The 121,896-nt window shown below is 40.2% G+C and overlaps 15 protein-coding genes and 1 long non-coding RNA gene across 16 annotated transcripts; 7 read left to right on the forward strand and 9 right to left on the reverse strand.

Annotated features, from left to right (window-relative positions):
* The first annotated feature begins 8,190 nt into the window (after window positions 1-8,190).
* Window positions 8,191-13,046, forward strand: LOC102711294 (probable serine/threonine-protein kinase PBL3). Its single transcript, XM_040528168.1, has 6 exons — window positions 8,191-8,742; window positions 9,558-9,907; window positions 9,986-10,121; window positions 10,219-10,355; window positions 10,446-10,569; window positions 12,265-13,046. Exons 1-6 carry the CDS (start codon window positions 8,697-8,699, stop codon window positions 12,744-12,746), a joined length of 1,275 nt encoding a protein of 424 aa, XP_040384102.1. The 5' UTR covers window positions 8,191-8,696; the 3' UTR covers window positions 12,747-13,046.
* Window positions 13,047-15,910: 2,864 nt separating this feature from the next.
* LOC102711566 lies at window positions 15,911-19,015 on the forward strand. The gene is made up of 3 exons (XM_040528467.1): window positions 15,911-16,114; window positions 16,467-16,760; window positions 18,809-19,015. The coding sequence occupies exons 1-3, from the start codon at window positions 16,097-16,099 to the stop codon at window positions 18,854-18,856; spliced, it is 360 nt and encodes a 119-aa protein (XP_040384401.1). The 5' UTR covers window positions 15,911-16,096; the 3' UTR covers window positions 18,857-19,015.
* A 3,504-nt stretch (window positions 19,016-22,519) lies between these two features.
* On the forward strand, window positions 22,520-29,044 carry LOC102711835 (meiosis-specific protein PAIR3). Its single transcript, XM_006661697.3, has 11 exons — window positions 22,520-22,585; window positions 23,367-23,447; window positions 23,566-25,215; window positions 25,325-25,472; window positions 26,426-26,566; window positions 26,640-26,703; window positions 26,787-26,936; window positions 27,043-27,101; window positions 27,540-27,674; window positions 28,358-28,449; window positions 28,529-29,044. The coding sequence occupies exons 2-11, from the start codon at window positions 23,418-23,420 to the stop codon at window positions 28,586-28,588; spliced, it is 2,529 nt and encodes an 842-aa protein (XP_006661760.1). The 5' UTR covers window positions 22,520-22,585; window positions 23,367-23,417; the 3' UTR covers window positions 28,589-29,044.
* Window positions 29,035-33,696, reverse strand: LOC102712113 (ATP-dependent 6-phosphofructokinase 5, chloroplastic-like). The gene is made up of 14 exons (XM_006661698.3): window positions 33,301-33,696; window positions 32,558-32,885; window positions 32,377-32,458; window positions 31,884-31,957; window positions 31,693-31,804; window positions 31,440-31,535; window positions 31,254-31,355; window positions 31,085-31,159; window positions 30,797-30,937; window positions 30,404-30,520; window positions 30,214-30,318; window positions 29,888-29,968; window positions 29,677-29,805; window positions 29,035-29,572 (listed from the first exon to the last, which is right to left on the reverse strand). Exons 2-14 carry the CDS (start codon window positions 32,851-32,853, stop codon window positions 29,405-29,407), a joined length of 1,578 nt encoding a protein of 525 aa, XP_006661761.1. The 5' UTR covers window positions 32,854-32,885; window positions 33,301-33,696; the 3' UTR covers window positions 29,035-29,404.
* Window positions 33,697-52,025: 18,329 nt separating this feature from the next.
* LOC102712391 (soluble inorganic pyrophosphatase 1) lies at window positions 52,026-54,015 on the reverse strand. Its single transcript, XM_006661699.3, has 9 exons — window positions 53,975-54,015; window positions 53,720-53,832; window positions 53,589-53,617; window positions 53,429-53,494; window positions 53,201-53,308; window positions 53,049-53,114; window positions 52,831-52,951; window positions 52,621-52,702; window positions 52,026-52,470 (listed from the first exon to the last, which is right to left on the reverse strand). The coding sequence occupies exons 2-9, from the start codon at window positions 53,817-53,819 to the stop codon at window positions 52,428-52,430; spliced, it is 615 nt and encodes a 204-aa protein (XP_006661762.1). The 5' UTR covers window positions 53,820-53,832; window positions 53,975-54,015; the 3' UTR covers window positions 52,026-52,427.
* Window positions 54,016-54,638: 623 nt separating this feature from the next.
* LOC102712663 lies at window positions 54,639-59,587 on the reverse strand. Its single transcript, XM_006661700.3, has 4 exons — window positions 59,297-59,587; window positions 58,518-59,109; window positions 55,901-55,941; window positions 54,639-55,806 (listed from the first exon to the last, which is right to left on the reverse strand). The coding sequence occupies exons 2-4, from the start codon at window positions 58,912-58,914 to the stop codon at window positions 54,958-54,960; spliced, it is 1,287 nt and encodes a 428-aa protein (XP_006661763.1). The 5' UTR covers window positions 58,915-59,109; window positions 59,297-59,587; the 3' UTR covers window positions 54,639-54,957.
* Window positions 59,588-64,765: 5,178 nt separating this feature from the next.
* Window positions 64,766-67,347, reverse strand: LOC102708093 (cyclic dof factor 1-like). Its single transcript, XM_040528506.1, has 2 exons — window positions 67,162-67,347; window positions 64,766-66,340 (listed from the first exon to the last, which is right to left on the reverse strand). The coding sequence occupies exons 1-2, from the start codon at window positions 67,249-67,251 to the stop codon at window positions 65,087-65,089; spliced, it is 1,344 nt and encodes a 447-aa protein (XP_040384440.1). The 5' UTR covers window positions 67,252-67,347; the 3' UTR covers window positions 64,766-65,086.
* A 7,835-nt stretch (window positions 67,348-75,182) lies between these two features.
* LOC102708372 (probable glucomannan 4-beta-mannosyltransferase 2) lies at window positions 75,183-79,627 on the reverse strand. The gene is made up of 9 exons (XM_006662280.3): window positions 79,196-79,627; window positions 79,003-79,101; window positions 78,000-78,252; window positions 76,819-76,929; window positions 76,557-76,693; window positions 76,313-76,426; window positions 76,041-76,240; window positions 75,764-75,961; window positions 75,183-75,646 (listed from the first exon to the last, which is right to left on the reverse strand). The coding sequence occupies exons 1-9, from the start codon at window positions 79,499-79,501 to the stop codon at window positions 75,484-75,486; spliced, it is 1,581 nt and encodes a 526-aa protein (XP_006662343.2). The 5' UTR covers window positions 79,502-79,627; the 3' UTR covers window positions 75,183-75,483.
* A 1,726-nt stretch (window positions 79,628-81,353) lies between these two features.
* On the forward strand, window positions 81,354-86,718 carry LOC102712935 (protein HGH1 homolog). The gene is made up of 8 exons (XM_040527931.1): window positions 81,354-81,482; window positions 81,591-81,926; window positions 83,018-83,096; window positions 83,213-83,361; window positions 84,100-84,213; window positions 84,742-84,873; window positions 85,377-85,490; window positions 86,280-86,718. Exons 1-8 carry the CDS (start codon window positions 81,429-81,431, stop codon window positions 86,334-86,336), a joined length of 1,035 nt encoding a protein of 344 aa, XP_040383865.1. The 5' UTR covers window positions 81,354-81,428; the 3' UTR covers window positions 86,337-86,718.
* Window positions 86,719-88,736: 2,018 nt separating this feature from the next.
* On the reverse strand, window positions 88,737-93,806 carry LOC121055470. Its single transcript, XR_005812563.1, has 4 exons — window positions 93,676-93,806; window positions 92,435-92,755; window positions 89,313-89,458; window positions 88,737-89,228 (listed from the first exon to the last, which is right to left on the reverse strand). It is a non-coding gene; the product is annotated as an uncharacterized LOC121055470 (long non-coding RNA).
* LOC107305063 (protein PHYTOCHROME KINASE SUBSTRATE 3) lies at window positions 89,736-91,384 on the forward strand. Its single transcript, XM_040527938.1, is given in 2 exon segments — window positions 89,736-89,854; window positions 89,857-91,384. Coding segments are annotated over 2 exon segments (1,350 nt in total). The 5' UTR covers window positions 89,736-89,814; the 3' UTR covers window positions 91,167-91,384.
* A 270-nt stretch (window positions 93,807-94,076) lies between the features above and the next one.
* Window positions 94,077-96,777, reverse strand: LOC102713212 (pectinesterase 31). Its single transcript, XM_006661702.3, has 6 exons — window positions 96,436-96,777; window positions 95,457-95,561; window positions 95,274-95,351; window positions 94,975-95,162; window positions 94,625-94,798; window positions 94,077-94,434 (listed from the first exon to the last, which is right to left on the reverse strand). The coding sequence occupies exons 1-6, from the start codon at window positions 96,718-96,720 to the stop codon at window positions 94,272-94,274; spliced, it is 993 nt and encodes a 330-aa protein (XP_006661765.2). The 5' UTR covers window positions 96,721-96,777; the 3' UTR covers window positions 94,077-94,271.
* A 2,585-nt stretch (window positions 96,778-99,362) lies between these two features.
* On the reverse strand, window positions 99,363-101,860 carry LOC102713493. Its single transcript, XM_040527993.1, has 4 exons — window positions 101,846-101,860; window positions 101,451-101,729; window positions 100,786-100,859; window positions 99,363-99,774 (listed from the first exon to the last, which is right to left on the reverse strand). The coding sequence occupies exons 1-4, from the start codon at window positions 101,858-101,860 to the stop codon at window positions 99,672-99,674; spliced, it is 471 nt and encodes a 156-aa protein (XP_040383927.1). The 3' UTR covers window positions 99,363-99,671.
* Window positions 101,861-102,281: 421 nt separating this feature from the next.
* On the reverse strand, window positions 102,282-103,357 carry LOC102708652 (2-hydroxy-palmitic acid dioxygenase mpo1-like). The gene is made up of 3 exons (XM_015841816.2): window positions 102,881-103,357; window positions 102,701-102,772; window positions 102,282-102,617 (listed from the first exon to the last, which is right to left on the reverse strand). The coding sequence occupies exons 1-3, from the start codon at window positions 103,301-103,303 to the stop codon at window positions 102,474-102,476; spliced, it is 639 nt and encodes a 212-aa protein (XP_015697302.1). The 5' UTR covers window positions 103,304-103,357; the 3' UTR covers window positions 102,282-102,473.
* A 5,055-nt stretch (window positions 103,358-108,412) lies between these two features.
* LOC102708930 (protein NEN1-like) lies at window positions 108,413-116,694 on the forward strand. Its single transcript, XM_015841886.2, has 6 exons — window positions 108,413-108,894; window positions 109,810-109,967; window positions 113,373-113,419; window positions 114,487-114,550; window positions 115,342-115,712; window positions 116,132-116,694. The coding sequence occupies exons 1-6, from the start codon at window positions 108,519-108,521 to the stop codon at window positions 116,364-116,366; spliced, it is 1,251 nt and encodes a 416-aa protein (XP_015697372.2). The 5' UTR covers window positions 108,413-108,518; the 3' UTR covers window positions 116,367-116,694.
* Window positions 116,695-117,922: 1,228 nt separating this feature from the next.
* On the forward strand, window positions 117,923-121,657 carry LOC102709208 (protein NEN1-like). The gene is made up of 6 exons (XM_015841505.2): window positions 117,923-118,436; window positions 118,949-119,106; window positions 119,277-119,323; window positions 119,982-120,045; window positions 120,490-121,127; window positions 121,222-121,657. The coding sequence occupies exons 1-6, from the start codon at window positions 118,049-118,051 to the stop codon at window positions 121,454-121,456; spliced, it is 1,530 nt and encodes a 509-aa protein (XP_015696991.2). The 5' UTR covers window positions 117,923-118,048; the 3' UTR covers window positions 121,457-121,657.
* Window positions 121,658-121,896: the final 239 nt, after the last annotated feature.

A 121,896-nucleotide genomic window follows, 5' to 3' on the forward strand; every position in this document is an offset into this window, starting at 1 on the left:
TTTTCCAGGAAGTTGCACATGGTCTCACATTATGACCATTACAGAAAATGCTACTTTTTTTCAGCTTAAGATAAATAAGATGTGTGCTCCTGTTAAAATAATTAATGCATGGTTAGTTGGCGGCTTACCAGCTTGTTTGTCCTTTTTTTTTATGAAAAGGGATATTGATATGCTTGTGTAGGAAGTCATTTTCATCGGCCTTAACTATTAGTTAATAATTCCCCATGGCAATGATGTTAATATAAGCATTTTATAAAAAAACTGGACATTGACAGCATCCCTAGTCTCATTTTCCCCCAACTTTAATTTACACAAAACTTTATTGAAAATGATCATTTTTTAATGAAAAGTGTATGATTCTGTGTTTTCCAGAAGTAGGGTTGATATAATGCATAGTTTTACATGTAAACATGATTGAAAGGAATGGCATTTCTTGGCTAACACAGACATGCTCATGCATCTTAGGCTCCCATGTTTTGCAGTTTTAATTGCTTATAAGCCAAAATTTAAATTTTAAAACTTAATTTTAGACTTGATTTGTGGTTTTTCATCGTGGTTTGTTTTACAACTTTTGCTTTTGAGTCGCTATGGACACGTATATAAAAGTTCTACCTATAAATTATTTTTCGTTTGCAAAAACGTGTTTTCAAAAAGATGGGGAGCCTCCTTTGATTAATTGGTTTGAAATTTTCAGGGTTTGTGGATCACATTTGTCATCACTGGGCCAGCATGTAGCAGTACTAGCTAGTGGTGTGTGATCTTAATATGATTGGACATATACATTTAGTTGAAACAGAAGGCTGCACTATTTGTCGTCATGAAGACAGCCGCTGAAAACTGGAAAAGAACCATAGTGGTGATTGCCTAACACAATTTGTCCTTTGTCTCCAGTCTTTCAGAACAAAAACAAAATGATCCCTGCAAAGCTGCTAGCTAATCCACCACTAGGTTGAGCCACTCTTGCTTTGATCACCTTCTGATTTCTTCTCTGCATTATGCCTCTTTTTCTTTTTCTTTAAGGAAAGGCCCTACTTCTGTGATTTCGTTGACAAAAATGGCGCATAATACAGCTTTTCTTCAGATAAACTACTTGATAAAAGGGGGGGAAATTATGTGTTAGCCTTTCAGAGCAACAAATGGAAGATGGAGGACACAACGACGACATGAATCATGGGCCCATCAGTAGCCTGGGCCTGGTCTATATTACAGTGGTGACCCCACTATATATACAGACACAATATATACATGTATAAACATATATATTTGAACTATGAGTATAGTATGCCTCGGAATTTTTTTATTTTTTAAACCTTTCAAATAAATAATTTTAGTACTAGACCAAAAGGTTCATATGTGAAAATATTTTTCTTCGAGATCTAGTAATAAAATTATTTATTAAAAATGTTTAAATAATAAAATAATCCTCTGGCTCGAGTATCAGTGAAATCCTAACTCTTTTGCCATGTCACCTCTCAACTGTATTGGGGCAAAAGAAACATCAATCCGGTGAAAACAGGGCGTAGCTATCTATAACCCAGAAACCTGGTCCAAAATTTTTTTTAGCCATAGTTCGTCTATTTTCACCACCGCATGTGCACCACCTCAATGTAAATTCAAGCATCACTTGGTTCAAAGTATATTATAGCAACCAAGTGACACTTCTTTCTACTTTGCTTTAGCTCCGCACCTGGGTGAAAAGAGGGAAAACCCAACTAATATTACAAGTCTCAAAATCTATAGGGCTATAGTAATATTACAGTATAATGGTCATGCCAGGTCAGCCTCCCAAAATAAAAACACAAAAAAAGGCAGAAAATGGCGCTTGTTTACAGCAGCATTCATGTGAGTGTGTGTGTGTGTGTTTTCATTCTGCAAGTTGCATCACACTTTGCAGGACAGGATCACCAACCTCATGCCTTGCCATCAGGCAGCTCGTGACTGAAACACACAGGAGGCGAAAAAACGCAAGAAAGTTCAGTCATGACAACGCATCAAAATCAAACCTCCAAAAGTTCAGAGAACGACGGCCAGCCAGGGCAATTCATCAATCGTCACAGATCCATCTGTATATGCACCGATGCATGCAAGAAAATATCAGGGAAAAAAAAGCATGTGCCATCTTGTTATCTTTGTAGAACCTGCGGTGATTGTTAACTGTATATTTACAAACAAAAATTTAATATATAAATAAAACTTTCATATACGTATTCTCGACGATCTAAAGTCGAGGCTAGAAAATAAACTTATATAAAAAATATCAAAATAATCTCTAAATTTAAGATTAAGAATTTAAATTTGGGCTTATAATCATAAACAGAAGCGAAAAGAGTGATGCAACTGTGCAAAGCATGGAGATGCTAAAGAGGCAGGATCAAAGAACATCCTTTTATGTTCTTCCTTGACAGAGAATTGCATTTTCTTTATGTTAGAAATTAGATTGAGAATATGGCACTGATGTGGTAATGGAGTCGCAGGTGGATATATACCTACATTTATTCAAATCCGAGTGTCCACAATAAATCATTATGTGCATCTCTACTTGGTCAAAACTTTACAAGTTAATTAAAGTTATGGTTTCATTATCCTTAAAAAATTTAGAGGCCGCACTTTGGTTCAACAAGGATATGTATACCCAAAATAATTCACCCAATGTTGGTAACTTTTTTTTTCTAGTTTTACAGTCTTATGGGTTTCTATAAAAAAATGCACTGTTCTTTTACAAATCATCATGAACTGAAATTTATTAAAGAAAACATGACGCGTAGGAACTAACGAAGGATATAACAATCAAAGTGGTTCATATTATCGATAATTATTGGTCCATAAGGCGATCAGAACATACTTAGGGGCTATTTGTTTGGAGGGACTAATCCATAAGTCTCTCTACTTTAGTCCCTTTTAGCCCCTAAAATACCAAACAAATAGTGAAGATGCTACTTAACTAAAACTATCTATAAGTTCCTAGTGGAGGTGCTAAAAGGGACTACAGACCTATAATACACATACTCTACTACTTTATACCTATAGTTATATGTGTATAATGTGTACTATTGAGTAGGTTATTTAATGAGATTTTAGTCCCTCCGAACAAACAGGGTAGGACTAAAAGGGACTTATATTTTAGTCCTAGAACTAAATTAATTTTAGTCCAAGGACTTATGGAAATAAACAGTGGTATAGTCTTTTTGGTTGAATAAAATGTTAACATGATCGACATACAGTAATGCTGATCTAGAATTGATGGCATTGGTGGTCGATCGACTTGTGGATCAATTATAGGCAATTATGGTTGCGCCATGAGGAGTTAATGCAGGCGATATTAATGTATAACACGGAAATCAACTGAGCCGGCCTTAAAAGTTTAATCCAATGGCAAACCAAACCAAATATACTATTTTTTTTCTTCGTTTAAAAATATAAGACACGGTTAGAACCATCTCCTCTTTTTTAGATTATCTTTCTGTATCCATGTACGTAATATGGCTGAGTATTTTGATGGCGAAGAATTTAAAATAAATTAAATTTAGAAGAGATATATATGCTAGTTAATACATGTTTACATACATGTCTTTATATTATATATATGAGACAGAAAAAATAGTTATGTCTTGTATTTTAAAACAGGGAAAAGTAGGTACCGGGAGTAATCTGGAGTGCTAAACTTTGACCAACTGGAAAAAAAAATTATTGAGGTGGCGCTGCGCGATGTAAGGAGAGAAAAATATATTTAATTATAGTCAGTATGGATGAAATTTACAGATATTAAGTATAATTACACGGTAGCCCAAGGCATGATGCCTCAGGGTTTTTTTACGACATTGACTTTCTTTTTTATGTTTTAACCCTTCGTTTTATTTAATAATTTTGTCTAAATATACAAAATTATAAATCATATTTAAATTTACTTTAGTAATAAATCAAATCATAATAAAAAAATGTCAATAATTATATAAATTTTTTGAATAAGATGAAGAATCGAACGTAGATAAAAAGTCAACTGCGTTAAAAAATATCTAAGGGATAGTGTTAAAGCTAGAAAAAACACGAATGCATGATCCTCGAGTTCTCCACTGACCTTGAATTGTTCTTCACTAATTCATGGTCACATATATTATCAATTATGCTGATACTCCTACATTTATGTGGAGATGCACCTGCAAAATAAATTTTGGCAGGTGATCAGGTGCCAATTCAAGAACAGGCCAGGAAATTAATGATGCACTGAGGTCATGCACATGTCATGCTAAGAGATCAATGTTATGTCATGGCACCAACGTATTATTTTCAAAAAACACATTTTGTGCATAATATGAGTTGACTTTGTTAGAAAAAAAAAGGATGAGATCTAAACATAAAATATTATGCTTGTTGACATTAGAAGCTTCAACATATGCCTTTTTTAAGGGCATAAATGGCACCTTTGCATTAAGAGTGGCACATGTAGCTAAACACACGTTGACCAGTGGACACAGCATACTACCTTGCTAGCTGTTGAGATTCTGACTGAAACACTACGGAGGTGATTGTTTGGCATCGAAATAGTCATATTTGTAAACCAAAAATCATTTATGAATAAAATTTTTATATACATATTCTTGGTGATTCAAAAGTTAACGCTGGAAAATAAACTTCGGTTAAAAAATCGTAAAACCAGCTTCAAATTTAAATTTTGTCTTATAAGTATAAGAAGAAATGAAAAGATGTGGTGCATCTCGACAAAACAGTGACAGTTCATCGGGTAAATGATGGGTGATTATTTTGGAGATGGTAATCATGCATAACCTGCCCTATCAATAAAACATAGATTGACTGATACAAATTCCCATTTTGACTAACACAAAATCCCATTTTGTTTCAACGATAGAAATGATGTGTGTTTGTTTCTACGTGGTAAGAAAATTACAGAAGGCTACAGGAGAAGTCATTTTCCAATCCTGACTAAAGAACAGTTCAAATTTTTCAAGCAGGAAAGAATGAAACAGATGGTGTAAACAGCAGCCGGGATTAAACTACTTGCTTAGACCAGGCAAGCACGCATGTGTGGCTGGCAAATTGCTGATTAACCTCTGTGTTTCAAATGATGTGTAGCTTTCGTATCTAAATCTGCTGGCAACGATCCTGACTTTGAAATTTCATATGTACTATGGTCTTTGGATCTTTCTCAAAACTTGTATGACTCTGCAGTTGAATGACAGTGATATTTCACAAAGAAAATATAGCATGCTGCAAATTTTTTCCTGGAATTTACTGACCAGTAGTACATGATCACCGGCCTGATCGAGTGATCACAGGAAGAAGAATAAGAAGAAGAAGAAGAACAGATAGTGTTCAAAAAATATGTTTGCAGTTGCAATAAAGACATCGGCTGCGTTCGCCCCTCCATAAGTTAACTTAACCTTTCGCGTGCATGTTTTCCGAATAGCTAAACGGTGTTTTTTTTAAAAAAAATCTACAGAAAAGTTGTTTTAAAAATCTATTAATCTATTTTATTTTTTAATAATAATAATTAATTAATTATGTACTAATAATTAGTATATTTTCTGTGCTGATAAGTTACCCACCTCTTGTCGAACGCGGCCATCATGGATAAACTCCCAGGCCCGATTTCATGTAAGGAGCGCACGCATTAATTAACAATTTTAATCTCATAATTTCACCATATGTGTGTATTTAGTTGAGATAGATTAATATATACAATTCTATGTGTATTCTTATCGGTATCAAAGCAGTACAATACTCCATTTGTATGTATTTACTCGAGATAGATTAATAGTTATATTTGAATTTTGAGAATTGTGCCATCTATAGAGGGATTAATCCATCACCTTTTCCTTTATGAGAAAATACACCATTTTTTTCATAAGCACAAACTAAACCAAAAGTATTCCTTTATGGAAGACAAATATATCTCCCCTTTGTGTAATACAGAGAGTGGATCAAAAGCGAAGAATCCGATTTATTCCTGGATCAAAGATACAATGCATCACCTTTTTTTTCTGAGAACGGAAGAAAGTGGATCAAAGTTCACCAAGAAAACATGTTTAATGTGAAAGGACATGTAGCTTATTGGTTGCAGTAATCTCCATAGGAGCATGAATTTTAGATTGGGTATTTGAGGGGCTACCCTTCTCTAAAAAAACATGTTTAATTCCTTTATGGAAAATCCATATCATTACCCTTGTTTAATTCCTTTGTGGAAGATCCATATCATTACCCTTGATAAGGGCTGCGTTCGTTTCAGCCTGATAGGCTACACTTTATATCGTTTTCCGTTAGCACGTTTTTCAAACTACTAAATGATATATTTCATGCAAAAAATTTTTATATAGAAATTGTTCTAAAAGATTAAATAACACCATTTTTTAAATATTTAATAAGTAATACTTAATTAATCATGTGCTAATTATGTTTATTGTTTTCCTGCGGCTAATTAGCTTTTGTGGCCCTGTGTTTCCAACGCAGCCAAGATAAGTGCAAAAAATTTTCCAGCTCATTTTGCTATCTAATAGGCCCAAATCCTGCTGGGACCCAGCACCTAGGTAGAGATTCTTTGCCACCATTGTGGTTTTCTTCTTGGATTGGTGCCATTTTGCATAAGAAAACACCCATAAGACAACAAATTGCATATGCATTGTGCACATGATCAAGATCCAAAGGCCCCATGGCTTGGGTGCCGCATTGACCACGTTTCATGAAATTCCATTGCTACTTTTTCACCATTTGATATTTCTTTTATCTTCTCATTATTAAAAATAACTTTATAAAACTTAAATGAGACACTTAATGAATCCTTATTTGATACAAAAATTTCTGAGTTTTTTTTGTAATTAATATGTGGATTTCTTCTGGAGAATTTTCTTCTGTGTGGTCCATAGAACACATGGTTTTCATTTGATCTTGACTTTGAAATACAATTTTCCATTCAAGCTTGACTTCAAGTTCAAGCAGGCGCCAACACGAGCCAGAGGAGGTGGCGAAAAACAAACCATGCAAAATAAAGTCTACCAAGATTTGACAGTGCTTAAAATCTTATTTTATCTTCTAAACTAATTAAAAAAACAAGACCAAAACAGAGAAATAATCTTTTATTTCTTGTGACTAATGGCATATTTTGCTCAAACACCTAAATCTGTAGTAAAGCTACCCACCCCTCGCTTCGTCTCTATAGATTATTTCACTTGATCCACTCTGTTATTTACGAAGCTAAATGGTTACTGTTCCATATTGTATTAGAAGATATATGGATCAAGGCATATGTTTCGTATATACGTATCTATTCGTTATCATTTATACGAATTTAATAATGATTAAAATATAGTATAATATGAAACGACCATAATACAGCCTTTTATCATCCGACAACTTTACATATCTTTTACTATTTTGCGAATTATAACTACAGGACATTTTGGCTGATAATATAGATTTATTAGAAAAAAGATTAGTCTGGTAAGAGCATCCTCAACAGGTCTTCTATCCCATCATCTATCTTAAAAAATAGAGAATGTAGGATAAAAATAGTGTTCAAACAGAACATATATTCCATCCTCTACTTTTAGATGTCCTCTATATTAGAAGAGAGAACTCTCCATCGTCTAAAACTCAAATGTCCCCATTTTGATCACTATAAAACATAAAACAAATGCATGATAGTTACATGTATCAATAAAATATAATAGACTAGAATATAGATGCTCTAATATGGATGATCTGCTAGAGCATACAAATATATAGAAGATGAAACTGTTTTAAATGAACATCCAAATTAAGATACAGAGAACCAAATTTAGATGAGCATCCCAACAGGTCAGCTCATCTAAATTTGGTCATCCATATCTTCATTTGGATGATCATCTAAAACATTTTCATACTTCATATCCCTTTATACTTTAGCAGATCATCTATACATGACATCCTCTATATCTATTTGGAGGATTGGAAAGAGAACATTTAAATATTGAGATTCTCTCCTAATATGAATGACATCACAAATAGATAATGAGATAGATGTTCTGTTAAAGCTCAACTTTATTTTTCATCTTTTATTTCTAAAATGGATGAGCTGTTAGGATGGTCTAAGTAACCGAGCATCCGAACCTCTCCCAAACAAGGCCACAGGTGATGGGTGGTCCCCACACCCACCACTCTCCCTCCCAGTATATCCACAATCGCATCACGAACTGCAAAGCCTGCGGGCCCCACCTGACAGCGACCCATCGGCCACCCCCCTCCTCTCTCCTCGCTGTCTCCGCTGCGGCGAAGACGACGACGACTAGAAGAAGAGGAGGAGCAGTCGCTCGGTCGCTCGCTGCCACCTCCTCCGCCGCCGCCGCCACCAGCCGACGCGAGCGCGAGGCTCTCCCCTCGCCCGTGTATCTTCTCTCTCTCCTGACCGGACCTGGCCTGGCTGGCGACGACTCGCGACGCCGTAGGTGCGCGTCGCAGAGGGAGGGAGTGACGCGCTGCGGCCTGCGGGTGGTTCTTGGATTGGGCGTGGTCACCGTCGGGGGTTACCTTTTTCGCTGGCTCTTGAGTGGCCCTGTTCAGGCTCCAAGCTCAGATCTTTCGAAGAAGATAGGAATTTTTTTGGGGGAGGAGGAGGAGCGGTTGCCGTTCTTTGGCCCTCCGGGCATCCTGACGCCATTCTTTTTTCTTGGTGCGATGGGTGCTCGGTAGACTGGTGCAAGCAGGAGGGGATGGGGAACTGCTTGGACACGGCGGCGGCGGATACCAACCCTGCCGGTGAGTGCGCCTTCCTTTCCATCCATCCCTCTCGCAGCGACGCGCCGCTTGCCTGATTTGCTTGCTCCGAATTTGGTATTCTCGTTGCCGGTTTCCAATATCGAGTGGTGTTCTTGGCTTCTTGTTGATGCCGTGTTTGCTAGTCTTGGTTCGTGTTTGCCTACTTTTGGGTTGGGTGTCATGGCTTTGTTCTCTTCTTTATATCGAGATGATGATGATATGTAGTACAGTAGTTGTCTTTAGCATTTGGATGGGCTCTTGTTAGTTATTACATGGAAAAGGGGATTGCTGAATTTTCTCTCCCGCGTTTCTTTTACTGTGGAATGACTGTTCTATGATTAGACTTTACTGCTGGTTTACTTTAGTTAGTAATCACAGCCCTAAATGGTCTGGTTATGGCAAGTGATAGATGATCCGTGATAATGATGACATTTTGGGGGAAGTCTAGGGCCATTAGGCTCTCATGCGATTGCCTGTTCATGTAATGGGATGTCTGGTTGGAGTAAAAATTATAAGCTTTCTAACTTGTATATGAATTTTGCAATTAGCATTTGTTTTGCCAAAGGAAGTGCAATTTGTTCCTAGAGTGAGGATACTTGCGAAATCGACGAACAGATTCGGTGTTTACAATTAGAAGTTACACCCTTTTGCAGCCATTGCATCTTGCTACCTGAGACAATGTTTTGTCACCTTGCACTTAAGTGTTTGCAAGAACGAAATAGGACAGAATTGAACATGCAATCGCATTGTGTTGCAATTGAATTTAACAATGTAATGTTTATCCTTCCGCATATTTCTCTGTTTCTGGAAACCAGATCCATCAAAAGCAGCGAGCAAGACAAGTTATTCATCTTACCCGTCAACTACAAAAAGCGGTTCATCTTGGACTGTACCTTCTTACAAAGATCGCAGCGACCTTCCTACTCCTAGGACAGAAGGAGAAATCTTATCATCATCAAATCTGAAGGCATTCACACTAAGTGAACTAAAAAATGCAACAAAGAACTTCAGGCCAGACAGTCTCCTTGGGGAAGGAGGATTTGGTTATGTCTATAAAGGCTGGATCGATGAGCAAACTCTTGCTCCTTCAAGACCAGGAACTGGTATGGTTGTAGCCGTCAAAAAGTTAAAACCAGAAGGTTTTCAGGGTCACAAGGAGTGGCTGGTAGGTTTGCTATAAAACAACTTTCCAGGTTTCTCTGGGATGTTACAATGTTTCTGAATTGTGATTACTGTTTTGCAGACAGAGGTTGACTACCTTGGCCAACTTCACCATGAGAATCTTGTTAAACTCGTTGGTTATTGCTCAGATGGTGATAACCGGCTTCTGGTGTATGAGTACATGCCTAAAGGAAGCTTGGAAAATCATCTATTCAGGCGTATGAATTTAACTCTACCACAATTCTTTCTAAAAATATATGGGCTTAATATCATAAAATCAGCAGCATGTTAAATGAAATTTTTCTATCACATCAGGTGGTGCAGATCCTTTATCCTGGGGAATAAGGCTCAAAGTTGCTATTGGGGCTGCCAGAGGGTTATCATTTTTGCACGATGCGGAGAACCAAGTTATATATCGTGATTTCAAGGCATCAAACATTCTCCTTGACTCGGTAAACATGGAAATAGCTGCTCATTCTTGTCCATTGACTTCTGCAATTGTTTTTACTTCAATTTTTTGTTTCCTTCTTTCACCATTGTAGGAGTTCAATGCAAAACTTTCAGACTTTGGCCTGGCAAAAGCAGGCCCAACAGGGGATAGAACCCACGTTTCCACACAAGTCATGGGTACCCGAGGTTATGCAGCTCCAGAATATATTGCAACAGGTTAGGAAATGGTCTTACTTTTGAGTTCGTATAAATCATGAATTGATACATATCTACTACATGGCAGCCTGCTTACTAACCTTCATGTTTGTCAGTTCTTCAAAATTATGTACAATCAACTAGAATTAGAATGTAGTTATGCCACCTTGTTGAAGCTAAGCTTTGACTTTATATTTATGACATCTAAAATGCACAGTAACTCTGAATTAACTAAATCTTGTTTTGCCATATATATGTTTCAATGAATGGCATGCTGACTTTTATTGTATTATCACTGATAACAACCATCAAATATCTAATTTTTTCAGCAACAGGTGGTATTAATTGATATTTTGTGAAGTTTCTTGCTTTGATCTAGCATCATATCATCATCATGTCTACTGATGTCATTTTCATATATCAATTCTTAATATTTTAATATTTATCACAATTAAGATCTTGAGGTTTAACTACATGCATTCTAAAAGATCATCTTTTCTAGAATGGGGGGATTATGTGGTAAAGTAGTAAGTTTCCATTTTTTTTATAGTTTAAGTGAACATCAGGGAAGACTTATGTTTATAAAGGAACACTTATGGTACATGAAGTCATTGCGAACTGTTCATTTTCCATTGATTTGTAGGCATTTCGCTTACCTCACGGTGGGTATGGGTCATTTATTACATGTACTCTCTTCATCCCAAAATACTACTACCTCCCTAGTTCAATTTGATAATAGGGGGTAGTTGTATTTGGGACGGAAGGAGTAATAAGGAAGGAATCGTGCTTGTTTAATATTACAAAATTCACATTAGTGTGAAAGAAATTATAAAACCCTGAATTTCAAATATCAATTTCTTAATCTACACTGCAAAGAAAATTTTAATTTTTTTTGCATTTAGTTTGGAAATTTAAAATAATTTAAAACTTTCGAATTATAATAGATTCCTACTTCATAGCAATAACAAGTGAGTTGGAGATATAGTTCTTTCCTTCAAGTACAAAACATACTTTGTACTCATCTTATACTGCAAATTATTCAAGTTTCATTTTTCTTTTGAAAATTGGTAATGAAGTTCTGGATATTTAATTTTTTACCATGCATAAATTTAGTAGGAAACATATATGATTTTTTAGAAAGAATAATGATATCGCCAGGACTTGCCTTTTGCTGCGTAGGACACAGCATGCATTTTTGTTGGCAAAATAGAACACCAAATATTCAGTGATACAACTAAGATTTTACCATATCTCTTACCTCTAGATTGGTGAGATGGAGCACTAATAAAATGTGAATTTAATTAGCTGCTGAGACGTTTATATGGTAAGTATATGATGGAAACCATATCTAGTCGCAAACCATGGAAACCACTATATGAATATTCTCATTTTTTTAAAAGAAATTTACATATAGCTAAAGTGGTATTATACAACCATGCGTGATCTGTGAGATATAAAATTGAGAAATAGTGTTGAAAAGGACAAAAAAACAGGAATCATTTTTATATTTGCAATTTGTTAATTTTATATCTCGCAAACGAAGTTCAGTTTGTTATTATGACTTTGCATGGCTGTCTATTTACATCTCCCCTACATGTGTAAATTTTTTGAATACTTATATAAAAAAGTTTGCAAGTTTCCACCATGTATTTTCCCATGTTTAATGTGTATTTATTCTGCTGCAATTGTTTATCACAATGCTCAAATATGATCCAGGTCGCCTGTCAGTAAAGGCAGATGTCTACAGCTTTGGTGTTGTGCTGCTTGAGCTACTGACTGGGAGGCGGGCCTTGGACAAATCGAAACCAGTATCAGAACAGAACCTGGTCGATTGGACAAGACCCTACTTGGGTGACAAGCGCAGGCTGTACCGCATCATGGACATGAAGCTGGGTGGGCAGTACCCAAAGAAAGGCGCTCACGCTATCGCTACCATTGCCCTGCAGTGCATCTGCCCCGAGGCCAAGATGCGGCCCCAGATGTCCGAGGTCCTGGAGAAGCTGGTGCAGCTGCAGGACCCCAAATACAACGTGACCTCACCTCAGGTTGACACCCGGAGAAGATCATCGTCGTCAGGTTCAGTTCCTAGGTCGCCGATGCGGATGCAGCCTTCGCCACGGCGCCTTTCCTCTTCAGCTTCGCCATTGCCGGCTGCAGGCTCACCACTGCCGGCTTGTAGGACTGCACAAGTGCATTAGGATGGTTTGGAATTTGGAAACTCTTGGGTTGTAGCTGTTTGTTACCTCTAGCTGTATATTTTGTTTGGCGCTGTGCTCAATCTGTAGTTGTTCTTGTTTTGTGAGGTTGGAGTTGGATACATCTTACTGTTAGACTCTGATGTATGTAACAGGGAATGTGGTTACACCATTCTGATGCTTCTTTTTCTTGTTTCCATAGATAAACTGGATGCTTAGATTTGTGCTGTTGTGCATGTATGATCAGTATGAAGGTTTCTGGTGGCATCCATGAAATCCAAGAACCCAGTTTGCAGGACTGAAGTTAGTTTTGTCCATGTGCATCCTAGATACTGAGGGCAAGAATGTAATCAATCATTCATATCTAAAAAATTCTGAAAAGAATTATTTCAATTACTTTCCCATGGAAGCAAATGGGCAAGTACATTATTGTGCAAAAGCTTCTTTTGTCTCATTCTTCAGTTTAGCGTTACCTGCATTCCAGACTTCTTATTTACGCATTAGCAAAATGTTTCTCCTGCTTTCTGCTAATTAATATATTTTTATATTGCCCTTTACAAAAAGGAAAAAAGGATTACTGTGGTAGATTTTACTTGAGGACTTGAAGGTGCCAACTGCCAAATATGAACCGCATACCATCACATAGAATTTCAATAGACCCAAACTGCAGAATGATGCTTACTCACTCTATCTTATAACCATCTATGATAAGGACAAATCTCCATTCCAGATAGCTTGCTGTCCAGATTCATAGTATCAAGACGAGTTAAATATCATTTTAGATAGTTATTTTTTTGTGATACAGGAAGTATGGTTAGGGATTTTCACAGGAATTGCAATTTCTGCAACAGCTGCTTGATTCAGACAGCATCATTGCTGCATCTGCACAGGTTTTCATTGTAACCTAGCTGCCGTTATCCGATTGATTTCGTGTCGAGAAAATGATGCTTACACCTGGATTGGGCCAAGTACTAGGTTTCGACCAGGCCTTCATTCTCATTCCAATTAATCAATCAGATAGAAAATTATATGCCTGTCCAGTTGCACCCTCTCCTTTCTACTGCCAAGGAGAAGGTAAAACACCCATAAATCTATGGATTTCTTAACAATTATACTCATTAATCACCCTTGACAAAGCCACAAACCAGACTCCTTTAGACCAAAGTAATCTAATTATCTAAAAACAAAGGAATACAAAAAACATAAGAATTCGACAATGATACATGCAAGCTTATTGGAACGGAGAACACATGAATTTGTTAGATGGGTCCTTAAGACACTCCATATGAAATACGCAGAAAGTCCTATTGGACAAATAGAATTTCAGTCCTAGAAATTTCATATGGAAACCGAAAACCCCTCCCTTTTTTTCGAATGAATTGGTTTCAGTTTCACCAAAAGACTCAAAAAAATTTTTTGGAACATATGTAACGTCAGACGTTTGACCAGACGTCGAAAGGGGTTTTCGGACATAAATAAAAAAATAAATTACAGATTCTGTCAAGAAACTGCGAGATAAATCTTTTAAGCATAATTAATTCATCATTAGCATATGTTGGTGACTGTAGCATCTATGGCTAATCGTGACCTAATTAAGCCTAAAAGATCCGTCTCACGATTTCTCCCATAACTATATAATTAGTTTTTTGTTTTATCTATATTTAATGCTTTATTTATGTTTCTAAAGATTCGATACGATGTTTTTGAAAAAAAACTTTTTTAAACTAAACAAGGCCTAAATTAAAATCTGAAAAAGGAAGAAGTTTCCTCTTGGACCGGTAGCGGTTGACCGTTGACGCATCCTCACGGGGGACGACGTTTTACCGTGGAAAGAAGCTTGGACGGCTGCCGGGCCCACCCAGCCGACCACTCCTCGCTTTCGGCCCTTTCAGACTGCCTTTTTCTTTTCTTTTTTACTTTTATACGCACAGTTTCGAATGGCTAAACAATATATTTTATATTAAAAAACTTACATACCTTTACTATGTTATGTTTATAAAGCAATCTATCTTTCTCCTAATTTGATATGGTTAACTTACATAGACCGCTCGTCTTATTAATCTTATCAAATATGTAATCAATGAAAATTAAATTGTAACAAATAATTATATAACATATTTAAATAAGACAAATAATAAAGCAAACATAGACTGTGCGAAAATAAAACAAAATATTCAATTCTGTAGCGGTTAGTTTATCATCTATAACATTACATTCAACAGTTATACCAAAACAGAAAATATTCCATCCATGTGCACAAAAGAACACCTATCTGCAGGGGTGGATTCAACGTGGGACGGAATTTTTTTTATTTTTTAAATATCTTTAATAAATAATTTTATTACTAAACTCTTGGAAAAAATATTTTCACATGAACCTTTTGGCCACGCCACCAACATTAACGTGGCGAAACAGCTTGCCATGTTATTGTCGGTGGCATGGCAGCATTGTCTTGTCACGTCACTGGCATTGGCATGGCAAGACTGTCACGCCGTGACAGCGTTGTCTTATTTTACCCTGTGGCTTAGTACTAAAATTACTTGCTAAAAACTTTTATTTAATAAAAAAATTTCTATGGGGACGACGAGGCTCGAGCCTCCGCTATTGCCATTAAAGCCATTGGAGTTCTCACAAATACTTTTCCAACTTTATGATAAAGATCAATAGGAATAAGACTAAAACTCTATCTAACTTGTTCAGATATCTCTAAAAGCAGGTACAATAGCATGCTATAAGCCAGCTATAAGTATATTTTAATGAGATAAGAGGAGAAGAGAAAGAGGGTGGACTACTAATTTGTAGCCGGCTGCACACGGACTGCAAGACAGTATGATATGTAGGATCATATATTGATGTTTGGTTGATAACTATTATATAAATTAACGATTAAATTGACTATAAATAAATTATAACTATTAGTTGGCTCTGCTGTTGAACTTGATCTAATATCGTTGGCCGGCACTGCCTATCGATCCCCATGCGGGCCCACCCTTCCACGAGCCACAGAAAATCCCACCGCGGACCCACGGCCGCAGCCCCGTTCTGCTTCCCACGCTCCCAGCCTCACCCGCGCCGCCGCTAATCACGAGGGGGGAAGCGCGATTAGATTACGAGACTTGCCTAATTAATCGCGGGGCGGCTTCTCTTCGCTTCGCTTTTTTTCTCCCCTCTGTTTATAAGCGCGGCGCAGCACGACACGCCTCTCTCTCTCTCTCTCTCTCTCTCCCACCGGAGAAGAGGAAGAAGAAGAAGCCAAGAAGGAGAGATTTTTTCTCGCGCCGCGGCGGCGAAGAGGAGGCGGAGCAGCTGCAGCGCCAGCTCTGTTTTGTCTGCGTGCCGGCGCGCCGCCGCCCATGGAGAGCCGCAAGGAGGTAACTGCCGCGCGGCGCCGGGAGGCCTCGCTCTCGCTTTGCTTGCTTCCGTTTCCTCCTCCCCTCGAGCAGGGATTTTTTTCCCCCTTTTTGTGTGTGTGTGTGTACTGTTTTGTTGGGTTTCTCGGGAGAGATCCTGTGCTCGTTCCGGGGCGGCGGCGGCGGTGGAGGTCTCGATTCTCGCCTCGAATTCCGCCAGCTGCGGCGCAAACAAAAAAAAAGAAGGCAGCAGATTGTTCAGGCGGGGAGCGAGCTGGAGGGGGGGGGGGTGGATCTTTGGAGGGAGGGATTTGGAGGTGCTTAGTAATGGCGGGGCTTGATTTGGTGCTTCCTTGCTTGTTGTTGGTTGCAGGAGCAGCAAGGAGGGGGAGGGGGAGGGGGAGGGGCGGTGGGGTGGATGACGGTGCCGGCGTTCGGGGAGTGGGACATGAAGAACGGCGCCGTGCCGGACTACTCCATGGACTTCTCCAAGATCCGGGAGATGCGCAAGCAGAACAAGCGGGAGCTCTCCCGGGCCAGCCTCGGCGGCGACGAGGAACTCCTCGCTCAACAACAGAAGGCTGCGCCGCAGCCCGCCCCCAACGCCACCGCCGCCGTTGACGACCACCGCCGGCCGCTCCACGCCGCCCACGATGACTCACCCACGGTAAATTCTACTTGTTGTGATGTTTTTTTGTTTTATTTTTTTACCTTGTTTCAATTGTGTTGTCATCGGAATTCTGGTGAGAAGAAGTTCATGACCAGCGAGGAAATGATTGGAGGCGGCTATAATTTTTGCTATGGAATCTTGATGAACTGAATTACATGCGTGTGTGTTACTATGTAATTAGCCTTAAGAAATTTTGATCAGGCAATTGAGGCAAAATGAGAGGTACACCATTTGAGCCCCACTCGGTAGAAAGCTCAAAGCTGATTTTGAGCTAGAGTGTCGGTAGACGAGAGTAAAAACCCTTTACTAGTTTACTAGAAGCAACATGTCAGTTTTACTAGCTGTGCAATTTTATGAAAAATGGAAAAATGAAATGAAATACGTCTTCTGGAAGATTAGAATGGTAGTGCAAGGGTGTGGACCCGTCCAAGTAGCATCACATCCATGGAATTAGCATGATCACCAATTTAGGAGGAGTCCAACGAGCTGTGGTGTGATGAGGGACATGGAAAGGGTGGCCGAATCAGGGGAGGCCATTGCGGGTGGTGCAGGCCAATGCATCCCCGTTATGCGCATGCGGTGGACAGTAGTAGTAGTGGTGCTTGTCACTACTAGATGACAAGGACAGGCCCAATAAGTTTCTTGTGGTTTCCAGATCTGCATTCCTCCAAATTATTAGATACCGATCCACGGGCAACGTCGCTGTCCTGCTGTGTCCATTAGAGGGGTGAGAAAGCTAACAGGGGCGATATAAATTAAATGTATAGTGGTATTTGAAGGTATACACTGTCACCGTTCATCAGTGGTAGGTTTGGTTTTATCAGCATAATGAAATGCTGTTTCGATTGCCTCAGGTGATGGTTTTGGGGGAGCCGGGATTTTGGAGAGTGCCTATAATTTGAGATTTTTAAACTATAAATTTGTTTAGACGTATTTAAATTTCATTCCCTACTTTCATTTTATCAGAAATTTTATTTCTAGCCCAATTTAAATAACCAAACAAAATATGTAGCATTCGAATTCATATCATGGAACATGGAAGGTCAATTCAAATGGCAGCTACGGTGCAGTTTTAACTTTCTTGCATGCATGCTTATATTTGGAAAGGGTGGTTCTGGCCATTGGTGATTTCTTTTTATGCTTAGTAATTCCGAAATAAAAATATTTTTTATGGACAAAGCAAATGAAAATTCAGTGACTGGGATTTGTTGTTTCCTCTTACCACCCTATCGGTAAGAAGGAGGACCTTAAAATAGCTCCTATTCTATAAAATCTGATTGTATTTGGCTTGCCATGTCTAGGGATAATTGAAGGGTCACTCATTATATGATGTCCCAATTAGCATTAAGAGAGCTGGTCCACTGTGGGCCTAGTAGGAGCATCCCTGTGCTTTTGGATAGCCGATTTCTATGCCGTTTGGCCTACCTTACCTGGATAATACATCTTTATTCTGCTATTGAATATGCGGCCCTGCTGAGCTAAAAGCAAATTATGTAAATTAATTAAGGCACAAGCATCACCAAGGCAAGAAAAAAGTGATTGTCAGGTGGTTAGAGAGGCTGTTTTCTTTTCTTCTTTTTCTTTTCTGGGTGGGGACTAGGGAGCAAGCAAGCTACGGTTTAGTTGGCCGTCACAAGTGCAGCTGTACTTTCAGGTTGGTGGCATCTTGATGTTGCTGATTTACTATTCTAATGATGCCCCACCTGATGAAGAACTATAGTAGCAATTAATTACTCGTGAAGTTGATTGAATATGTGAGGTGGTGGTTATCTTTGTGAGTCATAGTTTGACACATGAGGTGTGACTTTCTCAGCCATGTAGCCATCAGACAATATTTTTTCTGAACCATCAAGGTCAACATGGCATTTTCAAAAGCTTCTTACACAACGTATTCAACTTTTCCTTCATCTTGTTATCATGCATTCCGTTACATATGGTTGACCAATGTTACTGTCCTATGTTATTCTGCGTCATCCACTCAGCTGTACATAGTTGACTATACTTTTGAAATCCACTAACCTTTTGCTCATTTACTACTTATGCAGGGAAGGAAGAAGTTCCTTAGCTATTTCCAGTGTTGTATTAGAGCCTGATGAAGAATTGTGACCCCTCCTGCGCAAATAGCTCTTAGGTTTCTTGGGTACTGTAAAGTTTGCATAATGTGTTAATCCCCCACCTGTTCTGTAATCTGTTGCTCTTTTGAGAGAGAGAAAAGGGACAGATTTGTGGACAATGAAAAGCGTATTTGTTCATGCTGTTTTCCACCAAATGGTTTAAAACTTCCGGTGCAATATCATCCTTCTGATAGGGATTTGGATCCTAGGATGTATGACTTGTGATCTATGTGGTTCTTGGCTGGAGAATATAATTTGCATCTGGTGACCTGTAATCATATGTTTGGTTTGATACCGAATGATTATTCACCTGGTGACACTTGTGATGGCTTTATGTTGGTTTGATACTGATACTGAATGATTGCTCCTGGTCTTCCTTTTGTACCAGTATTACTATTTTTTTTTTTTTTTTTGTGGATCATTGCGTGTGTCTCTGAATCTCTGTCCGGAAGAATGTCTCCGGAGTCGGCTGCCTGCCGTAGAAGCAGCATACACTTTTGACAACTGAGCACAGCTAAGCTACCTCTATCCATGGAGAAAACAAAGGAGAAGAGCTTGTCCATCATCACAAGATTTTTGTCCATCATCACAAGATTTTCCATTGTGTGTGTGCCCACAAGAAAGTGACCTGAAGCTGATATTTTGAAGTCTTCAGACAATATTGATTTGTTTGAATGGTCATCTTCTCTCGTTTTTTTTTTCAGTGTGTTTTCCAGCCTTGTTTCTCAGTGCATGCCAAAGGAATTATGCAGAAAAGAATGAGGCTGTGTGCAGGATGGATATAAAATACTGGCTGAAAATTCAATCAACTCCAGGTCATCTTTAGAGCATGCCTGTGGAATATAGTATTTGTGATCTGATCTGCAGGATAAAATTTTATCCTTATAGATTTTTACTGCACATATATAAAATCAGATCCGTTAGATCTAAAGCCATGAATAGCGATAGTATCTTAAAAAAATCCAAGAAATGAGACCGTATGCAGGGTGGATATAAAAAACTGCCTGAAAATACATCAACTTGGTTAAACAAATCCAGCTGATCTTTGGAACATGCCTGTGGAATATATTTATGATCTGATCTGCAGGACATCTGGTGTCAACATACAACAGCAGCAGCAATTAAACAAATCCCTTTGTCCTCAGGTAGGGCATGATCAGCTCAGATGATCAAATACTTTAAAACACATCCTGCATGGGGATCAATCTCCCATCAGAATCAGCTATACTCAGTTTAGCAGCTAGAACCCTCCTTGATCTGGCAGCTCAGTGTAAGCGTGTAACCAACCCACCCCCAAGCTGTCTGATCCGATCGATCCTGATCGTGGATTCTCCATCCGACGGCTCTCCCTCGTCTGGGAATGGATGCCTGGGGTGATGGCAGGTCGATGGATGATCGTCCATGGCGTCTGAGGAGGAGGGGACAGTAGCCGGCAATGGATGGAAGACAAGATCTGCTTCGTCGCCGTGTTCATGCTTGGTTGGTACCCTCCTGAAAGCGATGTGAAGGTGAAGGCGAAGGCGAAGGCGAAGGCAGGCATCTCATGTGCCGTGGGGCTCGGATGTATAGGGACATAGGGCCAGAAGGACAAAGGGAATCTCTCGTTCTCTCTAAATAGGTTTTTTAGATAGAAGGAAACATTTATAAATTTTAGATGATTATATCAAGGTGATAGAATCACTTCGATCAAGACCACTTGTAGTGTCTGCGTTGTTAAGATGTACACCGCTAAAAAAACTAACTCATAGTTTCACGCGTACCAGACGATGCTTCGTTTACGATGACGGAGCCTATCACGAGCTGTTTACGATGACGGAGCCTATCACCGCTAAAAAAACTAACTCATAGTACCACGAGCTGTTTATGATGACGGAGCCTATCACGCCCACGCGATGCTTCTTTTCACGTGTACCAGGTTCCGTTGATGACTCCGTGCTTCTGCCGTTTGTTTCGTACGTAAATTGTATTTCTACCATCGTACGCATAGCATTTTTCATAATTACATTTGCTTGGTACAAAATTTTTCTAGATCGGTCACGATTTTAAGTGAACAGTAGAATCAAGTGAACAGTAGAATCAAGAAATGTTGTTAGCTGATTTTTTTATTGGTGCATTATCTAATTTTTGTTATATATATATATATATTCGAGGATATAAACAAATAAATTAACTCTTACCAAGTTAAAAGGTTATTCTACAAAAGTCTTCCAAGAATATTTTATACATAAATAGTTTTCTACAAAACACGCCGTTTAGTATATACTTTTTGGAAAACATGCAAACGAAAATCCAAAATAAAAAAAATACGGCCTTAGTGTTATTGTTAAGCAAATTGAATCCTTGGATGATATGCATATCATAGTAGTAGCAAGTAGTCAATCGATCTAAATCTGCGTGTGCCTGTGCGTCCCGCTTGGTCGGTTTGTTCCTTTCTTCAATTTCTGCCGAGCATAGCAGCAGAACACAGTTCAAGCGCACACTATCGTGTGAGTACCGATCGAGTTAACATATATTGAGATTCATGAAATCACCACAAAACATATCATAGTTGGCAGATATTATTAAAATAACAATTAGCTATTAATACGAATAATAATTTTGTTGGCATGCTTTTGACAAGCTGATGCTATACCCAAGAGTCGCCATAATGCTCGTAACCTATGATAGCTGTTCCAAAATAGGATTATTTTTGTCCATTCTAACATGTGCTAAAATAAATTCAATTTTGAATAATTATTGTGTTAGAGTTTGTGAAAGCCAATAATAAATGCATTGAAGATTGATAAAGTAGAGGATAACTGTTTTAAGATTTAATAAAGTATATAATATTTTAGTCTTTTAGCTTTTGCATTGGTACATGTGTGAGTAAAAAATAAAATTATTTTAGGACAGAGCAAGTAATTTGAAATCACAAAACTTCCACGTTGCGTACAACATTTTCTGGGTACATAAATAATTTCTGCACTTTAGGGCCCACACGAACTTTAGTGTACACGTGTCAGCCAGATTCACGCCACGTTCTCCCACCGACAGGTGGACCACAAGTACGTGGGGCCAACGAACCAGTCAGAAGGGCTGAAAAACGCTATAGTTCCACGTGGCAGTGGTGGGGCCAGCCAAGAATCGTCAACCGCTCAGCACCTCGCCCCGCCCATCCTTTCACTGACATATGGGCCAACCATCTAGGCATGCCCCACATGTCAGCGACACATCAAGCATCAACGGCGCACACGAAACGGCGTGCAGAAAAACAAAACACAACCCAACAGTTCGCTCCGTTCCCCGAAAAATTCAAAATCCCCCGCTCTCTCGCCCCCCCCCCTACGCCGGAGCTCTCGACGGCCGCGGCGGATTCTACGCCGGCGAGCGGCGGCGGCAGCGGAGGTGAGCCCGTACACGCACGCACCCTCACTGCTCGTCGTGTTCCCCCCTTCCACTGGTGTTCGTGCGGTGGTGTATCGTATATTCGTACCTGTGTGTGTGTGTGTGTGTTCATCTCGTCTCCTCTTCCACCCGCCACGGCTTTTGATCAGCTTTGGCTCCATCGGCGGCGCGAAGGGCGCCTCGCCGGAGGTTCGTGTACGCTTTCGTCCGAGGATTCCCCGAGGGGGTGGTGAACCGGTGGTGGTGGTGGGCGAGCCGATTAACTACTGGAGGCTGGAGCGTCGCGTCAGGACTCGGGAGGCGTCGCCGGCCGGTGTCACCGGGGTAAGGTGCTGGGCTACTGGCCCCCCGTCCATTCCCCGTCTACTGGCTAGTTCGTTCCGCGATTTTTTTTCTCCCTAGTGCGAGATTTTAGGGTTTGGAGGACGGTGAATCGCTTAGGAAGAACCCGCCTGTGCATTTCTGGGGTGATCGCTTCTGATTTTCACCGCAGTTGCAAAGCTGGCACTGGCGAATTGTGGACATGAGCTCCCCTGATCTTGTTGGGGGTTGTCGCCTCTGTCACCATGGAATTGCATATTGCCCCATTCGACGCAAAGGGATCGTATGTTCCAGTTGGATTTCATCCTAAATTCTGTCACTATGGAATTGCATATTGCCCCATTGGACGCAAATCAATTGCTGAGGGTTTTCCAGAGTTGGGTTCTTCCAGAATTGGAATTGGCATATTGCTTCATTCAGAGTTGGGTTCTTCCAGATACTGAGTACAGCCCGGATTGCGTTTTACCTTGCTGCTGCTATACGATACTCGCATACCATTACGTCCTCTGGTTTGATATGCTTGTAATGGACGGCTCCCAGAATTTCACTGGGTAGGCTAAATTGGCTTGTTAGATTGAGCGGCAGCAGAACACTGGTGCAGTTATCGATCAAATCATCCACCTTATCAATTTAGGTTTGGTTATATAATGCAGCTCTACTACCACTGCAGTAAAGATTTTCTTTGCAACAACTCTATATTCATTTGCGAAGCATAATATGATTCTGAAAGATTCTCTCAGACCAGTAGAATCTTGTCTTATGCAGCTGTTTTTCTATCTATCAGGTTCAACCTTGTTAGTTAATTTGGTATGATATTGTCGCAAAAGCTGCTCCTATGGAAGTTGAGCTGACGAACATTCAGAAAGTGAGTAGCTATTTCCTCTGCTAAGCTGCTGGATACCTTCCTTTTCATGTTATTCTTTCACCTTCAGAATTTTTTTCCATTATAGTGTTAAAAAAGTAGCATGTTATACTCTGTGTAGGCTACATCAAGTGATTACTGGAGTTTGGCCAGCAATCAATATCCATGTGGTAAATTCCCTAAGGTATCAGTCGGCATCACAATTCCGAGGGCGAGCTCTGTATCAAGAGGCAGAGATGCTGCTAGTAACGCTGCATTTGAGAGGAACTTGTCCCAGGGAACTGATGGAAGATCTAGACCTCCCAAAATGGATAATGCTTCACTTCGGGTCTCTCCAGAAGCTGCAAACCATGATGGGTCTGTTGAAACGGTGCCTAAACCTGTCCCTGCTAAGGTTTCTGTATCACAACCTGACGATAATGCACTTGAGCAAACAGGAACCTTTTCCTTTGGAACAAGAAGAGAACAAGACAGTCATCTTAATCAATTAGATAGGCCACCACTTGTGAGTTCCCAAGGAAAACGTCAAATGGAATCTGCAGATAAAAACAAGCCCAACAGCGAAGTGCTCAGGATGAAGCTGTGGGAGATCCTTGGTGGTGCTTCACAAAACAAGGAGGCTGTTTCTTCTCCAAATCCTGAAGACATCGAGACTCCATGCCAACCTAAAAGTCAAACTGCCAATGGACCATCATTGGGGAGAAAGCAGGTTTTCACGTCACCTGTTCCTTATAACATCAAGACACCAGCTCAGCTTAACAGTCAAACAGCGAACAAACCATCCTCTGATCCAATTGAGTCAGACTCTGACAGTCCACAAGTAGTTGAAGTAAGACCTATTACTCGTTCATTGGGTCGCAAGAAAGCACCAGCAGCCTCCACGCATCAGGATAAAAGCGGGAGTGCAAAGAAACCATTGTCCACTCATCGTTCTACACCCAAGCAGAAAGTGGTGGATAATGTGTTTGCCTTCAACGATAAATGCACACCTAAGACAGTAGGAAAATCTGCAATTGGTGATTCTGGTAGCTTGAGAAATCGTAGAAGCTCGAGTAGGAAGGCTAAAATTGAGCCAAAGAAGGCACGTTGTTCAGACAGGATTTCTGATAAGACCACACAGGATGGTTCGGAAAGAAAGGTACCTTCTAAATATGTGCCATCGGAGAATAAAGGTGAGAAAGCAAACTCCTTTTCTTCTTTATCCCGAGCAGGAAAAACTGCTGAGAGCTGTTCTAGAAGCCCTAAAAGGGAGATAAGGGTGAATATGATGGCTAATGTTGGGCCTCGGAAAATGCAGTTTACTGAAAATTTACCGGCCAAGACTCTGAATGATGGTGAACATAAGCCTTCTTCTCCTCAACTTACTTCCTTAAAGAACAAGGGAAAATGTTCTTCTATATCGCCTCGTCAGAAGGAGAAAGATAATACCCACGTCCCTGAAGCTTCAGACAGAACAGCAGGAGGGGATAGTTTTAACTCCACACCTTCTGGTGGTGTTAATCCATCCCCTGTATTGAAGAAGTACTCATGGGAACGTGATGCAAGTCCTGAGATATATGGGAAATTTGTACAGAAGGATGCCAGTCCATTGGCAGACAGATTCAGAGACATGCCAGATGATTTTGCTAGTCCTACTTTTGCAGCTAACATAAAAATATCCCCTCAGAGAAGTAAAATGCTAGACGATGACCTCTTTAGCTCGAAATATCCAAAACGTGTGAACAGGTCAAGATCAACTTCCTATGCCTCAGATCCAGAATTTGAGCCATTGGTATGCTTCAATCTCTAAATCATATTGCAACTTTAGGAAATGGTTATTTTTACACTCTAGTTAGCAGAACAATGTTATCTGTTTGACACATTGATTTTTCTATTGTCAGGACGAAATGGAGAAAACCAATGAGTTACCTGGCAGTGAATCTCCTATTTCTCAGGAGGAAGGACAGAACAGAAAACAACCATCTCTTTCGCCCCTTTCTCCTATTGATAATGAAGGGGCTCAAAGTTCTATTCCAAGCTTTAGAAAAGGTTAGAATGCCATCAATGTCAATTTTCTACGCTCTTTAAAAGACAAAATAATTCTGCTATGCCATGTTATGCTCCTTTCATCTTTAATGCCACATTTCTAAGTTGGTGATGCTAACTTGCAGTGCACTACCACCCCCCCTCCCCCCCCATTATTCTGCATGTGGGACAATACTCTATTGGACGAAAATCATCTGCATATGTATTTCAAGCACCTATTGACTACCATTTAGGTCATATAATTAGCACTAGCAATAATCCTAATAACATTTGCATACTCTATCAGATTAAACCTGTTAGTATTGGTGTTTAGAAATAATGTCCTTATTTCTTATCACCTTTGCCTTTTTTTCACCGTGCAAATTGTTACTTCATCATTTAGGCCCCATAAACACTCGAAGTTTGATTATTTCAATATTGAATTCCTTCCAGACTGGCAAACATATTTGCCGGGTTGCTAGTGGTGGGATTATATCATGTTACATGATAAATGTAGTATCTACATTTGCTTTTGCTGTTATTACCATGACATCAATTGTACTGCCTTATCAAGCTGTTAGATGACTTCGAAGTGACCTATTGTAAGTGGTGTTCATTGGCTGCGCAGAATATTTCCAAAATTTCTTTTTCTGGACGGATGGTTTTGTCTTGCTGCTAGGTTGCACCAATTTTTTGTAACTGAAGGACCTTGAAACTTGAAAGTGCCTGTTAATGAGAACAAGCAGTTTGTGTGACAACTGACAAGTGGCATAGCATGATAGCAGTAACATGTGGCATATTCTTCCATGTGCAAGCATATTCTTGGATTACATGTATTTCATCAGTACTGTTTGCCATGTTAAATTTGCTATTAGTTTCAGAAGTTTAATATCATGTGCTAAAGTTCTCATTGGAGATGTGCACATCTATCTTAAAATTTCTTAATCCTGCCTTGTCGCTTGATTCTTCACATGCAGGATATAAATCTCACAAATGGCTTTCAGATGTTGACAGCCCTGATAAATCTTCTCTTGAACATATGGGCCAAAAATCACATCTAAAAGATGGTAGAAAGGGCAAAAGACAATTTCCTTCGTCTACCCCTTTTGCAAATTCTGGTAATACCGATTACTTTACGGTTATGTGTTCATGGTTTGTGGTCTGTGACCGATATATCCTTTTCCCCCTCAGATACGCAAGAAACTGCCATGTTAGACAAAGAACCAGAGCAATGCCCAGAAAACTACCTAACAAGGTTTGACTTGGGTCGTAGTGGCATAAAAGTAGGTGCACACAATGTTACTACTTGGATTGATTTCATTTCTTGACTTTCAGCAGGGCTTTTGATCAATTAGTAGTGGTGCTAGGAAGGTTCCAAACCAAAATCAAGTCTGAAACAAGCAATAAAAGTTCTAAGATACTTTCAGCTACTGGAGAGAGAATACGCCAGCACCTTGAAGGGGTTGAGGGGCAGATGCAGGCTGATGTGTAAGTGCCAGTGCTACCTAGAACTGCCTCTTATGCACATTCAATTGTATCTATAGGCCTTATATATACTGCCCCTTTCATGCATCGCATTTAACTGCGGTTTCAGGGATAAGTTGGTCAATGCAGGGAAATCTAAAAGGAAACGTTTAGAGTCAACATATGAAGGTAAAACTCTAATCATGTTGATGCAACCATTCAATTAATCTATGAAAACAAGATGTGGCACTGTATTCCCTTAAGCTATGGCCAACATATGCTAAAATTCACTTTGATATAATGGATGATAAACAACAAAACAAAGAGGAATGTTGGATGCAAATAGACACCATAACTGGAAATCTATAAATTAAACCTGGTTCTTGCAATCTCTTCTCTGCACAGTGAATGTAATGAATACTATTAGTTTGAGAAAAGTTAATGTAGCAATTTTTTTTATTCTGTCTGCAATCATATAATGTGGCTTGGTCTTTATGTACTTCGCTATTTTGATCTTGTATCGTATACTGAGTTAAATCTCAACAATCAATTATTGCATAATCTTCAATTTGTATTTTTCCCTGCATGTCTTGTTTTTGTTAACAACTGATGTCTTCTGGATTGCAGAACAACAAGAAAAGTTAAGGGTTCTTCATGAGAAGTTCAAGGAGGAGGTCAACCAGCAGTTGCTTGGTTGCAAGAATTCTCTTGAGGACTTTGAGGCCTACCACACAGAACTTAAGGAAGTTGCTGACAAGCAAAGTAAGTTTAACTTGATATATCCACATCTTTATGAAAGCGACTGAAGCAATTAAACTTTTCGTACCAATATACACCTGAAAAAACCTCTATGATTGCGAAGCATGTTAAGCTTTCTATAAACTGAACCTTATGAACTACTAGGCTCATAAATCGGGGTGTGATGAAAATTTGGAATATATATTCTTACTCTTCTGTATGTACAAATTATAAAAAAACAGGCCGATATTGTGAAACGTAGAGTAGTCAAGTAGATGGTTACAAGCATTGTCAATTTGCCATTGGATATCTCTACTTACAAATTGGTAATGCTACATGTTATATACTTATATGCGATTGATATTTCAATTACATGATCCAAACATTTCTACTTTACTGCTACAAATTGGTAATGCTACATGTTAAAATGACACGTTTAGTTGAAAAGATGATAACACAATCTGCATGTGAAGTCAATTTTCTCAGGGGACGCCGGTTCCTGTGGAACGGGATATTTGTTCACTGGCATAACTATAGCTTTGATCCTTTCTTAGCACTATTAGGATGTAAGTTATGGTGTGGTTAACATGACAGCCTCTTCAAGTACTCTGTTTGTCATTTACATGCTCTGTTCTTTAACTAGCCACTGATAATCTAAATCACCACTTCCACTGAGCCATGGTTTTTCCTTACGCTTGAATCAACAGAAGCGTCACACAAGAAGCTTCTTCAGAATGCTGAGAAAACAGTCGGCGCACAGCTCAACGACGCAGAAACCAAAATTGCTGAGATCCAGAAGGTGAGCCAATACAACTTATAAACACTCCTGAAACCATATCGATCAAATGCTCATCTGTTTGCGACACATTGCATTGCAGAGGGCGAGGAAGAGGATGAAGGGACTTAAATATGTCCTCAAGGAGCTCATTGCAGAGTAACCAAACCAAGCTGGTTTACTCTGTAGAAGTACATATCAAAAGATGTTTTGACTAGGTCGTACAGTTTCATTTACAAAAAAAAGGTACAGGAAAATAGTGTCAGAATGCACATATATGATTATAGGTTCCTTACAAGTTGAACTTAAATAAGACAATTTTAGCTAATTCGTAGCATCATTTCGTACGTTCTAGATTGCCTAACTGGTGAACCGATTATCAGATAGACAGACATTTCTAGCGGTGTCAGTTCGAGTAACTTACATTCCTGAGTGCCAACGCAATACTTGTGCTGTGTACTGTCATTGCTCATTTTATCTTGGACTGGGCAAAACTCATAAGTTGGATTACCGTCTATTGTAAATGCGGTGCAAATGTTTATTATACATGGTTTGATTTTATGTCATGTGGACAGTTGAAAAATGAAATTTGGTACCATGATTTTCTGATGAGAATACAAGGCAATGTTCTCCATTATTTCAGCTGTGAGCATGTATACAAATCTTATAGTACTGGGAGCTAGTCATCTCCCTTGCAGTTTGAGATCTTTCACTACTTCCCTGTGGTTTCTACATAAAGCATGAACTGCTAATCTACAAAAATAAGTTATCCTTTGATGAGGTGCTTATTGTAACCATCTTGCACCTCAAGGATCAATGGTAGACGATGTTTCTTTCTGATGAAAGATGAAAAAACATCGAATGAATGAAATACCAGAACAGGTACTCCCCTTACTATACAAAATGCAAATCACCTATAACTTTGAGCTTCAGATGTTATGAACTTGCACTGTCAGGATTCAGGAACTCATGTTACTGATCAGTGGAAGTCTGGTTGCCCCGTCGATGTCAAGCAGCGGTGCCACATCCTGCTATTTGGATCGACGACTCTTGTGGACTTGATGACTTCTGGGATCGGCAGGTATACATTGTGCGTGTTGCATACACCGGTTGTGATTCCACTGAACCCTGCAAATGCACCATGAACCTGCAGAATTCAATCAATAAACCAGTGGTTGAGAGTTGGGACAACATGCTGCTCTGCTAGAACTTGTGAGGCAGAAAGCTAGAGAGGGGGAAAAGGCGCCTTACAGCATTCTGACCAAGCACCGTGCATAGGATTGCATCGGACGCATTGGCGCGCACAGCACGGACCATGTAGGTAGGATCGATGTATTTCACATCAGAATGGACGCCTATTTCCTTGAAATGAGACTTGATCTGTGGTATGGACATGGCTCAAGTTAGATATAGATGGTTTGACGCATGGTATGTCGTCGAGATGAATGTTTGATGGGCAAACCTTCTGTTGAAGGTGCACACCGATATCACTGAGGATCATGTTCCCTGATGCATCGGTCGCATTGGACTGTTGCAAATGTTCCTGTTGGTACATTGAAGTATTTGTTATATGATTGTTACATAGGAAATATAGAACAAAGTGGATAGTTAACAGCAGTATTCCACATGGTATACTAACACCTCATATCACAACTAATGACCAATTTTTCAGTGCAAGTCAATGCCTAAACCCTAAATACAAGGGATACTTGGCAACAATATGAAGGATGTTCACATCAGAAGTACATTCCTCAAAACAATTTGTTTTCTACCTAAAAGTAGTCTTACCTGCCCAGCTCCTTCTGCTACACAAATCAGAGCAAATCCCTGGGTCTCTATCAAGTGCTCGAGGTGTTGAAGAACTCCATGTGGTCCATCAAGAGTGAATGGTACCTTGACACATATTTTATCGGTGAGTTTGATCAACTGTAGCAGCATAGTACATTGGTAACGCATCACAATGGTGTTGTTCATATACCTCAGGTATCAGGCAGATATCTACTTGACCACTAGACAGGGAAGCATGCATTGTGATAAAGCCACTGCTTCTTCCCATCAGCTTGACCAATCCAATGCCATGAAATGCAGAATGTGCCTAAAACCCAAGTAAATGTTAAAATGAAATATTTTCGGCTTGTAAATGGTATTCCCTCTGTTTCATATTGTATGACTTTTTGGCTAGCCTAGATTTCATTAGTTGATCAATGTATATTGGTTGTATATATGTATAGATTCATTAGCATCTATATAAATCTAGTTAATGTTAGAAAGTCTTATATTATGAAGCGGAGGTAGTAACTAATATGTGCATATGTTATAGTTTTTCAGTTAGATGTGCATAATAGGTTGAATGGTTCATGAAATGAATCACCTCAATATATGCAGAGTTGATAGCTCTTTGTGCTGCTTCCACTGCTGTATCAAATCCAAATGTCTTGTCCATCAGTAGTATGTCATTATCAATGGTTTTTGGAACACCCACAATTGAAACTTTCAGTTTTCTCTTGCGGCACTAGATAAAAAAGAGTTAGGAAGCAAACAGACAGATGTAAGATATAACCATCTCCTCACTCTCTGTATGACTAAGGTCAAGATATTTTGTTTGTAGATCACAATCCAGGAACAAAACTAGATACAATGAACTTAGAATTTAACATACCTCCTCATGTATAAGGTTAGCTCCAGCATGAGTCCCATTGCCACCTAGAACAAAGAGCATGTCAAGCCTTCGGGCCTGAATAGGGTATGCAGAAATAAAATTGATAAGTTTTCTGTGCATCAGTTAGTTGCAAACATATATTTTGAATCATACAATGACATATTCATGCCTGGATACTGTCAACAATGTCTGAGATATTTGCTCCACCACGAGAAACTCCTAAGAAACTTCCACCGGCAAGATTGATATTTTGAACGACATGCCTATTAAGCTGAACGAAGGGGGAAAAAATGTCATTAACTATTTTCAATATGGTTATCATTTTTTTTCCAGAAACTTCGTTAATATGCCTTACCGGCACTTCTGCTAAATGGTCCTCAAAAAATCCACGGAAACCATGCTGTATTCCAACAATATTTTTCACTCCATATTTTTCCAGTGTAAGCACAATCTACAAGAAGAGGGCAGGCAAGATTAAATTGACAATTAATGTTCTGTTGAAGAGAATCTAAAGATACAATCATACGATGGGTTTGGTTAGTCAACATCAATTTTTCTGTATAGGATCCCAAAGATCAACTTGTCCAGTTCTATTCAATTTGTCATACCTGACGGATGACATCATTGAGACCAGGGCAAAGTCCACCACATGTAACGATTCCAGCCTTCACGTACGGAGGTTCAAAATATATTTGTTTGCGTGGGCCAGCACGGTGCACCCTGGAAAAGATAACTTCTGCTTAGGGAAGAAACGAATCACCACAATTCGACATTTGAATTTGTAGGTAATATTTATCACCATTGCTCCACCCAGCTGCAATCAGGGTCAATGCAATACGCTCCAGCAGATGTTGGTGAGGCAAACTTAATAACCTGAAGAAAGAATAAATTTACAATGAGAATTTATATTTCAATTACTGAAATTTACCTTCACTACATAATGATCCTTCACACTTATTTGATAGAAACAAAAATGAACTTATTATGTCAAGAAGAGAGTAAACAATGAGCAGTTCTCCAACCATGTTTTCAGAGTAGTAGAAATAATACTCAACAAGAAAATTCTTACTACCATGGCTTTGATGCTTTGCTTATCTTGCATTACTTTTATTTGAATCAAATACAATATTGATGAAAAATAAAAGTTCAAGTCATGCATGCACATGCACTTGTATTCCCAAAGTGAAAAGAAAATGTGTGATACAACAAAGTGGCCAGAGAACCTATTGAAGTAACTTTTCTCGAGTCTATTCATTTCTAGCTAAACCTGATGCTTCAATGCTAAAGCATACCTTCAAAAGTGCTCTGTCATCATCATTTACATACCCGTTCCATGATTCTTGGATAGAACCATTAACATTCTCCAGAGGAGCCCTGTTGTAGACATAGCAAACATGTCACACTTAAAGCTCATCCTAGAGCAAGATGTTCCAATCTCCAAACTGTTAAACTAGGGAGCAATGTATTTGTCACCTGCTCTTGAGGGAAAACGTTGTTGGCCTCGGTTCGACATCAATGACATCTTTCAAGTGAGGCAAACTGAACCTCCTATTGAAGTCCTCTTGGAATTGCTTCTTCCAATCTGGATTTGAGAAGTCTAGTTGCGAGCGATCCACGGATATAGCTCTGGTGACCAGCTGACATGTTCTTGATTTCTTATCACATCTGACACATCGTGATCGATCGCAGCCGGGCACACCAAAACAACCCAGGTGCTTCTGACCTGAAGTGATTGAGCCAGCATAGTGCACTGGCGATTTTAGAGCCATTCTTCAGACACCGAGTCTGAGCATGCGAAATCCTGCAGAGGAGGTTACATCAAATTTTCTGAGAGCCACCTCTACTATTGCCTTCAATTCCACCCAATTTTTTTTTAAGAAAAATAAATGAAAGGAATATTCCTTCACTACATATAGACCAAACTGACCAGCTAAAAATTTTGCTCCACCTTTTCTATATGGAGCAGATGTCATATGCTGATATGAAAAATGTTCCAGGAATCTTGGAACTATCACAAATTGTCATGTGAAAACAAATCATACGGCGATTTTGTTCGGGTAAACAAAAAGTAAAAACCGATCTTTCTTTCCCTCCCAGAGCACACGAATCTTTCTACCCTGAATTACTGAAACGAAGAAAAAAAATATATTTGCGAATCACTCTGAACACAAGGATCACCTAAACGCAAAAAAATCAAAGAAACATAACGAACGCACCAAGGCCTGTCCTCCTGGACCCGACCGCCGGAGGAGCCGGCCGAGAGCGAAGCTTCCAAGGGAAAACGGAGGGGGAAGCGACGGCGGCGGCGACGTCTACGTCGGCGTCGGCTTGTTATAGCGCGCGGAAGGGAGGCCGCCGGCCGCCGCCACCACCTCGCCTCGATGCCTCCGTCTCGGTTTTTCTTCTTCTCCCAATCTTTCGGCGAGAAAGAGAGGCCAAAATCCAATCTTTTTTGAGGAAGTCACGGCGAATGCACGCAAGAACGAGGAGGAGGCGGCGACGGGGAGCGAGAGGTCGCCGGCGGGAGAGGTGGCCGTCCCGAATCGAGGAGGGAGAGGGATCAGGAGGAGGGAGGAAGAAGAAGAAGAAGAGGAGGCAGAAAAAGCCGGCGCCTTTGGGCCGCTGACTGGCGCCCTTCTTTTCTTTTATTTTGGGGGGGTTTCTTTTTTGTTTCACGTTTTTTTTTAGAGGAGTTTGGTTTGGTTTCTTTTCTGTTCGGTCTGTCCTAAAATAAATCAGTCTGTAACTTCTAAGTTTAAATTTGGTACATAAACAAAAATATTATATAACTTTTATATGTTTTAGTATAGTATATGTGCGATGCAATGTGATTTTATTGAAAAAGTAAGAATAATATGTTATTATCGTTATTTTTTACATTTATCATTTCTTAATTATACCATATTACAAACATATGTGTCCATAAGTCTTACAATCTTTTTTAATCTTTTTAAAGATAAAGAAGTAGATAATTAATAGGATGATTGACATATGTGTTCAATTATATATATATATATATATATATATATATAATAATAATAATAATAATAATAATAATAATAATAATAATAATAATAATAATAATAATAATAATAATAATAATAATAATAATAATAATAATAATAATAATAATAATAATACAGGGCTAGTGGTAGGGTAGGTGGTAGCAGATTCATCACCTGCTACCAACATTACTCATTGTTACAATAGTATACTATTACTTAAACACTAACCAATATACTTTATATTTAATGGGTGCTGTGATCTTTTGTTATCCTTGTTATGGTTATATTGGATGCTAAGAATATTTGGACACATAAAGTATGTGTAGGGGTTGTTCTTCCAGTGGGGACATCCAAAGATCTAGTTTTTCAAAGCTAGGGCATTTGATTTGGTATTTCTTAGCAAAATAATAATAATAAAACCTTAAGATGGATAAAAATTACCGATAAAACACATATATAGTTCTCACAGGAATAAATTATTTTAGATAGAGATTTACAAGATTTCTCACATGCCGAATGAGCTGGACAATAGTATGATTTATGCACGGATAAGAGAGATTCTGTTAGTTCCAATTAATATTTATTTCGAAATAAAGTATCAAATTCAAGGTATTAATTAACAGGTATTGAAAATGCTGAGCACTTCCAGAAAGAAAACACTACCAGATACGACAGCAACATAAAGTAATTATTACTCATTACATGGCATCACAGGCACCAATCATGTTCACAGTAGCCAGATTAAGCATTGACAGTGAAAGATAACAAACACGACCATTGGTTTTAGTTTGTTCCTCACTCTAGGGAGACGTTATAATCGATCTTTAATTTGCTACACTAGATTATTCTTTTGCTTGAGTTTTTGCTCGTATTAATGATGGTAAATAAGGTTGATTCGTGACTCGTGAGTTCCAATTATCTCAAGCTTATGTTTCTTTTCCATTAACAAGTCAATTATTGATATGCCTAGTAATTAATTAATCTGCTTGGAGATGGTGCCGTTCAGCTGTTGGATAGGTTGATCGGAACGGAAAGTTATCATTTCTAATAACAAAAACACCTGTAATTAAGCCTGTATTGTAATCTAATCCAAATCCGCTCCAATCCATTTCTTTGCTAATTAGTCTTCCAAATCAACCCGCACCAATTATTCTTTATTGGGATCCAATCCAAACCAATCCAACTTTAATTTTAGCCCAACCCACACCAACCCATTTGGTTAAAATGAATTCAACCCATGGATGCACTATTTGATATATATAAACTCGGACCTAAAATTTTAAAACTCGCGTTCACACTATAAGTTTATCAAATTTGACTGAAATTTAGTGGGATGATCTGTTATGTATAAAAGCAACTTTGTGCAAATTTTGGTTGATTTCTATATGTGGGACCCACGTATGTCTGTTATCTTATCCATTAGCTATCCAATTAAATGATCCATTTACCCTCCACGGGTTAAATCCATTTAGAACCTAAAATAACCTAACCAAATCCAGTTCATACCAATCCATTTGTCTCTATAACCCAATCCAATCCAGACCATTTGAAGTTACAATCCATTTACACCCAACCAAACACAATCCAAAATTAAAACCAACCTATTTAATCCATTTTCATCCAACCCATTAGCAGGTCTAGGCTGTAATTCTAGATGAAACAAAAGAATACATGTACAATCCACTCCATCTTTTCGCTTCTGCTTTACTTATAAGCTAAAATTTAAATTTTTAATCTCCAATTTGAATTTGATTTTAAGTTTTCACTGAAGTTTATTTTCTATCATCGGTTTTTAGATAACTACGAACACATATATAAAAAATTTATTTATAAATTATTTTTCGTTGGTAAATATACTCTTCGAAAAAAAAAAGACAAACAATCACCCCATTCATTTTGGACTGGGCTACATATTATATCATTAACTGTGAATCAGCTATTGAGACGAGCACGTCAGTTCCTGCGAAACCAGTCGTTTTCTTCTTTTATCTGGATAAAGATAAATTAGTTTACAATATTGTTATAAAATAATTTAAATTTAATGTGAGTTAGAAATTTATACATTTATAAATAGCACTGAAGTGGGAAAAAAATCTCTGCAGTTTCCCAGGACTTGGAATATTCGTTCTTTTGTTGTTCTTTGGTCTTGGACGGACATTTCTATGCTTCCAATGCCTTTTTTCCCTCTCTCTCTCTTAGTTTGACCAACCGGTGTCTCGTTCGTGAATCACAAACAATATATTTGTTAGAGTTGTGTTAAATATATATGCAAAGCGGTTATAGTTTATAACTTATGCCGCGTTCGGTCCTCCTATAAGTTAACTAAGCCATCCTCGTTTTCCGTGCGCACGCTTCTTAAGCTGCTAAACGGTGTATTTTTTTAAAAAAAATTCTATAGGAAAGTTGTTTTAAAAAATCATATTAATATCTATTTCGTATTTTTAATAATTAATTAATCATATACTAATCTATTACCGCGTATTCCGTGCCAAGGATAAGTTATCTTGTCCATACCATGCCGAACACGGCCCTAGAGTTGTACGCAATAGATATTAGAGTTAAAGCTGAAATAACTGGCTAGCTGCATATCGGTGGATGGTCGTGAATAGTCTCATGTGTCGTAATTATGTTGGATCGAGAAGGAGCATCCTTAACCAGTGCATTGGGATATAGGCTTTGGTTAAATCTTGTTATCAAATATTAGCAACTAGTTCATCTTCAAGTTTAGATCTCTTATCACGTGTTTGCATCTTTGACTACTGATGAATTTTATTGATGATTTTCTAGTAATAGATACATATTTTTTTTAAAAAAATAGTAGTACTAGTTTGCTTTAGTCACGGAGAGACGTGGAACCCAAATGTTGTTATCAATTACAAGTCAAGGCAGCATGCATGTGTTGCATCCATTCACCAGTAACACATGTTTGGAATTTCAGGGCATCCTTTGAAAAACCGATGCTTTCGAGGAAACCGTAGACTCTAGTTAGGATCTATTATATTGAAAATACACCAACAATAATAATCATAGTCATTGTCATCACCTTAAAATAAATTAGTCAAGTAAGAAGTATCTGACAAGATACACCATTCACTCTGATATAATATATTCCCTCCATTATAAAATATATATTTAGGATTTAAATTTTGTCCGGTAATATAAATATTACTTCGCTAAATCTCATCATTTCAATATTTCCTTAGCTAACTAGGCACTTGGAGAGAAATTAAAACAATTCTAAATTTAAAAGTTAACCACTAAAGTAGTAAAAGGGAATGTTTTGACATAATCATAGAATTTTCTAAAACATGAAGATAGTAACTTGCTAATCTAAAAATGAGCCAATTTAGACATGTCTAACATATTAAAAAAAAGATAAGTTTGTCGAAACAACCACGTTATATATGTGCTACATGTAAATGTAAATAGTAGTTTATACCCTATCTGTCCAAGAAAAAGTAAATTTATGGGATGAATCTGGATACGGTGCATATCCATATTCATCCCCTAGAAATTTGTTTTTCAGAGATAGAGGGAGCAGTGTTCTAGCATCTATTATAGTGTTTAATGGCCTTGGTTATAGCTAATTCTCCTACAGGTTAGAAATAATATATTTTATCAGTAGTAGTTTGAACAAGTAACTTTTTAGTGCTGGGCATTGAACCATCTACGTATATTGATTCTTAGTTTTTTCTTAGCAGCCTCCTCTTTAGGGTCCTTTGAAATTGAGGATTTGTAAAGGATTTTTGGAAATTTCAATCTCTTTATGATTGTTGATAGATGTCTTTGATTCATGAGAAGAAAAGGAAATATTCCATAGGATTGTATGTCTAGGGTCAATTCTAGCATCACAGGATTCACAATTTATACAGTGCCACCCACCTAGGTTCATTGTCCCAATTTGTAGGCCATGGTCACTATGGTTCACCATTCCAATCCATACAAGAGTAGCAATGACCCACTTCCTCTACCACCAAGGCAGTATTTCTCCTCTTTTCTAACAGATTTCTCTTCTCCTAATACATATAATCCATTGGGAGATGAAGCTTAGATGAATTAAAAGGAGTGAAGAGGAGCCACGAGGAGGGGGACACTATGCGGACGCAATACAAGAGGGAAGCCAACACAAGGTAGTTATGATGAGGGTGAAGTGTATGGACTATGAGGAGGCTAATCGATACATTCTCTAGGGTATCACACTATAGGTTATTTAGATGATATAGATTGGTTAGCATGTTGTTTTTATTTATTTTTATTTATCCTTTTTCGATATCACATATAATACAAAATTACATATATATTATATGTAGGAATGTATGTTGGTTGTGTTATCGACCCATATATATCATCGACCTAGATTTATTGAGTTCACATCCCATAACCTCAGCTATCGTCCCAAATAGATATAACAATGCCTCTATCAGTTACTGCAGCTCATGGCGGCACTAAATATGAAACCCTTTTCTGGCAACAGGAAAAAAATATCTATGATATGATACAGCACAATGCCACCTGTGGAATATTAATGACACATGCCTGATCTCCCGCTACCTTAGGTCATTCAAACAACAAGTAAAGTATGGCTACCGACTGCATGTGATATTCTTTATTCATATTCACGGACAAAATCAATATATTGTGACTAGACCACGTTCGTTATTTTTATTAGACATCTTCTCTTCGTCGTATAGCCATTCGATAACGATGCAACGTGTCTACCACCGTCAGCCCTAACACCAGAGTCAGATGTCATCACCGAGATCTCACATATGGGATTTGTGCTTAATTGAGCTGTTGCGGGGGGAGATCGATCTGGCCCGTCCGAGCGAATCCGACGGCCCTGGTTGATTTCCCAAAAATTACACTACCTGCCATCGGATGATAGATTACTCGTTTACTTCCCTTTCTCTGGTCTTCCCCACCGAGCACCGCCGCTAGGGTTGCGTGTCGCCGCCGCCGCCGCCGACGACGACTCCGCCCCTCGCCTGATCTCCCCTCTCCTCCCTCCGCCGCCGTCGTATTCCGCAGATCACCACCACCAACCACCCCAAGTCGTCGTCGCCGTCGCCGCCGCCGCCGCCGCCGTCGTCTTCCTCAGATCCACCACTGTCCGCTTCGTTGTTGCTTCCCAGAGATGCAGTATGCTTCTCAATCTCATACTTGTAGTTGGCGTGAACACTCCGATTCCATTTCTCTGATTTTTTTTTCTAACTTGTTCCTGAATGTTTCACGTACTGATTCTTGGGGATCTGATCCTCCCCGTTCGCAATAGCAACCCATCTTGCCGGCTAATCTTGGAATTATGTGAAATTACAAATTTTAAATTGAAAAGCTAGTGTATTTATACTAGAAAGATCCATTCGCTGGCTAAAATGTTACTGTTCGTGAAATGTTATGCAAATGTCTAAACTGCTAGTTTTTTTATTCAATTTAGGGCGGAAGAGGAGCTTGTTGATCCAAAGAAGTACCTTGAAGAGCGCTGCAAGCCCCAGTGTGTAAAACCACTGTATCAGTATGAGGTGTGTCTGTGCTTGCTAATTTTACTCGGAATTTACTTTATCATGAGTGTTTTTGTTTTGTTTATGGCACATGCTTTTACTTGATGGAAGAGTTTAATGTGGCATCATCACTATTTCTTGGATGTGTATGGTGGTAGGACTGTACAATAGCTGCTGTCTGATGCAATGCTAAACATGAATGAATTGTGATATAGTAACTGACTAACTGAGCAACTGTTTAAACTGGATTACTTTCGTGCTTCCATTATGTGAAAAAGTTAAACCTTAATCCTGTCTTTTGATTGAGGAACTACAGGCAAAACATGTTCTTCATCACTTTTTAATGTGCACATGACTTTTAGCCAATTCAGTGTCTTCCCATATATGCAAACATCACATTGGCTAACGTTAGACTTATCGTTGGTGGGAATGCATTGGGAGGTGTTACTGTTCTTTATATTGATCTGAATACCAGTTTCTGATCAAATGCTCTATTTTCTTTATGGAAATTTAATAATTACACTGTAGTTGGAATAACTCTTATGTGATTTCAACATTATGGGTGTCTGAACTCTTACGGGTTTTACTGAACAACACGATTCACAAATACCCCTCTTCAGATGTAAGCTTAAAACCGGATATATGTTAAATTTTCATGGATATTGTGCTATAGTAGTCTTCAATGCTAAATTCCGTTTCCCGCCATCATGCTGTTCCCTTGCACCCGTAGGCTCATAGTATTCCAAGTTTTCTAGGACTTAGCCATGCATCTGTGTTATGATGAGTTCACTCAAATCCTAATGGTGTTTGTATGATGTGCAGAAGTGCGTCAAGAGAGTGGAGAAGGATGATACTGGGCATAAACACTGCACTGGGCAGTATTTCGACTACTGGTCATGCATTGACAAATGTGTAAGTATTTACAACCCCCCCAAAAAAACATGATTTATGCTGAAGCACTGCTTAGTTAGGGAATTACAATTTCTTTTCTGTGGGATGCGTCTGCAGGTAGCGCCGAAGCTCCTTGAGAAACTCAAATGATGACCGGCTGCTTATGACTTGTTCTATCTGCGTAACCTTGTTCACTTGAAAGCGAATGGGTTACTAATGCCCCTTTTGACTGTTTGGGTTTCATGACTTGTAATAATAAAAGCTACCATTTCCCATATCAAAGCATTGTGGATTTATTCGGACAGAGAGCATTGCGCACATGGATTGTCGTTTCTGTTTTGGCCTGTAATCGATCAGGATCGATAAACAAGAAATTCTTCAAGCATTTGTTAAGGCTTATTTTAATCAGAATCGCTGGAAGCAGACGTGATAAAGAATATTGGAAATATTAGAAAGTACTCACTCCGTTTCATGTTATAAGATTTTCTGGATTTGTTTAGATTCGTTCATGTATTAATGTATATATGTTTTGTATGTGTCTAGATTCATTAGCACATAAATGAATTTAGTCAATGATAGAAATGATAGAAAATCTTGTAATGTGGAGCGGAGGGAACAGCAACATACGAGTGTCGTTCGGGAGCAGGGGTTTGCAACATCACGATTATCACCGTGATAATTGACCATATCGCTGGCATAATGATATACCATGCTTTGGTTTAGTAAATATCATGTTTATTCAAAAAAATTTGAAATAAAAATCTAACAAAATTTCGGTGATTTATTACGATAATTGTGACATATATTGTGATAATTGTGACATCTTATGATTTGACATAAGAACTATGATTATTATTGATAGCGAAAAATCGCCACAATTACTGTACTGTAATGTTGTTGTAGATACCGCGATTATAGTTTTTACCTAACTGCGACGATAATTACTACCTACCGCATTATCCTTCTTACCACACGGTTGGACCCCCAAAACTATGAGGATTTTATTCAAAAATTTTGAATTTAAATTCATGTTGTTTTCATGCAATTATCATCAATAATCATGGTATTATTAGTACGAGGGTTTCAGTTTATTAAACAGTAAGTGAAACCCTGTTTGGAACACTGAAACAAGTTGTTCCAACTAAGCTTTTCTTTATATTAATAACAAGAAAAAACAATGTCGCACCATATTATGTCACTACATTAATTAATTGTTTGGCAATTTGCTCAAGCCATTCATCGCAGTGAGCACGCAGTTCTCTTCCTTCGCCGTTGAGCTTTTTTTTAAAAAAAAAAAAAACTTCTCACAAGCTAGGGAATAAAATGTATTGTCGAATTTAATTCTGACAAAAAATATCGTATGCCTTATAAATATACATTCATAATTATATAGTGTAGTATTGATTCGATTAACTTATCAAAATCCATGTTTTTCAAGTTTGCAGTCCAAACCATTAATAAATGTCTAAGGGAAAAATATACATTGGCGGCCGCACCATCAAACAGGTATATAGAGCTATTTACTTTTAGAGAACTTGAACATGTATAAAAATCCATGTGTCTTCGAATACGATATAATCCGTAAAAACATTTCTGCATGCATCATCGTGAATACCTTTGGTATAAGATATCCATAAATCCCCTGAATACGGTAGTCAGGAATCTCAGAACTTGATAGTGGTCCAGCCTCGTTTATATGGATTAAAGACGATGAAATCACACCAACTACAATATACGCGAAATATTTAATCTTACTTACCTTCTAATCTCGTTAGGAAGGTGAAAGTTGTAGTCAACGGCTACATGTTGTTTCTTCTCGGCGACTGGCTTGACGTGGATTGTTGGGATGCTCTAAGTAATTGAGGATGAAAAACAAAAAAAAAAAAGAAAGAGAGGAAAAAGGAGAGGCAGTGGGCTTGCTTTGGTGGTTCTTAGGCCCAACAGCGAGCGTAGTGCAGCAGCACCGGTGACCGTGGGCCTTGGCCCATGCATCAGCGAGCAGCGCCAGGAGGTAGCTAGAGGAATTTTTTGAATTTTATTTATTAAATATTTTACAAATTTAATTTTGTATTTCAAAAATTCACAGAGCTAACCTCCCGCCGCCCTCTAGGAGAACGGAATGCTGACGTGGCAAATGACCACCCGGCCAGGAGGGACAACCGACAATGGCACGTCGAGCCATTTTGTATTTAGCAGCTAAATGCAAAATGGCCACGCGCCCCGGAACTTTTCGCGATTGAACCGCGGTTTAATACAAACATAAGTAATTTTTTAGTCACAATCACTTTCTTGACTTAGTGGTCACCGTCATTCTCTTCTATCTTGGAGATCAGAGGTTGAACCCTCGTAGGAGCTTATTTTATTCGATTTTTGCTTACCACTAACCCAAGAGAGTCTCTGTGATTTAACAATTACATATGTTATACATATATATATATATCAAACCGCGGTTTAATCACGAAAAGTTCCCGGGGCCTCGTTGCTAGCTGTTCCTCCTAGCCATGTTGATGTTTGCCACGTCAGCATTCCACCCTCCTAGAGAGCGGTATGAGATTAGTTATGTGAATTTTTAAAATATAAAATTAAATTTGTAAAATATTTAATAAATAAAATTAAAAAAATTCGTAGCTACAGCAAGTGAGCAACGCAGGAGCAGCACAGCGAGCAAAAAAGAATGATACCACCTCGCCTAGCTAGTTTGTTTCACCCAGCATAAAGTGGATGTCTTAAAATTTTAGTATTATGATTTTTATGGTTTAAAAACCATTAGAAAGGCTCCGCCGCCGATTGGGATCATGATACCGTGAATTTAAACTGTTTTTTAATCATTGGATCAAAATGGACGGACCAGATCAAGCTCTACAGTAATACTACAGTGATGTTGAAGTGCCTAAAGCACGGTAACTACGGTATTTACTTCACTGTTTACGGTATTTTTTTACTAATCCACTCCCATGAACAGTGTATGTCTGTAGTAAATATATAGATGATCCAGATTCCTCTGCCACTCCCTTCCACCGCTATTAGGCTCACCAGAGAGAGAGGACTAAAAAGGAATTTTAATGTAGTGAAAGGGTAAGTTAGTATATGACATCGCTCAAAATTAGATGAATAGTAATGATATTTTTCAAAACGATTAAATTTTTAATTACATAGATCCAAGTAACCCAACAAATTTTGTGTGAGACGAGAACAAAATAGCATAGGTATTACAACATAAATATGGTCCAACAACCCGAGGTGGGTTCAACTCGGGATCCCTCCTCATCCCTACCCAACAGTATTACTTAATACTACAGTTCTATTCCTTATGTTGGCTATGAGTGAGCTTTCTCCCAGTACCTCGAATTCTACATAAAACTCATCTATGCCCTTCTTATGAGTTTTTGTTTTGGCAAAATTTGCTATAAGACATCGAAAAAACATGTAATTAGCCAGTGAACACCGTAAGATCACGAATTTGCTACAGGGCACCACAAAAATATGGTATTAGCTACTAGGCACTCCGGCCAATTTTTTATTATTTTCAGTCAAAAATTCTAAAATGACGAGATTGACCTCAGTGGCCAACCCATTATGCGCCTCGTCGCCGTTGGGTCGCCGCCTGCTCTCTCGCCTTGTAGGCTAGGGTTCGAGTGTGGTGTGGTGCTGAGACCAACTGGGTCTGATTCGACTAGACCCAGTCGACATAACGGGTTGGTCACTAAGGGCAATCTCGTCATTTTTACAATTTTTGACTCCAAAAATAATAAAAAATTGGCCGGAGTGCTTGGTAGCTAATTACTACACTTTTGTGGTGCCCTGCAGCAAATTCGTGATCTTATAGTGTCCACCGGCTAATTACGTATTTTTTATGTCCTGTAGTAAATTTTGCCTTTTGTTTTCTCTCAATCCCTTTTATGCCAAGGGCGTAAGTTTTCGTTTTGATTCCTATATCAAAGTTCCGTGCCCATGAGTCAATCCCTTCTACGCCTCTGAATTTTGCCTCATCCCGTACATACCTTATATTTTCGTTTTGATCCCTTATATACTAATTTCGGCCCACAAGTTTTCTCTCAATCCGTTGTATACCTCAGAATTTTGCCTCATCTGATCGTATGATCGTACCTTCATTTTTCATTTTGATCCACTGTGTACCATTTCTGTTAGTTGACAGCAAGTTAGCCGTTATATTCATCTAGAATAGCTATATTGTCCATGACACTACTACGCGAAACCTACTTAAAAAGTATGACTTGAAAACACTTTCTAATAAAATCAAATGACGCAAAATTATCTGAAGACAAATTCGAAAAAAATTGAACCATTTTTTTTTAAAAAATGATGAAATGAACAGAAGATTTTGCTCAAGAAATTGATAACAAAGTTATTTTTTATTTAGTCACAATCTATCCGAAATTCATCAAATATGGTTTAGATTTTGCTAAATTATTTAATTAAGTTCTCGAATTGACGGTCAAATAATTCAATCCCTTGTTTGTTTTTACAAATAAATTTATTATTCAAGTTGAGAATCATGTCTTTTTTCTTATTAAGCTAACAAACAAGTATTGGAAAAGGGTAACGGGGTCATTTTGACAAAAAAAAAGGTAACACTCAACTAACTACCAACTCACTCATGTTGTGAGCATGTAAGATATTAAAATGAAAACTCAGTGGCTTATAGAGCATAAGGCAATATTCAATGGTACAGAAGGGATTAAAGAGAAACTCGAAGAGATATAGGGAATTTTCTCTATTTAATGTCAAGGATCTTTGAAACCTGAAAAAAAATCCTTAAAATAAGGAAGCATTCAAATCACTATCATAACAATCAATATAAAATACGAAAATATCACAAAATGATTGTATGAGATATTTTTAGTAATATATCTACAGTTGAGTGTTCCTACATTTAGAATCACGAGTAACATATTTTCTACTAAGGCCTTGTTTGGTAGCATAAGGAAAAAAAACCCTAGAAAATTTTTCCATGAGGGAATTTTTGGGGTGACATGTGCTTCCCTCCACGAGGAAAAAAAATCCTCGTGGGATCCCGGCCTGCCAAACGAGCCCTAAGGTGGAGGATAGAATGTTTAGATTTATGGAACACATTCACATTTTGACATTCATGGGATGCATTTTACAAATAGTGTGTTTACCCTTCTGATTTTACTGATGCAAAATTGACTATACAGTCATATAGCATAGCCTGTTTAATTTGTTTAGTTAAGTTTTCTGACCAACCTTCTTTCTTGAAATGAAACAGTAAGGTATTCACTGATTATATGTGTATATGAACCGTATATCAATAGTGGAGTGTTTACAAACAAACTTGCAGAAGTGTTTCTTAATGTACATCTTGGTCTTAATTAATCCTAGTGCATAGTAGAAATCTTCTCTAAATTCTGGGTGTAGGAAGAATGATCTCTACTAGAAGCTAATTGCTGCAGTAATTAATAAATTCCACTTTATAGTGCATGACCAGGCGATCTCATGTTGGATATATTACCTCTTAATTTGGCTGTCTACATGCAACACCATGTTTCTACACATTTCACAAAAAAATCTTTTATTCCCTTGAAAAAAGTTGCATTTATATACATATTTGGATTTTTCGCGCCCCTTCAATTCAAGATTTAAAATTTTGCGCTCTCAAGCCGACTCCGTGTCCCAATGAGCCGAGCAAGCCAAGAGGAGAAGGGGATCGAGAGGAGCCATTGGATCTTACTACTTATATATGTGTCAACCATTAGTGACGGGCCGGAGAGCATGATGGATGTAGCCCATCTCCACCGATTTTTTTTCTGGTTAGATATGATTTTTAGTTTGGTTCTCAACACGCAACAAGGATTTCAAAGCATTTTTTTAAAAGTAGAAGGCATTTATTCCTATCAATAAATTGCATTTATACTACATATTTGGAGTTTTCAAGTACCTACTCTATAAATTCTGTGCTCGCTAACTTTACCTCATTAGCTACCTTCTCACAGCCCATCGACGCCGCAATGTTCGTTGCCCGCCGCCAGGACTCCGCTCAACGCGCCATGGCCGGCGCCGGTCCCAACAACGGCATAAAGGTGGTGCAGTACCATGGCGTGGTGAGGGCAGCGGACGGGCGGTGGAAAGGGTACGTCACCAACAAGTTTGACATGAGGTATGAGGTTGGCAGCCATGGCACGCCAGAGGAGGCGGCGCTAGCGCACGACCGTGCCGTGCTCGCCATCCTGGGGCCACTTGCCACATCAACGACGCTCAACTTTTGTGCTGCGTTTAGCCACACGGAGCTCCGGTTCCTCAAGGGGCCCCACGCACCATCACAATGTGTTGCCGGTGTCATCTCCATGGTTATGCGTGGTGCTGTGTTCGATGCCGCGCTCGAGCAGTTTGCGATGCGTGCATACGACGCACACACCGACCCAGAGCTAGCGCTCGATGTCGCGACTTTCCGCCTTGGCAATCGTGACGACGCTCTAGAGGTCGTCGGGTGCGACAAGGAGAGGGTGGCATTCGTGGAGGCAGCGAAGAACAAGGTACATGACGCGGCATGGATGAGGAGCTACCTCCAGCGACGACGACTGGTGGGCATGACGTTTGAGGATGAGATTAGGTGGCCACCCATGGTGCCGCCACCCGTAGTCGACGTTGGTGATGGCTTCACTGGCAACGAGCTGGTGTATCTCCCCTATGGCAGTTGCCACGTGGATGAGATGATCATCGGTTGATATTTACCATGTATTGGTCGATTTCCTTAATTTTGATTTTGTTGTTTATGTGTTTAATTCTTAGATATTTTGCGGTATAACTATATCAGAGGTAGAAGATGTAAACCATTTGCATTATTAAAAAGTGTTTCTCCATTTCCATTATTTAAATAGTATCTTATTAGAGAGGCTTCTAGTTGGGCAATTAGTCCCTTGTGTGCGTGGTGCTCAACTTTGTCGCTAAAAAAGAGCAATGAGAGAATAAGTGGGTTTAGTGTTAGCTGTAAGGTTGACGGTTGGCAACACACACAATAGGCCTAGGTTGGGCAGGAACAGCCAGCCCCTTAGGTCCTCAAATCCTGTTCATGGGGCTGTAGAGGGTCAGCAGCAAGCGGCTGGCAGTTGAAGGTGGTGGTGACTGATGGTTAGTTGGTGGTGACATGTGTTCGACATCGAAGGCTAAGGGAATTGGTGTGTGGGTGGCTAGTGTCCTGGAGCTTAGGATGGCGGCACTAACAGGAAATGATATTAGGTAAGGGTGCTAGTGTCCAATGGCACAAGGCTGAGGGGACTAATGATGGGCGATTGAGAACAAAGGATCATGTGAGAGAAGTAGAGCACTCATGTGGCGGCTAGGATCTATGAGCCTAGGAATATGCGTGGGTATTACGGTTAGGTTCCTTTTATACCTTAATTAATTGGATGGATAGTTGGACCAACATGGGTATGGGCCTTTTTTCATGTATTCTAGTGACCTACTACGTCCTCCGAGGAACAAGGTGTTAGGCCTTACCTGGATACATTCATGGGCCACATATTAAATTGCCCCAGGCCCCAAGGAGGATTTCGTCGATCATATCTTCCACACAGACCACACCCGTTCGCCTATTTGGAGATCTAGGGGTATCGTGTGTAAAGCATATACGAGTAGCAGATCTGTCGTCTTATTATAATGGGAGGATGGAATGTATAAAAGATATGTTCCTTAAAGTGTAAGATACTCCCTTTGACCTTACTATAAGGGATTAAAACATTCAAATTTATCTTTAAATATAAATTATTCTAAAGAATCAAATTTCCCTCCAACCACCCCTCTTCAAAATTTCTTCCTATCATACCCCCAACCACCTTCTCACTCTCCCTATAACCCTTATTTGATGAGGGGGCATCTTAGTGTTTTTCACCGATCCTTAATTTCCCCAAAATAATGTAGATTCCTAATATCAAGTGACCAAGGAAGCATGAGAGTATGTATATATATGAACAGACTAGGGCACGCAGTTAAGCACCAGAAAAAGTTTAATCTTAATCTACCATAAAAATAGATTGCCAGGGGGTGTGCAAACTAAGTAACTATTGTTGGTATCCATAGGAATACTATCCTATAGTGCCATCTACTAATCATCACGTATATATGCTGGAACAAATGTGTATTATATGGCATTACTATTGGAACATATATGCAAGTACATGACTCCACTTTTGGTCGCTTAACAATAGCCTTGGTCCAACAACTTTTAAAATCATTTACTGTTAGTCCCTGGCAAACTAAGTTGGCTTTTGATGATGTGGTGTCATGTGGTATCCATGTTAGCAATTTAAAATAAATAGTACTAGACATATATATAAAAAATAATATATATCGATCAATAGTGAATCTTGTTATAACCAAAAAGTCTTATAATATAAAATAGAGGGAGTAAATATGTTTAATGAGAGAAAGAGAATAAAGGAAGGATGATAGGTAGATCAGGGCATTTTCTTCATTTTTACTATGTTTAGATTCATTATTGATTGGCATATTGATGCCATTACTCTTCACCCACATATATAGGCTCCATATATGTACATGCCACGTAGGGTTGGCAATAGGGCGAGTCAGGGATAGGTTGGACAAAACGGCCTCGACCTGGCCTTGAAATGGCTATCAGGGTAAATTTGATCCCTAGCCTCGGCTACGCATATTCCCAGCTCTGAACGGGCCCCCAATGCCCCTGACAAAACATCTATCAATTGGCTGGATGGTAGAGCTTACCTTTTAAATGGGTGAGGGCGTCAGGAGGGGAAGCGACAACCGGCAGGGCATCGTGCGTGGCACATGCTTGGTTTCGCTAGCTAAGAGCGGGCAAGCGAGGAATGGGGGAGATCGACGGGCGATGACAAGGGGCCTAGCTAGGCCATGTCGCAGTAGCGCGACAACTATCAAAACCAAACTAAGAATGTATTATTTTTACTACTAAAAAGTTCACATATCTCTTCCTCTAAGGTTGGCTATGGAATAGGTTGGGGCCAGGTTGGACAAGAATGGCCAGCCCCTAGGTCCCCAAAACCTGATAAAGGGCCTATAGAGGGTTAGCAGCAAGCTAGTTGAGGGTGGTGGTGGATGGTGGGCGATGGCATTTGTTTGAGGGTTGAGGAAGGGGTCAAGGGCACGCGCAGGTGGCTAGCATCTTGGAGGTAACAATGGTGTCACCGATGAGCGACAATATAAGGTGAGGGTACTGATGGCCAATGGCACAAGATTGAGATAGCCATCGATAGACGATGTGAAGCAAAAGATCGAATAGGGAAGTTGAGCAGCCTTGTGGCGGCTAGGATCTAGGAGGCTAGAAATGTGGTTGGGGATTAAGGTTACATTCCTTCTATGCCTTAATCAATTGGATGGATAGTTGGCATGATATTGTGGTGGGCTTTTTTCTCATGTTTTATAGTGACCTACCACATCGTCTAAGACCTACAATTGAGAATAGAAATTGATCTGGTATCTTCTAGTGTGTTTACATATAACCACGTTACATAGTAGGTTTGTATGTCCTAGATTTTTGGTGGTCGGGTGTATAGGAAACATAGGAGTATGTCATCTTTTTAAATGGATGGATTGATTGTACGACGAAATCATTTTCCTTAAAAACGGTAGGTCTAGTTGACTGATCACTGTAGCATGTAAGATACTCCCATCATCCCTGAATATAAGGATTCATACATTCAAAATTTATCTTTAAAATGTAAGATATCTTAATTAGAGTACTGATTTTCCTCCAAACATCCCTTATACAAATTGCTCGTATCTTACCTCCAACCACCCTCCACTCCCCTTATAATTAACCTTTATTTGATCAGTGAGTACATCATAGTCCTTTTCGATCATCCTTAATTTCTCCGAAGCAATATAGAAACCTGATATTCAGGGACAAAAGTAGGAGGGTACGTACAGTATGTACGTTGGAAGGTATGCAGTAAAGCAACACAACAACTGTGATCTACATCTAAGGGCATGTTCAATGGTAGAGCCCATTATAGGCTCTATCTCAAGCCACGTCAGTAACGAGAGTCTATTTTAGAATGATACATACAAAGGTAGAGTCAGGTGTGGTTTTGATATAAATGCAATAAAATATTTTTATTACGCTAGTTTCCTTTTTATACACCCTCATGCAAGAAAATTTCCTTGAATAAATGCTAACAATTGACTCTAAGCCGTTGTCATGCATGACAACAATTTTTCTCTCTTTCCCTCTCTTTCCTCCATGTCACCAAATTTACTTACGTGGTGATTTAGAGAGTCAGTTATTAAGCACCTTTATACGTGTCTAATAGATTGTCAGGTGTTCCAACTATGTAGCTATTGTAAATAACTTGGTATCCATATAGGAATACTTTCCTATAGTGCCATCTACTAATCAAAGTAACTTGGTAATTAAGTTGGAACAAATATGCATTACATGGCATTACTGTCGGAAAGAATATGCAAATAAATGAGATAATAGCTAGGACAAAGTCCAATACTTTTGGTCTCTCAACTATCGCCTTGTTTTCTCAACTCTTAAAATCATTTACTTTTAGTTCCATTCGTCGAATCGAGGTGGTTTTTGATGACGTACGTAGTGTTAGGTGGTGTCCTAGTTAGCAACTTAAAATAAATAATAAATATGATTAATGATAAGAAATAGAAAAAGAAAACAATGTTCATATGTATATTAGAGATTTTTTTTACTTTATTGTGATGTTATCTATTATTGATTGGCTTGTTCATATCATCACTTTCCATCCACCTAGACTCCATGTAGATACCACGTCATAAAAAAACCACCATGTTTGATACTAGGGAAAAGATGTAAACATTTTGAAGAGTTGAGGGGGGTCAGTCAGTGTTAGACCAAGGTCATAATTAAGAGAGCAAAAGTGGATTTATCTCGAGATAATATGTTAATTTAATGTCATATGTAGTTTGAATACATCACTGTTCTAATGAAACTAAATAAATATACGATGATCAAGAATTGGGAAATAAGTATATTGTGATTGGTTTTTTTCATGGTATCACTATAAAGACTTTTTTCTGGTTAGCAAAGATCAAAAGCTTACGTGTGAAGGACATGTGTCAGTGATTTTTGTAAAATCTGTGACGTGGCTCGACGAAAATTCGTAGATCCTATAGGCACAGGATCGGTCCACATGTAATTTAAGACCGGTTCTAATTTAACTAAATGAAATAAATTTTATTTTTGATATTTTAAAAGTAAAATTTTATTTATTTAGTTAAACTAGAGTCAGTCACATATTAATCATGGGTTGACTCGTGCCTATCACTATGTGGTTTGCATTCATATGCTGTGATATAGAATATACTGTGTTAACTGTGATTTTTAGGATGGAAATACAGATATCCTCGTATATATCTTTTCATTCAAACTTTTTTTTATTGGTTTCAAATAAGACGTGCTATCATAAATGCTTTGTAATTTTTTCTCACATATATTTTTCTTTCTAAAGAAAGCGACACCATAATCCTACTTAAGTTTAATTACTTTTTCTGTCAATTTCTTGTTGACATTATATTCACGGTTGTTTTTTTTTCCTGGCCACAATTAAAAGTCCAAAACAATACTGCCTTCATAGAGATCAACACGTATAAAATCAATGTCATACAGTTAACAGTCAAAACAAATCAAAAGGTCAATACATAATCGTTAAAGGAGTATTTTAGACAAGGCATTATACAATACTTATCACTTGCAGTACAAAAATTACACCGTTTATCATGCAATCGATGATTCGGCCTGAAATTAGTTGGACCAACGTATTTGTGAGCAATCGAGGATATATTGATCTGCATATTCTGAACATATATGCAGAAAGAAGCATAGGCAGCATCCCTTGTTTCAGACATACTGCAAATATGGCTCCTGAAGGAGCATCATCCAAGAGAATTATTTGTCTTCTTTATGGTATTTAGGAAGCTGATTGCACCATCAGGCGTTGGCAACTAACGCCTCAGACTGTGCAGGATGTATTCAGCATAAAGATCCCTGAAAATAACATGCATATGTCAGTAATAAGATAGGGTTCTCTGTTCAGAAGTGTCCCATGTTATATGTTAATTTGTTTCCTTAGGCAGATTAGGCAGAGCCAAAACAAGAACACCATGCTCGTAAGCTAGTATTTCAGAAGGAACCTACATGGAGTACTTGATGGCCTCCAGAGCAGTGGCCGGTGGCAAGAAATCGTTTACAGCGACTTCCTTGTTTTCATTTTTCTTGTCTGCAAAAAGATCAAGTGAAAGGAACTTCAGGCATTTTCAGTCATTGAGTTGTTTGGCCTGTAAATTGATTGTGCTGGATCTGAATTATTTTTTTTCTTTTCGGTTTGGTGTGTAAATTGAATCTTACAGTCTTCGAAGAAGCGGCGGATTTCAGCAAGGCGGTGGGGAGAGAGCTCCTTCAGATCATTGAAGTGGCGGAACTCAGGATCATCGACGCAAACTGCAATGATCTTATCATCTTTCTCACCCTTTTTGTTTCCAAAAGCAAGTGTGCCATTAGGATAACAAGACAAAACATTCACAAGCAAATCTACTGAAAAAAGGAGAGACAAGAAGTTTTCATACCTGATCAATCATGGGCATAAGGCCAATGGCCTTAGCTCTAAGAAAGCAACCAGGAATCACCGGTTCCTGTTCATGTATAGCTGAGTTAGAGACATCCTCAAAACATAACCCAAGCAGAAAAAGAAAAAAAACTTCAGTAGTTTCATGCTCACTTGCATCAGGACCAACACATCCATTGGATCCCCATCTTCACAGAGTGTCCGTGGAATGAAACCATAGTTATGCGGATACACCACCGACGAGTAGAGCACCCTATCAACCTAGTGAGACAGGTTGCAAGAAAAAAATCAATTGCATCAACTTGCTGAACTTGTCAAACTCAATTGAGATGATGTTGAACAGTATGCAACCAGGTTCAGACTTCAGCAGTGAGTGTGTACCTTGATCATCCCAGTCTTCTTATCAAGCTCATACTTCACTTTGCTCCCCTTTGTGATCTCAACAACCTACAGAAAAACATGTGAAGTCCTGATCCATCTGAAAGCAACACATTTGCATCACTTTACCCAGGATGACAATGTATCAGGGCATGATGCTTACAACATTGAAAACCTCAGGAGCTCCAGGTCCTAGCATTTGGGAGATTAGAAAGTCATCAGCATCTCTGAACCTCCAGAGCTACATCCAAAGGAGAAAACACTATGGACAACTCTCTCTTGACACCTACTCACCTATCTCAAGATCATGCCAGGAATGCGCAGCCACGGATCGCTTCGAGAGCGACGACAGGATCCGCTCGTTCAGACATGGGGTTTTCTTGGCTTCAGCCATTTCTCCTGCAGAGCTGCAAAATGCAAGGCCCCATGAATAAACCACAAACAGTTGGAGGACAAGAAAGAAGTGCTGCCATGAACAAGAAGGGCACTTCCTTTTTGCTTGATTACAGCAAGAACCAAAATGACCACAGGATCTGGAGAGGAACTCACCAGACGGTCACAGGATTTGATTGTTCAGCAGAAAAGAGCAAGGATGCAGGAAGAACAAGTACCATGTGTTGCTTATATAGAGAGGGGAGGTTGGGGTTTGGAGGTCCTGGAGAAGTGGCGGGAACAGCGGCTGGTCAGACAGACGCCACCTGCATGCAACCCTGAAATTAAATAGGCAATGAGCATGCAAGTATTCAGTATTAGCAGTGTTGCAAATCCAATCATCATCTCTCCGTGTTGCTCTCCCCGGTGCAGCAGCCGCTTGTGTCGCCGCAGAGCTAGGCACAAGTAGGGATGAAAACGTTTAGAAATAGTTTTTTTTTGTTATTTTTAAATAAATGGTTTGGAATTTTTCATATTTATAAATTATGAATTAACCATTTAGCGGTTACTTCAGATATTATGTTAAAAGAAATTAAAAAACTAAATCTTAACTAAAAATGATCAGAAAATATATTATTTTATATTATATCTTTTGAAGACAGTATCAGTATAATAAGGAATTTCCGTACCATTTACCAGGCCGACTATCGAACGGAATCCCATTGGAACATGATAAATTATAAATTAGATGATACAAATTAATATAAGATGATACTAATTATGTGGTATTAGTTAGCTGGTATAATTACCACAAGGGGCAGGAGCGAGTACGGAGAGCGCGCCAGCATCAACAGAATATATGGCAAGTTTTGGTGTGATGACGAAATAGATGGGCAACAAATTTCAATGTAATGTCACGAAGAATTTCCTCGATATGTAAAGATCTACAACCTTTATGAACAAGGTTACAACCCTCATGTTTGATATATAAAAAAGGGGGGCGAATTTCAGTCAGCTACATAGGCACATCTATGTCATTTCCTAGCCGGACCAGCTAAACCACCCATGGCAACATCTGCGTCGATACACATCATCAGCCTTTGCATCGACATCAACAAGAGACGATGGAAGGCAAACGATCGTTAGCTACATGGCAAAGGCTACATGCAGGCAGTTCTTGACGATGTCTCAGCCCAGTCTTTGCCGGATTCACCCTTGGAAGTGGCATGCCTCTTGTGGCCGCTCCGGCTCAGCAGAGAGATGCTACTTGCTCTTGGTATCTGGACAGCACCGGCCACACAGTCCCCAGCTTGGGCACAGCTCCAAACCCTAGATGGGCCTTCCCCTAGTGATCTTAGCCTTGGGAATCCATTTCTTAGCCTGCAAATTGACCACTGCTCGGTGTCTTTGCCAGCCAGCCTATCGCACACAGGGCAAGGAGGGTCATGTTTCTGCCCCTTGGGAGTGGTTCTCTCCAAGCACTCGGCATGGTAGATATGGGAGCAGGGAAGCACACCAGCGACTGGCAAGTCACCGGTACGGATGATTCGACGAGAACCCCAGGGCGATCTCTTGGACAAGAGCCTCTCACAAAGGTCGCACCTTGTTCTATCCATTATGTTGTTAGAACGCAGTGGTCCAGAGCGCTCAGTCTCAGGTCGCTCTGATAAGTCAGTTAGATCCATGCTACTTGCAGCGCTCCAGTTTGCTGACTCCCCATGGCTGCCACTGGCATAGTCCATCAGACCAGAAGAGCGGATCTCGCCTATTGCCTTGAACTCCGAGGGCATAGGATTGCTGGAGCTTGCATTGGCAACAGGGCTATCAGTTTCTTGCCCTTCTAGTGCATGCTCTGGAAACGAAAGAGGATGGATTGGCTTTGACAGGAATGATCGACGACTTGGGAAGTTGCGTGGCGTAGACGAGTATGATTTTGGTACAATATCATATTCACTTCCATCAGAGCGAGAGGAAGTGGAACCACCACTATTTTGTTGTCCTGATATTCCCTACAAAAAGAGCAGAAAATCAGGTCCTCTTATGCATGAAGGAAGAACAGAACTTATAAGAATAAGAGGAACATAAAACCATCATATGGCATACCTCTGACAATAGCAATGCACCTATTGGCTCGGCCACAGAGACTGCATAGAAATACAATTAACTATTGTTAATACAATTGATCTTGCTGTACATCTCATGGGATAAGATTGGATACACGTCTGAATGTACACACAAAAATGATGATGCATAAACAATCATCATATTATGTAATTCAAAACACCATACATGGTCAACTAAAGAAAAATAAACACGCACAAGCCACAGAGAGTATGTCATCACACACTCATAGAACCATTCGATAATAATCAAATTACAACAATGAGAATGGCAACGTTATTCAAATAATCCACAATCTTATATACAAAAGTACAGCTTTTGGTATAGAGATTAGAGAGTATCTTACAATTGATGTACAATTAAAATAAAGATATCACCTAAAACAAAGTTTCTAGTCATGATTTCAATGATGTGGTCAAATAAAAGAAACAAAACAACAATCAGACGAGACTTATGCTTGGTTAAAAAATAAAGAGGACTTGTGCAGAGAATATACCAAAAATCAAAACCAGTTATGATCTGATTCTGAAATCATTAGCAGTGCTCAATGCACAATGCTTCCTAGTTTTGATGTAATAACTATTAACTACAGTGTGATAACATGAATACAGTAGTAACTCAGATATAGATCATCAGTTTAATATGATTCAAAACTAAATTAGCGTGTCATGGATGGCATCCCGATAGTCCACAACAGCCATGATAGTAGGGAATCATAAGAATGGTTCTCTTCTTAAGCTTGTCCTCAATTATTTGATTCCATATGTCAATTAATTATTTACATCTATAGAGAGGTCGAAGTTATATGTGCAGGGGGGTTGCATTCCTAACATGCCAATAAGAAAAGTAAAACCTCTATCCTCAATCCTCATGTCAATGCTTAAAGATTACATCCAGGGTCCAGCCCTTGCAGCCTTCTCTCCCACAGCCATTCAATTGTGGTTTGTGGGGGATTCTAGATAGCCATAGTAATAACAACCAATGGTCTAGAGTCCAAGTACATACAGAACAACAGGCGGTACAAATAAGAAAAAAGTTGTTCTGAGACTAGTGGAGAATATACATTTTTCTCCTATCTGCCTCACTAGAAACAGTTTTTACAGGAAATATTCAGTCATTAGTGCCCATTTATTGAGACTAGGAGACATTAATAGTTTTGAGTTGGAACCTCAGATAAAGGAAGTTAACAAAGCATTTATGGCGCATATGTAAATGCAGATGACACAGGTATAGTACTGATCGCACTTCAACTTTTTTATTTTAATAAAGTTTTTTTAATGAAAGATCACCAGACAAGAGAGTTAGGTATATCATCTAAAAACTGAACAACCCATACCAAGCAGCCATCATGAAAAACTGGGCAGTAAAAACCCAGAACTAAATTTGCAGTACATGATATTTATGAAGTCTAAGTTGGGACTAACTTCCTAACAAATAGGTGAACTCAGTTTGCACTCCCATTTTAAAAATCCAACTCAATTGCATGAAATTTATGAAAGATCACCAGATGAGAACCTTGAACAGCCAAATCAGATCATCTATTCATAAAGGACCATATGGAAAAATTCATCCTAATATAATAAATCGCATCATTTGAGATGAATGTGCAAAGGCAAAGGTGACCACTACAGTCAACGATAATATCCTAAGAAATAACTACAGAATTGAATATCTAATCAATTAATGGTCTTAATCATTATCAATAGCTAAGAAAACAGTAAAAACAACAATCCATCAGATCAGCAGGTTGAAGAGAATTGTGTCATTCAAGTCATAAGTCCCTTGTTCAACAAGATACTAACATCCCACCATGAAAAATGAGCACCAATATCATCAGAAAGGCTGCTAATTATTAATCAAGACATGTGAACTCCAGCAATCTATAGTTAAATCAGGGCATTGTTAATGGCCACTGCCCATAACAAAATAGAGTATGCCAGTTATGATTTATCACTTTTATCCCTTAAACAAAATCACAATGAACAATGCAAATAAATGAGACAAGATTTCACCAATTATAATGAAATAATGTTTATTTTCCTGTTGCCACCATACTTGAGATATTTATGATCCAGTCCAAAAACAAAGTCATAAAGTTCCAAGTACCAATGCATTGTCAACAGACGACAGTGTTGTTGCACAAGATGAAAATGAAAGCAGTTTAACATTTTTCTATGGAGGACTGGAACAAAATGAATGCAATTTGGCATGCTATGATCCCATGAAATAATATAATAATTTTCATTCGTGTTATTCTTGGTTCTATTCTACATTACATATCAAAAGGAAATTGGTAGTGCATCTGTCATGTATGAATGATTTAAAAGAATGTTTACTGCATGGTTCTGTGCTTGGTACTTTAACAAGTTGCAGGATAGAGACTACAAACAGTGTATGAATTAATGCATCCTCAGGATTTAGCAAGCCACATGGTGGCACATAAGTAAATCTGAGAATTTACTCAATACGGGAAATGGAAATGCAGGACAATTGTTCAGTTTGAAACAGCTTGGTCACACTCAAATCTAGAAGACATTAAAAAAACAAGTAGCTGGAATATCAAGATATACAAAACATTCTGCTACTCCAAGAAGCATACCTCTCATGTATTCGTCAATGCTAGAATCCTGCAGCATAGGGAGCATAATATGGTGGTTGTGGAAGGTAACATCCGGACTGTTAAAATACGAAATGGCACCTTCCGAGGTGGAGTAACGATGATGATCTAGTGGAAGCTCACTTCTCTCCCAGCTCCTGCTAGGCTCTTTACTATTTGAAGATAGCGACGAACCATAGTGCGCAGCAGCTCCGCTGTCGCCCTGGGAGCCATACGACAACCCCTCGGAATTGATGCAGTACTCCCACCTCCTAGACAGCGGCGGCGAAAAGCCAGCGTTGGTCCGCCAGAGTGGGTCGTTCCGTCCAATCGAGGACCACTCCCGGCTAGCCGTGCTAGCCCCATGGGGCCTCGCCGCCACGCAGCACAATGACCCCATCGCCCAATAAACCTCTAAATATGCAGAACCCTGTGCAGCCTCTACATCCCACTTATCTCCAGATGTTCTTGCTGCATACCAACACCAAGGTGCCCTTGTAGCTACTCCATCAGTCTTCAGTAACAGTAATCACCCGAACATCCATAACTAAATTGGCAGAACTCCACTTACAAGAACAACCAACTCAAAATGTACCTGCAAAGAGAAAGAGGGCAAGTTAACCCGATTTCACTTCCCCCGAAATTCGGATCGCAATCCATCCAAATCATCCCGCTACGGATGATTTGGTTTAGTTCAGCAATTAGGTTTGTAGCCCTAAATTCAGAGCGGCGCGCCAATTTTAGTACCAGACCAAAACCAGGGAAAGGGGAGAGGTGGATACCAGCGAGGCGCCGGGCGCGGGGGCCTCCCGCGACCGCCTGGCGGGTGAGCGGAGCGTCGACCCCGTCCTGGACGGCGGATCTGGGGCGGCGGCGCGGACGTGCGGAGGAGGCCCCTCGCCGCCACCGCTGGGAGGGGGGGGGAGCCGCCGGGAGAGGTGAGTGAGAGTGAGAGGTGGGGACCGGCGGCCGCCGTTGGCTGCGGGGCCGCGACGGCGGCGGCGAGGGAGTGGAGAGGAGAGGAAGCGAGAGGGAGGGTGAGGAGTTGGGGGAGGTTAGCTAGCGGTGCCAGGCACGAGGAGGAGGGCGTTTTCGGAATTTTGGAAAAAAAAAACATTTTCTGTCTTTTTAGGGCCACTTAAATGAATGAAAAAAGGAAAAAAATATGAAAAACATATGAACGTGAGCGTAAAATAGAGGAATGCAAAACACAGTAAAAAGGTAAGGTAAGAATGACTGTTTAAGTGGACTACAGAAAAAACACATGAGTAGAGATAAAGACTCAAAATGATTTTTTTCCCATAAGGTTCTGCCTCTTGTTAAATTTTTTTCAAAACTTGTATGGAAAATGGCATTTCATAGAATTCATAAGGTTTATTTCTTTGATTCAAAGGGTTTTGTAGAAAAAATTCCTATAGGAATGAAATCCTCTAAAATTATTATGAATTTTCTTTGAATCAAAGGGGTCTTATTTGTTTATTTCTGCTTGTTTGTTTGAATATTAGCACCACGTAATATCAAAACTTCTTATAAAATGTCATGAGGAAGTAGTTGCATATCAAAATATAAATATTTTTAGGGTGTTTAGCATAGAATAAGAAAATATTCTCTATTAGTCACTTTAATGATTATTGTTTAAACAAATTGCTTATATTTTCTTTCAAAACATCTGATCGACTCTTAAATCATGTTGAAATTATGAACATCACTACAGAAAATATTTATATTATGATATAAAATTTAATTATTTTAGGACAGCGGGACTATATCACAGTGCAATTGCACTACAACTAATCCGGGGGGTGGGGAAAGAACACCTACAAGAACAGAAAATAGCTCAGGAAACGATGGGTATGGCATGGCATCCAATCTGAATCGTTGATTCTTAATCAGACGGCCATCAGCAAACCCCTCCGCGGCGGGCCGCCGGCGGTGCATTCTCCGCCCGTGCTCGTCGGCCGCCGCCTGACACCGGCCATCAGAGCAGCAAGACTACGCATGTAGCAATGCTGCTTGCTGTGTTCTCTTGGAGTATGTATCGCCAAGATTTGCAGGTGCAGTGCAGAGATGTCTCTCCGACTGCAGCATCCTCCTGTTTGATCACTCTTTCGGATGATTGGAACTGGGATCCAGAATCTATAGGTGGGTTATCGAGGGCTAATTCGTCTGTTTCTTTGGCCCAATTAGCTGTGTCCATTTGTAACTGCCCATGTGAGCAGAATTGTTACTTTCTTCAGATATATGCTCAGGGCTCAGCAGCTGCAATCATGTTTGAATCTGTGAGCCATCTTGATCATCTCTTGATACATTGAGCATGCATCTTTCTGAAGGTTTTGATCTTGATTTGCCCTTATATTCTCCATTTTGTGACTGTCTATGTAAGCAGAATTGGTATTTTCTTCAGATATGCTCAGCAGCTGCAATCATGCTTGAAGCTGTGAGCCATCTTGATCATCTCTTGATATATTAAGCATACATCTTTCTGATGTTTTTGCTCATGATTTGCTCTTATATTGTCCATTTGTCACTGTCCATGCAAGCAGAATCTTTCTGAAGGTTTAACCATCCTATGGCTCCCCCAAGATTGGTCAATGGCCATCAGCAACACATTTGCAGGTCTTGCTCTTGATCGTTTTGCATCCATCAATTTTGCACAGAAAGGCTGTGCAGGGAAGTGTGATCATGAAAATTGGACATGTGGATATATATATATATGGGTTTGCTTCAATTGCGATGTGACATTTCTTCATGAAGAACTGTGGCTTGTGCTCTCATGTATACTACACAGCAATCATCCCATGCAGATTGATTGATATGGCATTTAAATCTGATGGTGTGTGTGTGTGCGCTGAAGGATGAGGGTGTGGACGTGTATCATCACACCTTAACTCCCGACATGAAAATGATGCAAAAGCCAGGCCCTTGGCTGTATAATGCTGCCATCAAAGAGACAATGACTGGTACTGTTCAGAGCTCTTTCTTTTCAAAGCATTTCTTATGTGTTAATCTTTATGAGTTGGCGTTCAATCTTTCAGTCTAGAAACTTATTCGCCATCAACTCAGTTGGAACATGTTGCAAGCAACCTATATGTGCTGTACTACACTTCAGAAGAGCCTGTGAAAATGCAAATGTTTTTTCCCTGCAAAATCCAATTTCACCTGATATAAAAAGCTTCCAATAATTCTGAAACAGATTGCCAGATAGATGAGGACATGAGGCCATGTTCATCTGATATGTCCTCCTCTGATTGACAAATTCACAGGTACCCCTTTTCCCTCTGATAAGGTTGTATCTGACAAAATATTTCTGAGCCATAACTGTGTTTGGATTCTATGGCTGGTGTGGACACAATTGGACCAACCATCTTTTGACATCTTTTGCCATGTATTTTTTTCTCTGAATCTGGATTCAACATACAAATTTGACCTGCATGGGTCATTTCTATGGACCAAACTGAAGCTATGACTTCTACTACCATTGTTTCAGTTTTCGCTTTTTTTTGACCGGATACTACAGTTTTCACTCAAACATATATCATATGAAACATGAGCATGATACTTTATTCTTCATGTAAAATCTTCATAATGCCAATTAATTATTGCCAAGTGTTGAATGGTTCCACATTTTAGATAATTTGCTATTAGCAGCCACTTGAGAAAGCTTGTGTGATTGCTAGCGATTCACTGGTGAACATCAGTTGTGCGTCATTTACAGGGCATATTCACCTTTACTTTTTACATCTTTTTTTTCTCGCCCTTTTTTGAGAACGACGTTCTTAAAAATCTGCTCGTGTCTATAATGGGTTGGTTGGAGTTTCACTATCTCTGTCTCTTTTTTTTTTCTTATGCTGTTTTCTTATTAAACCTTGACTTCACACAAAAATACAATTCGAAACAAGCGCGATAAGATTGTTTAATACTTGTTGTGATCTAGGATGTTAGAATTCTCCCCAGTGACTCATGAGTCTGCTTTGGCTACTTTTTCTTTGCTTTCTTTGATGATGGGAAAGTGCACTCAAAGGGCTTTTGCAAAGTGTTTAACAGTTTTTATAAATCTCTTTATTTTTTGAGGGGGTGCTTCACTTTGAAAAAGTGTGAGGAGGTGTCAATGACGTATAGGCGGCTATCTGGCAACTTCTTATTGGGTTTGACCTCCAAATGTCAAAAGGATAATTTCCCTTGTTTCATAACATGGCCGAAAGTTACTGAAGATAGACACAACATCAGAAAGCATGGCTGTGTTCTTGAGTCAGACTGTATTTGAAATTTCTTCATGTGCAGCTCACTAACATATATGTTTTACATTTCTGAGTTACTCTTTTATGGATTTTTAACTGCTTTTGAAACAATGCCTAGAAAGGTAGTTAATGGGCTGAAGGATTTATGTTATTATCATGACCTACGCCTTTAACACACAGTGATCAAGTATTCAACTTTATAGTTAACCTATCTTTTGAGAGCTCAATTATGATTACACAATTCTGTGAATTGTTGGTGCAATGTCCATGCACTAAGCAATGCCCCCAAAAGGCTGTTAAGTGGGCACTTAAGTGATAAGCATGCTTACCATTGAGACATGCAGTGATGCAGATAGTGCTGATCACTTCAGCAGTAGTGTGTCAACGTTTAAATTAGTTATTACGATATTACTATCATCACTTTTTAGGCGCATTTGTGTGTATGGCTCTGACCAATGTGTTGACAATTTGACATGAAGATGGATGGAAGGTCAAATATAATAATTAAATACTCTATTGAGCGCTGGTTGACGGTGGTGTGAGTGAGTAGTGGAGATGGCACCAACAAAATGTCAACGCGCAAAGGGAGACAGTATGAATGGTGCTAATTTAGTCCATATTTTAGAGCATTGCAATGCTGCCTTGCTACCTAACAAAAAGCAAGTTTGGTTAATCACTACATTCTTTACTGTGCAAGGGATTTTAAGGTAGTGTTTGAAACATATTATTAAGCATATTATTGTTATGGATTATTTACTTGATTATAGGGTAACTTTAATATTTTGAAAAATATACTTAACAAATAGCTTAAAACAAGTAACATAAGCAATGCGGTAGAAGAAAGTTTTTACAGGAAGAGTAATTTTACCATCGTCGAGAAAATACGGAGAGGTACCATATTTTTTGTGTGAAATTTGGTCCTCCAGGCACTTTATACTTTGAGATACTAAAATTTTGAGTGTAAGTTTTATACCTGGAGGTGCTTTTTTAAGGATATTAAAAATAATCTTCTAGAAAATGTATTTTTAATAGCGTAGAGGAAATATAATGTGCATAAGTTGAAAATGGTCATTATTTTTCATAAATGTGATACATGTGTTTAATACTAGCTCTGTTGAAGTGTTGAGTGTTGACTCCATCATATTAAGTTAATAATGCATAGACAGGATATCCAACAACTAGTTAAATATAGGTGATAAAAAAAAGGTATTTTCCTTGAGTACATGTGTCCCTCTAAAAAATGCCAATATGTCCATCTCCAATCTTTTGCTAGATCAAGCCTTTTCATAAAATTATTTGCTTTTCTTTTTCCCTGAATCCTTTTGTTGTTGGTTGGACGGCTTGTAGGACTGATCTGGCAGCATGTAAAAGGAGGCTAAGCATTCAGCTTTCACTTTTAAGGTCAGTGGGAGCAATTGGACAAGCAGTTGCTTGTCACTTTCTTTTCTTTTGGCCATGCCTGCCTCCACTTTTTGCACCACTTTCATGGCCCAATTATCTCAACCAAAAGGCACAATAAATAAAATAAAAAGGAACACAAAGAAATAAATACAAAAGGAATGATGCAGAGAAAACACAAACAGAGAAATCAGATACTGTTTCTGCTGTCCCTGCCAGGTCTGAGATAAGAAGAGACATAGACAACTTCTCTCTTAAAATAAACCAATCTTTCACTTTTTACCTATAATGTTTGATTTTTTATCTTATTTAAAAAATTTATGATTAATATTTTTGCTTTTATTAATTGATAAATAATAAATAATATTTTACGTGCAACTAATTTTTTATTAAATTTTTTAAAAAAATTTCAAATAAAATAGATAGTCAGATACGTAAACTTAAAGTTTGCCGATAGGGAGTAGAGAGGTTACCAGAACGACAGAATGTCCTTCACCCATACCATGAATCCAGTGGGACTAGTGTATGTATCATGCATGTAATCTACTGTAGAGAATCTACCACAATTCACATCAAGTTTGCAGCAATACCAACAAGATGCTGAAGAAATGGAAATACCTCAAAACCCATATATTTCCATCTACTTTCTTATTATGTATCTACAAAACCAGGGGCCTTATTATCTCCTGGCTCCAAACCCAAATAGCTATACATAACTATTCAAGCAGCTAATTTCTATTTAGTATTTACATTGCTAACCTATTTTACAACTATATAAGTACACATTAAGTCATACAATCCCACCAAATACCCTAGTATACAGTCCTCTGATTCACCAAAAACAAAGAAAGAAAATAAATTCAGTACTTTGTCAGGCTAACTGAGTTCATGTTTAGTTCAGAGAAGGTAGCAACCAAAAATTGGAGCAGATGGCCTTCAAGATCCCTCCTGGAATGTCGCCGAGCGGGTGAGCGCCACCGGGTTGGCGTGCAGGAGCGGCAGGCTCGAGATCACCGGATGCTTCGCCGTCTTGGCGTCCTTCTTTGGCTCGAACACGGTGGTGAGCCTGTGCGGCGCGGCGGCGGCGGCGGTGTCGTCGTCCGCCTTCCTGTCGCCGCCGGCGTTGAAGCCGAAGAGGGACCGGATTGAGCTCCTGGCGACCTCGTCGGCGTTGTCGATCCTGATCGTCTTTGGCGCCCACACCTTGCCGTTGCCGTTGCCGTGGTGGTCGTCCCTTCCTTCCTCGTCGCCACCGTCTCTTGGGTGCTTCCCTAGTGTGAAGGAGGTCGCCATGGAGGAGACGGAAGGTGCACTCGTGGGTGGTGATGAGAGCGGCTGAGAATGGATGGCCGGCCATGGGAGGCTCCAAGCTCCCGGAGGAGGGATCATGCAGCCCCAGTACGGCGGCGCCGCCGCCGGGTATATCGGGATGGCGATGCCTGATGTGTAGTAGGTGGGAGGAGAGGGTGCGCAGCTGTACGGCCACATGGCGCCGCCGTTGTTCATGGCTGGAGGAGGAGGATGATGCACGCCGTTTGCCGTTTTCGGTACAGTGGCGGCGGCGGCGGTCGCCTTCTCCGCGTCGGCCCTGTTGGTCGACAGCTCGCTGCACGATCCGGCGGCGTTGCTGAGGCGGTGTGCCACCTGCGCGGCGAGGTCGAGCCGCGGCGGCGCTTCGTGGGCGCCGCCGAAGCTGAGGACCGTGGCGTTGGCGGCGGTGGCGGCTTCGGCGGCGGCGGCGGCGAGAGGCATGGGCATGGCGGCGGCGCAGGCGCGGACGCGGTGGAGGAAGTGGGAGGCGGCGGCGGCGTTCTTGTTCTTGCGGCGGCCGGCGCCGACGGGGACGTTGCGCATGGCGCCGCCGGCGGTCCAGTAGCGCTGGCAGTTCTTGCAGAAGTGGCGGGGCTGGTTGACGTTGTAGTTGTTGAAGTAGCAGAACTTGGTGTCCATGCTGCTGCACCGCGGGCATGGCAGGATCTTGTCCGGCTTCTTCAGCTTCATCTCCTCCTTCTGCTGCTGGCTCGCCGCCTCGCCGCCGCCGCCCGCCTGCGCCGGGCTCTTGTTGCCCGGGTCGTCGTCGCCGTCGACCACCTCCGACTGCGGGGAGGGGTCGGCGGCGTCATGGTGCGCGGCTTGTTGGACGTCCGACTCCGTCGAGCTGCTGCTGCTGCCACTCTGCTGCTCAACATCCTGAAATCCATTCCCTGATTAGTTCAGAGAATCACTCTAGTTCTTCATAAACACTAGTAATTATGTAATTTTTTTACTTTTTTTAATGAATCAGATGTCTACAACTGTACGGTGCAGGATAATCACTAAATATTGTAATTATGTAAAAAAATCCTCTTTTTTTCATTTGTTTGTTCAGTTTCCCATATCCCAAGGTGTTAGGTACTTTTGGTCTATTGGGATTTGGGAGTTGGCTTCTGTTGGTGAACCCTATCTGAAGGCAAAAAAAAAGTTATTTTCTTTCTTGCACAACATTAAGAAAGGAAATGGACCAGCGGAGATGGATCCTACATGCTAAAAGACAAGCCTTTTGTCGCAACCCTGAAGAGACCAACCAAACTGAACATGCCCATCTTCAGAACTCCAGATTTGCACCAAAGTCAAGCCCATGATAAAACTCTTAATCATAATCTTAAGAGAAAGAGTGGTACAGTAAACTGCAAAATGACATCAATTATCCTTCCTACTGAATTCTTCAGAGAAAGGAAATCATCAACTACAAGTCTACTAGAACTACTGAACCTTGGATTTCTTTCATGCCCTCAGATAAACAAATATAAAAAATAAGTTTTTTTTTTTCGCACTTGGGGATCAAAGGAGACAAACAGAATTAAGACAGCCAAGCCACAACTCGATCAAGTCTGAACCTATCAGACACACACGCAGCAGCAGAAGGAGCTGCCAAACTGAAACCTGAATCCAACCAAAGAAACGAAGGCGTATTGATGCAAGCAAGAAACAAAGAAGATCAAGAGAAGCCATGATCCCCGATCGACACCAACCTTGGGCTCCGGCGCCACCGGGATCGTCTTCCCGAACAGCTTGATCAGCCCATCTCCTAATCCTCCTCCTCCTCCTCTGCACTCACCCATCTCAGCAACAAACTCTCCTTGCCTCTCTATCCCTGCTGCTGCTGCACCAGAACAAGAACAAGAAGACGAAGACGAAGGAGGTGTGTGTAGTTTGAGGATTTGGGTTCTTGGGGGTGAAGAGGCGGCGGCCATGGGTATAAGAGGGGAGGGAGGGAGGGAGGGAGGAGGGTGGGGGCCACGTAGGAGGGGGTGAGAGCCACAAGCTGGCCTTGTGGCCTCAAGGGTGCGTTTTTTGATTCGCTTCTCCTCCTCCTCGCCTTTTCCCACCCGGCCGTCGCCCTCACCCCTCCCTCACCTCGCTTCGCTTGGCTGCAATCCTCTCTTTTCCCTCTTTTGCACTCACCACCCCACCACGTATATATGTTTTCGCTTTGTTTCTCTTCGTCATCCTCGTCATCGTCTTCGTAGTTTACTGCTCTTTCCGTTCTTAAATATTTAATAACATTGACTTCTTAACATATGTTTTATCGTTCTTTTTATTTAATTTTTTTTAAAATATGTAAATATATATATATATATGCATAAAAGTATATTTAACAATAAACGAAATGATATAAAAATTAATAATTATATATATTTTTTTAATAAGACGAATAGTCAAACGTGTAAAAAAAATCAACGGCGTCAAACATTTAGGGACGGAGGAAGTATATTGGTAGGTACTTTATTTTTATTGATTGTGTTTATTGACGGTCTTGGCTTTTATGTCCACGTTGTTGTATTTTGTATTGATCATCAAAACCAGAATAGCTATGCTCGAAAATATTTTATTTGTAAAATCTGTAGTTCATGCTTCTGTGTGGATCAGTGGCCGCAGAACTATGCATAGAGGTGCATACAAAGTTTGGACATTATTTTCTTTTGGTTGTCATCTATGCATTGTTCTCGTTCTGTTAGTTAGTTATTTAGTAGGGCTATATCTCGGAAGTTCTTTTTTTCGTCTTTTTTGCTGAAGCCTTAGTTGGCAATGGGTTTATGGTTGTCTTTGCTATTGTGTTCTATTTTATGGTTGTCTTTGCTATTGTGTTCTATTTTACGGAAAAAGTCATAATCTTATCTAAATTTGAACATCTCGAGATCACCTTGGTGAATTCCTGACCAAGATTGCCAGGATTAGTGTTTAGTTATGCCATTTATGTTTGTAGGGATTGAGTCATAGGATCAGACTATATTTACCTCAAAACCGTAATTTGAAAGATGGTATTATAGTTGAAAATTTTACTTTAAAATCATGATCCTATCTATATATGCAAAATCAATATTGAATTATAACAATCATGAATTTTAACTGCATCATAAATGCTAGGGAACAGAATAAACACACAAAGGACTTTGCACTGCTGATTTATCATGTGGTTCTGATGCTTTCACTTGGTTTCTTGGATGTATTAAGTGAGAGTGGTAAAGAGTTGCAAAAAATTAAAAGCCCTGTATTAAGTTGCACTTCGTTGGGTTTTTTCTTTTCTTACAGTGGTTTTGAGAACATGCCGAATGCATTTCACTCTCAAGTTGTCTCACCTCACTTAATTGGGCAAACTCTCTGTGGCTACAATTATTTGTACCGTTCCATGATCTCTTTTTTTTTCGACAGAACTTTAGATAACACTAGCGTGGAAGCCATGTGTAACACGCACATCTTCTTGATCGTGAGATTAATTGTCTAGTTGATCGTAAGAAGAGCTCCGCACCACAAATTATTTCCGTCGGTTTTGTCTTGTCAATCTACCAGCTTGGCTATGTTAATAACTATATCTACATGCATATGAAAGAATGTGATTTTAATTTTAGAATGCTTTGAGAGTTTATTGTAAAAACCCAGACCCTGTGGTGGTCAAAGATTTGCCAGGTGTAAAGTTGGGGAATGAAGAGTTTATTGTTTCCTGTTTGCATCCTTCCCTGTCATCGTCCAATATAAGGTTTACCAAAATTATGGACGAACCTGGTCTACCAGGTTGGTATGTAGACCAAGACCACGTTCGTCATACATGGGTAAATTAACTTATCCTCGGCACGGAAAACATAATAATAAATTAGTACATGATCAATTAATTATTAAAAAAATATAAAATAGATAATATGATTTTTAAAACAACTTTCCTATAAAAATTTTTTTTGTAAAAAATACATCATTTAGCAGTGCGGGAAGCGTGCGCGCGAAAAACAAGAGAGATAAGTTAACTAGCAGGGGCTACCGAACATGGCCCAATTGATGTGTCACTGCATCAGAGCATCAGTGCCCGATGGCATGCCTAGCTGGCTCCTCTTTGCACTAGTTGGGTGAACCCTTTTTCCCGGGCATAGATCCTCTGCAGTTACTGCTATGCAGTAACAGAGGCTAATATATGGGATACAAGGCCCACATGTCAGCTGCAGCTACTGCACAGCAGTAACTGCAGACAATCCCCGCCGATTTTTCCCTTGTTGGGATACATATACTGTATAAAGCTAAAAAAAGGAGAGAGAAAGATGTAACCATTTAGTACAAAATATTCTCAAGGATAAGTTTTTTTACATTGTATAAAAATATTGGCACCTTTTTTTTAGACAATACAAATAAAAACAGTGGCACTAAACCTAGCCAAGAACAAGTCAACCACATATGTGTCCATTTCCACATTTCTCTTCTAGAAAGTTCTTCACCTTAAGAACTTCTTTAGAATCAGCTTACACTTCTTTCTTACCCGGTCAGCTTCCTTTATCACAACCCTCCTATTGTGAGTGGTGTAACTGTGTAAGTGCCCTTTTTTTGACTTTATTAAAAGGGTAACAACCTCTGTTTTAGCTGGCTTGAAAGAGACTAGCAAAGTCCAATTTTTTTTAATTAATTGAATACCAAATCAACAAAGTTTTTAACTTAATTTTTGGGTTTTCTTGTGGGCCTACATTTTGTGTATTTACGGTTCTAAGAAGAAAGAATTGAAATAAAATTCATTTGCCGGTTTTCATTTCCGTCTTATGTAAATTCTAAAGAGTAAAAAACCATTTCTCCATGTGTGACTCATGAGTGGAAAATGTTTTAACCAACATGAATTTCAGCCATAGTTAGACCCAACAAGATTACTTGCACGAATTTCTAATTAATTAAGTGCCTTTCCTGGATATTAACTAATGAACCGTCCAAGCACATCCCTAGATAATTAATTTCTTTGCATCTAAGCTAAACAACCTTATCTAGTTGAATAGGCACAAATGCATGTTGACTTGGGGATGATTGATTGGCTTTTTTATAGAAAAAACAAACGAATATTTGCAAACAGAAAATAATTTTTGAATAAAACTTGTATATACGTATTCTTAGCGACTAAAACACAAGACTGGAAAATAAAATTCGGTAAAAAAAAACCTCAGAATCAACTCTAAATTTAAGATTGAAAATTTAAATTTTAGCTTATAAGTATAAATAGAAGCGAAAAGACGTGGATTAGTTTCACAAAGTCCTCGGATCTGTACCTGTTGGAGAATAAAGATTTCGCAGGTCACATATATAATTCTGGAGAAGAGCCTTTCTTTATTAAAAAAACAGAGATAATATCTTTCAAAGTTTGGTTAGATTAATGTCTCACAAAGACCGTACTTTGGAGAAAAATTATTCCCATCCTGCACACGTGGAGAAAGCGGGAGCGCGCCACGTGGCTGGCGTTTTTCGTTTTTCTCGGTGAGGACTGAAAAATCAGTTCTGATGGTCAATGTTCAGTTTTCTGTCTCAACATGTGAACTAAGATGGAGATAGCTTTTGGCTATCAACTGCTTGTACTTTGCTTGGAGTAATTACCTAATACTAGAGTGTATGGATTTAATTTGATGGGTTTTTGGTCGAGGGAACATGCATGGATGGGAGCACCGTATGTAAGCTTGTGGTGCATATTGTGTATGGATTCAAGAACATGCAAAGAGTTCTTTAGGAAAAACATGTAAAGCATGAAAAAACTGTTAAGTTGCGGCGAGTGCTATTTGTACCTGAGGAAGGGAGAATAATATCCCATTTGTTATAGAATATTCTCTCTGTTTTTTTGTTTTTATTTGATATCGTTAACTTTTGAATTTGTATTTTTTGTCTTATTTAAATTTTTTGTTTAAATATGTAAAATTATATGTAAGGCTCAGAGAGTCTTTAATGATAAGACAAATCATAGCAAAATAGTTAAAATTTATGTAACTATTAATTCAATTCAATGTAATTCTAAAAGTCACCGCTATCAAGTAAAAAGATGGAGATAGTATAAGGATTTTTATTTTGTTTAGCAGTATTAAGGTTGGTATTTCTAATTTGTTTAGTGGATATTAAGGTTAAGAGAAAAGACTTAGTGCCTCTCAATAAATAAAAAACTAATAAATGAAAAAGTGATTGATTGAAAAAGTAAAATTATAAATACTTATACTGTGGAATAAATTTACATCGAAATATGTTTATATTTTGAAACCTAGGGAGAGTATGATATAAGTAGATGACACCTTAGATCGATGTTGGCGTATAGACGTGCAGTGTGCAGTTGAAAATTACAAATACGTGGATGAAACCTCGCTCTCACCGAGAAATGTCAAATCCAATCGCCAAAAAATAATTCATGCGAAATAGACAGATTATGTGATAACCTTAAAAAACTTGGATTTGCATGTCACTTATGCTCATAATCTTATAAATCGTATATTTAGGTCCCTAATCATGATTTAATGTACCACCCGTACCGTACGTCGAACTGTCTTTAATTAGCCACAGGGGCAAGCATTTTACATCGCACTGTCTTTATAGCATCTCTAATAGTATTCTTTACTTTCCAAAAATTTGTATTGAGTTATCTAAAAAATATATTGGACATAAAAATTAAACACTTCTCCAACAGAAATCTAAAAATAAATAACTTGTATTATGAACACATATTTTTGCTCTAAATTTATGATACATGTGAAATAATTTTAGACATATGTAGATATTATAAATGTATTTAGTAAAATTGTTGGAGATATATATTCTAGCCTAACTTCTAAAATTTATTTTTAATGATCAATTGTAGACATCTCTTGGAGTTGTTCTAACCCACGTCTTGGCAACTAATGTATATTTAGCCACTCAGCTATAGTACCTGAAATCAATTCCACCACTTTGATATCCGGAGCATGCAGCAATTAGGGTGACGGTGATTAACTGTCAGAAGGTTCCCTGATCACTGAGAAGGCAGGCAATAGACCTTAACTTCTGGGGATAAGAATGTCACGCACTGATTTTCTTCAGGGATTAAAAATCGTTTAATAATTCATTTCTAGAATTATAACTAAATTAGTAAATTAATTAACAAGTGAATTGAAGAGGGGAAATAAAAAATCCCCTTAATAAATCATGGCTGGGAATATTTTTATAAATACTCGACATAATCTAATTTGCCCACTCGATTTTTCTCGGAATTTCTAGAGATCAATAAGTAATTTTAATATCACAAATATCAAATCAGCAATTCTTTAAATTAACTAAACTAATTAAATCTCCTCCTTCGTTGGCTTGGGCCGAATCCAGTCCATGCCCCACTCGACTGCTCAACTTCCACACCTTCCATGCGCCTACATCCCATGTCATTGTTTTGACCGTCTCTCTCTCCTCCTCATTTCGTGGTTTGTTGCCGCCAAGCCACCGCCCTAAGCCCATAAAGGCACCCTGCTCCCTCCTCTCTTTAAGGTATACGTGCCTCCTTTCCTTATCTCCATTGTGCACCTAGACCGCTAGTCATGTGTGCCCCGCTAATACTTTTTGTCTAGCCGAGGGGAACCTTGGTTGCTCCTTCCTGTCGCGGAGCACCGTCGCGGTGTTGTTCCGGCCAGGATCACGAGTGGTTTGTCGCCACCGGCCAAGGTTCCCCTCCTCCCACCACTTTGTTTTCTCAGTGAGAAGACATTACCATTTCCCTCTCTCTCGTGTAGTTCCCAAGGCCATGCGCTGCTGCCCTCTAGCTGGCCCGGTGGGCCATCTCCTTTGGGCACCAGTTGTCTCACATCACCCGACCATCCGATCTCCCTCCCTGAGCGATCCCGGCTACCCATATGGCACTACCACACCATGGCCGTTTGGTGCCCTCATGGTTGTTATGTCGATCGTGTGTGTTCGCATGCCCACGTAGTAGGCCGCCATCGGCCGCCACCATGGACTACACCATGGTGTAGCTAACGCATGGGGCCTACCCATCGGTGTCGGCTCCCACCGCTGATGCAATAAATCCAGTTCCTTTAAGAGAACTAATTAGTAATTGCATCATAAATCAATTTAATTTTTAGAAAATCATTTTAAATAGCTCAAAACTTCTAAAATCCCTAATTAATTCATACGAACTCCAAATTAGGCCAAATCTAAAATTCTTCTAAAATTGAGGACTAAATGTAAAATATTTACCACCGTGGACAACCACGTTAACAGCTAAGACCTGTCAAAGGCAACTAACAAGTAGCATTCCAGTCCAAATTTGAGGAGCGGTTCTGTATTTCACTCTAATAATAATAATCACTACACTTATTGATATACACTTATTGATATTAGTTACATAGTATCTATATACATAATACATATGCATGAATCTAACTAAGTGAGATGTTTGGATTTAGGTGGGATATATACTATGGATGTCATAGAATAACATATTTTACTATTTATGTGTTTGCATAGTGGTGCACGTGTAGCGCAACTTGGAGTGTATACATTCTCTTTACCCCTCAAAAGAAAAAAAAGTTATAGATGTTGTTATCAAATTATTAGATAAAATCAAAAGTGGAAAGGTCATTGGATGTCCAAGCATAGTTGCCCAAACCCCACTTTATAAAGCCCTTGGAGCAGAAAAAAGCTACAAGATATGCCTGGTGGGAAAAATGCAGGAACTAGATCCTTATATTCTCTTTTCTCCAAAGCCCATTATCATATAATATATTCTTCTATAGTCCAGTCAGAGAGGCATGTGTCTGCCCAAAAGGATTAATAAAAAAACAAAACACATCTGAAATGACACTAAACATTAAAAAAACACAAGAAATATGCATACCAAATGAACCATAATTCTCCCCTTTTTTTCCACACTAAAGAAAGCAACAAACTGAAGTCATTTTTTTTCAACAAAATACATGTCCTTTGGCTCCTTTGCTTGCACTACCTTCTCACCTTCAATTCCATCATACTCTCTCTATATATATCTTTCTTGGCATTACGTTGGGAAAGCAACCAAAGGAGAGCGACGTTTCATGTTATACTTGGCTGAGCTGAGGAGAAAAAGGGTAAGCAAAGCGCAGTGCTTTCCATCACCTCCACAGCGACAGACAAGCAGGTTTTGGTTTTGGTTTTGGTTTTGGTTTGGTGATCCACAAACAGACGCTACGCTGGCTGAAAAATGGGCTAATCACATCACACACCACATACATATGGCCCAAGAAAATGCAGCAAAACTCCAACCAAACACCTTGTGTTTCGTTGTTGGTGAAGAAGCCAACTAGCCTCGCCCAAAAAAAAAAAAAAAAGACAACTGGCCAAGTACTACTCGGACACTTGTGTATCAGTTTCACCAGGAGAAATTTAGGCCATGTTAAAATGGTTCCACAGAAGAAATCCAGTTATACAACGATTTAAAATGGCAACTGAACAGTGCAATAGATTTGTTTTTTTTGGTTATACAGATGATCAGATGTTATATGGCGATGAGGATAAGGGCTATGCTTCCAAGATCAGACAGTTGCTCTGTCTCCACACATGAGCTAGCTTACTTTTTCTTGTTATTGTTTCTTTTGGGGGATTTTTTTTTTTTGGGGGGGGGGGGGGGGGGGTCCAAGGAGTGCAATTTGAAATTCAAAATTGTTAATATTTGACCAGAAATTGTCGTTTCATCTATTGGTTTAGAATCATGTATGGAAATACCTTCATATAATCCTCCTGCAATATCAATACAGTGGGCAGTGCTCCTGCATGCTTGCTTCAGAAATACATGCTATGCCAAATCACATGGTGTGCCAAAATCAGCACAGTACATCATTGATTATTAGTTAGTCTGGATGCAATTTCCAAAATCATGCCATCACAAAAGAGATGCCGCTGAGTGACTCTAGACATCAAATGTTATGCATCAATTAGAAATATACAGATATCTAGCCTAGATCATGTAACCCAATTTTGTATATCCTATCATCAGATCATCCTTCTTGCACACAACACACTGGTTGTTGTCCTAAGAGCAAATTCTAAAGCGGTAAGTGGTAAGATTGCCGTATCTGCTACGTACAAGGAGTTCTTGTTCCAACAAATCCAAACCCCATCACAATGAATGCAGCAGCTTGGAGGTAGATGTAGATGTAGTATTTATGATTTCCAAGAATGAAATCATACGACGCACATATAAGGAGATAGAGTGCAAGCAAGAGCTCATGAATGTAAATCCTGCAAAGGCAAAGGTTGAAATCTAAGGCACATCACACATTCTTTCACCATTTAAGTACACTGTGCTTGCTCCAGAAAAACAGATGATGTAAAATTGTTATTGGTTGCTTCACTTACCTTTCAGTGCATTCAGTGGGTTTCACTGGTTCAAGCAGCGGGACATCAAGCTCATCGTTCACTTGATCACCAACTTTTTCAGTAACTACCCAATCATTTGCACGTGAAGTTTCAAGTAAACCACTAAGAGCTGCACGCATACGGTGCATGGCCATGACGTTCTCAAAAAGAATCCAAAATGGCATGAGATGGACTGACCTATCATATTGTATAAGATCATTTTGGTAAGTTGCAGTTAGAAAGTACATAGGAGGATGTACTATGGAAAAAAGAATACCGTGGATTTCTGATGGCATTCATAATAGTAATGGCCGTGGGAATATAGACCAGGCCCCAGACAGGAATAGTGACTTCAGGAACCATGGCAGACAACGGGATGACAATACAGTAGAACAAGAAAGTCAGGATGGGAGCAATGGCCCTCCGCACGAAGAAAAAACTATACAAAAGATGATGTTTCTTCCATATTGACACCTCCTGCATCAAGACTAGATGATATAGTTACAGGACAAACTTTTTTCTTTTGGGGAGAGATTTGAGAAGGCAAACCTTGTTTGTAATAATTTCCCATGCCATTTTTCTGAAAAGATTGGCAGCACCACATGTCCATCTATGCTGTTGGTGACGATAGGCCTGGAAGGTACTTGGGAGTTCACTCTTCACCTGTGTAAGATCAGTAAAAAGCTTCCATTATCTAAAAATAATTTCAATGCTGTCAGAGCACATCATAGCACATGCTCATATCATATGCTCACAGAAAAGCAAATTAATTCACAGAGAGTGCAAGATATACCCTTATATCACCAACATACAAGAACTGCCATCCCTTTAGGCTTGCTCGCACAGCCAAGTCCATGTCTTCCACAGTGGTGCGATCTTTCCATCCTCCAGATTCATTAATAGCAGATATGCGCCACACACCAGCTGTACCTGTAAACAAGGTAAAATTACCATTATTTTGGCATGCTTCATGATAAAATATATCAGTTGAAGAAATACAAAAATAGCACGCAAGATTGAAGCCTCAAGTAAATGGCTATGAGAATTGTTCTTACCATTGAAACCAAAGAATGCATGCATAAATGAGCCTGATTCTTGCTCCACTTTGAAGTGATAGTCCAGTGACATCTTCTGTATCCTTGTCATCAGGCAAACATTGTAGTTCACTGCAAAATCGCCCGGCAAAGGCCAGGTCAGGAACATCCTGTAATCAGAATAAACAAAACTACTCATTTCAAGTTATCGATATTACCACTGCCATAGAGGGGAAAAATTACACCAGAACATAATTAGGAATCAGCAGAAATGATTTATTACTCAAACTGTCAACCTAGATAATATCATGTGTATAAACTGAAGCGTGGGTTGAAATCTTTGTAAATTCCTCTTTCAATCTGAATGAATTTGGTTGGCATCCTTCTGCCGACCCGACAAAAAAAAGAATGAAATCAACATACTGGTTAGGTTTAACAAATTGCAATGATGAAAGTAGCAGACTAAATATTTGCCTAACTTATGTTGCTTCAATGCAGTCCTTTAGATGGTTAGGTTTAACAAATTGCAATGATGAAAAAAGCAGAATAAATATTTGCCTAACTAATGTTGCTTCAATGCAGCCTCGGGTGAAACATAAGCTTCAAACAGAGCAAGAGTCTCTGTCAACTCTAGTTTTCTGGTGACTGTAGTTATTCCAGCACTTTGTTAGGAATCTTGATCCTTCCATTAAATACGGCACAGAAAAAAAAATCTCAAGGAACCACATCCCTAGATATTTGCAAACTCGGAGGCAGATCATTGGATCAGATTTTGATGGACTTGTAGATGCTTTTGAAACCATCTAGATTAAAAATAACAATAAGTCAGGAGTGACCAGAAACTCACACTCTAGATCCAATCCATCAAAATCTCATCTAAGTATCTAACATACAATTTGTGAATTAGACAACATCTAGAGATGCTTGCACTTTTCTACGCTTTTGAAGAGATGCTTTCATTAGAAACATTCACTACTGAATATTAAGCATGCAAGAATGAAGAGGAGCAAATAAGTTGGCAATGCATTTCCATTCCTCATCCTTAGTGCTCCATAGTCCATACTACTTAGTATTGTTATTTGACCATACAGGATTCTCTTCCTTCATTTCTTCAACTCCATTTGCATGATAAAGCAAGTACAGCAAAAGTGAAGTAATCTAAAAACCACATGCTTATCTAAAAATGGTGGCATTCTGCTTACCAAACTCCCAACGTGTCTGAACAAGCGCAATCTTTGGATTGTGCAGAAGATATGGCATGGTTTTTAAAAGGAAGTCTGATTCAGGCTGGAAATCTGCATCGAAGATAGCAACAAAGTCACACTGTTGTGCGTACGTATGCTCCATGCCTTTCCGCAAGGCTCCTGCTTTGTATCCCTTCCTGTTGTTTCTAACCTCGTACTTGATATTAATTTTCTTGCTGGCCCATTCCTGGCATTCAAGCTCCACTAATTCCTGCACTAATGAAAACTTATTAAGGAAAGGGATATGATAATCTCAAGACAAATGCTAAATGATCCTGACTTGTTATAAACAATTATTTAGCATATCGGACTCAATACATCCTCAGCAATGCTATTTTCTCCACACACACACATACACACAATGACACAAAGGAACAGTACAATAATAAATTTAAAGTTTCCACCTGTAGATCACCTTGATTTCTATTTCACTGTTTCCATCAAGGAGTTTGTATTTGGTTACTGACCAAGTGACTAAATGGTTCTATTCAACCAGATAAGCAAGATAGAAAGAAGGTATTATGTCGCAGTCAAGTAAAAGTACTACATATAATGATTATTCTACTTGAAACTTGATGAATCACAGTGAGATGGTTCTGTCTCCACGGTGCCGAATCCATTTCATCACATATATCCACACTTGATTTGTCCTTAAAAATAATGGTAGCTTGGTCAGTTGACAGAAATAAGATTCGGAGTTTATATGGACTATTCACTGAAGGATGGGCGTTAGTTCTTTGCTTCTGACACCCGTCTATCTTCAAATGATATTGATTGCAATCCTCACAAATAGAAATGAGTTCAATACTGCACGGTTTGCGTATGGAAATTTGGTATGCAATGCAATGCACGGAGCATTATTTTCACAAGAGCACCACAGCAACCAAATCCTGATCCGGAGTAAAAACATTTCTCTCTTGGCCTTATCAAGACAACCTCAGTCACTGAACTCTAGGCTTACCTTAATGAAAGGATCGGTAGAGTCATCCAATACTTGGATTATAATACGGTCCGGCGGCCATGTGAGCGCGCACGCCGCTCCGATGGAGAGCTTGTACACCTGCAAGCGAACAACGAATAATGCGATGAACCAAATGGGATCGGGGGGAGAGAGGGAGGGAATGCGGGACGGTGTGAGTGGGTCGGTCGATGACCTCCTTCTCGTTGTACATGGGGATCTGCACGAGCACCATCGGGAAGAGCTCCGGGGCCTCAGGGTCGTCGGCGGCGGCGGGCATGGGCTCCCAGCGGTAGCCCCGGTGGGGGCTACGGAGGAGGCGGCCGGCCGCGGCGGCGGCGAGGCTGGCGAGGCCCATCCAGGCGGCCTCGGCGACGAGCATGGCGGACATGGCGAGGCACGCCCACACGGCCGCCCGCAGCGCCGGCGCCACCGCGCCCGCCCGCACCGCCGCTGCCCAGGTCGCCGGGAAGGAGGAGGAGGGAGGCAGCGCCAGCGCCATGGGCTGGCCTGCGGCGGGAGGAAGGGAAGGGAAGGGATCGGGCGCGGGGGAAGCGATGCGTGCAGTGCAGTGCAGTGCAGTGCAGCTTTTCGAAAGGCGGAGGGGAGGAGGGGTAGGGTAGGTGTAGGGGTGTGTGCGGTGAGGATGAGGCGTCGACGCGACGCGACGCGAGGAAGACGAGATGGCGCTTTTGCAAGGGAGCCCCTCGAATTATGCAATATTTACTTACATAGTACTCTCTTCAGGTGGAATAAGTTTTGGCCATGCTTATATAAATATCTGTACGTCAATGTAAATTGTGTATATATATATATATATATATATATTAGATTCATTGGCATGATAACCTCCATATGAATATATTTAATATAAAAGATCTTATATTATAAAATAGATGTTGTATAAACATTCATAAGATTCATATTTTGTAATACGATATAAAACATTTCTGCGTTGGTTATTATTCTAGAGCCAAGCTGATGCTTACAAAGAGAATCTATTTAATTTAAAATTTAAAAATTGGCCACTAAGGGGGTGTTTAGTTGGAAAAATAAAAATTTTTAGGTGTTATATCAGACGTTTGACCGGATGTTAGAAATAATTTTCGGACACGAATAAAAAAACGAATTTCACGGCTCGCCTAGAAACCGCGAGACGAATCTTTTGAGCCTAATTAATCTATCATTAGCATATGTGGGTTACTGTATCACTTATGACTGATCATAGACTAATTAGGCTCAAAAGATTTATCTCACGATTTCTCGCATAACTGTGTAATTAGTTTTTTATTTCATCTATGTTTAATGCTCTATTTAGGTGTCTAAAGATTCGATGTGATGTTTTTGAGGGAAAATTTTTGGAAACTAAACATGTCCTAAATTGACTAATCCACACGGAATATCCCATCAACGATGCTCTTGTTTCATAGTTTCATTAAATAATACAAACGTTGGCACATCTGAGAAGTACTATTAGTCCGTCCTTACAAAAAGCATTTTTTATTTTCTATCGAGCGTTTGATCATCCATTTTATTTAAAAAATTATAAAAATAGAAAAATAGTCACACATAAAGTATTATTCATATTTTATCATTTAATAACGATAAAAACATTAATAATAAAAAATATTTTAAATAAAACAAAGAATCATACATTTTATTTAAAAACTAAAAAATAATTTATTTTTGGATGGAGAGATAGTACGCTTTCACATAGTTTGGACCATATAAGAGCATCTCAATAGTTTATCTATTCCATCATCTATCCTAAAAATAGACGATGAAAGGTAAATATTAAGCTCCAGCAGAACATCCACCTCATCTTCTAATTTTTGATGTCATCCATATTTAGAGAAAAAACTCTATATTTAGATGCTCTCTCTGCATCCTCCAAAAAAATATGAAAGATGTCATATATGGATGATCTGCTAGAGTACAAAGAGAAAGAGATATAGAAGATGAAACTGTTTTAGATAATCATTTAAATAGAAATATAATAACTAAATTTAGATGATCGAATGCACCAAGGCCATCAACATCATCGTTATTCGTCATTCACGTTCACAACACCGGCCTCCCAAGCATTGACATCATTATTTCGTCATTCACATTCACACCAACGGCCTCCCAACCAGAAGAAACCTACAAATTCACGGGGCCTTTACGTAAAAATGCAACTACTCGACTCTGACAACCGGGTCCCACTTGCGTCCAGCTCGGATCGCCCTCGTGCTGTCCAACGGGTAGCCGACACGTGTACCTGCCTAATTCCTCCGCTTCTGCACTACACCGGCCTCATCACGTTTACGTATTTGAGTGAATACGCCTTCGCTCCCAGTTTGCGTAATACGTGTCGTCTCGTGCTTTTCGGAGAGAGGCGAAACCCCCTAAACCTCCTCTCCGCCGCCGCCGCCGCCGCCGCCGCCGCCATGGCCGACGAACTCGACGAACTCCTCGGCTTCCTCTCCTCTCCCCAGCCTAACGTACGCGCTCAACTTGCGAAGCCCCGACGGCTCCATCGGTAGCTGTTTTGCTTCTCTGACCCGTGTGGGCTCGTCCGTCCGTTCGTTCGTTCGTTCGTCTGTTTCCAGGTGCGCGGCGCGGCGGTGGACATCGTGCGGGGGCTGACGGGGGACGCGGACGGGCTGCGGGCCCTCTCGGCGCGCGCGGACCGGGCGCTGCCGGCGCTGCTCCGGCTTCTGGCCTCGGCGGGGGGCGGGGGCGCGGCGGAGGCGGCGGCGGACTCGCTGGTCAACCTCAGCCAGGACGACGCGCTGTCGGCCCGCCTGGTGTCGCTCGGCGCCGCCGTGGCCTCCATGGACGTCATGGCCAAGCGCGGCGGCGAGCAGCCGGGCCTCGCGCGCAGCCTCGTCATGCTGCTCGCCAACCTCACCCAGGTCGAGTCCGGCGTCGCGGCGCTCCTCCAGGTTCGCATGTGTTGTTTCTCTTCAAATTAAGTGCCAAATTTTATGCCCAATTTGTTACTATCTGCTGTTAGATTTTGGTAGGCATGTCAGTTTCTCATCTCTCTTTTGTGGCAGTTTGATAAGCTGTCTGCCTTACTAGAACCACTTTCTTGAGTGAGCATTAGTACAGAAATGTTATTAATTCTGTTGAAAAATTTTTGATGGAGAAACTGTGGCAGTGTGTACCAGCTGACCAATTCTATAATTTATCGCGTTAGAAGCATAAACTCCGAAAGTCAAAAAGAAGAGCAGTCACGATTAGGAAAACTAAAGGTGAATACATGCATCAGCTAGTGTTAGTCTCATTGGTGATTCGATCTTTTCTCCTAAACTCAATTCTTTGTTTTGTTCAAGTCTCTTTGTTAGGTTTACCAAATTATGGTCCTTGTTGTTAGTATCTGTCAAGAAGCATTGTGGATTTGCCATCTCCGCAGTTAAATCGATGACGACGACTGATGATTTATTTTTGATAACCAGTGAAGTTTCCACCGTCATTGTTTCGGATTAAGTGTTTCTAATGACTTTTCTACCACTGTGTGTGACATAGGTCCATTTAAACTTGTATCAGTGTCACTGTCAGTGAAATCCACACCGGGGTTAAGAAAAATTGTGGTAACTGGCCAATGACTGACTGGCCTGGAGCCAGGGACTGGTTACTGGGCATAAGGATATCAGTTGGAACTAAACCTTCAAATATTAAATACAGAATTTACACTTTTTTGGTTCAGTTACTTTGCGGTCAAGCTGGTTCTCAGATTAATGGGGGACTGGTAATTCAAGGAACATTGATATTCTGGTCCCTGATTACACCTGTAAGGTGAGCGTTGTCAAGTGGTGATGTTGCTCTAGCTCAACATTGGTTTTGATAATTGGTAAATGATATCTTTGTTGATTTGTATGTTTTCTTGTGGATAGTCTTGTTAGTCCTGGCAACAATAATAGAGAGCAAAACATTTTGATCAATAAATACTTTTATAGTGTTTTCATTTTTCTTCTTCTTTGTTACTAGAGTATTCACGGATTACTCAATTTAGACCTGTTGCTTTCAAAAGGTTGGGGATGAAAAGATGCAAGGGCTGTATGTTGCGAAGCTTGTGCGGTCGTTCTGCAGGTCATCCAGTGAGTCTGAAGGTGAACATCTTTTCCCCTTCTATTCTTATGTTCCCTATTTTTATTGACTGATTGATTTTTCAACTGAGAAAGTTACCTGTCAACTCATCAGATTGAATTCTGCCATTTACATGCAGATGAAGATACCTATGAACATGTTGCATCTGTACTAGTGAACATCTCAAAGGTTGAAGCTGGAAGGAGAATACTGATGGAACCTAAGAGAGGTCTTTTAAAGCAGATTATACGACAATCTGATTCAGTAAACCAACTTAGAAAGAAAGGGGTACGTGTAGCACATTATGAATCTTGATACTGGAGTTAATGGATATGATCTGTATATTACATCCTCTTGGTCCAGACTTATTTGTATTTGGCATAGGTTCTTTGATATAGGAAAATTAGATCCTACTATCATGTGTAGTTACTCCCTTCACGTCTAAGGTGCAAAAACACCTCCATACATGTTTCTGTTCTCACCCAGTAAAAAGCACAGACACTGTTAAATCCCATATAAATGATGCAACGATGTATGAAGGTGTTTCTGTACCTTAAACGTGAAGAGAGTAACTACACCTGGTAATGGGATATAGGCTTATATAAAATCAAAGTATCAACTGTTGTGTAGTAATTTAGTGAGTAGCTGCTATGTAATATAGAGTTCTGGGAGCATGTGAAGGGAATCTTAGTGAATAAGTAGTGTTGGCGATTCAATCTAAATTGGAATATCACATTATTTGATAACCTTTCACAATCTTACTTTTCATGCGTTGCATGGAGTAGAGTTCTTTTATAATCTCTTAGCCTAGTAAGGCTAACCGAGATTTATCATCATCGAAGTAACAATGGTTAATGGTTCAGTTAAATTGAATGCCATATATACTCATACGACTTTACTGTATCTGGAAAGTCCATTTGCCTGGTACAGCTAATGCATTGGTATTTCATTTAGTGTAATATCTCGTAGGACTTTGTGCTCCCATAGATCCACTAATGTCCTGATTCCTTTTGTAAACTTTTGCAGGTTGTTAGCACCATCCGCAACTGCTGCTTTGAAGCTGATACCCAAATACAAAATTTGCTCCCTCTAGCAGAATATATTTGGCCAGCTCTACTTTTGCCTGTAGCTGGAAAGAAGGTACAACTATTTTAACATGTGTGGCATTGTACTGCACTACTGCTTTGAGCACATTTTGTGTAATTTTTCATTTTCTTTTCTGTTGTGATAATTTCTATTGCATTGGTTCTGATGGCCATGTTTGCTGTGGGTACGATTACTTGCACTGTCTGTTTGTTGACCTACTTTGAGAAACACCATGTTTTAGTTTTGTGTTGCCATTTTATTCTCCAAAATGATGCCAAAGAGTTAATTTCTCCTTATAACATATCTTCTTTGTACAGTGCTTTGTTCCAATATTTTCATGTAGAAATGCACTTGCATTTTGCATTGCACCCTTTTTAATTGTTGCGTGCACATGGAATAGCCTAAACATAGGAATAGCACAATGAGAATGGTAAATGCACAGCTTTGAATGATGGCAGGACATTTCTCTCCACTAATAACAATTATTGAAAAAGTATTACTTAAATTTTTATGATGTGTTCAGCTACAAATGCTCCGATGTTAGCCTACCTCTTACACTTTTTGTGGCGATTGACAATGCAGATCTATGGTGAAGATGACAGGTCAAAAATGCCTCCTGAGCTTGCAAATGTACTCTCCCATGAGCGAGAGGCTGTTGAGAACTCTGAAATTCGTCAACAGGCACTCGAGGCTATTTATATGATCGTCCTTCAGGTGAATTTAACGTTCTAGGCTATTTATATTACTGCATGTTTCTGAAATCATCTGTTCCTTTTTTTATATATTTTGCATGCTCGTTTCAACTATTCAAATTCCCCTTACATTTGAGTCTCTACAAGAATATATCATTTTTGCTGATTGTTTTTCAAAACAACTGTTGTACTGTATAATATTCCATACGAACAAATACAGGATAATATTTGCTAACCTCCCAGCACCTAACCATAGCTTCCTAGCTTTCCTAAAGCTGCTTGTGTCACATTTTGTTCAGCAAGCATCTCTAGTCATCTAGTGTAACCCAGCAAATGAAAATATAGATGGAATGCTGTTTACCTCATAAAAGACTTAGCAAAGTACGTATCATCAAAGCTGTGTCTTTCTATGACTCTCAACTCCAGTAATGTAACAGAAGATTTGCTATGAGTTTGCTATTTTGATGTAAAATTTGTACCATAAATCCATAATCTAGAACTTTTGGTGTAATTCTCTTTTACCAGGATGAAGGACGAAAGGCTTTTTGGTCAGTCAATGGCCCGCGAATACTGCAGGTTGGTTATGAAGACGAGGAGGACCCAAAAGTGATGGAAGCATATGAGTTAATTGGATCTCTGGTATCACCACTGAACTTGTAATTTTTAATGTGTGGTTAATTAGTTGCATGCTGAGTACCTGGCAGTTAGCATAGCCAATTTTTGTTTTTTGCCCCATTCATCCCAAAGTTGAATTTAAGCATTTGAATATGAACCAGCTATTACAGTTGGTTGGTTGCTAGCTATAAATTTGTGCAAACCTTGTGTACTACTTCTAAGAAAAATCTCAAATATTGTTGGCCCGTGTATGTATTGCAAAAAGTTTGGATTGCTCTAGGAACATGCAAAATTTCATGATTGGACAATATTTTTCAGGCTCATATAATAGTTTTTCCCCATTCATCCAGCATTCCAGCAATATTGCAAGGATTCTTGGATTACACAGATAGTTCACACGTGTTCACAAAAATATTTGTTATTTCTGATGCTTCTCAACTCTGAAGTTCTCAACCATATGGAAATTGCAAGTATTTGTCCTGCATGTCCAGTCTCCCAAAGTTCATCAAATGATGTTGTGATAACTGTGTGAACCTTGTCCTATATATCACCATGCTTTTTATAGGACTGGATAGTATTGACTTCCCAATTTGACTATAGTTATTTAGCAAGATTGCAAGAGATCTTTTTTTTTTCTGCCTCTTGCGAGTGCTATAGTTCAATCCTCCATTCCTAGTTTATTGGTTTGTTTGAAACCCTTCCATAAAATTGACTGGGTTGACTATTGGAAATATCCCTTTTCATTGTTTTCGATGTTATGATGTTGTTTATGAGAGCTAACTTACAGTTTATTGTTTGACTGTATTTTTACAGCTTGTTGGCAAGGGTGAAGCTGAAGAAGATCAAGAGCAAGGAGGGCAGAAGCCTTAATTTCAGCTGCTTAGAAAAATCAACCCTCCATCATGTACAATATTATTTATTTTATTTATTGCATGCAAAAACTGGGATACTTTGTGATGCAGCCGTAATCAGTAGTTGTATACTACTAGCACCACATTACAACTGTAATTATACTATGGACCAGAAAATTTTGCACCAATTGGCCGTCAAGCTATAACAGTGTTTTTCCATACAATTATGTAAGAACACGGAGAAACATTCAAGAACAGTGTAATGTGCCCATCTTCCGCCGAAAGATCATGAAATTGGTTAATGTGCACATGTCCCATTGATTGAGGATTAACCTGAGGGCAGAGGAACATCCAGCCCAGTTAGCAAAACATGATTTTTGAAGGATTTTTGGCCAACAATTGATGCATAACCTGTTTCAAGTGTTTTGATGTGTGGTATGGAATGGAAGGGCTTAACTATCAAACAGGTGGCAGTCAAGTTGTTATTTAGTGCATTCAAGCAAGTTGTGTGGTGGCATTGTTCATGGGTTAGGCTATAACATGCGTAGCTTAATTGCATGATTTCATCTTAATAGATGTCATTGTCGTTTAACATTTCCCAGATTCAAGAAGCAGAGGATTAAGAAAATTCAGAAGAGAAAAGGCAAGAGCAATATATATTATGATTTTTTTTTAATTTCAAGGACATAAAGGATAAAGCATGAGCAATCGTTCAAACGACTCGATCAAACATTCAAAGCTGTTGGATTATTGAGCACCATAATCATTTAATACTTTAGATTTCAGAAGAATACCTGATAACTCCTATTGTGCACAATGTCATAGGATGTAGGGTCCATAATTAAAATTTATAAAACGAAAAGAAGAACAAACAATATACAAGATGTGGTCCACAAGTTTATACGTGTGTCTCCTTGTGCCTGAAAACTATCCATGATCCAAACGATATTTGTTAAGATTTGCTACAAAATTTATATGCTAATAGTATATGTATTTCACTATGTTACATCCTTCTGTACGTTGTTCTTACAATTTTGAAACACAAGAATTTCACGGTATCAGTTCATTTGTCATATAAGTCTGAAAAAAAAATCTCAGGTCTGATTCTTTCTTCATGAAATTTCAGTAATTGCTTCTGCTTTATATGTATCTTATATTACTATGCATGGCAGTGAAATTTCTTATGCCCTAGTTGCAATGTGGAAAAAAAATGATTCTCGCAAATATTGGGCTGTACAATTCATGCATCCTAAATGAGGCAGTGGAAGTTTTATCCCTTCGTTTTATATTATAAAATATTTTGGCTATTTTCTATATTCATTTATACGTATATACGCACAACACACATCACGAATAATGCTGGTTTGGAATAGTAATTCATGCTTAGGATTTCCGGGGTGACTCCAGTGAGAATCTTGCATAGTTCAATTCCATATTACAGTGGCCGGATTTGTTTCCATTATGTTAAAAAAAGTTCAAGTCCATATACATATATATGAAAATAAAGTGTGGAATTGTTTTGTTTTAGAATGAAAAATGTTTAAATAATAAAAAAACTATATATATATATATATATATATATATATATATATATATATATATATATATATATATATGGTTTGTTAGGCAAACTAAAGTCGTAGCTCAACTAATTAGATTTATTATGGTGAAACTTCACTAAGATTTAAGTCATAATTTTGACAGATGTACACGTTTTTATAGTTAATTATTTTATTGGAGGTAGCTTATTTACCCTTCGACAGTGAGATGATGCTTGTGATGACTTCGTTAATCTCAAGATATACACTTCAAATCTATTGAAGGTGCTAATGTATGATTTGAAGGTGCTAATGTACATAGGACGTGCTTATAAATGCGAGTACATGTGGGTTTATTGAAGTGTCTGCATTGGTACCATGTTTAAAACAACTTGTATGCGAGAAAAAGAGAAAAAAAATTATAGTAAAACCTAACCTAATATTATGCACATGACTTTATATGATGTCATTGATGCTAACTTAATTACAAACACACTTCCAAAATACAAGTCAAGTGAAAAGGAAGTGACCGATCAAATCTGTCCTGTTTCAACAGGACAAGGAGCAGATGCCGCACTTCCCGTGGAGAAATCAGTCCTTGCTGGTTGTTAAGCGCTCTCGTGAGTGCTCAACTATTCGTTCCTTCTGTGTTAATCTTTTTTCTTAATAGCGTCCCCTTCAAAGGATTGGAACGGTTGGGCCAAACGTTTCAATCTCTAGGACACAAGTTTTGGTGTCCCATGTCATGTCATGAAACGGAAGAGTAACTGCACATTTAACGCAAAAACACACTTTATGTACCCCTTATATTTTTTATAGAGAATGGCATTTCATCCGACTAGATGTATGTGGTTCTTTTTATGTGAATTTAGCCTCTCAAACCATTTATTCTAAAGTTTGATTCAAACTTTAATATATTGGGTGTTACTCAAGTCAATATAACCACTAGTATACATGTTCTTGTGTGTACCCGCATGCATTACCACGAAAACACATTTGTATGTGTCCCTTGCATATATGTTTAAGAGATAAATGCCAGCGATGAATCCATGATCTCACCAAAATCCCGCTGAATACGTCCGTGTGACATACATGTACCTCTGATCTTTATGAAGAATCTTCACGAACTTGTCTGCATTATTTATGCAACTTATATTTTTCAAAGTTCACATCACTGTGCTAGCTGCATACTGTAACCTGTGAATTTTCATTTTTCTTACTGATACTGAACTATGGAATTCTGGAATCTTGGAAGAGTTATTTTCCTCCACAAAACACACTCCCATCTCTCTGCATTTCACCCTGATATTCTCCTCTGCGTCAGTTCTTCATCATCCCCTACAAACAGCCTAAACTCTAGTCTCTAGTTGTCCCTAAGAAACAACAAAAGGGTCAAATCCTCCTGAAACAAACAAACAAAATTCCATATAGTACCTTGTGCTTCCCTGTCTGTCTACCTGTCATTTTGCACGAATCTAATAGTTCTTGTTCATGCAGATCGAACATGAGTGTTCCTCAGAAGAAAACAGTATACCCCCAATGATGAACACAAAAACCTTATCATCTCAATGTTCCTCAAATTTCCCCTTTTGTCTTGCATGATCTGACAGAGAAGAAAGTGCCAATGTTAGCATGTCAGTTTCAGCCTTGCAATGCAAGAACTGTTTTCTAGTGAAGTGTTTAACAACAAATGCATCAGAAATTCAGCAGAAAATCATGGGGTTTTTTTTGGAGTTGTGGATGCTAAGGCACCATGAGAGAGCTGCACCAAGCCACAAAATTTGCAAGAAATGATGCACAAACACATGGCTCTCAGTGCTCCAACCATACTCTCTCTGGATCAGTTCAAAACCTCATTGTCTGCTCCCTGTTGCAGCAGTGACAGTTGCTTCAGAGACACATATTAGAAATAAATATTTTTTTGTTGAATAATCAAATCATTTTTGCACAAAAGATTTGATGAATTTTATGTACCTATCTTTCTGTGGTGCCTATATAAGATCAAGGTGGCTATGTGGGAAATACATGAAAAATTGAAAAGCAAAAAAGAGAGTGATACTTCTGCTAGTGTTTGCTGTTTGGTTGCACCAATGGAGAGCTCAAGAAATGGTGACGTCACGGTCACCTATGAGCAGGCATTGTTCGGCCGGCGCCGGAACGGCGGCGGGTTCGCCGCCTACCTCGACCTCGTCCGGGAGGAAGGCGACGCCGGCGAGCTGCCGCCGCGGTGGCCATTGCCGTCGCATCGTCCGCACGGCGCGGCGAGCCGGAGGCGCACGTACGCCGATGACGGTGGCGAGCTCGACGTGTTTGCCGCCGAGAGGTACTTCACGGGAGCAATGGATGCCGGCGGCGGCGAGTGGAAGGTGGACGTCGAGCCGGAGGTGGTTTTTGCGGAGATGGCTCAGGCGGCGACGGCGAGGCCGGCGGTGGCGGTGAGCAGGCCGTCGTGGACGCGCGCGTCGGTGGCGAGCGCCGGGTCGGGCTCCACCGCCAACAGCCAGACCGTGCTGCTCCGGGACGAGCACCGGCGGCCGGGGTACCGCGGCGGGAAGTGCTGCGTGCATGTCGGCGGGTTCCTGCGGTCATGCTCCGGAAAGCGGTCGGTGCACGTCGACGGCGGCGAGGTGACAACGGAGCCCGCCGGCGCCCCGGGGCATGAGACGGCGCCGCCGCCGGCAAGCAAGATCGAGTGGTACAGAGACCTGAGGATGGACAAGGCCGGCCGCCTCGGGCTAGCCGGAGACGGGGACGGCAGCAGCCATGGCGTGGTCGCTGCTGGTCTCCCGCCAAATCTGAACATTGGCGCGGCGAGAGTAGCAGCCATCGGGAGGGAGGAGACGACGGCGAACGCGAGCTTTCGGAGAAACTTCACTCTCCTGGCCCCCGTCAAGGTCACCGTGCCCGCATCCGGAGACGTCGTCGTCGACGACGACGACGACGTCGGGAGCGAGTCGAGCTCCGACCTGTTCGAGATCAAGAGCCTCATGATCGACGACTGCCCCTACGAGCCCAGCGAGGCGAGCGTCCAGTGGAGCGTGGTGACCGCGAGCGCCGCCGGCGGGTCCGTCGCGTCGTCGGAGCGCGGCGGCGGCGGCGGCGGCAAGGTGAGGCCACCACCACCACCACCACCAGTGGCCGTGAGGCAGCAGCACCGGCGCCAGGACCGGCCGGTCGGGCTGCTGACGGGATGCGTCAGCCACAGGGCCGTCGACGTGTCGGCGATGGCCGCAGCGCGCGGCCGGTCAGCGCCGGCGACGACGCGGCGGCGCGCTGAGGTGTCCCGGTTCGCGAGTAATGGCCACCGGTGACACACATTGGTCTACTGCGCTACAATAGATAATTTGTTCCATCTTTGTCACTGTTTTTAACCCAGGTGATTAAGAGATTGAGACTTGTCTGTCTGTCTGTCTGTCAAAAAAAAAACCATGGACTAAATTATCCATGAATTTGACAGCTTAAATCCTTAAATTGCAGGAATCATGTAGTTTATGTTGAATGTAATACATGTACCAAACACATGGATTCATAAGTTTCACTGTGGTTTCCGGCTCCTGGCTATGTGCCATGGCATGTTGTGGCCTTTTTTTTACCGAGATTTTAACAATTGCAGCCTCTCGCACAATCTCCGGTTACCATAAACTCCTCAAACATTTTAGATCGTAATTGTAAAACTCAGAAAATAAACTAGAATCTACAAGTTTGCAGACTGTCTTTTAAGATTCTCACTAACTAGTTTCTCACCGGTTGCTTCTTGATATCTCCATCTCCCCAAACAGTGCCCGAGTTTGAATGGCACATTTGTTGGTATAGGAACTAAGGTTTTTTTTTTTTTTTTTTGTTGAGATGGGCAGGTTTGTCTTACCAACACTTTGCTTTGTCAGTGATGTGTCAAATTTATAGCAATCAACTACTCCACCGCTCTCTAAGAAGTTGTACCACGTCTAAAGTTTAGCGTGGAACTTGCAGCTACTAACTAAACAGGCCCTAAATCCACCGCTCTCTAAGATTTTAGGTCAACTGGTTAGTCCTGATAGTATGTGCCTTTAGTTATAAATTTGGAATCGGTTTGAATTAAGCAATAAATCTTCCTAAATCAAAAGAAATTTTATTCAAAATTTTACTTCAAAACTTCTGAAACTTCACCCATGATCCACCCAAAATCTAGCATGGTAACTTGTGACTTCCAACAAAACAGGTCCTAAATCCACCCTGGAAATGGTTCACAATTTTGAACCAAAATTTCACTTTTTATGGTCGGTCACGAAAGTTTGCGCCTTTAGCTAAAAGTTTTGAATCAGTCTGAATTAAGCCATAAACATGTTTAAATTCGATAATTTGTTTTCAAAATTCAAAACTTTTGGGGTGAAACATCCAAATTTCTGCCCCTGTTCCGACCAAAAATCATATCCTGTTCCAAACTTGTAAGCCCTGCTGCTGGCCGGTCGTAATCAGAATGCTCTTAATCAATGGGCTTCTCCTAAATGAAAATTTCCAGAACATGACAACAACAACGACAACAACAGGGAAAAGAAAACATTAAAAAAAGGAGAAGAAAAGATCAAGGCAAGACGCTCACAATCTCAACGGCGACGTTTTGGTCGTTGCCGAGACGTTGCCTTCCGGTATGTATCCATCGCCACACCCACACCGGCGTACTGCACTGTCTGACGGCCATGCATTCATGCAGAGAGACGCCTCTCCTCTCCTCTCTCAACCCAAGTGTCAGTTCTCATTTCAACTCCATATCCACTCCACACCCGGATAGATGGCGATATGAGCAGATTGGGGATTTGCAGATATGGATGAGATCACACGCCAACCTATCTGATCGATCATCCATGTCTCTAGCTAGGTTTTTAGGCTCCTGTTCCTGTAGCGTTCTTCTCAATCTCAGCTCCTGCAAAGAATGAAATGGAAAAGAAAGTAAGTGAGAATGAAATGGAAAAGAAAGTAAGTGAGAGAAGAATGTTAGGCTGTCCTAGGGCTCCCACCCCAAAATTCTAACCGTGGAGTGGAGCTGTGGAGCTAAGTAAGCTAACTGAATACTGCTTCACCTCTCTAGTTTATTTTTAAGATCACTCCAATCCACTCTACTCTATATTTTGGTGGAGCTGAACGGTTTGGTTGGGCTCTAGCTCTAGGAAAGATGCCAAACGGGTCCTAAGTTTTATGCATTTGACATGTGAAGTTGCGAATGCATGCCATGATCTACTCAGTCATGACTTGCAACAAGACTGAAAGGGAGAAGAAAGAAAGAAGAAATGCTAGGTTCTTCTAATTTCAATGCATGTCATGATCTGGTCAGTTATGACTTGTGTCGACCCTTGGTGCTTGTTTGGTGAAGAATGGCCATCAGGTCCTTGTTCTGTTCTCTTGAAACTAGCCTTTCATCGAGCTCCAAGAGATTAGCTGAGCTAGCTATTCATTAGCGAGTGGTTAACTGGTTATCATCTTTTTTGGGGGAAATGATGTGTCCTAAGAAATAATGGCACCTAATTGTGCTTTCACATAAACCACATGAATTATGTCATCAGGCCTTTTCAGATATAATTTGTGTGTGCAGCTGAAGACTTGAGCTTTGAATCTGAAACTGATGGATATATCATAACCATATTTCCTTGTGGGGTGGAACAATGTAGGTGCAACTTTTTTATACGGAGTATGATGTTGCTATGAACCTGTGTTTGCTACTGCGTCTCAAGCTTTAGGCCCATTTGGATATGAAAGAATTTCACAAGAATCTGGAAGGTTATGGCACAAGTACAGAATTCCTCTAGAAATGACCAAATCAAAAGGGAAGAGAAGGAACTTGTTTACCTCACTGTTGGATGATGCTAATTCTTCAGAGTCTGATCAAACTTGTTCACTCTGATCTTGGACAATTTTTTTCAAAGCATGTGTGCTGGTTGTAGATGAACTGCATCCAAAAGTGAGCTGTAGACACGAAGCAACATGTATCATTACACATTTGGAAAGAAATCATGCAATTATCCCATTTCTCTTCTGTACCAAAGCATCTACCATTACACATGTTTTGTTTCAAAGAAAGATGTGTACATACTTAAATAGATGTAAAAAACAGAAAGGATCATGTCATTTCTGTTATGATAACACATTTTCATAGAAAAGAACGATGTCATGAATCATCAGGGCATGAACAATATCTCTATTATTAAAATTGCAACGCATGGACATGTTACTACTAATGACAAAAAATGAGAGCAAACTGTCATCATGTATTCCAATTCAGTCAAAGGCACACAGGCTCATGGAACAACATTGCAACATATTTCTCTCTTAAATACAATTGACGTGGACACAAACTGACGAAATGTTACAATTATAATACACCCTCCAAAATTATTTATAACATAGTCTAGGAAGGAGGGATGAACTAGGATCCTGGGATTTTACTATGCTGAGGCTGGAATTTTTATCGCCATCATCTGTAGTAGCCAAGGCCTATCAAGGTCTGGATCAATGAAAGTATGTGCAAGGAAATTCTCCACTTCAACATCAAGCAATTGTCTACACCAAGACACTCTGTTTGATGGGCGGGAACCTGGCCCTGAGCACCTGTGTAAAATTAAGGTTAATGCTATATTGTAGCTCATGAATGGTGACTCCTTAAATAATATTTTAATATGAATGATCAAGAAGCACAAGTCTGCAGAAAATATGGAAGTTTCTTTCTATTGTACGACCATGTGAGGCAGATATCATATTAGCAAGAGAATGAATCTCTGAATACTGATGATTCCTGTACCTGTACTCAAAAAAGCATGCAGTTCGTTCATTCTCAGATCTGTCCCAATTATGCCACCCAGCAGGCTTGATGCAGCGATCCATAAAAGTGTGTGCAAAGACAACCCTCCCAAACGGTCCCCATGGCCGACCCAGGAACATATATCCGGCATCTCCATTTCCAGTTATAATACACCTGCATGCATTCATCCATATTCCATCAAGGCAACACATCAAGCAGGAGCAAAAAAGGGCGTATTACAAATGATCAAACTACATATCGAACTTATTACACAAGAAATGGGACACTCAAATTTCACTCGTTGCAGCATGGCCTAAGAGACTCACTAAGCAGAGAATGAAACAGCTCACCTCAAGAACACATAGCCAGTAGTTTCTGATGATGATTTCCGGCTGTGAGCAGTAATATATCCCACTGATTTGCAGTGAATATGGCAATGTTCCAACAGGGCGATAGAGTTACCGAAGATGAAGTCACAATTACCTTCGATGTAACAATCTCTTAAGTATTGTTTCCCATAGTGCAAATATAATGTGTCCTGAATGTTTTATTAGACAGATGTGAAAATCTCATAAATTAACAAAAGTAATGCTGGTTATTATCTTAACTAACGAAGTGGTTTAACCAAGAGGTGAATAAATAATCGTACTTGCCAACCAAGGAACCTGCAATTGTAGAAGGCGCACCTATCTGCTGTTACTCGGAGTGCAACTGCCTGCCCAGACCCCTGCACCACAACTACTACATCAGCTGTCTGCACTCATGACACAGGCATCTCTATATGCAAGGAGAACAAGTTCCATCAAAAAAGAAAGAAAAAACAAACTAGCACCTGGGGTGCTGAGTTCTCGAATGTGACATTCTCTGCAATAAAATCTTCCCCCTCGACGATAACTGTTCCACATCCAAACGTTCCTGTCCCAATAACCCTGGACGACTTTTATAAGAGAAAAGGGTAAAAATAATCAATTTAAAAGAAAATAGAGCAATTCAAAATGTGCAAGAAAGGTGCAGTTAAACATTTTGCAGGATTCTGCAGTCAAATTTAGGGGGCAGCTATGGTCTAAGCTACTGAAATGTCAAATGTTTTTCTTTAACAAGTCCAAACGTAAAGTGCCTTTGTTGCTACCCTATCATTTGGCTTTTGCTTATGCTTATAAGCCAAAATTGAATTTTCAACCTTAAATTCAGAGTTGATTTTGAGGTTTTTCCATTGTAGTTATTTTCCAACTTTGACTTTTAGATCGCTATGACCATGTATATAAAAGTTTCATTCACAAATTATTTTTCGTTTGCAAATATGCCGTTTGGCCTTTTCTTTTGAAAAGCCAAAAGATGACCCCCGGTATACCTCAGTCCAAAGTTCTCCCCACCTACCTCTTCCTCCTAAACACCCAATGAACTACAGAGGTTCGATAGCTTAACATGCAATTTTCTTAACCACCTATTTATTAATATGAAATGGTTTGCCACGGGGTGCGTCATCCGAAAACAACATAATAGCAGCCATGAAACAGTGTGATCAGTCATCAGAAAGTACACCACCAGATGTCTCTTAATGCTTGGCCAGCCCAGCCAATGAAGGAATGAAACTAAAAATCAACCATTCTCAGAGCTCTCCAAGACTCACAATCCAATCAATATATGCAAATTTGTACACGAACAAGCAATCAACGGGGACCTGTCAAGTGCCAACCACACTAAGCAGCGCAGGGCACTTCCTCCGAGCCGGGGCAAGCATTTGACCGAGCAGCAAGCGGGCGTCGCGGCGGTGACGTACATCATAGTAGGCTGGCGGGTAGGTAACCTACCTGGGCGTGCTTGATGCGGGTGGCGGTGTTGTCCCAGGTGATGACGGTGGACTCGGGGGAGGTCCCGGCGAGGGTGACGAGGTTCCGCGTCTTGGCGACGTAGACGGGCTCCCTGTACACCCCGGGCGCCAGGCGGATCACCGTCCGCACCGCGTTCCCGAGCGGCACCGCGTCCACCGCCGCCTGCACCGTCGGGAACACCGCCTCCCCCTCCGCCTCCGCACGCGCCCCTCCTCGCCCCGGCGGCGCCACCCGGAGCACGCGCCGCGGCTGCTGCTGCGCCATGGATGGTGGATGGATCGGCGCGGCGGGTTTTTTCTCACTAGCGCGTGGACTCTCTCGCCTCGCTTGGTTGGTTGGTTGGTTGAGGAAGAGACGGAATTTATAGGCGTCAAAGACGGAGACGGGCAAACGCGACGCTCTGCTCCGTGGGCCCGAGATGTCAGCGACGGCGGAGTGGGAATGGGGGATTGGGTTGGGGGGAATGTGGGGTTCAATTTGACCGGACTGTGCTGATGGTTGATCGCGAGTTGGGGTGTCATTTGTCGTTCTTTTTCTTTTCATTTTGTTTGTTTTGTTTTGTTTTGAATTTGCTTTGGAAGATTCCTGTGCCAACTAACAATATTTTATTGCTTATCGTGTTATCGCACGACCGGCGAGGGTAATACGAGAATACAACCCCCGTTCCTATCGGAGGTTTGCATTTTCATTGGCATACTGTCTAAGCTATGTTTCATGTAAAAAAGTTTTTTTATCAGATTGTTTTAAGAGTAAAGTATATGTTCGCTCTTTAAACTTATAGCGCGGTACCGTTTAGCTCCATAAACTTAGAAAATACATATTTAGTACATAAACTTGTTTTAATGTACCATCCAAGTCCATGAACTCTATGATTTTAGACATTAAAACGAGTTCATGTAGCTAAACGTGTATTTTCTAAGTTCACAGACCTAAGTGACACTGTGCCACAAGTTTAAGGACCGATCATATAATTTACTCTTGTTTTAAAATAAGAATTTAATTTATAATAGTTAATTCAGTTGTTTACACTCTTGAATAACGGAAAAATAATATGATTCTTCCATCTCAACTCCCAAAAGAATCCTTATGTTTTCTATGCTATTATCACAGATTAATCACTCAGTCAAGAGTTGTCGATGTAATTATTATAACGTTAAACTTATACGCTAAAATACATGTTTATGTACAATTTTTTTGGTTGAGATTGATTTCTTATAGTTTTGCAATGTTTGAAGGGCTTTGTGTCATTAAACTTTCAAATATTATCTCAAAGGACTAGTTTAAATATATCTTGGGTGTACCTCGCAGTCATAGGAGCTGCTTTTTCAACATAGCTCACGTCATTTTCATCCCATTTTTTCGTTTATGCTAATGCTTATAGGTTCAAATTTAAATTTTCAACTATAAATTTAGAGTTGATATTTAGTCTCTTTTACCGTAGCTTATTTTCAAGCACTGGCTTTTAGAACACCAATAATACATATATAAAAGTTTTATTTATAATTTTTTTTACAAATATGCCCGAACAATCATTTTTTTATCATCTTTGTAATAGATATGCCGTATAAAAATAAGATAATATCCACCCATCAAAGATTACCCGGCCAGGAGAAAATGGTTTGGGTAAGAGCATCTCCAACAGATGCCCCATCCTACTCTCCAAGCCAAAATTTGACCATTTGGCTCAAAAAATACACTCTAACAGAATGGCCAACTGGATGGCCAAATCAGCCCTCATACTTGCCAAATTTGGCCACTCAAACTAACTTGCCATACGTGGGCCCCACGTGTGGGACCCACGCTCTACCTCTCCATCCATCCAGCCAGCCCCCCATGCGTCCGACCAGCCCCCACTGCCCCGCCGGCACCGCCGTCGAAGCCCGTCGTCGAAGTTCGTCGCCGCCGCCGTCGGGAGAGCACGCCCCGCCGCGCAGTCCCAAGCCGAGCGCGCCGCCGAGCGCGCCGTGCCATCCCCAGCGGTCCCCCTAGCCCGCCGTCGCTGCTCGCGAGCGCAGGAAGCCGCCGCCGCCAACCCCCTTCCCGCGCCACCACCGTCGCCGCTCGCGCGCATGGGGGGAGCCGCCGCCACCCTCCCGGCGCCGCCGTTCCACCGCCCTCCCCGCGCCGCTGCTCGCGCGCGTGCGGGAAGCCACCGTCATCGCTGCTCGGACGCGCGCGGGAAGCCGCCGCCGTCGCTGTCGGCCTCCCCGCGCCGCCGCTCGCGCGCGCGGTGAGCCGCTGCCTCCTTTGCTGAGGGAAGAAAAGAAGGAGAAAGAGAAAGAGAGAAGAAAAAGAAAAAGAGAGAAAGAGAAAGGGGAGAAGAGAGAAAAGAAGAGACTGACGTATGGGGCCTTGGTGTCATACACTCAAAATAGAAAGGATGAATGGAGAGACTGTTGGAGTAAAAAACAAATTTGACTTGCCAAATAAAATGGAGAGTAGCTAAATAGGTATTTGTTGAGTCAAATTTGGGTTTATCTATTGAAATGCTCTAAAAGAGCATAATAGATTGGAGATTAAAAAAAAGGTTAATTTTACAAGGCTTTTTTAAAAATGTTTATAATGCCCGTGGTAACACGCAAGACTACTGCATATATACCTTGCTTTCACCTGACGCTGCGTTTCCCTTTCCAATCTTCATCGCCGGGCGCATCATGCAGCTAGCAGATTCCGGGATGGCACCCTTGCTTTCCCTCACCGGTCGATCTAGGCCGTCCATCGAGAAGCGGACGGTCCGGATGTCATCTTAGAATAAGCTTCTACCCCATATCGTAAGACTTTCTAGTCTTGCCTTAATTCATCAATTGATGAATGTATATAATTTATATCCATTAGCATCCATATGAATCTATGTAAGGCTAAAAAGTCTTACATGATGAAATGGAGAGAGTATATAACATGATGAAACGGAGAGAGTATATAACATTCGGCGGTTCATAGCAGGTGGCCAAAAACATCGTTGTTTAATTAAGAACAAGTTTACAACTCATATGATCAGAGTGATTCTCTGTTTGTCAACATAAGTTAAAGACCTTCCAGCGTTTACTATTATTATTACGAATGCCAAAGGCAGTCAAAAAGTTCAACACTGAGTCAGGACTCACATGGATGAAATACTTTGATTTCAGGAGATGGGTACTTCAGTCAGACTGATTACTGGAATGGGACCCCTGGTGTTTCCCCCTCTCTAAATCCGCTACCTAAAGTCTAAACTTTCAACTTCTCATGGTCTGAAGAATACTACGAGCTCTCAGACCCAGGTTCCCTCTTTCACCGCTGCAGCAGTAGAAGTGTGGCAGCTTCACCCGGCCACAACACCTGCAGAGCACAATACACACCCAATTATGCGTGCCTTGGGACAAAATATCGGCTCAAAACTAAAAAATTCAAAACAGGAAAAGAAAACATTTTACTATCTGGATTGCACACTGCATTCTGCAAATGTTCGACATGTGTAGTTTGGTTAATACTGTTTTTCAGAAGATTTGACTTGTTAATCCTGGACGAGGGCATTTCTATTTCCACGTTGTAGAGACTAAAGAGTAAAGCACTAAATAAAAACAAATTAAAGCTGAATAGCCTGTCTCTATATCATGTTCCAAGATAACATACAAAAATACAACTTCAAACACCAATGAATTTGTTCTAGATATTCCATGGTTGATTGATTTAAATCATCTTCGTTTGTTTGTGAAATGAGACATACTTTCTGTGTACATACACTACCATCATACTTGCATATGAAAGCTAACTGGAAAAGTAGAAAAGTTATTTCATTGAGAAGACGTAATAAGAGCCAACATAACTGCACAGATGTTCAACGGCATTGAATGTCATGACTTAGCAAAACAAATTCCAATTTAACCTCCTCTCTGGTCTGGAGGAGGTCAATCAAAAAGAAATATTACTCAAATCAAAGATACAACTGATCCCCACGCTTGTATTGCAAATACGCAGTCATGAATAATCTCGCTAATTAGGCCTAATACAATTCCAAATAGAAAATTTTTAATCATTTCGATTTGTTTGAGGGGATTAAAAAAGGTACGATCTATCCCTAAATAGTAGTCTAAATTATCCACGAATTTCAATGACCAAGAAAAAAAAGAATTGGTAATTAGTGTGGAAAAGAGTTGTAGAATACCAGGAATCCAAAAGAGAGATTTTTCTTTTCTGCCTTAATCATTCAATTCATTTCAAATAAGCATCGTAGGTGAAAAGCAGAAGTACAATCCAAGAAAAATGATTAATTGGTACAGGGATTGATTGTGCAATGAAACAACACAAGCAAGAGCAAAAGGTTACAGAAACGCATTGCAGGAAGCTTACCTGCAGCGGACGATCACAGGAACAGGCTTCAAGGCTTTTGGCCCATTCCTCAGGCCCTTCTTGTACTTTGAAACCTGAAACACATGAGATTGAGTGCATCACTCATCAGTTACAGGTAGAGGCAACTGACAAGGACCCAGAATACTGCTTTGCATGATGAGCTCACAGCTTGAAGATGAGACAAAGCATATATCCAATGATACTCTGATCAGCAGATTAAAATCGAAATAGCCTAAATAAGTATCCATAGTCTATGTGATGACTGTATTAGCTTAAACTAATTGTGTTGATAAAAAAATTCCTTTATCTAAAATAGTCTATGTCAAATGTCTTCCACAAAACAGATTGACTGAGCAAAATTTGAGAGCGAGCAACCAAAACACATGCTAACCTAACGAATTACAACTTAAAACTAGGACTATCGCTCATTTCCCTGTGTCTCTTTAAATAATAGGAGGGCAGGTGTAACGATCAGTGGAGAAAAATGCGAGCTTGCAGCCCTCACGCGCACAAGCAATTCGTCAAACACCTGGTGCCCACACGCTACACTACCACAGATCAAACAAGAGTACAAGAACCTAACAGAAATGAGAAATCCATAGCCTAGTAGACCATAAACACGTCCATACAATAACATTCCATCGAAATGGGAAGGGGGCAGTGACCTTCTTCTTAGGAACAGCCATGAGCTCCATGGCGGCGCCGTGGGAGGGGAGCGCGAGGGCAGGAGCCATGGGGACCAGCGCGGCGGGTGGAGGCGTCGGGATTGCGGCGGCTAATCCGCACGGGACGCGTGTTGGGAGAGCAACCCCCTCCGCCGCCGCCGCTCGCCGGAGCCAGCCCGTCGCCGCCATGGATGAATTCACAGGGGGAATTGAAGGAAAACCTCGGGCGAGTGGAAGCGGTTTTGAGGCTGAACAGATCGGGGAGGCTGACGAGCTGATCTAACGGTTCAGTCTTGATCGGACGGTCAGGATGGGCCCGGGGATCAGACTGATCACCGCTAAGCAAAATTCTCAAAGGCTACACAAAACAAAACCAACGAAAACTGGTTAGTCACTGTGGTTTTCATCATTTTGCTTCGGCTCGAGTTGAAAAAATGGTTTTTTTTTCTAAACATGTGTGATACAATAAAGATAATACTGTGGTTATTAAATTTAAATAAATTTACTTTTTATAACTATTATATAATTTTTCACGGTTATCGATATGGTGCAGTAATCGTGGTACTAATGATAATGATAAGGAAACCATAATGTTAACAGATCACATTTAGAACCGCTAAAAATAAAAATTTCAGTTTTTTTTGTAAAAGTAATTTTTTTCGGAATTTAACCATATTTTAACAGTATTCCGAAACCGACGAAACTGCCAACGAGGAGAGGTAAGCTAATAGCGCGAGCTACTTAAAACGTTGTGTTTACACAACATCTACTGTCACATGTACTACATCCTAATTCCTAACACACTGTTTAGTGCAGTATTACCGCGTTAATTTATAGTAATAACTAATAATCACCACTAAAACTTGTCACAGTCTCAGTGCTAATCTTTCGAGACAAATTTGAACTCATTTTATTTCTTACTAATACTGTGTACATTGCACAGGTTAACAACATCTCCTCTCACGCTCTCGCTCGATCCACCTACGAATCCTTCTCGGCGCTCTCCTCCTCCTCCTCCTCCTCCTACTGCGCCGCCGCCTTGCTCGTCCTCTCCTTCTTCTCCTCCTCCGGCGCCGGCGACGGGCCGTTGTGCATCGCCGACACCCTCGCCTGGACGCGCTTGTAGAACCCCGGCGTCGGCTCGTACCCGAACAGCCTGTGCAGCACCTGCGAAAAGAAGCGTCGTCAGAATCCCACACCACGCGCGCCACCGACCGCCGCCGAGGACGATCATCGGATGGGGCCAGTACCTCGAGGAAGACGAACAACGGCGCCGTCACCACCGCCTGCACCGGGCTGTCCACAAGCGCCGGCCGCCGCTTCTGCACACACACACACGCACGCACAGACAGGCAGCTCCGCCATTAAAGATGTGTGCAGCAAACGCGAGCTTTGGATTGGATGAGATGATGGGCATGGTGAGACGTTACCTCGAAGAAGGCGTGGGCGAAGAACTGGGCGGACCAGAGGAGGGCCTGCGCGGTGAGCAGCGGCCTCCAGGCGTCGACGAGCGTCCAGAGCCCCGCGGCGTCGGCGAGGAGGTTGCCAGCGCCCCACCCGGCGACGCAGAGCAGCGCGGCGGCGGAGCCCGCGCGGCGGTCCATGAGCGCGTAGAAGGCGCCGAGCGCGACGGCGACGGGGAAACCGAGCTGGACGGGGAGGTACTGGCGGCAGAGCGGGCAGTAGAACCGGAGCAGCGGCAGCGGCGGCGCGTAGCGGAGCGGGAGCATCGCCGTGAGGAGGATGGGCCAGACGCACGCCACGTGGACGAGCACGTTCGCCGGGTGGGAGTGGTACGCCGCGTAGAACGCGTAGTGCCGCTCCAGGTCCAGCGCCCGCCGCAGCCGCGCCATGGATCCTCCTCCTCCTCTCCTCTGCTTCTTGGATCGATCGAGACCACCGCGCGGCGTGCGAGCTGCTCACCGTGCTCTGCTCTGCTTCTTCGGCGGCGAGAGGCTAGAGATGGAGAGAGGACGCGGATCTGTGCGTCGTTCTTATCGCGAGGAGTTTGCTGGTTTTGGAGGCGGTCGAATCCGGCGGCGGCCGGCCGTGGCGTTGACGGCGAGGAGGAGCGGGGAACAGGCGGCGGCGCACACCGGCGTGGCGCGGTTCAGCTGCGCGGGCAAGTGGTTTTCTCCTTCTCCTTTTCTCTGAAAATACCCATCCGCTGGATCTAGATCGGACGATCAAGAGAAGGGTCTTTGACTAAGTCAGCGGCAAGCCCAAGCACAGGCCCATCTCTGCAGAGCCACGTCAGGTAGGCCGTACTGCCATGCAGGTCCTTTCCACGAGGCCCAAAGTGAACCTTGCCAGAAATTTTTTTATTAAATAAACCCTTTTAGCAAGTAATTTTATCGGTAATTTTTTTCTAAAACTGAATATTTTGGTCATGTCAGTGGTGTGACAAGACGCTGTCACGGCGTCTGATCGACATGACATGGCGTGCCTAAGGTTGGGGCGGGGTGGGCTGAAGGACCCCGAATTTCATCCCCGGCCCCGAATTGAAATCCGGGGAAAATTCATCCCCGTCCCCGTCCCTGCCGGGTCCCCGAATTCCCCAACACAGAGGAGCCACACAGATGAACTCATAGATGAACACAGTTGGACGGAGACCAGCGTGTTGGGGCAGAACTGCAGAGAAGGGCGCGTCGGTGCAAAGCCGCAGTGGAGGCCAGGAGGGCACGCCGGCGCAGCTGCGCAGCCGTCGGCATCAGGGCGCATCGGCGTCGGCGTCGAGCAGATGAGGGCGACATGACCGGCGTCGGCGTTGGGCAGATCAAGGGCGGCGTCGGGCGTTAGACGGCAGGGGCGGCGGGCGGAGGGCGCGGTCCGACGGTGCGGGCAGAGAAGCCGACGCTTAGACCGAGGGAACTCGAGGGAGGCAGACGAGGAGGTGCCGGGCGGCAGGCGACGGGGGGCGACGATCCGGCGGTGGCGGGCGGAGGAGACGTCGCTCAGAGCAAGAAGCGTAGGGGGCGGTGGGCGACAGTCCAGTGGCAGCGGGCGGAGGAGACGGAAGTTCGAACTCCGGATGGCGGCGGCGAGCGTGAGGAGTGAGGACGGCAGAACAGGGTCACGGGGGCCGTGGGGTGAGAAGTGGATAGGTTTTGCTAGTCTGATTTTTTGTTGGGCCAAAAGCCCAGCTATAGCCCAATATAATAATTTCGGGTCCCCGTGGGTATATTTTGCCCCACGGCCCCGGCCCCGGTTCCCCGTGGGCCCAAAGTCATCCCCGTCCCTAGCTCCGTCGGGGTGAGTCCCCGCTAGGGCCCCACCCCTGACGGAGAATTTGCCAACCCTAGGCGTGGCAAGACAATACTGACACACCACCAACAATGACGTGGCAAGTCATTTCGCCATGCCAATGTTGATGACGTGGCCAAAACATTCGTAGGGCGGAAATACTTTTCCGCAGGTTTAGCAATAAAATTATGCTAAAAGTTTGTCAAAAATGTTTAAAAAATAAAAAAATTCTTGCATGCAAGGCCCAACGTACTCCGGCCCGTTAGGATACCTGTAGCCCATGCAGGCTGGACAGCCCGTACGTTATGTGGCGAGGCCGATGACAGTATAAATGAACTAACTTTTTTTTGCGGTTATGCTCATGTTTATAAACTAAAATTTAAATTTTTAGCCTTAAATGTGGAGTTTATTTTAGGATTTTTCTTTACTAAAGTTTATTTACAACATTAACGTTTAAATCGCTAAAAATACATACAATATATAAAATTTTTATTAACAAATTTTTATTCGTTTTTAAATATGACGTTTAACTTTTTCTATGAAGAAAAAACCAAACAATTAACCCTTAAATTTTGTTATAAATAAATTTTAATTTAGCTAGAGTTAATTTAAAATTATGCGTTAATTGACACAGTCACGCTTTGTGTTAGGCCGGGGGTAACTCGAAGTCGGGACAGACTTGGTGAGTATAGCATGCGATACTCCCTTGGGCTGTAGCTGTTGGTGTCAAGTTCTTAAAGTTGGGGTTTTATTTTCTACGAAGAAAAAACCAAACAATTAACCCTTAATTTTGTTATAAATAAATTTTAATTTAGTTAGAGTTAATTTTAAATTATGCGTGAATTGACACGGTCACGCTTAGTGTTAGGCCGAGGGTAACTCGAAGTCGGGACAGACTTGGCGAGTATAGTATACGATCCTCTCTTGGGCTGTAGCTGTTGGTGTCAAGTTCTAAAAGGATGGGGTTTTATTTTCTATGAAGAAAAACCAAACAATTAACCCTTAAATTTTGTTATAAATAAATTTTAATTTAGCTAGAGTTAATTTTAAATTATGCGTGAATTGACACAGTCATGCTTAGTGTTAGGCGGAGTGGTAACTCGAAGTCGGGACAGACTTGGTAAGTATAGGATGCGATCCTCCCTTGGGCTGTATCCAGGAATCCAGGATGGATGCATCGAGTGCCTATTATCTAAGGACATCTCTAGTGTATATTTTAATGAATATGTCATAAGGTATATAGTTTCGTCTAGTGTATATTTTAATGAATATGTCATAAGGTATATAATTTCGTCAAGTGTGTTTCAATGCTTAGACTCATATAGCTTAGACTAAGGTGAAACCCACTATGATAAAAAGATGTCATCCTTTTCACCTTTTTCCACCATGCAACATTAAGTATTTAACTAAAATATTTTTTAATCTAAACACTAGTTGTCTAAATAAGTAATGAGTGCTTAGAAAATTTAGCTTAGCATCCTCCCTTCAATATATCATCCATTTCATACATTTCTCTCACCTCTATGCATCTTCTTAGGTTGCGTTCGAAACCGACCAAAGAAAACACTTTTCTCTTTTTTTCCATGCGCACGCTTCCCAAGCTGTTAAACAGTGTACTTTTTAGAAAAAATATTTTATATAAAAGTTGTTTAAAAAATCAGATTAATTCATTTTTCAAGTTTGCAAAAGCTAATACTCAATTAATCATATACTAATGACTTTTTCGTTTTATGTGCGCTGATTAGACAAGATGGCAAGGTCAATTTCGAACGAGCCCTTAGAACACACATGTGAGCTGCTCTGATCTGCTTCACCTTGAGTCGATCCTTGAGCAACTACTGTCTGATCTCTGGGATGCAAGTCATTTAACATGCAGGTGCGTAAGAGCTCAATCGTTTCCATGGCAGCGGCTGAGCTGATCCATTACCGAGACCTACCGACTTTCTGAGCATCTCGACCGTCGTTTCTTCATTTTTATTATATTTATAAACCAAAATTTAAATTTACAGCCTTAAATCTAGAATTAGTTATTTTTTATAAATATCTTATTTGACTTTTCTATTAAAAAAACCAAACAATTATCTCCTCTGCTCCAAGCCTCCATGGATCGACTGATGATGAGCCTTTCAGTGCAAGCTGATCCCGTTCTATCAATTCACCATAATTTGCTGGTGTGCAATCGATCGACGACCAACCACTGCATGTAATGGTTGGTTGATGAATGGATAAAGGTATGGCCGGAAAGCTTGGTCTTGGTCAGAAAGGCATGCAGATGACATGGATCCTAGTTAAGCTCCAGCATACACATGAATATCATATCTAATTTCACATGTGCTACCTTCGATTTATATTATAATACTTTTTGAGTTTGTTTATATTCATCCATTTATTAATGTATATGTTTTTAATATGTGTCTAGATTTATTAGTATACATATGAATCTAGGTAAATCTAGAAAAATATTATAATATTAAACGAAGTGAATACTATTTATCAGGAAAAGACCAATACCACCAAATACCTCCCTGCTTTTATACTACTCCAGTACTATAGAAAAGCAAGATAATCTCCTCCAAGGACTTTACCTTTACAACGTGCGAAACCACGCAGGCAGGGTACTACGATACCAGACTTTTGAAAAAAGTGAACTCGTCTGAGTGGGAAAGAAGCCGACGCACAGCATCGATCAGTACTACAGCTTCTATCATTGGATTTTTGACGATCATCTGGGTTTTTTTAACAAACTTATTTTGTAAATAAACTTTTAATAAAATTTATCTTAGCCAGACATAGACCCCCTCTCTTGATGCTACAGACATAGGTGCTGAGGCTAGACAACCCACGCCAATGACACTAACGTCAAGACCTAGCTTGCACACAGATGGTCTGTGATGGTCGAGCTAGTAATAGAGGGTCATTGTTTGTGTTTTTATATTAAAAGCCAAACGATATATTTGTAAATGAAAAATAATTCATAAATAAAACTTTTATATATGTATTCTTTGCTATCTAAAAACAAATGTCGAAAAATAAGCTTCGGTAGAAAAACCTCAAAATCAACTCTAGATTTAAGGTTGAAAATTTAAATTTTGGTTTACGGTAAATGTTAAAAAGGTAACATGTTCACGTTAAAATATATGTATATTTGCAATTGAGTGGTAAGGTGTGTACTTTTCCATCCTAAGATCTTGTGTTCGATCTTGGTACATATAGTTTATAAGAAATGGATTAAAATTATTACTGATCTTGGAGGCTAGAACTAATATAAATCTCCTCTCTACATATTATCGCGGATATCTTCCTCCCAGACAACCCTATACGTCTTGTAAATACCGTAGTTAGGATACCACCCCTCAACACAATATAATTATCGCAAACAGATAGCTACGCAAGAATGGACAGGGTGGTGCATTGTCAAATACATGCATCATGCATGGAGTTGGTAAAATTCGATCGGAGAGGAGTTGCGTTATAAGTCAAAAATTAAAATTTTTAACCTAAAATTTAGAGTCGATTTTATAACCATTTCACTAAATTTTATTTTCTAACATTGTCTTTTAAATCATCGAGGATATGTATATAAAAGTTTTATTTATAAATTATTTTCCGCTTGCAAATATATAGTTTGGCCATCAATCGGTCAGCAGCTTTAATTTCCTTAGCCCGTAAGAAAAACATCCCAATTAGTCCACCCCTCCCATTTCTCCCTCCTCTATATTTTCCCGCGACGACACTACGTCACTACGTATCATCATCATATATACGCACTGCACGCGTTGCAGCCACAACGAACGGCCGGCGTCACACACACATGCACCGGTGACCATGGCGGCGGCGGCGGCGGCGACGACGACGGCCATGGAGCTGGAGAGCAACGAGGGGAGCACGGAGACGATGGAAGAGGAGGAGGCTGCAGGCAGCGGCGAGCGTGAGGCGGTCGTCGTCTTCTTCGACGTGGAGACCACCATGCCGGAGGGGCCCGAGCGGCGGCGCACGCTGCTCGAGTTCGGCGCCGTCCAGCTCTGCTCGCGCAGCCTGGCCGAGGTGGCGCCGCCCTTCGCCACGCTCGTGCGCCCCGCCGGCGGCGACCTCGGGGAGGGTGCCTGGGTGGCGCTCGAGCGCAAGGGCATCACGCGCGCCGACCTCGCCGGCGCGCCGCCCTTCCGTGACGTCGCCGATGGCATCCACCGCGTCTTGCACGGTGAGGAGAGTTTATTTTCTTTATTTATATGAAAGACACACATGTAGATATACCAATATACCATCGTACATGTATATCACACGTAAGGGTTGATTATTTGGACTTTCCGCGGTATATTTATAAACAAAAAATAATGTTTGAATAAAACTTTTATATTAGTATTCCTAATATCTAAAAGCCAAGAATGAAAAATATTTTTTACGAAAAAACTCTAAAATTAACTTTTAAATTTAAAGTTAAAATTCTGACTTATAAGTATGAGCGTAAACGAAAAGGGGTGTTAGGCACCTGCAGATATGGTCCTTAACACACTGGCAATCACTGGCAATTAATGGTGGACCACTTCCACAATAATGCCCTATACGGTGAGGGGTTTGTTTGTTTTTCTATTACATGAATATGAACATGCCACACATCACATTTATAAACCTATAAATTTATATCCTAACATATGCTTAAAGAGATAAGACTATGGCAAATTCCTAGTTCACTGAGCTCCAAAGCGCACACACTTAAGCATAATATCCATATACTTTAGGGGGTGAACAACATATTCGCAAACAAAAAATAATTTGCGAATAAAACGATCTAAAAGCCGATGCTAGAAAATAAACTTTTATGAAAAAATCTCCAAATCAATTCCAAATTTAAAGTTAAAAATGCAAATTTGACACATAAGCATAAATGAAAAGATGGGGTAAACCAAGATAGAGATAAAGTTATGTACCCATGGGGCCATGATGACTCCGCTATCACTATATCATTATCATCATCAACAACAACAACAATAATAGTAGAACGACCTTCTAGTACAAGCTAGGACCTATCTTCATGTTTTTGGAAAGGAAAAGTGAAAAAAATGTTTTATTTGATCACTTGAATAGTGCTCTAACACATTGTTAGTTGTGGACACAGGGCGAATCTGGGCTGGTCATAACATTGACGGGTTTGACTCAGAGATAATAAGGGAAGCATTCGCTGAAATCGGGCGATCACCTCCAGAACCAAAGGGGGCGATCGACACCTTACCACTGCTCACTGAGCGGTTTGGGAGGAGAGCAGGGAACATGAAGGTCATCCTGTGTGTTTGCACATAAAACAATCACTTGCAATTTCGTAAAGAATCTCTATATAACAAAATCCGGCGCCATCTCTCGGCTGAGAGCTTGTCCACGTGGCATGTTCCATCGCTGAGTGAATACGCACCAAACACACTTGCATGTTTACCCAAGCACGGAAACATTTAAGTATTTGCCAAGTCTATCTGCCATTTTCTCGTGGCCTATGGCCTATAACTATACTAGAAGAGCATTTTTCTTATGTATGACTGTTTTCTATATAAAATTTGATACTTTTTAGTAAGGTAAAAAAGTACTAGTACCGATATCTACTCAAGATGGGAAAAATGCTCCTAGTAGAATTTTTTTTGTTCGATTCTATGCTCCTAAATTGCAGCTAATGGTTTTACACTATGGACCTCAGAAGTTTAGGATTATAAATTTTAGTTTTAAAAAAGTATGCATCTTAATAAAATTTCTAATTTCCATGTAATTCAATCTTTTTTATAAATCATATTAATTTTTAGGGTACTTAATATGTTTCAAAATATAAGTATTTATTATAATATGTGGTTTAGTTAATAGTAAGGTTAGATCAAAAGATTTTATTTTAATCTTTTTCTAAGAACATGATTTAGCATAATAACCATTAACATGAAGAAAATCATAGGAATCAGCACATAAATACCTATAGTACTAGAAAGTTTAAATCGTACATATTTATTACATTTTCTAAAGTGAATTATCTTACATGGAGAAAAATTATAACTTTCATTTTAAGTAAATACAATATAAAACTTTACTATTCTAGCTAAAAGGTCACATGCAAAATATCACATTACATATATTGATAAGAGCACTAATGCACACTCATAGTTCCAATAACTAAATAAATAATAATTTCAAAAAAACAACTAAATAAATAAACCGACATATCTATATACGCTCGCCATGCCCCGCCTGCTGTAAATAAAACTACCCTGTCCCGCCCGTTGGGCTGAAAGGGCATCTAGGCTTTGGCTCTGTTAACACCAAAATTTAGTAAATTTTCTTGGTGGATTCGGTTAAGGAAAGACGCAACTAGCAGATAAAAATCTTATCCAGAAGAGACCGGATTCGAGAAGAAATCGTGAAGACCAAGACTTGGCGGCGTAAATTTATCTACTAATTTGAGTTAGTTAGAATTTTTATTTTATCTCTAGGAGAGTTAGAGTCCGATCGGGACTTGCTTGTTTTCTTTTATCTGTTAGAAATCGTGTCGTGTTAGAGACATAGTTTGTTATTTCTTTTTATCTATTAGTAGTCGTCCCCGACATGAACTAGCCTCTACCCGAGGGTATAAATATGTATGCCCGGGACATTATAAACCATCTACACATCAATTAGATCAACTACTTTCGGCGCATCGCCACCCTCTTATCCAAGGTTTTCAACTTTGGCGGAACTTAGCACCTGACGTGGGGCTGCATCGGTTCGATCTCCGGCGGAGGGGTAAGTTCTACGTTCCGTCGGGCCACGGTAATCGCATCTGCTAGATTAGGACTGTCTCGGTTCGGTCCGATCTTCTAATTTAGTTGTGCAATTGGTAGTAACCGTATCAGTTTTAACTTGAGTTAGTTCTGTATCTTGAGTTGATCTGGTCGACCATTTTGGACGATCTACGTGGGTTTGATATTTGCTGTTTGACATATTCAATCTAGTACTGTCTCGGTTAGGTCTGATCTAGTAGATTGGGTGTCAGATAGTTTATATCGGATCGATGTATTTTGTTCATTGTTTTATTAGAGTATCAACCGATAAGTTATTGGTCATCAGCTCGTTGGCTTGATAGTAATCTAGATCTGTTTAGTATCTAGCCTGACATCGCTAGGCGTATTCTTAAACTGTCTCGGTTGGGTCCGATCTTCTATGATTATTCTTAGCAATCTAGGCTAGATATTTTATAGATCTTGGTCGTTTGTCAGTCGTCTATAGCCGATAATCTTTGCCGATCTACATGTTCATTATATTTACATCAATAGAGTAGACGATTGCCTTATTGCATTATTTTTATACCAATCGGCTGGATTTAGTTAGATTGGTAGTTATTTATGTTGCATCGGCTTGTGAGAATCATACGCAAATTGGGTTTAGCCGATCGTAACATATGATTGATTGTTTATTCCAAGTAATTCATTAGTTTATCTATTAGCCTTATCGATCAAAATGTTTCCTATAATTATATCGTGCTCGACTGCATACTATCTTGGTTAAGTCCAATCTCTGGACGTCTAGTTCAATCTGGTTATAGAGACTCGTCCGATCGACTAAGATTAATGAGTAACTTGGTGTGTTACGTTGGTCTAATATTTAACTTAAATCTGTTTCTATCAAGTTTTTAGCTGATCCAAGCTCTTTACAGCCGATCGTTCATCCTATCGGCTAAACACTACTACATCAACACCCGATCGGCTGGATTCTTGGGTACCTATCGGCTCGATAGCCGATTAGCTTGTTTCACTGTTTATCTTGTCGGTTGCAGGATCAAACTGACTAGCACGCCCACGCATTCTAAAATTTAAGTCATGCACTGGAGCTGTCTAAGATTGACTCCCAGGCCTACGTGTATGAACGTTGACTGTTATTTTTAGCGTCAACAGGCTTTTATTTCATTCACTTTATTGTTATGCCCCTTATTGAAGATATTTTTATTGAATTCTTTAAATATATACATTTTAAAACAATTTTAAGATAAACAAACCATGTAAAAACATGCACATGTAAAAATTCAACATTAAATTACATGTATTAATACGAGCGCTAAATACACATTTATCATTAAATAAATGAAACACATTTTCATTAGGTTTATCACCCCACTGAAATTAAAAAAAATACAGATATGATGTTATTTATTATTCCACCCAGCAATTAAAATAATGCATTTATAGTTAGTTGCTCCAAAACTAAACTGGCCCATCTTTAATTACGCTTTGCCACCTTTCTAGTATTTTATTGCTTTAGGTTCCTTAATTTTGACACTGAAGTGGCATTCAGATATATAATTAATCCCGTTTGCTGTGCAGTAGAAGGTGTACGTTTGGTAAACCGATTTCTCTTAGACCTATATATGTTGCAGATGATGATAATATTATTACAGTTTGAAAACATTAGGAGGTGTGAAAGTTGGGTAACATATCTAATGATAATTAATTGAACCTATGAAGAAAAATCAGAAAAAATTTAAAAATAAGCAGACTGTAACCCAAGACCACAACCCCAAACTGATATAGATGTAACATAAAGGACAGTCGATGTTTTACACACTCACATATATGCGCTGAAGAATCTCGACGTTTGTTTATGGTTCTCATGGACACATGATCCTTCATGTCATTCTAATGGATGTTCCTAGTTTCTAAGAACTTGCTTCATTTGCAGATGGCAAACTTGGCAAATTACTTCGGTCTAGGGCAGCAAATTCACAGGTATATTACATATAAATCATGTGAAATCCAAATTTAATATCATTGCATTTGAATTCAAAAGGCATCCTTTCTCCAACAACATTTTGGTCTTGAATTTCAAGTAAACAGAATTTCGCCAAAAATTGAATAGCCAAACACCAGAGTCTCATCCCTAGAAATAATTATTGCTTTTTTAATAAATGATCGGATATTACGCCCTCTAGTTTGATAACTCTTATTGTTTTGGATTGTGACAAAATATCCAAAACCTATCTTTGAGTACGATTTCTTGTTATAATATATACAATAAATAAATAAAATTTTACTTTTATTAAATTATTTTTAATACGTATCTATACATGTTGTTTTTAGTATCTTCAAACCAGATACTTTTAAAGTTATTAATAGTCAAAGTTTAATAAGTTTGACTTCACGGCATGAATTACTGGAGGGAGTAGCAAATGTTATCCATCAATGTTATTCCTGGTCCTAGACATCCACCTCATGTTAATGCGAAGTAATGATTAGCTTCCTGCTTGATATCACTTCACATCATGCTCAAATTGTCTTTTACTCTCTCCACTATATTGCTAGTACTCCTCCGTTCAGGATCCGCCCCCATTTAAACCAATCATATCCATCCTCCATTGAAATTTTCCACCTACTTATCTCAACCAATAATAACCGTTTTTTTAATTTCACCTCATCCTTAATCCCCAAAGGTGAAAATGGCCCCGCTAGCGTTTTTCCAAAGGAGAACGGGGTCTTTCCGCTAGCATCACAAAATGGTGGGCTAGCCGACCTAGGTTTAAGTCTCACTCACTTCTTAATAAATATAGATATAAGATACCTTTCTCTCATATCAAGCGTTTTCCTAGCGAAAAAATGGCCCCTGCCGGTGGTAGGGCAGGGCCAATTAATAGGGTGGGGTTACGGCCGAAGCTCACTGGTTTGAATATGATATTAAAAAGTAACTATTTGCAAACCAGGCAGATAATGTATATTTCTTCTCTTTATTTACGTTTTGCTGATGTCGATTTTTTTGGGAACTATTAGCTGGCTGCTTTATGACGTTGCTCTATTTGCAGGAGTCTCGGTGATGTCAGGATGAATATTGATGTCCTCAAGTGTTGTGCTACAGTGCTGTTCCTGGTGTGTTTGGATTACCTTCCTCCTGTTTCTCCATGACTATTTACTTCATGATCTGGATAGTAATATTGTCCATGCAATTCTTCTTTGGCTGAAATGGCTGTTTGTTTCTACCATCTTTTTTCATCTGAAATGGCTATTTGACTGAAATATACCATGGTGAAAATATTTACAAACATGGTGCAAAATCAAACAAGGTTCATTTTATCGGTATCAGGTGCAATTTACTCTTGAGATTAAGATGCTTAAGCACAGATAGAAATGCTACTCATTTGGGGAAGTGGAGGACAATTAATCAATCATCAATGTTTGCAATTTTGTTTTAATTTTTTTTGGAATTTCGGTCCCCTGGATTGAAACAATTTTGTTCATAGTTTTCAAAATTTTGTGAACTTTGTAAAATTTATTCAAAATTCCAACTATTTCGGCCCAAAATTTCAGCAATTCCAGATTTAGCATCCCCTCCCCGAAATTGTTAACCCCGTTCATTATTATAATATCCTTCGTACCATTCACTAACGTGTCTCACTGTTTGATATATAGTATAATCTATATTGGCCACGTTCGACAAGACCCCTAAGTTATACTTCTCAAACCGCTAAATGACGTATTTTTTGCGAAATTTTTTCATAGGAAAGTTGTTTTAAAAAATCATATTAATCTATTTTATGTTTTACTAATTAATTAATTAATCATGTACTAATCTATTACTATATTTTCGGCGCCAGATAACTAACACCCCTCCTCCCCCAAACGAACACGGTCATTGTCTAAACCATGAATTTCTTCCACAGGAGGAAAATTTTCCAAAAATGCTGAAAGGTTATCCTGGATTCCTTGCGCCAGACGATGTTTCAATGGAATTCATCCAAGTTTCTCTCTCTCTGTCCCACCAATTTAGAAGAAGTTTATCTATGAAGCACAACGACAGACCTCTACAAGTGTTTTGTGCAGATCTGAGGATCCACTTTGACATCCGTCCATGTTACCAAGATAGTGCAGGTCGACCCAAGTTGAACATAGTGGTTGGCATCCCTGAGAGTCTCAGAAATGTTCTGCAATCTTGTGATGAAATAGCTGAGAGATCATCTCAGGTGTTTGGGAGCACTTCTGTATGGAATCCAGTGGTTAGGGAATATGGTTATGCTCATGCTATACGCCTAAAGTGAGTAATAGTTTTACACACTCTCTCCCTCACTCACACACACATACAGTTTTGATACCCCCTCTTTTCGTTTTTGTTTATACTTATAAACCAAAATTTAAAATGCTAACATTAATTTAGAGTTGATTTTAAGCTTTTGTATCATTATTTATTTTCCAGTCTTCACTTTTAAATCGCTAAAAACACGTATATAGAATTTTTATTTATAAATTATTTTTTGTTTATAAATATGCCATTTTACTCTAAACAAAAAAGCTTTTTCCCACTTATGTTGGTTAGACCACTTGTTCTAAACTATTCATTAAGCTTATTTCTTAAAACATTTAATTTATCAAGTAGATAATATGTGACAACAATCTACTCAACAATCTAAAACAAAACAGGGCCAGCTAGCCTGTAACAGCAACCTTTACTTGCAGTCTCACATTCGGTGGCGACGATGAGATCAATGGGACAGAGATTTACGTGAAAGAGGCCATCAGTGGCAACATTCAGAAGCAAGTTCTCAGCGAGGTAGATGCTGCAGATCTGAGCTCTTGGTTTGCTGAAGGTAACATGGTGGATGCCTACTTCTCTGTCGAATTGTACGACTACATGCAAAATGCTGGTATCCGGCTGGTCGCCAAGAAGCTCATTGTAACTGCATATGCATAATCATAGGGCTGGAAAATGATTAATTAGCTGTTAATGCATTGATTATTTATTAGTGTGGTGTTAACTAGCTGTCAATAAATTTGAATGTGGCAAAAGAGCATGTAGCCTGGTGGTTATAAAGATCTTAGTAGCACTTGAGGTCTTGGACAGCGAGGTGCGAACTTATATCCTATATCGACAGCGAGGTGCGAACTTATATCCTAGGCCATTTGCCCTTTCACGATCAATATGAGACTATTCAACGATACCTTAATTTATGCTTTTTATAAGTCTGTAATAGCAATGTATCATGTTAATTATTTGTTGCAACTGTTTTGTGTTTTATTGATCTTGATATTTCTTTTCGCGAGCATTAGTAGTCCATAATCTTACTTTTGGCATGGTTTAGTTGCAAAAATTGAGCATATATATACAAGTCAATGAAGATATATTATAGCATGTTCTGATGGAATATCCGTTAGAATGGTTTCTTAAGTTCGTTTAGCTTTTATTAACAATGATCATATAGAGTGAAATAAGGCTACGTGGAAATTGAAGGTTCCCCTTAAAATAAAAAACTTTATGTGGTATTTATTAAAACAATAACTCTATTACGTAAAATAGGGTAACTCTAACAAAAGATAATTTAGCACGAATAAATTGGAATGTTAGTAAGAAATCATGGTTCTATTTACATGATAAAACTATCAAGATCTTTTCCTTGATCACTACTCCATCTGTTTCATATTATAAAACTTTTTGGATTAATAACGTACTAATCTATTACTATATTTTTCGCGCTGGATATCTAATATTCAGTCGAACGTGGCCTAAGAAATAAATCACGTAATTTGTACCAAGAATCATATAATATTTATCCTATAAACATATCCCTAAAAGTTACAAATGTTACCTAAATTAATTGACATAGTAAGCTATACAGTATGAACTAACAAATGATAGCTATAATTTTTATTTTTCATAGTAATCTAACCAACTATTTTTATTTTTCATAATAATCTAACCAAGCAACGTACGAACATATCCTTACACGTGTACAAATCAATCTCATCGAAAACACCATCCTCATGTCAATTTTTCCATACAAACATGTACCTAAAAACAATTTTTACCTAATAAACTATTATAAATTTCCTTTTCCTTCTCCTTTTTCACTAATAAATTTTAATCATTCGTAAATGTTTTTATGTGTTTATCGCACCAAACTTCACTATAACTTAGTAATCTCTAACACATATATTTTTTTACCAAATTTTCTTAATTATTTTAATTCTTCGTGGTGCTACCGCTGTCTCTCGACAGAGGCCACGATTACCGCAGTAACGTGAACCTGTGGTTTGCTGTGACAACAAGAAGCAAGGAGAAACCGGAGATCCTCCTCTGCAGTTCTTCCTTGACTTGACGCCACCAGATTCCCCAACCAGATTACCCTTTCAACTCGTTTCCCCACAATATAAAATCCCATTCCCATTCCCAATCCCAATCACAATCCCAATCCCAATCCCGATTCCCCAACCAAATTCCAAACCCCCACCTGCACTCCACGCCACCTCACTCACCTCCACCCCCCGCGGCGAGGCATTCCGTCGAACACCTTCCTCTCCCGCCGCCGCTCCCTTCACGCCACCGCGCGCGCCGCCCGTGCCCCCACGCGATCCCTAGCCTTTTCCTTCCTCCTATTTATGCGACGCCTGCCCACTCCTGAAGGCAGCCGCGAGATACCACCAACCAAAATGGAGATGACGACGCCCGCGGCGAGGAGCGGCGGCGAGGGGCAGGCGGCGGCGGCGGCGGTGCCGGAGGCGGGGGGACCTGAGATCGCGTTCTTTGACGTGGAGACCTCCGTGCCGCAGCGGGCCGGGCAGGGGTACGCGCTGCTGGAGTTCGGGGCCATCCTCGTGTGCCCGCAGCGGCTCGTCGTGGTGGGGTCCTACGCCACGCTCGTCCGGCCCGCCGACCTCGGGGTCGTCTCGGCGGCGTCCGTCCGCTGCAACGGCATCACGCGCGACGCCGTCGCCGGCGCGCCGGGCTTCCGCGACGTCGCCGACGCCGTCTACAGCGTCCTGCACGGTGAGGGGGGAGGGGATTTCTTGGCCACCGCGTGCCCGACGCGTTCGCAACGCGTGTCGCCTCCTTCACATTAAGAAATTCCTCTTTTTTTTTTGTTAATTATAAAAGAGCTGGTCTTGAGGACTCGTAAAAGGCTCCACCTTTTCTGCCCAACTTTATCCTTTTCATTAGCTTGTATGTAGCTCACCATGTGCTGGGCTGTAGTGTAAATCTTTCGTTAGTTCTTCTGACAAGCTAAGGACTACGTTATGCATTTCTGCATTTTTCTAGGAAAACAGAACCGTAAGTAGGTGCAAACTTAAGCTACAAAGAATTCTCAGGAGTGACCAATAATAATTAACAAAGCTTGTTCAATTCAAAGGGTGTAGCATCATGTAGTTATTGGATTTTGTTTATTGCATTGAAGAGAAATCCACAAGTTTAGAGGTCATAAACGCTATCTTATTTAGAGCGTAAATAGTCGCCTTGTTTAGTTGCGCTGATAATATTCTAATCTTGGGAATTCTGGACAGGACGTGTCTGGGCTGGTCACAACATTGTAAGGTTTGACTCGGCAAGAATAAGGGAAGCATTCGCTGAAATTGGCCGGCCACCTCCAGAACCAAAGGGGATGATTGACACCTTGCCTTTGCTTACCCAGAAGTTTGGGAGGAGAGCAGGGGACATGAAGGTACAGGACCTTGTGTTTGGGTGTGATCAGTTATAGTGTCAGCAAGGATAGTAGAAGTTTTACATATGCTGAAGAATCTTGACATCATTGAATTTTCTTATGTATACACTGTTCTTCTTCTCATTTGAATGAATATACCTGATTTGTCCTCTTGTCTGGTTCATTTGCAGATGGCAAGCTTGGCGAATTACTTTGGTCTAGGGCGGCAAAGTCACAGGTACATGACATAGCATGTGAAATCCAAATTTTATAGTTGCATCTAAATTCCAAACGTGTTCTTTCTCAACTTCTAGTGCTTATCCTTTCATATTTGAACCGCGAGCAGATGTCTGCCCTAAGTATCATGTTGTGTACCTTGGATTTCCATCCATTAAGTGACAATTTGCTCACCCAGCTAAGCTTGCAGTGTCCTGTCCTAATCGGAGTATATAGTTTGCAAAAAAAAAAAAAATGGTTGGACAGTGCCATCTTTTACTTATCCACAAATGACTTCTAATGTCATCAAGTCAAACAGGAGTATATAGATCTCACCATCTCATGTTGACAGATTAGCATCCCACTCCATAAAGCTATGGTCGAAACTATTATTGTTATGGCGCAACCATAAATCATACAGCAGTGCTACTTCTGGTACCATATATCCACCTATTGCGAATGATAACTAACTATAACTTCTTCATGGTCTCACTTCACATCCTGTACAAAAGTGTTTCTTTTGTTTTGTTGGCACATACTTCTTCAAGTACTCAATATTTATTGTCAGTTAGGGGGATTAAGAATAGTTATATCCCCTATTTTTATTTGGTTTATGTATATATTCTACAAATAATGGAGTTAATGTCCTTTTTCTAATTTGCTTTGCCGTTTGTTTGTAGGAGCCTTGATGATGTTAAGATGAATCTTGAAGTTCTCAAGTATTGTGCTACAGTTCTGTTCTTGGTATGTTTGGATTACCTCCCTTCTGATTTTCGTCTGCCCATTAACTTTATGATATGGACAGTAACATTGACCAATGTTTCTTTGCCTGAAGCCACTATCTGTTTCTTTCAAAAAAAAAAAATTCTGTGCAGTTATATAATGTTGCACGGTGAACTAGAGAGATTTAGCTGTTGCAATCAAAGTATTATTTGTTCATTATCTAGAAACTTGTGCATTGAAATGATTCAGTACAGGAGCTTCACAAGTAGCTACCTTTTCTTTTGCTGTCAATAATCGAGCTTTACACTGCTCTAGTTTATAGTAGCAAATTATTATTGAGATAAACTTAAACATTGATTGAAATGCCAGTATCTAGTGAGATGAATGGCAAATCATTTATCATTTTGTTATGATATCTGTCTCACCTTTTGGTATAATTGACTAAATTATGAAGTTCTTCCACAGGAGGCAAGTCTTCCAGGAGTGCTGACTGTTGAGAACCTGGTTGAACGTGCAATTACAAGGAGCCAAGCTAATGGAGCTGCTTCTCCTGAGGTGCCAAAACCTGCAGCACAGTCTTCGCCTGATTCCTCGAAACGACAACGAACAGTTTCTCGAGTTGACAATGCAATCCAAGCTGGAGATAATCAACAACCAATTGATCCTGCAACAAACAAGGAGCCTGTTGAGTTGATATCCAATATCAAGGAAATGACTTTAGATGCCAGCACACAGATGGATGCAAGCTCTAGTGGTTTTTCTGGCTTCCTTGAGCCCGATGATGTTTCAATTGAGTCCATCCAAGTTTCTGTTCCTTCTTCCTACCGATTGACTCGGAGGTCATCTATGAAGCACAAGGGTAGCCCACTCCAACTTTGTTGTGCTGGTCTGCAGGTCCAATTTGGAGTCAGCTCGAAGTATTTAGACAGCGCAGGTCGGCCAAAATTGAACATATTGGTTGACATTCCTGATAATCTCAGTAAAGTTCTAGAATTTTGTGATGGCATAGCCCAGAGATCATCCCAGGATTCTGGGAGCACTTCTGAATGGAGACCATTAATTAAGAAATATGGTTATGTTAATCATCCTACTGTGCGCCTACAGTGAGTTATATTATTCTCTCATCTTTAACCTCAAAAATCAAAATCCTGATGTGATCCTTCTCTTCAGACCTCTAACAGCAACTTTCTCTTGCAGCATCCCCATTATTGTCAGCGGTGAAGCTGCGATCTACGGTACCGACATATACCAGAAAGAGGCTAGTGGCAGCATTCAGAAGCTAGATTTCAGCAAGGTAGATGTCGCGGAGCTGGACCCATTGTTTGTTCGAGGGAACATGGTGGACGCGTTCTTCTCACTGGAACTATATGATTACGAGCAAAACGCTGGTATCCGTCTGGTTGCCAAGAAGCTGGTTGTACACTCCAAATAGCATCAGACTAACTGCTCTAGTGCTAGAAACTAACTCTCGCACTAATTTAGTGTTGTTAACAAGATGTAAATAATTTGAATGTTGATTAGATCTGACCAGCAGGTGATGTTGACCTTGAACTAGGAATCCATACGCTGTAAAAGATAAACAATGCCTCTGTGCCTTTAATGCGTCTACAATGAAAATGTCACGGTGTTCTTTCCTCAGTCATTTCTTTCACAATGTTTGAATCTTTTTTGCAGCTTCGTTTGAACCTGTTAATTAGTTGGTTTGAAACATTTTGCGGTGATAAATTGTCCAGCAGGTTTATCATTCTTGTGATCATTCTACCATGATTTCATCTGCGCTGTCTACAATTTGCGCTAACGCCACTACTGCGGCTTCAGCATTTGATAATAGGCTGTAAATAATTTCCAGCAACCGGTCAGCGGGCTGTAAAT

Source organism: Oryza brachyantha, chromosome 10 (assembly GCF_000231095.2).
Source record: "Oryza brachyantha chromosome 10, ObraRS2, whole genome shotgun sequence".
NCBI classification, from domain to species: Eukaryota; Viridiplantae; Streptophyta; class Magnoliopsida; order Poales; family Poaceae; genus Oryza; species Oryza brachyantha.

Bases quoted from the DNA above. Each gene is read 5' to 3' on its own strand.
- LOC102713493 (XM_040527993.1), bottom strand. The intron at 100,860-101,450 runs GTCACTGCCCCC...CATGTGTTTCAG, and splicing joins TGGCTGTTCCTAAGAAGAAG to GTTTCAAAGTACAAGAAGGG. The intron at 99,775-100,785 runs GTAAGCTTCCTG...TGTGCTCTGCAG, and splicing joins CCTGTGATCGTCCGCTGCAG to GTGTTGTGGCCGGGTGAAGC.
- LOC102708652 (XM_015841816.2), bottom strand. From the start codon at position 103,303: ATGGCGCGGCTGCGGCGGGCGCTGGACCTGGAGCGGCACTACGCGTTC. The intron at 102,773-102,880 runs GTAACGTCTCAC...GTGTGTGTGCAG, and splicing joins TCGCCCACGCCTTCTTCGAG to AAGCGGCGGCCGGCGCTTGT. The intron at 102,618-102,700 runs GTACTGGCCCCA...TTCTTTTCGCAG, and splicing joins CGTTGTTCGTCTTCCTCGAG to GTGCTGCACAGGCTGTTCGG.
- LOC102712391 (XM_006661699.3), bottom strand. From the start codon at position 53,819: ATGGCTGAAGCCAAGAAAACCCCATGTCTGAACGAGCGGATCCTGTCG. The intron at 53,495-53,588 runs GTAAGCATCATG...GTTTTTCTGTAG, and splicing joins CTCCTGAGGTTTTCAATGTT to GTTGTTGAGATCACAAAGGG. The intron at 52,471-52,620 runs GTAGGTTCCTTC...TGTTATTTTCAG, and splicing joins GAGGCCATCAAGTACTCCAT to GGATCTTTATGCTGAATACA.
- LOC102711566 (XM_040528467.1), top strand. The intron at 16,761-18,808 runs GTAAATTCTACT...CTACTTATGCAG, and splicing joins CCCACGATGACTCACCCACG to GGAAGGAAGAAGTTCCTTAG.
- LOC102708372 (XM_006662280.3), bottom strand. From the start codon at position 79,501: ATGGCGCTGGCGCTGCCTCCCTCCTCCTCCTTCCCGGCGACCTGGGCA. The intron at 76,694-76,818 runs GTAAGAACAATT...CCTTGTTTACAG, and splicing joins TGCATTCTTTGGTTTCAATG to GTACAGCTGGTGTGTGGCGC. The intron at 76,241-76,312 runs GTTTGCCTTCTC...GTCTTGATGCAG, and splicing joins GGGAAATTATTACAAACAAG to GAGGTGTCAATATGGAAGAA.
- LOC102711835 (XM_006661697.3), top strand. From the start codon at position 23,418: ATGGAAGTTGAGCTGACGAACATTCAGAAA. The intron at 25,216-25,324 runs GTATGCTTCAAT...TTCTATTGTCAG, and splicing joins ATCCAGAATTTGAGCCATTG to GACGAAATGGAGAAAACCAA. The intron at 26,937-27,042 runs GTAAGTGCCAGT...CTGCGGTTTCAG, and splicing joins GGGCAGATGCAGGCTGATGT to GGATAAGTTGGTCAATGCAG.
- LOC102712113 (XM_006661698.3), bottom strand. From the start codon at position 32,853: ATGGCTCTAAAATCGCCAGTGCACTATGCTGGCTCAATCACTTCAGGT. The intron at 31,958-32,376 runs GTATGCTTTAGC...TTCTTTCTTCAG, and splicing joins ATGACAGAGCACTTTTGAAG to GTTATTAAGTTTGCCTCACC. The intron at 29,806-29,887 runs GTTTGCCCATCA...TCCATACCACAG, and splicing joins GTGTGCACCTTCAACAGAAG to ATCAAGTCTCATTTCAAGGA.
- LOC102713212 (XM_006661702.3), bottom strand. From the start codon at position 96,720: ATGGCGCAGCAGCAGCCGCGGCGCGTGCTCCGGGTGGCGCCGCCGGGG. The intron at 95,352-95,456 runs GTGCTAGTTTGT...GTTGTGGTGCAG, and splicing joins TCGAGAACTCAGCACCCCAG to GGGTCTGGGCAGGCAGTTGC. The intron at 95,163-95,273 runs GTACGATTATTT...TAAAACATTCAG, and splicing joins GCAGGTTCCTTGGTTGGCAA to GACACATTATATTTGCACTA.
- LOC102709208 (XM_015841505.2), top strand. From the start codon at position 118,049: ATGCGACGCCTGCCCACTCCTGAAGGCAGCCGCGAGATACCACCAACC. The intron at 118,437-118,948 runs GTGAGGGGGGAG...AATTCTGGACAG, and splicing joins CGTCTACAGCGTCCTGCACG to GACGTGTCTGGGCTGGTCAC. The intron at 120,046-120,489 runs GTATGTTTGGAT...GTTCTTCCACAG, and splicing joins GTGCTACAGTTCTGTTCTTG to GAGGCAAGTCTTCCAGGAGT.
- LOC102708093 (XM_040528506.1), bottom strand. From the start codon at position 67,251: ATGGGTGAGTGCAGAGGAGGAGGAGGAGGATTAGGAGATGGGCTGATC. The intron at 66,341-67,161 runs GTTGGTGTCGAT...AATGGATTTCAG, and splicing joins CGGTGGCGCCGGAGCCCAAG to GATGTTGAGCAGCAGAGTGG.
- LOC102708930 (XM_015841886.2), top strand. From the start codon at position 108,519: ATGGCGGCGGCGGCGGCGGCGACGACGACGGCCATGGAGCTGGAGAGC. The intron at 113,420-114,486 runs GTATATTACATA...CTCTATTTGCAG, and splicing joins CTAGGGCAGCAAATTCACAG to GAGTCTCGGTGATGTCAGGA. The intron at 115,713-116,131 runs GTGAGTAATAGT...CTTTACTTGCAG, and splicing joins GCTCATGCTATACGCCTAAA to TCTCACATTCGGTGGCGACG.
- LOC102711294 (XM_040528168.1), top strand. From the start codon at position 8,697: ATGGGGAACTGCTTGGACACGGCGGCGGCGGATACCAACCCTGCCG. The intron at 8,743-9,557 runs GTGAGTGCGCCT...TCTGGAAACCAG, and splicing joins GGCGGATACCAACCCTGCCG to ATCCATCAAAAGCAGCGAGC. The intron at 10,122-10,218 runs GTATGAATTTAA...CTATCACATCAG, and splicing joins GGAAAATCATCTATTCAGGC to GTGGTGCAGATCCTTTATCC.
- LOC102712935 (XM_040527931.1), top strand. From the start codon at position 81,429: ATGGCCGACGAACTCGACGAACTCCTCGGCTTCCTCTCCTCTCCCCAG. The intron at 83,097-83,212 runs GTGAACATCTTT...ATTTACATGCAG, and splicing joins GTCATCCAGTGAGTCTGAAG to ATGAAGATACCTATGAACAT. The intron at 84,214-84,741 runs GTACAACTATTT...TTGACAATGCAG, and splicing joins TGCCTGTAGCTGGAAAGAAG to ATCTATGGTGAAGATGACAG.
- LOC102712663 (XM_006661700.3), bottom strand. From the start codon at position 58,914: ATGGGGTCATTGTGCTGCGTGGCGGCGAGGCCCCATGGGGCTAGCACG. The intron at 55,942-58,517 runs GTATGCTTCTTG...ATTTCTATGCAG, and splicing joins CATTGACGAATACATGAGAG to TCTCTGTGGCCGAGCCAATA. The intron at 55,807-55,900 runs GTATGCCATATG...CTCTTTTTGTAG, and splicing joins GTGCATTGCTATTGTCAGAG to GGAATATCAGGACAACAAAA.